This window comes from Rutidosis leptorrhynchoides, chromosome 1 (genome assembly GCF_046630445.1).
Source record: "Rutidosis leptorrhynchoides isolate AG116_Rl617_1_P2 chromosome 1, CSIRO_AGI_Rlap_v1, whole genome shotgun sequence".
Taxonomy (NCBI): domain Eukaryota; kingdom Viridiplantae; phylum Streptophyta; class Magnoliopsida; order Asterales; family Asteraceae; genus Rutidosis; species Rutidosis leptorrhynchoides.
Window position 1 is genome coordinate 136,818,893 of NC_092333.1, and position 144,179 is coordinate 136,963,071.

A 144,179-nucleotide genomic window follows, 5' to 3' on the forward strand; every position below is an offset into this window, starting at 1 on the left:
AAGTATCCATTAGGTCTGAAGGGATCATTGATAAGGCTAAAAAGGAACATATATTTCATAGCAATATCCCTCCTAAATAATAGGTTTTCATATGTAATTGTATTATATTTTCATTGTAATTGTTTAAATGAATAAGTGCGAAGACAAAAGGCGAAAACGAAGATTTGAAGACACAAACGTCCAAAAAGCTCAAATGTACTAGATACAATTCAAAAGGTTCAATTTATTGATGAAAAACGTCTAAAAATGACAAGAGTACAAGTTACAAAACGCAAAGTACAAGATATTAAATTGTACGCAAGGACGTTCGAAAATCCGGAACCGGGACATGAGTCAACTATCAACGCCCGACGCAACGGACTAAAAATTACAAGTCAACTATGCACATAAATAAAATATAATATATAAATAATTCTTAAAAATTATATATATATATATATTATATTATTATTTAATAACGTCGACAAGCAAAGATCCAAAATGATGTGAGCTGGAAAATCAAACTCCACGACTCGCGGAGTTTGAAGGCCAAAAACTCCACGACTCGCGGAGCAGCCAAATTCGAAAATGCCTATAAAAGGCCATTCATTCTGCCGAGTTTTAATACACAATAATAATAATACTCTGTAAGATATAATAAATAAATATAATATATATATATATATATATATATATATATATATATATATATATATATATATATATATATATATATATATATATATATATATATATATATATATATATATATATATATATATATATCTACCCTATACTATATATATATATATATATATATATATATATATATATATATATATAGGGTAGTTTTATATTAGATTAGTTCGGGTTATGTAAAGGTTATTTTACGGGTTTTTGAAGTCGAAATTCTGTCCGTGTAACACTACGCGATAAATACTCAATGTAATTTATGTTCTCCTTTTAAAATTAATGTCTCGTACTTAAGTTATTATTATGCTTATTTGAGCCAAAGTAATCATGATGTTGGACTAAATATTAAAGACGGGGTAATTGGGCTTTGTACCATAATTGGGGTTTGGACAAAAGAACGACACTTGTGGAAATTATGGGCTATTAATGGGCTTTATATTTGTTTAACTAAATGATAGTTTGTTAATTTTAATATAAAGATTTACAATTGGACGTCCCTATAAATAACCATATACACTCGATCGGACACGATGGGCGGGGTATTTATATGTACGAATAATAGTTCATTTAACCGGACACGGGAATGGATTAATAGTCACTAGAATTATTAAAACATGGGTGAAATTATGTACAAGGACACTTGGCGTAATTGTTAACAAAGTATTAAACCTTGGATTACACGCAGTCGATATCCTGGTGTAATTATTAAACAAAGTATTAAAACCTTGTTACAGTTTAAGTCCCCAATTAGTTGGAATATTTGACTTCGGATATAAGGATAATTTGATTAGGACACTCGCACTTTATATTTATGACTGATGGACTGTTATGGACAAAAACCAGACGGGCATATTAAATAATCCAGGACAAAGAACAATTAACCCATGGGAATAAACTAAAAATCAACATGTCAAACATCATGATTACGGAAGTTTAAATAAGCATAATATATTTTATTTCATATTTCCTCGTACTTTTATTTATTGTCATTTTAATTATTGTTATTTATTTTATATTGTTAGTTAAATATCGTCATTTACTTTACGCTTCGCTTAAAATATAAAATCGACAAACCGGTCATTAAACGGTAAAACCCCCTTTTATATATTATTAATATAATATATTTTGTACTAATATAATTGTTTAAAATATAGTGTGAAATAAGCCAGCTCCCTGTGGAACAAACCGGACTTACTAAAAACTACACTACTCTACGATTAGGTACACTGCCTATAGTGTTGTAGCAAGGTTTAGGTATATCCATTTTGTAAATAAATAATTAAAACTTGTGTAATATTTCGTCGTATTTCGTATTTAAATTAATACTATCACGTACCCTCACGCTACCACATCAATCATCGTCATCCTCAAGTCTCAGAAAATACTCAAGTGGCTGTCCTGCATCAACTCAGGTCCCAAAAGTGTGTCTAGACAAAGGTCCAATGACAACTCCTGGTGTGACAAGCTCGGGAATGGCTCCTCATCAGGATGCTCCCGATAATTGATGTGTGCAGCGGTGTATACGAAATACTATTATTGTTTACTACGAAATACGGCGAAATATGATACAAGTTTTATTTATTTATATAGATGGATATACCTAAACCTTGATACAACACTTATAGACAGTGTACCTAATCGTAGAGTAGTGTAGTTTTTAGTAAGTCCGGTTCGTTCCACAGGGAGCTAGTGAATACGTACTATATTTTTAACAACTATATTTATAGAAAATGTATATAATTATATATAGTAATAATAATATATAAAAGGGGGGTTTACCGTTTAATGACCGGTTTGTCAATTTTATATTTTAAGCGTAAAGATAAATGACAATAATTAAAGTGTGTAAAATAAATAACAATATTAAAATGACAATAAATAAAATGACAGTAAATAAAAATACGATGAGATATAAAATAGAACAATTATGCTTATTTAAACTTCCGTAACCATGATGTTTGACGTTTTGATTTTAATTTATTACTCTGGGTTAATTGTCCTTTTGTCCTGGATTATTTGAAACATATCTGGTTTTTGTCCATAATAGTCCATCGGTCATAAATATAAAGTGCGAGTGTCCTCGTCAAATTACCCTTATACCCGAAGTCAAATATTCTAACTAATTAAAGATTTAAACTGTGACGCAGTTATCACTTCTATCAACAATTACACCAGTTATCACTTTATATAATCCACCCCTGTTTTGATTAGATATGAATATTAATTTACCCGCTTGATCAGTTTGAATAATCAATTACCCAACCCGAATAATTAATTAAATGATTATAATAGATTCCGTATGAATGTCACTAAATAGGACAACCATAATCATTATTAATTATTAAGTTAATTAATTTGAAGATAGGTTCGACAGACTCCAATGAGTTGTCACTCAATTAGACAATACCTCCTATCTATTAATAATCCATAGTCAAATGCCCACAAGTGTCGGTCTTTTGTTCAAACATTAATTATGGTACAAAATCCAATAACCCCATCTTAATATTTTAGTCCAACATCACGATTACTTTGGCTCAAATAAGTATAATAATAACTTAGTTACGAGACATTAATTGAAAAAGGAAGAACATAGCTTACAGTGGTTATTAATCGCGTAGCGTCGCACGGAAAGAATTTCGACTTAAAACCCGTAAAACATTCTTACAATAACCTTATTATTATTAACTTAAAATTAAAATTATATTATATATATATATATATATATATATATATATATATATATATATATATATATATATATATATATATATATATATATACACGTTACATAGAAAGGAAAAGAAAAAGATGTCTTTTACATTTTCTGAAAACGTTGCCCTTTATAGCACCTGACCCAACTTTTGGGGCCATGCGATCGCATGGCCTGGGTGTGTTAATCCCATGCGATCGCATGGTGACTGGTACCAGCTCACTTTCCCTTGTTTTCTAGCTTGTCGACATATTTATTAAATATATATATAATTTATATAATTTATATTAATTATATATATATTATATTATATTCTTGTGCATAGTTGACTCGTAATTTTAGGACCGTTGACTCGCGCGTTGATGCTCGGTTTATGTCTCAGTTCCAGATTTTCGAACGTCCTTTCGTACACGTAGATATCTTGTACTTTGCGTTTTGCGATTTGTAATTTGCACAAAAAATTATTTTCCTTAACTCCCAAAATCCTCGCAAGTCTTATAACTCACTTTTTAGGACGCTTTTGAGTGCACTATGGCTTTAAAGACCCTTTTCCAGTTTTAGTGGCACTTTTTCTTCAATTCTTTAATCTTCGTGCTTCGTCTTAGCATTTATTTATTTAAACGATTACAACTTAAAAATAGAACAATTACAACTAAAAATATTACATATTGGAACGAGATTGCGCCTAAATATATGTTCATTTAGAGCACTATCAGTAATCTCAAAAACCTTGGCCATAGGTGGCTCTACTGAGATATGTACTGTGACTAAATGGCAGCCCTCAGGTAGCTCATGAATAGGGACTGTCTCAATGACTGGAGCAGGCAAAACAGCTAAGACATGCGGCGTGATAGGAGTAGCATGAACTGGGATGGCAGCCGAAGCTACTGAATGAACTAAGACCGGAGTGGAGCGCCTGGGAGTAGCTGGTCGTGTTGGTGGTACACGGCGTGCTAGTCTGAATGACGAAGGGCCTAGAGTACTCCGGGGCATTCCTTCACGCTGAAGGTATGCTCTGAAAGCTCGATATAGTCTCTAATGGTCTCTAAGTAATGCCCACGTAACATTTGGGTCATTCAAGGTGGCTCTATAATGAATCACAGTCTGCGGCTCATGTGTCTCTAGTGGCTCTGGATGCTCATCTGGAACATCGTACTGGAGGAGCTGGCGGTGCCGTACTGATGTCCTCCTCAACACTCTCTAGGATCGAACACCTTAGGCCTAACTGTCCCGTTGAAGGCCTGTGCTGATCTGTGCTGCTCTCCTTTAGGTAAACCTTGGGAGTCCTTCTCCTGTTAACTAGAATGCAATAAGAAGCTCCTGAACTTGGCATTTTGACTGAATACATTCAACAAACTCGTAAGTACTAAGCGCAAATATGGCGCTTAGGGTTAGTGCACAGAAATAATATTTTTGTAGACTGAAAATAATTTGAAATAAAAATTAAGAAAATAAAAAGGATAAGCAATGGGTGCCTCCCAAGAGCTCTTTTTTTATCAAGTAGTTACAGCTCGACTTTTCCTGGCATGTCTTAAGAATGGATCAAAGGAGAAGAGGTGCTCCTCTTTGTCATGGTCTTCTAGACAAGCTTTTAATCGGTGGCTGTTGACTTTGAAGTTGCCAGTAGGTCCTTCTAATTCTACCACTCCATGCGAAAAAGCATGTATTACTTTGTAGGGTCCACTCCATCTTGATCTGAAATTTCCAGTGAATTTCTTGAATCGAGAATTAAATAGTAGAACTTTATCTCCAGGAGAGAACTTTGTAGGTATCAGTTTTGCATCATGTGTCAGCTTCATTCGTTCCTTGTAGATATATGACATCTCGTACGCTTGGTCTCTTAATTTAGTGAGTTCATTCATCTGCATCTTCTGATGCCTAGCGGTTACTGAAGGATCAAGGTTACAGGTTTTCAACGCCTAGGGAGCGTTATACTCTAGTTCCAGCGGAAGGTGACAGGCTTTCCCATAGATCATGCGGTAGGGTGTAATTCCTAAAGGATTCTTGTAAGCAGTCCGGAATGCCCACAGAGCATCGTCTAGTTTCTCGGTCTATTTATTCCCATGATGACCGACGGTGCGTTCTAGAATTCTCTTGAGTGCTCTGCTAGTGACTTCTACTTGTCCGTTAGTCTGCGGATGATAGGCAGTGGACATTTTGTAGGTAACTCCGTATTATTTCATCACCTTCATAAAATAGGTATTACAGAATTGTATGCCTCTATCACTTATTATAGTGCGGGGACCTCCAATCGGCAGAAGAGTCTCTTCAGGAAGTTGGTGACGACCTTGGCATCATTGGTTGAAAATGCTTGGGCTTTGACCCATCTGGAGACGTAATCTACTGATACGAGGACATATTCTTTCCCAATTAGATTTTGGGAATGGCCCCATAAAGTCTAATCCCTATATATCGAAGATATTGCAAGCTTGGATATTAGTCCAAGGCATCTCATTCTTCATAGAGATAATACCTTGCCTTTGGCATGCGTCGCAACGCTTTACAAACTCTTGCACATCTCGGAATATAGACGGCCAATAAAATCCTGATTCGTAGACTTTTCTTGCGGTTAAGTTTGCTCTATGATGACCTCCAGTTGGTCCGTGGTGACATTGGTGAAGAATCCCTACTGCTTGTTTCTCATCTACGCACCTCCTAATAATCTGATCAGAGCAAATTCTGAACAGGTACGGATCTTCCCAGTAGTAGTAATTAGCTTCCCTGAAGAACTTCCTTCTTTGGGATGTGCTCATTCCTTTTTGTACTACTCTAGCAACTAGCTAGTTGGGTATGTCAGCGTACTAAGGAGTATCAGTGAATTGTGATCCTATGTTAGCTTGTCCTAAGCTCATAAGTTGTTCTTCCATAAATTTGTCTCTGATATCTTGTTCAGTAAGTTGTTCCATCGCTGGGTTCTCCAGACGACTAAGATGATCTGTTGCGACGTTCTCTGCTCCTTTCTTATCTTTGATTTCAATATCGAATTCCTGAATGAGTAAGATCCATCTTGGGAGTCTTGGTTTATCATCTTGCTTAGCGAATATATATTTAAGGGCTCAATGATCAGTGTAAACCGTAGTTTTGGGCAGGATGAGATAGGAACAGAATCTGTTGAAGGCGAATACTACTACTAGCAGCTCCTTTTCTGTGGTGGTGTAATTCTCTTGAGCTCCGGTTATGCTTTTGTTGGCTTAATAGATTGGATGAAAGTACTTATCTTTCCGTTGTCCTAGTACAGCTCCAACTGCGAAGTCACTCGCATCATACATGATTTCGAATGGTAAACTCCAATCAGGAGCCATCATGATGGGTGCATGTGTGAGCTGTTCCTTCAGATAGTTGAATGCTTTAACACATTCTTCATTAAAGACAAACGGAACTTCCTTTCCGAGGAGATGAGTAATAGGTCGCGTGACCTTTGAAAAATCTTTGATAAAACGTCGGTAGAAACCAGCGTATCCAAGGAAACTCCTTACCACTTTTATTATGGTACGTTTTGGAAGTTTAGTTATGGTTTCAATCTTAGCCTTATCGACTTCTATTCCTGACTTTGAAATCTTATGTCCTAAAACTATTACTGCTTTTACCTTGAAGTGACATTTCTCCTAAATTAAAACTAAATTCGAATCTTTACACTGGGTGAGTATCTTGTCAAGGTTAGAAAGGCATGAATCAACGGTACTACCAAAGACTGAGAAGTCATCCATGAAGACTTCCATACAATGTTCGATCATGTCATGGAATATTGCTACCATGCATCGCTGAAATGTAGCTGGTGCATTGCACCACCCAAAGGTCATGCGTCGATAAGCAAATATTCCATAAGGACTGGTGAAGGTTTTCTTTTCTTGGTCCTTTGGATTGAGGGGAATTTGAAAGTAGCCAGAAAAACCGTCAAGGAAACAATAGAACTCATTTCCAGATAGACGTTCCAACATTTGATCAATAAATGGTAACGGAAAATGATCTTTTCGGGTTGCATCGTTTAGTTTACGATAATCTATGCAAACCCTCCAACCGGTGACCTCCCGTGTTAGAATAAGCTCATTATTCTCATTTTTTATTACGGTCGTCCCTCCCTTCTTGGGTACCACTTGAACAGGACTGACCAATGGTGAATCGAAAATAGGATAGATCAGATCGGCATCTAGAAGTTTGATCACTTCTTTCTTGATGACTTCTTGAATCATTGGATTGACCCTTCTTTGCCTCTGAAGTGACGATTTGAAATCATCTTCCATGAAGATCTTGTGGGTGCAATAGTTGGGACTGATTCCTTTTATGTCAGAAATCTTCCAAGCAATTGCCTTCTTATGTGATTTCAAAACCTAAATCAATTTCGCCTTTTCATGTGGCGTGAGGTCTTTCGAAATGATTACAGGGAGTTGTGATTCTCCTTCGAAGAATGCATACTCCAGATTGTCGGGTAACTTTTTCAATTCCAATTCCGGAGGTTCCTCGATAGATGGCTTCATTCTAGCTATTTCCTCTCTTTCTAACGAGTCACATCTCTCCTAGAATTCTGATTATTTTTCCTTAATAGCGGTCACTGATGCTATCTGTTCTTTGGTTCTGGAAATTGTTCTTCTTAATGCTTCCTCTTCAGAAATGTCTTCTTTAGTTTCGAAGGTTGGTTCAAGAATTTCAACACAGTCTCCTTTTAACTGCGGATACTGGAATACCGGAATGAAATCTGTTTCTTTATCCGATCTTCTCCTTAACAGAGGTAGGGAAATGCCTTGACCTAGCGGTGCTATTTGGATAGTTTTACCAAGAAAGTTACTTTCGGAGATGGGAGATTTATATTAACCAGGATCTATGGCTGAATGGATATCGAGATTTCCTTCAGGAGGTGTAAAAAATAGATCCTTAGAAATTTGATCTTGACTACATATACCCATGGTATCCTCCAGGTATTCGTTGACGAGTTCTTGAAAAGAATCAGCGAGATTGAGATCTTCTTCGCGAGGATGGCTCATGAGACGGTCAACATTGAATGTGACTTCTTCACTTCCAACTCTTAATTTCAGTGATTTCTCGTATACGTTAATTACGACCTTGGCAGCATTCAGGAATGGCCTGCCAAGTATGAGTAGGACCTTCGTATCTTCCTCAATATCCATAATGACGAACTCAACGGGGAAAGCAAACTTATCCACTCTGACTAGGACATCTTCAGCTATTCCTTGAGGAATCTTAACTGATCTTTCTGCGATTTGGTTAGTCATTCTGGTAGGCCTTAAGTCATTTAATCCTAGCTTTTTGAATAATGAATAGGGCATTAGGTTTACACTGGCTCCTAATTCTACTAATGCATTGCTAATTTGGACATCTTGCAGGTAGCAAGGTACCGTGAATCTTCATGTACATCCTAACTTAGGGGGAATACCATGTTGTAACACCAATGAACATTTTTCACTTAAGGGTAAGCTAACTATCTCTCTTAATCTCTCTTTGTTTAAAAGCAGTTCTTTGAAAAATTTAGCGCAGTTTGGCATTTCTACTAAAGTATCTACTAGTCGTACATTCAAATGCAGATTCTTGATAATATCCCAATACTTAACGAATTGTGCTTCCTGTTTTTCCTTCCTAAGCCTGCCTAGGAATGGTATGCGGGCTCACAGAATAATTTCTAGGGCTTTAGGAGAGATAGGTTCCATTGGATTGATAAATGGGTCAATTGGCACAGGTTCCGTATCGAAAAAATCTTGTATGGGTACATTAATAATTGTTTCCTTCCCGCCTTTAGTGACTACTAGGGCATCAAACTCACTACACTCTATTTCAACTTTAGTGGTTAAACGTTTAAGCGTAAGCTGAAAATTGGTTATTAATTCTTCAAAAGTCTTTATCAAAGTATCAAACTTATTTTGGCATTCTATTACTTGAAGGTTTATCATGTATTGTTTTTTCATAAATTTAACTAAAGTTTCCTTAGAGTGGAGAGTAGGTTGGTGTAGTGGGAGGATTATATTAAAGCTGTCCATCTAGGGTAAGGATACCTTAGATTGGTTCTAGTAGCATCGGTACTTTTAGGAATTGATAAACCTTGAAGAGTGAGGGTGAGATCTCGTAACCTGGTTTCCAGCATTTTTTCCGTATGAGTGAAGACATCATCCTTCTCAGTAGCTTCATTGTTCCAATGTTGTGCAGCTATTTTGTCTAAGAGATTCCATGCTTCGTCTGCTGTTCGTGACATGAAATTGCCTTGCGAGTCCATGTCTAGGATAGACTTATCATCCTTGGTCAAACCATTATAAAATGTGCAGATTATGTCTGCCTGACTTAATGAATGATTCGAACATCTTTTAAGCATCACTTTTACTCTATTCCATGCTAGACACAATGACTCATTTTCTTTTTGAGAAAACTTTGTGATGTCATTTCTTAAAAAGGTTTATAGGGATGGTGGATAAAATTTGTTTAAAAACTTGGTGGCTAGTTCCTCCCATGAATGTATTGAATTCGGGTTAATCTCATTAAACCATGTTAAAGCGTGTGTAGACAAAGAATATTGAAAAAGATGAAGTTTCAAAATATTTTTCTCGTTTTCTTCCTTCTTAAAAGAGTCAACTAGACTGATAAATTTGTTTAAGTGAAAGTTTGGATCGTCGATCGGTAATCCTTGAAATTTACAGATCATACTGACCAGTTTGATCATATGTGAACTGATTTCAGGAATTCCTTCGGTTCCTAAGGTGATTGGTCCTCCTCTTTCTTCTAAGCATGACTTTTGCATAGAAGCAAGGGTGTTTTGTTATTCCATTTTTTTTTAGATTTTCTGTTTAAAAAGACTTAAAAGTAACTTTCAGAAAATATTAATTTACTAAAAGGATCGATAATTTAATAAAAATAATTATTCTTGAAATTAGGTCGCTTAACCTTATCGGATATTCCAACTGATAGGACTTCTTACAAATTACTTCGTATCTAGGTGGTCAGGCCGACTACGGAGAGGCAGGATCCTTTTGGTTCAAATATAATTGGAGACTGTTCGGAAAATTCAACAACCAAGTCCGTGTATAATTTTCTTTCTTAGACACCACCAAACAATATTTTTATCTGTTTAAAATCTTTCTCAATCAAATTATTCGATCCCCTGCAGCGATGCCAAAAACTTGTTACCTACAATGATATGACCAGAACGGGTGGTTTTATTCGTGCGGTATCGTTAGTCCGCAAGGCTTCAGAATCAGCCGATCAGAGTAGCGAACGGTGGTTTATTATTTATATTTTGTGGGGCCTAAATTTACTTTTAACTTTCTAAGGTAGAAGGTGTAAGTTAACCTAGGATCGTGTTTTTGAATGGTTTAACTATTTGAAGATCAAGTGGATAATTGTCTTTGTTTAAACTACCTAAGTAAAGGATAGTAGTTGGTTTAAGCTAATAGTCCTAATTGCAAAAAAGTAAAGAAAGAAGAAGGATATCCGGAGTATGCAGATCAGGGAAATGTTGACAAAGATATTAGTTTGGGCTAGGGAAAGGTAATTATGTTAAGTTAAAGCTAAGATTGGAATGGTGTAGATCTGGTTGGATGAGCCAATTACACCGACCTACTTATCTCTAGACTCTCAGAGTTCTCGTTGAGTAGTGAAAAGCATGTCACTTGGTTGTATAATAGAAAGGTAACTATACCTCAGAGGTTATCCTCAGGAAACACTAGGTTTATTAGTTAGTTGAGCTCTAATCCTAACCCTCGTTACCAGTTTAGTTAACTGAATAACAACATGCAGTGTTGATTGAACACTGATCAAAAACGGAAGGAGTCCGTCTGGTTAAGTTGACAAAACCTTAAATGAAAACTAACAACCATTTCATCATACTAAAGGGATCATACTAATCCAAACATTATACACCAATACAGTTGATATACTGAAAGTAAAGCAAATAGAAACCTAACAGATACCTAAACAGTTGATATGACTTAATCCTAGGACAACAATCAAACAAGAACATGCAATAGGTTTGGGTCATACAGTCAAGGAACTAAGTAGATCTTAACAGATCCTAAGAGGTCTCTTCAGAACAGTCAATAGGCATACTAGGTAATTCATGTCTCAATTCCTAAGTTTCGTGTCCTAAAAGCGCATTAGATGCCTCATAGGTTCAGCATAACAACAATAACCGTACTAAATTAACATAACCACACTAACCTAAACATCTATCATGGAAACATACAGATTAATTCAGTTAACATGGTAATATCGGAACTTATTATTAATCATAAATGGTAGCAATACATGTTTAATACAAAAGACAAGCATTTTGGATAAAAACCTGAAAAGGCTGAAGAAATCTGCCCGAGATCGCAGGGACTCGCCGGGATATCCTCCAGAAAATATAAGCTAAGCTAGCTACTACTAAAAACTAACTAAAAAACTTGAAAATATAAAGTGAAGTACCAATTGAGTGTGTATTGAAATGAATGGAAGAAGCCATTTAAATAGACTTGAGTTTTGCCTGCAAACGGCTGGCAAGGCGTTTGGCAGGCCGTTTGGCAAGCCCGTTTGCCTGGTCAGCTGTTTGTGATGCCCGTTTTCCTGGGCCGTTTTCCCTAATGGAAAGTCGTTTGGCAAGCCGTTTGGACTGCTCTTGTCAGCGTGTTTCTTGGATCGTAACTTGATTTTCTTGGTCGTAACTTTGTCTTTCACCGTTTTCGCTCTAGATTCTTCGTTTTAGCTCCGTTTTACTTGATTCTTTATGCATCTCCTTTGTAATTACTTAATCTACAAAATCAACCCGACAAAGCGATTATTTTGCTGACAAATCTTGAAACTTTATTGATTTAGGGCTCAATATCGGGGTAAAAACGTGATGTTTTGGCCGATATCAAGTTCTTATTAAAGTTTATTTTTAAGTCCGGAAGTTATTTCAAATCAATTTAAGATTTTCATAAGGTTCCTTGCGTTTCTTCTACTCCATTCCCCGAAAAATATTGTGTCATCAGCATATTAAAGATGAGATAAGTGAACATTGTTAGAGCCGAGTGATACCCTTGAAATGCCCATTTTCCACCGCAACTTTTCTTAATTGATTAAAACCTTTAGTAGCTATTACGAATAAATAAGGAGAAAGTGAATCCCCTTGTCTAACACCCTTTTGAAGCATCAATAATTTTCTCGAGGATCCATTGATAATCACCGACATTGTGGCCGATGATAAGCAAGCTTTTAGCCATTTAATCCATCGCTTCCCAAACCCATTAGATCCATAATTTAAATAAAAAAAAATCTCAATTAATACTGTCAAAAGCTTTTTTAAACTCAACTTTAAACAGAAATCTTTTCTTATTGTTTGTCTTCATATCATGAAGAGCCTCATTGTCAATAAGAATACCGTCGATGATAAACCTGTTTTTGAGGGAGAAACGTTGTTCGGTACTGATAACTGTCTAGATCACACGTTGTAAAGAAATTGAAAGTACTTTGGACATAATTTTGAAAAAACATCCAATAAGGCTTATAGTACGGTAATCAGAAAAATCTTAGGGGTCGCTATTCTTTGGTATAAGTGTAATAAAAGATGCGTTGTAGCCACTTGAAATCTCACCTATAATCCAGAACCTATTAAATGCACTGACAAGATCATTTTAAAAACCTCCCAATACATTCTAAAGAATTTCCAGTTAAAACCATCACAACCTAGTGCTTTGATGCCGCCACAGTCACAAATTGCTTCAAATATTTCAGATTCAGAAACCTGCCTTTCTAAGCATATGATTCTGTTAGTTGGCAATACCTTGATCACATATTAAGTAAATTGAGATTTGGAATTTTTTTGGGAAATTAGATTTCAATGTGCCTCACTTGCTCACGAACATCGGTGCTGGTTAATGGAAGTCCAACTAAGGAATTTGATCTTAAAAGTGGTTTCCTTCAAGGTAACCCATGTAGTCCATTTTTTTCTCATAATTATGGAAGGACTTCATTTGGATATTAAGAAGGTTGTTGAAGTAAATGTTATTAAGGGTGTTAATATCAGTGTTGATAATATTAGTATCTCTCATCTTTTCTATGATGATGTATCCTTGATTGATTCTGAATGGGATCAAGAAGAAATGGACAATATTATAAGGATTTTTGATATTTTTTACCTAGCTTTTGGGTTAAAGATAAATATTTCAAAATCAAATATTTATAGGGTTAATGTTAGTAATGAGGAAATGGTTGTTATGGTCAACCATTCAGGTTGTTCTTCAGGTACCTTCTCTTTCATGTATTTAGGTATTCCATTGGGATGCAACATGAGTTTAATTATTAATTGGAAATCATTGATTGACAAATTTAAGAAGAGGTTATCTATTTGGGAAACCAAAATATTATCTTACGGAGGGAGATTAACTATGATTATATTTGTTCTTAGTAGCATTGCATTTATTACTTATCAATTTACAAATGCCCAAAGACTGTGATTTAAGTTTTGGAAGGATTAAGAAAAAAAAATTAGGGAGGTGATGATGAGACAAAGAAAATGTTAGATTAAATGAGACTCAACTCTTTCTTCTTTCGAGAAGGTGGTTTGGGAATTGGGAGCTTGGAATCTGTCAACTTAGCTTTAATGCTTAAAAGGGTATGGAGATTTCACACACAACCAAATCACATATGGAGAAAAGTAATTGCTTCTATCTATGGAATGAGGGCTGCAATTGTAATGTTCATGATTTTAAGAATGGCTTAAGGATGAATTTGATTAAATCATATCTTTCAACCCAGAAATCGAATAAGATCCCGTCCAATCCTATTGTTTTTAAAGGGAACAATGGTCAATCTACCTTTTTCTAGGAAGATAATTAGTTGAATGGTGTAACACCGTCCATTTTTTTTTTAAATACACAGCGGAAACATTATACATATAATACTTACATAACCATAATTATGTTTTACAATTTCACATGGTTATTATAAATCATCCGGTGTTACATTAAACAGCTATTATTATATTATACAAAAGACATCAGAGTTTGATCTTCAAACATATCCAGCAAAACAAGCTCCTCCCAAAACCCTAGCGTATACGCCTACCTGCAGGGAGGAAGTGAGGGAGTTAGCACAAGGCTAAGTGAATGGAACAGTCCTAACAGGTATAAGCATATAGCATCAAGCTAGCCAACACACAAACAAGGTCTCGATAACAAGAGGATCGGCGGCCTGGCCGGGCCCTTAACTCCAATTGATCAGGCTGGAGTATACCGACAATTCCAATTACTGTCTCCCTCGCATAGTATCCAGATGCAGGGGTGCATCATTCAACTATACTACGCGAATAGTAATTCCTGAACCAGAAAGACTCATTCCTGCCTCTTGCCCAACTTACAAATTTGGCATAACTACAAAACCATAGCTACCCCACATGTAAGCCAGTTGACGCTACAAAACCCGCAATCGGCAATATCACTACCAGACTACTAACCCGTAGTTGGCATCCAGGGTGGCCACAACAAGTCACATAATAAAGCACAATATATCATATACTAATTATTCAGGTGAATAAGCCAGGTAACAGTGGCATACCCGCTACTAAATACTTATAAACATTAGGATAGTCCCACTCACCTGGAAATACAAGAACTCGGTAGTCTTATTTCACTGAGCCTTTACCTTTTCCTTTATCACCTGAGAATATTATTTCTCTAGTCAGTACACTTTTTAATCGGATTATATATTAGTATAACAATACAGTGAACAGGTGAGAATAGTACTTGACCCAAACATACAAACACTATCACTCGCACGGGTGGGGTCTCACTCGTGCGACTGACCAGCTCACTCGTACGGATGAGTATCCTCACTCGCATGACTGACCAACCTACTACCAAGAGTGACTTTAAAGTCCACTTGCACGATTTAGTAGCTTACACGCACAGTTGGACACTTCACCCGTACGGGTGAGTGCCTTACTCGCACGGTTGAGCAAGAACAGCAGCATAACTGCTATTCGAGCTTTTTCCACCCAACTTAAAGTTTGATTTAGTGTTTTAAAAAATTTTAATTGAAAATTAAATCTCAAGACGATTCCAACGATAGTTTATTCATCGAAAACGGAGTTACGGTTTGAAAGTTACACCCATTTTAATTTTACCAAAAGCTGACCACTGCTTAACCGTGTGGCTGAGGCCTCACACGTACCGTTGAGCCCTCAACTGTGTGGTTGAGCCCTCAAAAGTGTGCTCAACTGCGTGGTTGAGCTGTCAAAAGTGTGGGTGCTGAAAATCAGTTCCAGCTCGCTGTTTTCGCGTTTTTAGCACCCAAAACTCGATTTTTGCATGTTTTGGTCGATCCAAAGGCTTAATAAAATCACATAACACACATATAAACTATTTCTAACATCAATCAAGCATAACAAACACATATAATTAAGAATCATCAAAACCAATTTTAACCCAAAACCCACTTTTAAATTCATCAAATTCAATGATGTTTACCTTGTTTTGATCCTTGTAAATGTTAGAATTGGATAAACGAAATCACAAGCCTTGAATTTGCACTTTTGATTTTATGAATTTAGGGAGCTAAGGGGTGTTTAGGGTTTAAAGTTTCTAAAATAAGAAATAATAGAACGTACGGGAGTATATATTGATTTAGGGGTTTCTTCATTGTAAGGAAACCCCATTCCCCACTACACACGGGTATTTACCAATTATCTAAAACACAATGTACCTCATTAGGTGGCCCTAGAGGTCCAGTTCACATAACAAAACCTGTTCTGTGACCCTTGTCACAAAACGCACACAACTAACTAATCAAATAATTATTAACTCATAATTATTAAAATCACTAATATTAATAAATTAATATAAACTAAGGGTAAAAAGGTCATTTACCACTACGCCCGATTCGAGGTTGTTACAAATCTACTCCCCTTAAGAAGATTCCGTCCTCGAAATCTGGTCCAAGTCAAACAATTGAGGGTATCTAGCTTTCATTAGCTCTTTCGTTTCCCAAGTCAAATTAGAACCCAAACTATGTTTCCATTCTACAAGTACCATTGGTATATGTTTCTTACGTAGCTTGGTAACCTTTCTGTCAACAATCCTAACTAGTTCTTCAACTAACTTTTTATTCATGTCAACCTTTAAATCTTGCAATGGTAGAATCTGACTTTCGTCGTCTACCTTACACTTACGAAGATAACATACGTTAAACGTATCGTGAATGCCCGCTAACTCTGCATGAAGATCTAGAACCACGGTTTGATCGTTCAATATCTGCCTGATGTTAAACGGACCTATATACCTTGGGGATAATTTTTCGCGTTTACCGAACCGAATTACACCTTTCCACGGTGATACTTTCAGGTACACACGTCTACCCACAGAAAATGTCACTGGTCATCGACGAGGATCTGCGTACATTTTCTATCTATCTCTAGCAGCTTTTAACTTTTCTCGAGCTATTGCAACTTTATCAGCGGTTTGTTGTACAATTTTAGGACCTGCAAACTGTTTCTCTCCGGCCTCTAACCAATAAGTCGAAGTTCTGCATCGTCTACCATACAACATCTCGTAGGGTGGCATGCCGATACTCGAATGATACGAATTATTGTATGCAAATTCTATCAATGGTAAGTGAGAATCCCATGACCCTCCATAATCCAATACACAGGCTCTTAACATATCCTCTAACGCTTGAATAGTTCGTTTTCTTTGACCGTCCATCTGAGGATGATGCGCTGTACTAAGATTAACACAAGTACCCAAATTTTGTTGTAAACTCTGCCAGAAGTTAGATACAAATCTCGAATCCCTATCTGACATAATAGATAATGGTATCCCATGCCGAGCTACAACTTCATTTATGTACAACTCAGCCAATTTACTCAACGATGTCGTTTCACTAGCAGGCAAAAAGTGTGCGCTCTTGGTTAATCGATCAACAATCACCCAGATCATATCATGTCCTTTCTGGGTTCGGGGTAACTTAATTACAAAATCCATCGTTATATGTTCCCATTTTCATTCTGGAATTTCTAATTGACGTAATGATCCATAGGGTTTTTGAAGTTCCGCTTTAACTTGGGTGCATATATGACATTTTTCCACAAAATTCGCGATGTCTTTCTTCATTGTTGGCCACCAATACATAGTCTTCAAATCATGGTACATCTTTGTACTTCCTGAATGAATGGATAATCTTGATTTGTGCACCTCATTCATAATTAATTCCCTCAGTTCTCTGAGTAAAGGAACCCATACTCGATTGTTGAAGATTTTTAATCCACGAGAATCGTCAATTAAATCCTTCTTTCTCTTGACTAAAAGGTCGGATTTTAAATGTTCATCCCTCAAGGCTTCAAATTGAGTTATCTTCAAGCGTTCGATCAGATCCGATACAATTTCTATTCGCATAAATTTCACATTGTCAATGAATCCTTTTCGGCTTAAAGCATCGGCGACTACATTTGCCTTACCCGGATGATAGCGGATTTCACAATCATAATCTTTTATTAATTCTTTCCACCATCTCTGCCTCATATTCAACTCTTTCTGAGAAAAGATATACTATAAACTCTTGTGATCTGTACAAATAACGCAGTGCGTACCGTATAAATAATGTCTCCATAGCTTCAAAGCAAAAAACCACTTCCGCCATTTCTAAGTCATGAACTGGATAATTCTTTTCATGAGTTTTCAACTGCCGTGAAGCATACGCAATTACCTTCTCTCGCTGCATTAACAAATAACCCAAACCCGCATATGACGCATCACAATATACCACAAAATCGTCGGTACCCTCGGGTAACGCTAATATTGGAGCTTGACACAACAGCTGCTTCAATGTCTGAAATGTTTTCTCCTGTTCATCACCCCATTGAAAAGATACATCCTTTCTAGTTAACTTTGTTAATGGACCCATAATCTTAGAGAAATCCTTAATAAATCTACGATAATACCCTGCCAAACCCAGAAAACTCTTAATTTCAGTCAGAGTTTTCGGTGCATTCCAATTCATTACCTCTTCTATTTTAGATGGATCCACTTTGATACCTTCTTGACAAATAATATGACCCAGAAACTGAACTTCACGTAACCAAAATTCACATTTGGAAAACTTGGCGTATAGCTGTTCTCATTTCAACAATTCTAATACTTGACGTAGGTGATCAGCATGCTCAGACTCTGTCTTTGAATAGATCATAATGTCGTCAATAAACACTATGACAAACTTATCGAGAAACTGTCGACACACCCTATTCATTAAATCCATAAAAATTGCTGGCGCATTCGTTAACCCGAACGACATCACCAAAAACTCATAATGACCGTACCTAGTACGAAATGCTGTTTTTAGAATATCGGATTCAGTAACACGAACCTGATGATACCCGGAACGTAAATCTATTTTTGAAAAGAACACAGCTCCTTGAAGCTGATCGAATAAATCATCTATCCTCGGAAGAGGATACTTATTCTTCACGGTTCTTTTGTTCAATTCCCGATAATCAACACACATTCAGAGCGTCCCGTCTTTCTTTTTCACGAACAACACTGGCGCACCCCATGGCGAAGAACTCGGACGAATAAACCTGCGGTCTAACAGTTCTTGTATTTGAGACATCATTTCATGTATCTCAGAGGGAGCCAACCTATACGGAGCTTTAGCCACTAGTGTAGATCCTGGCATCAACTCAATTCTGTATTCTACTTCCCTAACTGGTGGCAAACCTGGTAATTCATCTGGAAATACTTCTGGGAAGTCACGCACTACTGGGATATCAGCTACCATCTTTTCTCTTTCTTAGCATCAATTACATAGGCAAGAAATGTATCACACCCCTTTACTATCGATTTCCTAGCCTTCATCATCGAAATTAAAGGACAACCAAACCCACCCCGTTCGCCCCGGGCTATAACACGTGTCCCATCAGACAAATGGAAAGAAATAAATTTCTTATGACATTTTATACTTGCCTTATGGTAACTCAACCAGTTCATACCGAGAACTACATCAAATCTAGGTATGGGCATCACTAAGCAAGTCACCGGAAATATACTCCCATCTATTTCTATACTTATTCCAGACACAGATGTTGTAACTGGAACAGTCTTACCACTGGCTACATCCACTTCTAAAGGTTTAGGTAACATAGAAACAGGCAAGTTTAACTTATCACAGAATCTAGTAGTCATAAAATAAAGATAGGCTCCGCAATCAAACAATACATGAGCAGGTGTGGAGTTAACTAAAAACATACCAGTGATAGCATCGTCGACAGTAGTAGCTGTATCTACCGACATCTGGTTACGCTTTTGTCCAGTTGACGAAGCTAAAGATCCCCCGACTGACGCTTTCCTTGCTCCTGCCCCTACCCCAGAACTTATCTTTCTCGCAGATGGACAATCAGTTGACCTGTACCCTGATTTGTGACAATTCCAGCAAACATTTTCTTTGAATGTGCAAGCCTGGATATCGTGACCCATTACACCACACCGCATGCACCTCTTTGTTAAATTGGTACAAGGACCCGCATGTGTCGATTTACAACCATTGCACCATACCCTTTGGTTCGAACTACTACCACTTTGGGAAAATCTTCCCTTCTGTTGACCACCATGAGGCTTCTTTGATTTAAAACTACCTTGACTTGAAGCTTACTTGGGTTGCGTCACTGGTTCATTTTGAATTTCTCTGGCCGCCTTAATGTCTTCTTCCACCATCTTGGCTATTCCAAAAGCTTGAGTTTACGAAGGTGCCATTCTTACCAATGATCTGTATTCTGGCAAGATCATTTCCACAAACTGATCAATCTTAGATTGTTCATCCGGAAGTCACTGTTGTACAAAGCGAAGCTTATCAGTGAACTTCTCGATCACTTCATCAATTGTCATCTGTCTGGTCATCTTCAGATTCATAAATTCCCGTTTCATTCTTGAGATCTCATAAGGAGTGCAATACTGTTCGCACATCTTAGCTGCAAATTGTTCCGAAGTCACCTGGTTCAACATTTCCTTTAACATCTGAGAAGTTATTGAATCCCACCAACCCATTGCTTTCTTTTTCAACAATCTGCTGGCATAAGTTACACGTAATTCAGGCTCGTATTGACAGGCTTCCAATGTTCGGTCTACCTCACATAACCAATCAAAGGTTTCAGTTAGATTAGAACTACCGTCATACTCTGGAGGCTTACAATCAAGGAATTGCTTGAACGTACACTTCTTCTTTGTATCAATTGTTGGTGGTTGTCACATTTGGATCACGTAAGGATACATAACTTGACCCAGATTTTGGTATCTCTGTTGAGGCTGTGACTGTTGCTGAGGTGGCGTTTGAAACTGTGGAAATGGCAACGGAGCTTGGAACTGTTGTGGTTGTGATGAAGTTCCCCCTGATGCAGACCCAAACTGAGGTATAGAAAACCCTGGAGGTGCAGTATCATCATTACCCATCACTGTACCCGTAGAAACAATACCTTGTAGCTCAGTTATCCGGTCTCGGGATTCTTTCAATCGACTCTCCAATCGTTGGATGTACTCTTGCTGGTCAGTGTCTGAGTCTTCCCCTTCAGGTGGAGCTCTGAAGATTCGGGGGGTAGGTGAAGCTCGGACATCCTGCCTTTCGTCAGTCATCTTTCACCTGTACTACACATCATCTCACAAAAGCTTAGTGGATAATTCGTTAGTACCTACAGACTATCATACCATTCTCTACATTCACTTAGCTTGTCTCCCAATGATATGCTTGACACACTGTCGAAGGTTTAGAAACATGACATCCATGGGTACACGTTGCCAAACCTACACTCTGATACCAACTTGTAACACCGTCCATTTTTTTTAAAATACACAGCGAAAATATTATACATATAATACTTACATAACCATAATTATGTTTTACAATATCACACGGTTATTATAAATCATCCGGTGTTACGTTAAACAACTATTATTATATTATACAAAAGACATCAGAGTTTGATCTTCAAACATATCTAGCAAAACAAGCTTCTCCCAAAACCCTAGCGTATAAGCCTACCTGCAGGGAGGAAGTGAGGGAGTTAGCACAAGGCTAAGTGAATGACACAATCCTAACATGTATAAGCATATAACATCATGCTAGCCAACACACAAACAAGGTCTCGATAATAAGAGGATCAGCGGCCTGGCCGGGCCCTTAACTCCAATTGATCAGGCTGGAGTATACCGATAATTCCAATTACTGTCTCCCTCGCATAGTATCCAGATGCAGGGGGTGCATCATTCAACTATACTACGCAAATAGTAATTTCTGAACCAGAAAGACTCATTCCTGCCTCTTGCCCAACTTACAAATTTGGCATAACTACAAAACTATAGCTGCCCCACATGTAAGCCAGTTGCCGCTACAAAACCCGCAATCGGCAATATCACTACCAGACTACTAACCCGTAGTCGTCATCCAGGGTGGCTACAACAAGTCACATAATAAAGTACAGTATATCATATACTAATTATTCAGGTGAATAAGATAAGGTAACAGTAGCATACTCGCTACTAAATACTTATAAACATTAGGATAGTCCCACTCACCTGGAAATACAAGAACTCGGTAGTCTTATTTCACTAAGCCTTCACCTTTTCCTTTATCACCTGAGAATATCATTTCTCTAGTCAGTACACTTTTTAATCAGATTATATATCAGTATAACAATATAGTGAACGGGTGAGAATAGTACTTGACCCAAACATACAAACACTATCACTCGCACGGGTTGGGTCTCACTCGTGCGACTGACCAGCTCACTCGTATGGACGAGTATCCTCACTCGCACGACTGACCAACCTACTACCAAGAGTGACTTTAAAGTCCACTCACACGATTTAGTAGCTTACACGCACATTTGGACACTTCACCCATACGGGTGAGTGCCTCACTCGCACGGTTGAGCAAGAACAGCAACATTGAAAAGTAAATCTGATAACGATTCCAACGATAGTTTATTCGTCGAAAACGGAGTTACGGTTTGAAAGTTACACCCATTTTAATTTTACCAAACGCTGACCACTACTCAACCGCGTGGCTGAGGCCTCACATGTACGGTTGAGCCCTCAACCACGTGGTTGAGCCCTCAAAAGTGTGCTCAATCACGTGGTTGAGTTGTCGAAAGTGTGGGTGCTAAAAATCAGTTTCAGCTCGCTGTTTTCGCGTTTTTAGAACCCAAAACTCGATTTTTGCATGTTTTAGTCGATCCAAACGCTTAATAAAATCACATAACACATATATAAACTATTTCTAACATCAATCAAGCATAACAAACACATATAATCAAGAATCAAACTCAAAAATCATCAAAACTCATTTTAACCCAAAACCCACTTTTAAATTCATCAAATTCAATGATGTTTACCTTGTTTTGATCCTTGTAAATGTTAGAATCAGATAAACGAAATCACAAGCCTTGAATTTGCACTTTTGATTTTATGAATTTAGGGAGCTAAGGGGTGTTTAGGGTTTAAAGTTTCTAAACTAAGAAAGAATAGAACGTACGGGAGTATATATTTATTTAGGGGTTTCTTCATTGTAAGGAAACCCCATTCCCCACTACACACGGGTATTTACCAATTATCTAAAACACAATGTACCTCATTAGGTGGCCCTAACGAGGTCCAATTCACATAACGAAACATGTTCTGTGACCCTTGTCACAAAGCGCACACAACTAACTAATTAAATAATTATTAACCCATAATTATTAAAATCACTAAAATTAATAAACTAAGGGTAAAAGGTCATTTACCGCTAGGCCCGATTCGAGGTTATTACAAATGGAGTGCCTTTAAAGATCCAATTTAAGAGGCTGTTTCATTTGTTTAAAGATCCAATTTAAGAGGCTGTTTCATTTGGCCGCTGACAATAAATGTTTAATTAAAGATAATTTTGTTGATGGCAGTTGGAATTGGATATGGATTAGAGACAGTGTTGGTGGTAAGTTTATATAATTTGTTGAATCTTTTACTACAGATACAGTTCACAGAAGAAAATGATAATCAGAATTGGTCGATTGGTAATACAAGTGATTACAAAGTTTGCAGTACTCGTAATTTCATTGATAATCAAATACTTCCTACAAATAATTTCAAAACAAAATGGGTGAAGGAATTACCAATTAAAATTAACATTATGATGTGGCGTCTTGCTCGAGATCGACTCCCAAATCATACGAATTTAGTTGTCCGTGGTCTCAATCTCCAGAACACAAACTGTCCAATATGTAACCAAGATCCCGAAACATCTAATCATCTGTTTTTCTCATGCGTTGTGGCTCACGATCTTTGGCGAAGGTTAAGAACATGGTGTGATTCCAGAATTTTTCAAGTTGGAACGAATGGTCTTCATGGTATGAAAATTGGGTTGGGCTCAATAATTCTAAAATTCGGATTTATTGTATTGTGGCTGCATTTTTCTGAATTATGTGGTGTTTCCGTAACGGTGTTATTTTTCGGGACGAATTGCTAAATAGAGATGATTTATTCGATTTGATTCGTTCTACTTCATACTTTTGGCTTTATTATAGAAGTAGAGATAAAGTTAATTATAACAATTAACTATTGAAGTCGTTGTAACTTTCAATCGTATTTTTTCTTTTTTGCTTTCTAGTATCTAACTAGAGGCCTAATAATGTTGCGTTTGTAGTTAAAAAAAAAAAACAAAAAACAAAAAAACAGTTTAGTAAACTAACATTGAATAAACACGAATACTTCACATCTTTACATTTTTAAGTGCGAAGGGTATGGGTTTAAAATAAAGTGACAATATTTTATCTGTTTTAAAAAGCATTTAGAGTGAAGTGTCTAGTAGAAATAGATACAGAAATAGAAATAGATAGAAATATAATATATTATAATATAATGAGAGAACGTTTTCAGTTTTTATTGAGGAAAATAACGTATTTAATTATACAGTTATTTAAGGCAAGTACTTGTACGTGATTCATGTTTTCTTAAAACGCTTTCAAAAGACGTCTTTTGGTTATAAAAATTATTTGACTTTTAATTCAACATATTTTACTCCATTTTTTTCCCATGATAAATTATTCCTCTTAAGTAATTTTCTAATCTTACATTATACAATTGACCCCAAATTCTAACAAAGTGTATTCTATTATCATATGATGCACGAAACAAATAGGCTATAAAAATCTTAAGTTTTATTTTGGTGATGATAAACTAAATAACTGTATTATCCTTCAACAACAACATATATGAAAGGATGTGTCTTATGTAGAAACCTGTATGCATGCATAATGACATAAACAGTTAGAAGGGAAATAATACATTGAACCATTTTCTTGTTTGTTGTACAAATGCATTGATTGAAAATTAAATATGATATTGGTTATATATTTTTATTTTTATTTTATGTCATAAATCGGCCATAAATCACATGGGGTGCCCACATTCCACCAATCAATTGCCTGCATATTACGCTATTTTACCACCATCACTTCCATAAAAATAAAAAAAAAATAAAAAAATAACTAGTTATTTTTTCAAAATAAATTTTTAAAAATAGTATAAAAAATAAAAAAATTGCAAGTCTAGTATAACCTGCCGGCCGATTTCTAAACTTGTTGTGCCAATTCAGCAAAACGTGCAAATTTTTGCTATGCCAGATGTCCAGTCAGGAATACCGGCACTGACAATGCCGGTTTCTCTCAAACCCTGATTTTACTATTTTTGTTTATTAACTATAAAAACTCGAAAATAAACACAATCAGTTTTTGAAATAGTTTTGATAGACAATATTTATAAAATAGTTTTAATTAATAATAAACACGTCATTTAAATAATAAACACGATATTTTTTAAAAACGAAAATAAACCAAACTATTAAATAAACACGATAAAAAAAAACATGAAATTATATTAAATAAAAACGAAGCTAAACTATTACAAAATGAAACTAAACTATTACAATCAAAATATAATATAAACTAATGACGATTTATATGTCCTCCGGTTCTACAAAGTGTAGGTTTTTTGGTCTTCCTGCCCCTCTGAGGAACCACTGGCTGCAGCTCATTAGATGCTAAGTTCACGAGTTCATCATCAACATCATCAACATCATCAACATCATCAACAACAACATTATATATTTGCCGAACAAGTATGCTGACTTGTGGGGGTTTTGCATCACATTAGGGCTACCAAACCATTCGTCCACATTCATTTCAGGTGTGCGGGAGGATTGGTCATGTGTTGGATGGGAGGATTGGCTATGTGTTGGGTTAGGGGTTTGATTATAGTAGTCATAAGGGGATAACTGAAATTGATGTGAAGCATTGTACACAAAATCCAGGTTTTAAGGACGGTTTTGAGGAGGATGATGAATATAACTCATGACCTGTTTTGGAATTTGAAAAAAAAAAAAACTACAAGTTTTGTTGAGTTCCCGGTTGCATTTGAGCTGTATAATGACCACGTATTGCATATTTGCATGGAACCCTTCTTGCTGCATATTGATAAAAATTAAACAGTCATTAAATTAAAATCATTACATGCTAAAAGAAATATATGTACTTAATATAAAATTATTTTAACTTACAAATAAAGTTTGAATTGCCCCCAGTTAGGATATTTGTGGACTGGTGCCTGTCAGCTTGGATTAATCAATATTAGGTCTCCCCCTAAAATCATAATTATGTAGCTTCTGATGTGCATTCGACGACAACAACATCACATTAGTCAGAATATCCTGTCACCAACAGAATTGTCTACATATCCTATGTGACATATGTAGTTCGATAATACTCCAACAAATTATCGGACCGCAATATGCCCACAAATGCATATGACTTCTACAGTCCAGGTGAAGTCGCGGGAAAATCCGAACATATGGAGTCCACACAAGTCAGTGCTACCCACCCGAAGGGCGGTAAATGATGCACAAAATGTTGATATGCAATTTTTAGGAGTATTTTTGTTACTCCTTGCAGAAAGCCACTTAATAAAATGAAAGTATAAATGTATAAATATATTATTAAACGTATTATTAATGTATGTATATATAAACATATTATTAAACGTATTATTAAACGTATTTATATAAACATATTTTTAAACGTATTATTAAACGTATATATATGTATATGTATATATATATATATATATATATATATATATATATGTGTTCTATTAAATGTATATATATTGACTCGGTTAGCTACTCAACTGCATTCTCTGTTGGATAGAGGCAATTATTTCTTTTAATTGAGGCAATTGGTGGAATTCTTTCATGTGACGATCGCTCCAAATCCATATGGACGAACACATCATTCATCGATTTCATTGCGAGGTATTTGACCTCTATGTGATACGTTTTGTAAACATTGCATTCTTTTGAAAAGGTACACCATAAATAAATATTTAAATCAAAGGTTTTCGACATCTGATGATTTCTACATATAGACAATCACCGTAATATAATAGTTTACAATGATACTTCCGTTGACAATGCAGTCAAAATAAGATACATGGTGATGATTTGGTGAATGCAACGTTTCCTTGAAAAGTATGTCATGTAAGACTCTATGTACATAGCTTGTCTAACATATAAGCAAACAGCGGAAGACTTCTAGGAAACCTGAGAATAAACATGCTAACAAGTGTCAACACAAAGGTTGGTGAGTTCATAGTTGTATTGTTTCGTATAATCTGTATGTAAAGGTGGATCACAAGATTTCAGTTGTTTCATCCAGAAACGTTTATCAAAATATTCTATAAGATTGAGCACCCTGGTAACTAAGCTTTAACATCTCTATAATAAGTACCCCTGTGTTTAACATGCAACCAACATGTACAATACACTCAAATAGCATACGTCTATTTTATAGTTCAGGCTAGGGTTTCTATACCTAGAACAGACGGGGATGTCAAGCCCTATGGATCCATATACTACTACTCGCGCCCACCAGTTCTTATAACTGGCAGTTAACAGTTACCAAAGCTAAGGGATTTTCGGTTCAAACTCAGTGTAGAATTTAATATGTACTTGTATCCATTGCGTTTAAAATAAAGTGCATGTATTCTCAGCCCAAAAATATATATTGCAAAAGCAATTAAAAAGGGATCAATGAAACTCACCTTAGCAGCATATAAAGTTGTTCACCAAAATGCGACTGAAACTCGGATTACCAAATAATCGTAGATCTCAACCTAGAGAACATATGTAGGTCAATTAATGTCTATCAAGCTAGGTCAGGTCATAGTGTATCACAATCCTAATGATCGAGATCGACATACAAAAGTTATCCAAAGTCGTTTTCAAAAAGTCAATTTTGACAGTTGTTTAACAAAACGAGACGTACCTTATATAAGGATTCATTTACTCGGTTGGTAATATTCAAAAATCCAATTTATAAATCTCGTAAATAAGTTGTTTAAATCTTAATTGCTGATTCAAAAGCAATTTCAATTAACGTTAATCATAATTCAGTTGATCATATCTTTTAATCCGTTCATCGAAATTATTCGATATCTAAATGAAAAGTTATTGATTTTTCGCCAGCTTTCCAAAAACATTTATATCATATACCTTTTACCAGTAATATATGTATTTAATTCGTGATTCATTATAAAATATTTAACGACGAAATTTAGCATACAAGCATATATATAAATATATATACTCGAGCACTAGACATGGATACACAATTAATATATAAAAGATAAGATATGAATGCTTACGTATCAATATTGTGATTTAATATTGCAGGAAAGTACGTAGACGCAACAGAGATGATAAACACTAAGTTTGACTTGCGAACAATACCCACGAACATTACCCATAACCTCCATAGCTATAACCCATAACTTCCTTAGCTCTATCCCGCTCGAAAAACCATTTTGAAAGTGACACGCTCAAGACCTCGTCGTAGTATTTTATGTATAATACTAATACTAATACTACTAATAATAATAAGATTAATAATATTAATCTTAATAATAATAATAATAATAATAATAATAATAATAATAATAATAATAATAATAATAATAATAATAATAATAATAATAATAATAATAATAATAATAATAATAATAATAATAATAATAATAATAATAATAATAATAATAATAATAATAATAATAATAATAATAATAATAATACTAAATATAAGTATATTTAGAGAGAAAGATCGAGGTTGAGAAGGAATTGCATCAGAAACAGAAACAGATCGAGTTTAAATAGATGTGGCCTGATTTCCAGCCCCATGCGATCGCATGGTTTTTGGGCATCAAGGCCATGCGATCGCATGGCCTTCTGATCCAGCTCACATTCTTTTAACTTCTAGTTTGTCGATATATTTAAATATTAATATAATATATATAATTTAATTTAGTTAATTATATATTATATTAAATTCACATGCATAGTTGACTTGTAATTTTTGTTCCGATAAGTCGTACATCATCACTCGACTTATGTCCCGGTTTCGGTTTTTCAAATGTCATTTCGTACGCTGAGAAAACTTGCAATTTACGTTTCGTGTCACGTACCTTTTTCAAAATATAGCCTTAAATTATCCCTAAACTATACCACTCAAAGTATATCTTAAACTTTCGAGTATTTTGGTCATTTACTTCTATAAATTATCGTCTCACTATTTGTTAATATATATATAATAACAATTCGTTTTATGACCAAGTTAGTATTATATTTTATCGTATTGTTAAATATATATTTTCAATATTAATAAACACGTTTTTAAAATACATATCGCAAGTTATTCATATATCTAATTCCAACAGTTAATATTCCTTATTATTGTATGTGTCCAAATTACATTATTTAAACAAACACTTTACCATTTATTCTGAATACCGTTAAGAATGCATGATTTCCCAAATCAATGTGGACCTCACAACCGAGACCCTTAATAATATCATAATCCTTAAGGGACTCATTAAATATCTTTTAATTCAATCGTTTAGCATAATCTTTTAACTTCGTAGTTAAATATATCAATCAGATAATCAAACCAATATGTTTAATGCACAGTATCATTTACATAACACTTCGTTACGTTTTCAAGTTATAGTATATGTATCTATTTATATATAATTGTTCGCGAATCGTTGAGAACAATCGAAAGGTATTTGAATAGTTCAAGAATTTTAGGATTCAACTTCATAGACTTTGCTTATCGTGTCGAAAACATTAAAGATTAAGTTCAAATTTGGTCAGAAATTTCCGGGTCATCACAGTACCTCCCCGTTAAAGAAATTTCGTCCCGAAATTTGAGTGAGGTCATCATGGCTAACAATAAAAATGTTTTCATGACGAATATGTGTTGATAAATAGAATTTTTATCACCGTTGAATAATATGGATAAAACAATCCAATTACTCGAAGTGTATGAGGGAAGTTATCGTAATAGAGTGAAATTGAGAATAGAGATGTGTCTTATCTCTTGATGTAGTAATGATTGATTTTCGGAATTTAAGGAATAGAAAATCTTCATAATCTAAATAAGATATGATTCTTCGAAATTTAAGGAAATTAATATTTCCTTTGATTATATGCGTAATCTGCCTCGATTGCTATGTCTGATATTTTGCTATAAATTGACTTCTTCCGTTTCATTTATTTTCACCACTCCTATAATCTTCTTCCTTATTTCATACTTCTTAATAGATTGTGAAAATGCTTCATCCAGTTCTGATTCTTGATATACTCCTAACTTTCATATCTATCATTCTTCTTTTTCATCTGCCGCCGGAGGAATCTATTCACTTTTACTATACTCTTGGCTTTATAGTATTTTTAGTTCTCCCTTGTCTTTACGTTGCAATACATATTGATATACATGGTTTGTGATTTATGTGTTTTTATCGGGCTTTTTATTCTCCGTTATATTTCGAAGCTTCATGCTTTCGTTCTCTCTTCCCGCCTTCAAGTCAAGCAAATAATGGTCCAGAATTCTTAGGTATGGATTTTGAAATGAACATAGTTAATGTTCTAAGAAGGGAATTGTAATGGCAAGATCTTGATTTGTCAAATTACCAGACTATCCGGAAAAGATCGAATCATCAAGAAATATATTTTCTTGATATATTTAGAGATTATATGGAATGGAAGAGTTATGTAACATGGTTCATGATGAGGGTGGGATATGTGAACCTTTATCACGTTCCATTATAAACTCAGCATGACTTACTATAATATAATCACGTTGATCAAGTGTCATTATATTATACTAATTCATGCTTCAGTTCCCAACACTACTTCAAAACATTCATATTTTAAACTTGAAGGTTTCAGAATTTAGAAACTAAAATAGTTTCTTTTATGATGTAACACAGATAGCGCGAAGAGATGAATGATTTCATATAAGTATAGTTATGAAATATCTTCAGAAATATCGAGGATATTTATAAAGAAAGATACGATGATATCTTAGAATATTTAAGATAAGATGATAATGAAGAATATTGTCCGTAAAGGTTTTGGAGTAAGGAGCAAGGTATTCGTTAATGACTTCAGTAGACACTGAATCATTTGTATTCTTTGAAGGTAGGTTTAGTCTTTGTGATTTGTCCACAGCCTCCTTCATGGTCTGCTCAATCCGTTTTCCAGTTCCAAACCTTTTCTTTTTCTCAACTTTACCACCATACCATTCTTTATCATCAAACTTTTGACTGTTAACGTCGTTTACAGTTTTTGCTGCTTCATCAGCATTTTTCCAAAATTCGAAGGACTAGTTTCACAGTTTGGGGTGTTTTTCAGAAACTTCACATTCGAAGTAAGTAAGTCTAGGAGATAGACATTATATAACTGTTGGCGTAGAATTGCTGCGAAATTCTAAATACTGATTGCTAATTTCTGGTAGTTGGCATGGCAGTTATTGTGAGAAGATGTAGACGAGTACATAATAGGGTTTCAATGAGTATAATGATTTTTCGGAAGGTCAAGGATCAATGAAGTTGTTGGTAAATTTACTGCTAATGTGGTGGTATATAAAAGGTTCCCCAGTAACAAGAACGTATATATCAAGGTTATAGTAAGGCTAATCTGAAAAGTCGAAGTTGACTGGTTGGAAGTGTGGTAAAACTGGATACTTTGAAAAGGGATTGAAAGTTATTTTTGGTAAAAACAATACTAAAGGATCTTTCACAGTTTTGAAGTCAAAGTATAGCTTTGAAAGATGTAGAGATCTAAGAATGATGTCACTGGTTCAGAGTTATGACTTGGATTCTGATTCGTCAATATCAGAATATGTAATTGAATTTGTATAAAAACGACTGTATATCGTTGTGAGTATTGGTAATAATTTTTGAATCAAAGTTGAAGAATATACAGTGTAACATATTAATTGCGAACTTAAATATTTCCCGGGTATTACCTACCCGTTAAAGATTTCACAATTAATATTTTGTACAAAAGAATTTTTATTACCTTCTTTATGAAAATATATGTGTGTATATTTTTCTTCAGATGTAATACAGATTTAATGAGTTAATATCAGATTAAGCTCATTGGATTTTCGGCTTGACTTAGAAATGATTAATCTCTAAAATATTAAAGATTACATAATCTTTGCGGAGTATTTCGCTAAGGTAATCGATACTTCATTAATTATTCTTATTGATATTTCTCGGTGAAGGATGTTGATGCTTGTGGAATTCTTGCGAACTTTGCAAGGCACAGATGATATTTTCTGGAAAGTTTCGAGTATATCGAAAATGAAAATGTACAATCAATTATGTAATTGAATAATACACTTGATTTATTATGAAATGGAATTCATTGAGTTGAAACAGAGATTGTAGTTAATGATGGTAAAGTCGTTAACAAAGGATGTACATCATAGCATATTAGTAATATGAATTATCCGAGTAATATTTACCCTTTTTTTTTCAATTCATACATAATAGCTTAGTACGAAAAGATTTATGATGGTTTTAAAATTTATATATATATGATATACATATAAATTCTTTAGAGGAATTGAGTTATTACTTCATAAATCATTGATATAATATACTCGTTGTTGACTTGTAATGATGTCCACGGTGCTTTCTTGAACTGACGGAGCTTGTGATGTAGCAGATGCTGCTGGTGCTGAAAATGCTGACGGTACTGATGATGCTGTCGGTACTGTTGATGTTGTGATATAACAAGTCTAGCTTGTAAATCATACACCATTTCGATCAGGGTTTCTACTCTATCTGATTTATGGTTAAGTCTAGAATAGATAATCTCTAAACTTTAGAAATTACATAATCGCCGTAGAATGTTTCTCCGATGAAGTTATGAATCAATACTGTGACAACCCGGAAATTTCCAACCAAATTTAAACTTTAATCTTTATATTTTTCTGACATGATAAGCAATATTTGTTAAGTTAAATTGAAAGAATTTTAAACTATGTTCATACATTCATTCAACCTCGACCAAGTTCCAACGATTCACGAACCATTAAACAAATATGATTATATATGTATATGTGTATATATATTATAACTTGAAACGTAAACAAAATATTAGATTAAATACTTTATATGATTGTATCTGTTTCAAAATATTTATCAATGGAATTAGAAGATAAGATCAAATGATTGAATTATCAGATATATTGAATTATGATTACAAGTCTCTGTTGAAAGGCCCACGTTGATTTGAGAAATCTTTCCATTTTAACAATATTCGGAAAATGGTAAAGTGATTTATAAATAAGAACAAATTGTCAATCATTGAGAACTAGACAAAGGATAGTGGAAGATTGAATCTCATAAAGACTCGATTGATCTATTTAGTTTCAAATGTACAAAAACGTTTTCAGTTTAAAAAGAACTTTATTATTAAAACGTATATAACTTTTATAAATATCTAGAACCACTTTTGACAACTCATTACTTAACTAGTATGATAAAGATAACGATATTTATATTTTATTTTATTAAATATATATAACGATTTAAATTAATATTATATATATTTATACGCGTATTATACGTACATAGTTTTATACTTTTACTATACTTAAACTTTACCTTTACTTTATTTTTACTTTACTTTAACTTTAATAATTCACTTTAATAATTCATACTTTAATAATTCACTTTAATAATTCATACTTTAATAATTCACTTTAATAATTCATACTTTAATAATTCACTTTAATAATTCATACTTTAATAATTCACTTTAATAATTCAAAAATCTATTATAAATAGAATTCAATAGGTTTCATTATTTCATAGAAACTTGAAAATATTTTTCTCTAAACTCTCTCAATCGATTTACATATATATATTTACTCCGTATTATTTCAAGATATTATTAGTATACATAAAATATTACGACGGAGTACTGTCCGAGTGATTTCGAAATTGTTTTTCGAGTAGGATATGATTAAGGAAATTATGGGTTATAGCTATGGAGGTGATTGAGTATGGTTCATGGGTATGCTCGTGAGGTCAATATAGTGTTTATCATTTCCGTTGCGTCTACGTACCTTTCCTGCAATATTGAATCTCAATATTGATACGTGAGTACTCATAATTTAACTTTTACATACTAATAGTGTATCCCTGACTACTGCTCGAGTATTTAGGATTATTCATGCTTGTACTTTTGATATTGCCCTTAGACAAGTTAGGTTGAATATTGAATTAGTTACACTTGCGGTTGAGATAAGGTATAAGATATGCATGTCCTTGGAAAGCTAGCGAAAAATTAAGAACTTTTCCTTTAGATATCGAATGGTTTTGATGAACGGATTAGAAGTTATAATCAATTGAATTTTCGATATTTTTATTAAAAATGATTATTATTATCGTAGTTTTTATCGTCGTTCTAGTTTTATCTTATTATTATCTTTATCAATAAAAGGGATTTATCATTAAAAATTGTTATTTTTTTATTATTATTACTATCGTTATTATCGTTAAAGTTATAATTAGTATTATTATTATTATCCAATTATTATTATTATTATTATTATTATTATTATTATTATTATTATTATTATTATTATTAGTATTAGTATTAGTATTAGTATTATTATTATCATTATTAATATATATATCATTATTTAAAAATGGTTATTGTTATTATTATTATTACTGTATTATCATTAAGATAATTATTAGTATTATCGTTAATAATGTTATAGTAACTATCATTATTAATATTAGTGTAATTAAAACAAATATTTGTAACACCTAATTATTTTGATTACTATTATTATCATTATTATGAACACGATATAAAAGACGATTAAAAGCTATTAAACGAAACGATTAGGAAATAATGAGTAAGAGTATAATGATGAAATTAAAATATTATAAGATATTGATTTAGATAAAATTATCGTTCTTATTATTTTTATCATTACTATTATTATTAAAAGTATCGTTAGTATTAAAACTATCATTTTAATAAAAATTATCATTTTAATAGAAGTGTCATTGTTACTATAAAATATCATTATTATTATTATTTTAAATAGAATTATTATTTTAAAGATAATATTAAAAATTATCGTAAATATTAATGTTATCATAATTAGAATTATCGTTTTATCATAATGTCATCTTAGTAATTATAAATATTGATATTTTTATAATAATAATTATTATTACAAAATAATACAACTTTTACTTACTATCATTATAGATATTATTTTATCAATTAAATATGTGATACAAACATATTTTACTACGTGTAATAACTTACTTTAATAATACCTATCATATTATCTTTATGATATTAAATGAACCCTATAAATTTTATTACTTAATATATATAAAAGTATATTTTATTACATAAATTTAATATAGAATTTTATCTATTAATAAATAAATTATATTATTACTCTAATAAATCTTTTAAAAATATTTAAAAATATAAAACGACGATATTTAAACTATATATTAATCATGTATAGATTTTTGGAAATTATTTTGAGTCAAATTTACTTTTGTTGACTTTTGCATATTAGTCTCGAGCATTAGGATTGTGGTACACTATGACTTGACCTAATTTGTTAGACAAATATTGACCAACACATAATTATATATAATTAATTTAGGTTCGTGAATCTGAGGCCAACCTTGCACTTGTTCAATGACGTTATATGTATTTTTACTACGAAATACAGTATGGTGAGTTTCATTTGCCTTTTTACCCTTTATATTTTTGGGACTGAGAATACATGCGCTTTTATAAATGTTTGACAAAATAGACACAAGTAATTGAAACTACATTCTATGGTTGAATTATCGAAATCGAATATGCCCCTTTTTATTAAAGTCTGGTAATCTAAGAATTAGGGAACAGACACCCTAATTGACGCGAATCCTAAAGATAGATCTATTGGGCCTAACAAACCCCATCCAAAGTACCGGATGCTTTAGTACTTCGAAATTTATATCATGTCCGAAGGAGGATCCCGGAATGATAGGGGATATTCTTATATGTATCTAGTTAATGTCGGTTACCAGGTGTTCACCATATGAATGATTATTTTTGTCTCTATGCATGGGACGTATATTTATGAGAACTGGAAATGAAATTCTTGTGGTCTATTAAAATGATGGAAATAAATGATTATGATAAACTAATGAACTCACCAACCTTTTGGTTGACACTTTAAAGCATGTTTATTCTCAGGTGTTAAAGAAATCTTCCGCTGTGCATTTGCTCATTTTAAAGATATTACTTGGAGTCATTCATGGCATATTTCAAAAAACGTTGCATTCAAGTCGTTGAGTTCAATAGAGATTATTATTAAGTAAATGATAGATTAGGTCATTTATAGTTGAATCTTATGAAATGGTATGCATGTCTGTCAATTTTCGATGTAAAGAGAGTTTATCTTTTAAAAACGAATGCAATGTCTGAAAAATGTATCATATAGAGGTCAAATACTTCGCGATGTAATCAACTATTGAGAATCGTTTATAATGTATATGAACGGGTCCTTTCAGTTGGTATCAGAGCGGTGGTCTTAGCGAACCAGGTCTTGCATTAGTGAGTCTAACTGATAGTCGTTAGAATGCATTAATGAGTCTGGACTTCGACCGTGTTTGCATGTCAAAAGTTTTGCTTATCATTTAGTGTCGAAAAATTATTTGCTTATCATCCTTAAAGTCTAAGACACGTCTTACTGCCTTTATTGCATAGACAGTGTATAGTTAAATTCATATCTTAGCGTATCTGTTATTGTTACCTTTGCCTGACAACTTTCGTAGATTCCTCCGTAGCTTATGGGATTTTAGTATTATATATGCATATGTAAATTATGTATTGCAGGGTACTAATCTACATCCTATAATCTATTTCTTATCGAAAATCCTTCATCTGATCGTACGAGATGAATCCCTCAACCAGTTCGAGTCCATCAGATTTCGATAGCTATTTCGATAGTTATTCCGACAGCTATTTCGATATGGATTTCCACTCCAGATCTGAAAGCAGTGTGACCGGAATGGATTAACCAATCAGCCATCATCTATTCTGGATGAATTGGGGATGGGTTCTTAGCCTCCTCAATCATTGGAGACAAGAAGAAGGTGATCCCTTCCATCCACCCCATTGCCCTCTTAACAAAGAACCTGAAGCACTTACCGGCGAACCAATCCGAAAACACCATTTTCTCTCTCATTTCCAGAGTATCTTGTCACGATTATATACTACATCAAATTCTAGATTATATTTATCCGCTCGTCCGAACCGACAATCACCCCGGTATAATAGAAGAAGTCAATGAGCTTCGCGCTCGGGTAGTGGCTTTGGAGAATATGGTGCAAAGATTACAAACACCAGCAGCAGCACCAGCAGCATAACCAGTACCACCATCATCAACGCCAACAGTACCATTACCACCTCCAACCACAACCGCGTCGTAAACCTCAACTTCACAATCTGTCCCACGAGCATCAACGTCATACGCACCATAGATACCAAGGAGTACCAACAACAATAACTGACGAAGTATTAATTCATAACTTCATTGGAGAAATATTCCGCGGCGATTATGTAATCTCTAAAGTCTTAGAGATTATCTAATCTAGCCCTAACCATAAATCAGTTAAACGAACCAAAATGATAGAAGGAAGAGTAGAAACCCTGACAAAAATGGTGTGTGATTAACAAGCTAAACTTGCTTTACCAACAACATCAACAGTACCGTCAGCGTTACCAGCATCGTCAGTACAGTCAACATCCGAATCAACAACACCGATAACATCACAAACTCCGTCAGTTCAAGAATCACCGTGGACATCATTACGAATCAATAACGTGTATATTGTATCAACGAGTTATGAAGAATTAACTCATTCCCTCTGAAGAAATTATATGTATATTATATATATATATATATATATATATATATATATATATATATATATATATATATATATATATATATATATATATATATATATATATATATATATATATATATATATATATATATATATATATATATATTTTGAAATAAATCTTTCCGTGCTAAGCTATTGTGTGTGAATCTTAACTACTCGGTTAATTCATATTATAAATATGCAATAATGTACGTCCTTCGGCCGCAACTTAACCAGCGTTAACTACAATCTCTGTCGCAATTCAATAAATTTCAATTCATAATAAATCAAGTATATATTTGATTTTACACTTTCATCATCGATGTACCCGAAACTTTTCAGATAACATCATTCGTACTTTGCGAAATTCACAAGAATTCCACGAACCGAACATCATACATCAACAAATAACGAAGTATTGATTCATAATTTCAATGTCATTAAAGAAATACTGCGTAAAAGTTATGTACTTTTTAAAGCCTTTAGGGATTATTCAATTCTAGTTTCAACTGTAAATCAAATGAGTTTAATTTAACATTAACTCATTAAATCTATGTTACATCTGAAGAAAATATACATATATATATATTTTCATAAAGACTGTAATAAAATTCTTTTGTACAAAATATTAATTGTGAAATTTTTTTTAACGGGTAGGTAATACCCGAGAGATATATAAATTCACAATTAATATGTTACATTCTTCGAATCTGATTCAGCAAATCATCCATTATACTCCCTACTTTCACAACAATATACATTCTTTTATAGAAATCAAAACAACCATACTCATTCAAAATTTAATTACATATTCTGATTTTGAAATCTCAAAATTCAACTTGAGATATGACCAAAATCATCACTCTTAGATCCTTACATCTTTCACAAGCTATATTTTGACTTCAAAACTATGTTAGAACATCAAATGTATGTTAACGATTACAATCTGTGTTCAAACCCTTCGAAAATTTCTGAAGACACTTCGAATGATGAGCAATCGAGATGATGATCCAACCACATGTTACCCACAGTTATGTACCCGAAAAACTCTTGAAACCAAAGTAAAAGTTTAAATAACGTATCCGCGTCAGATTCTTTGGCATTTATTAGAAAAAATAACTTTGCGACTCCTATTCAAAGTAGCCAGTTTTGTCATAGCTCCAGCAAGTCAACTTCGACTTTTCAGTCAGACTAACCTTATTATAACCTTGAGATATACACCATTGTTACCAAGGAACCTTTTACATTCCACCACATTATTAGTAGATGTACCAACAACTTCATTACCCTTTGACTTTAGCCTCTCCAAAAAGTCATTATAATTATTCATTGAAACCCCATCATTTACTCATTCGCATCTTGTAATGAGAATTGCCATACGAATCATTGGGAATTAGCAATCAGTATTTTGAAATCTCGCAGGATGTCTACGCCAACAGTTATATGTGTATATATAACGTCTATCTTCTGGACTTAATTTGAATGTGAAGTTTCTGAAAAACACTCCGAACTACAAATTGGTTCTCCGAAAAAGAAAAAAAAAATGCTGATGAAGCAGCAAAAACTATAAACTACTTTAAACGGTAAAAGCTGGATTATAATGATGAAGTGTGCTGGCAAAGCGCAGAAAAAGAGAAGTTTTGGAACTGAAAAACGGATTGAGCAAAGTAGGAAGGAGGCTGTGGACAAATTACAAAGACTGAACCTGACTTCAAAGGATCCAAATGATTCAGTACATGCTGAAGTCATTAACGAATACCTTGCTCCTGACTCTAAACCGCTGCGGACAATATTCTTCATCATCCTCTGATATTAGAAATTCTAAAATATCATCATATCTTTCATTATAAATATCCTCCATATTTCTGAAGATATTTTCTTAATTTTTCTTATTTGAAATCATTTACCTCTTCGCACTATCTGTATTACATCATAAAAGAAACTATTTTAGTTTCTAAATTCTGAAACATTCAAGTTTAAAATAGGAATATTTTGAAGTAATGTTGGGAACTGAAGCATGAATTAGTATAATATAATGACACTTGATCAATGTGATTATATTACAGTAAGTCATGCTGAGTTTCTAAATGGAACGTGATGATTCACAGATCATAACATCATCATGTGCCATGTTATACGACTCTTGTATTCTATTTAACCTCTAAAATATCAAGAAAATATTTCTTGATGATTCAGCATTTTCCAAGGTATTCTAGTAATTTGACAAATCAAGATCGTGCCATCACAATTTCCTTCCTAGAACATTAACAATGTTCATTCCGAAATTCATATCTGTGAATTCTGGACCATTACAAGCGATGCTTAATCACAAGAAGAAGAAACGAAAGGACAAAACTCCGAAATAGAAATTGGGGTATAAATTGCAGCAAATAAAATAGAGCATTAACTGTGAATGATAATGATTATAGAAGACAGAAGCAGAGACTTTGAAATATAAGGGAACATATAAATCCCAACGACAAACCAGAAATTATAAACCATATATATCGATGCATATAGCAATATAAAGACACGGGAGAACTAGAAACACTATAAACCCAAGAGTATAGTAGAAGTAAATAGATTCTTCTGACGGTAGATGAAAAAGAAGAATGACCGATATGAAAGTTAGAAGTATATCGAGAATCAGAACTGGATGGAGCATATTGATGAATACTTTAAAATATGAGTTGAGGGGGAAAGAATAGAAGGTGATGAAACATGACTAGGAACTTAGAAATCAACAGATTTAACTCACACAATGGCGGAATAAGTGAATCAAACCCTCTAGTGAATAGGTTAAGTTTTTTTTTTGATTAATTTAGTCAAACCACAACTAAATCAAGTGTGATTAGATCAACACCTAGAGCTATTATTCACCACCTGGGTGATTTGGACTGAGAGAGAATCGGAGGAGCTCACTAGATCTGAGTGTGTGTAACAAATGAGAGGCTTAACCTAAAATGAAGAATATAAGACTTTATATACCCCTGCTGTTGACTCACCCATACGATTCATTCATCACACGTACGAGTTGGCTTCATCAGCCGTACGGGTGATCACTCACTCGTGTCTTCTCATTTAGGTTGTAATGTGACTTAGCTCAGCATCAACCGTGCGTATGAGCCTGTCAGCCGTACTAGTGAGGCTTCACTCGTACGTCTGACTAAGTCTAACATAGTCAAACATCTAAATCTCGTTCCTGCAGTTCCTGTAACCACATACAAACACGGATAGGATAATAACGAGCAATCATGGTGGCCTGTAAACTGTTGTACCTGCAATGGACGTGGGTAGATGTCAAGGGAGTTATATAAAATGCATCAACAGAAGGTGTGAGTTGTAAGAAAACGAAGGAGGTGAATTTATAAGAAAATTCTCCTACAGAACAATTAAAATGGACGATCACATTTAAGCGGATCCTAATTCCCTTGATTACCGGAGAGTCAAATCTTATTAAGAAGATTTTCTTCAAATCCCTTGAAATCTGGGAATCAATCATATCTACGTCAAATGATAAGATGAATCTACACTTACTCATTTCACTCTTCTATGTTAGCTTCATTTGTACTCTTCATATAAATGGATTGTTTATCCAAATTATTCGCTGATGATAAAACTCTAATTTTCAGCCCGTATGCATCATGAAAAATACTTATTATCATTCACGACCTTTCCACTCAAATTTCGGGACGAAATTTCTTTAACGGGTAGGTACTGTGACAACCCGGAAATTTCCAACCAAATTTAAACTTTAATCTTTATATTTTTCTGACATGATAAGCAATATTTGTTAAGTTAAATTGAAAGAATTTTAAACTATGTTCATACATTCATTCAACCTCGACCAAGTTCCAACGATTCACGAACCATTAAACAAATATGATTATATATGTATATGTGTATATATATTATAACTTGAAACGTAAACAAAATATTAGATTAAATACTTTATATGATTGTATCTGTTTCAAAATATTTATCAATGGAATTAGAAGATAAGATCAAATGATTGAATTATCAGATATATTGAATTATGATTACAAGTCTCTGTTGAAAGGCCCACGTTGATTTGAGAAATCTTTCCATTTTAACAATATTCGGAAAATGGTAAAGTGATTTATAAATAAGAACAAATTGTCAATCATTGAGAACTAGACAAAGGATAGTGGAAGATTGAATCTCATAAAGACTCGATTGATCTATTTAGTTTCAAATGTACAAAAACGTTTTCAGTTTAAAAAGAACTTTATTATTAAAACGTATATAACTTTTATAAATATCTAGAACCACTTTTGACAACTCATTACTTAACTAGTATGATAAAGATAACGATATTTATATTTTATTTTATTAAATATATATAACGATTTAAATTAATATTATATATATTTATACGCGTATTATACGTACATAGTTTTATACTTTTACTATACTTAAACTTTACCTTTACTTTATTTTTACTTTACTTTAACTTTAATAATTCACTTTAATAATTCATACTTTAATAATTCACTTTAATAATTCATACTTTAATAATTCACTTTAATAATTCATACTTTAATAATTCACTTTAATAATTCATACTTTAATAATTCACTTTAATAATTCAAAAATCTATTATAAATAGAATTCAATAGGTTTCATTATTTCATAGAAACTTGAAAATATTTTTCTCTAAACTCTCTCAATCGATTTACATATATATATTTACTCCGTATTATTTCAAGATATTATTAGTATACATAAAATATTACGACGGAGTACTGTCCGAGTGATTTCGAAATTGTTTTTCGAGTAGGATATGATTAAGGAAATTATGGGTTATAGCTATGGAGGTGATTGAGTATGGTTCATGGGTATGCTCGTGAGGTCAATATAGTGTTTATCATTTCCGTTGCGTCTACGTACCTTTCCTGCAATATTGAATCTCAATATTGATACGTGAGTACTCATAATTTAACTTTTACATACTAATAGTGTATCCCTGACTACTGCTCGAGTATTTAGGATTATTCATGCTTGTACTTTTGATATTGCCCTTAGACAAGTTAGGTTGAATATTGAATTAGTTACACTTGCGGTTGAGATAAGGTATAAGATATGCATGTCCTTGGAAAGCTAGCGAAAAATTAAGAACTTTTCCTTTAGATATCGAATGGTTTTGATGAACGGATTAGAAGTTATAATCAATTGAATTTTCGATATTTTTATTAAAAATGATTATTATTATCGTAGTTTTTATCGTCGTTCTAGTTTTATCTTATTATTATCTTTATCAATAAAAGGGATTTATCATTAAAAATTGTTATTTTTTTATTATTATTACTATCGTTATTATCGTTAAAGTTATAATTAGTATTATTATTATTATCCAATTATTATTATTATTATTATTATTATTATTATTATTATTATTATTATTATTATTATTAGTATTAGTATTAGTATTAGTATTATTATTATCATTATTAATATATATATCATTATTTAAAAATGGTTATTGTTATTATTATTATTACTGTATTATCATTAAGATAATTATTAGTATTATCGTTAATAATGTTATAGTAACTATCATTATTAATATTAGTGTAATTAAAACAAATATTTGTAACACCTAATTATTTTGATTACTATTATTATCATTATTATGAACACGATATAAAAGACGATTAAAAGCTATTAAACGAAACGATTAGGAAATAATGAGTAAGAGTATAATGATGAAATTAAAATATTATAAGATATTGATTTAGATAAAATTATCGTTCTTATTATTTTTATCATTACTATTATTATTAAAAGTATCGTTAGTATTAAAACTATCATTTTAATAAAAATTATCATTTTAATAGAAGTGTCATTGTTACTATAAAATATCATTATTATTATTATTTTAAATAGAATTATTATTTTAAAGATAATATTAAAAATTATCGTAAATATTAATGTTATCATAATTAGAATTATCGTTTTATCATAATGTCATCTTAGTAATTATAAATATTGATATTTTTATAATAATAATTATTATTACAAAATAATACAACTTTTACTTACTATCATTATAGATATTATTTTATCAATTAAATATGTGATACAAACATATTTTACTACGTGTAATAACTTACTTTAATAATACCTATCATATTATCTTTATGATATTAAATGAACCCTATAAATTTTATTACTTAATATATATAAAAGTATATTTTATTACATAAATTTAATATAGAATTTTATCTATTAATAAATAAATTATATTATTACTCTAATAAATCTTTTAAAAATATTTAAAAATATAAAACGACGATATTTAAACTATATATTAATCATGTATAGATTTTTGGAAATTATTTTGAGTCAAATTTACTTTTGTTGACTTTTGCATATTAGTCTCGAGCATTAGGATTGTGGTACACTATGACTTGACCTAATTTATTAGACAAATATTGACCAACACATAATTATATATAATTAATTTAGGTTCGTGAATCCGAGGCCAACCTTGCACTTGTTCAATGACGTTATATGTATTTTTACTACGAAATACAGTATGGTGAGTTTCATTTGCCTTTTTACCCTTTATATTTTTGGGACTGAGAATACATGCGCTTTTATAAATGTTTGACAAAATAGACACAAGTAATTGAAACTACATTCTATGGTTGAATTATCGAAATCGAATATGCCCCTTTTTATTAAAGTCTGGTAATCTAAGAATTAGGGAACAGACACCCTAATTGACGCGAATCCTAAAGATAGATCTATTGGGCCTAACAAACCCCATCCAAAGTACCGGATGCTTTAGTACTTCGAAATTTATATCATGTCCGAAGGAGGATCCCGGAATGATAGGGGATATTCTTATATGTATCTAGTTAATGTCGGTTACCAGGTGTTCACCATATGAATGATTATTTTTGTCTCTATGCATGGGACGTATATTTATGAGAACTGGAAATGAAATTCTTGTGGTCTATTAAAATGATGGAAATAAATGATTATGATAAACTAATGAACTCACCAACCTTTTGGTTGACACTTTAAAGCATGTTTATTCTCAGGTGTTAAAGAAATCTTCCGCTGTGCATTTGCTCATTTTAAAGATATTACTTGGAGTCATTCATGGCATATTTCAAAAGACGTTGCATTCAAGTCGTTGAGTTCAATAGAGATTATTATTAAGTAAATGATAGATTAGGTCATTTATAGTTGAATCTTATGAAATGGTATGCATGTCTGTCAATTTTCGATGTAAAGAGAGTTTATCTTTTAAAAACGAATGCAATGTCTGAAAAATGTATCATATAGAGGTCAAATACTTCGCGATGTAATCAACTATTGAGAATCGTTTATAATGTATATGAACGGGTCCTTTCAAATACTTCATCGTTTATTGTTGTTGGTACTCCTTGGTACCTATGGTGCGTATGATGTTGATATCCGAGGTACAGATTGTGATGTTGAGGCATGTGATGTGGATGTGGTTGTTGGTGGTGGTAATGGTACTGTTGGTGTTGTTGTCGGTGGTACTGTTGCCGCCGATGCTGGTGGTGCCTGTGATACCTGCAAATTGCGCATCATGTTCTCCAAAGTCACTACTCGAGCGCGAAGCTCGTTGACTTCTTCTACTACCCCCGGATGATTGGCGGTTCGGACAAGCGGATGAATAAGATTTAGAATATTGGATATTACGTAGTCGTTGGAGCTGTTCTGGAAATGAGGGTGAAAATGGTGTTACGAACAGGTTCGCCGGTAAGTACTTCAGGTTCTTCGCCAAGAGGTGAATGTGGTGGATGGAAGGGATCACCTTCTTCTTGTCTCCAATGATTAAGTAGATTACGAACCCATCCCCAATTCATTCAGAATAGGTGATAGCTAATTGGTTGATCCATTCTGGTTACGCTGCTTTCGGAGCTCGAGTGGAAATCCATATCGGAATAGCTGTCGGAATCTGAGGAATTTGAACTAGATGCGGAATTCATCTTACACGGTTTAAATAAAGGATTTTTGATATGAAATGATTTTTGGATATCGGATGATATTCTAATTACATAGAATACCTATATATAGTACAAGGGATCCCGCAAATTACGGAGGAACTTTCGGAAGCTGTCAGGCAAACTTTACAGTAACATATACGCTAAGATATGAATTAGCAGATACGATATGATACGAATTTTGTCTATACACTATTCATGCAATCAATGCAGTAAGACGTGTCTAGACTAGGAATGATAAGCAGGTAATTTTCGACAAGAAATAATAAGCAAAACTTTTGACATGCAGACACAGTCGAAGTCCAGACTTACGAATGTATCCTAACAACTATCAGTTAGACACACTAATGCAAGACTTGGTTCACTAGGACCAACGCTCTGATACCAACTGTGACGATCGCTCCAAATCCATATGGACGAACACGTCATTCATCGATTTCATTGCGAGGTATTTGACCTCTATGTGATACGTTTTGTAAACATTGCATTCTTTTGAAAAGGTACACCATAAATGAATATTTAAATCAAAGGTTTTCGACATCTGATGATTTCTACATATAGACAATCACCGTAATATAATAGTTTACAATGATACTTCCGTTGACAATGCAGTCAAAATAAGATACATGGTGATGATTTGGTGAATGCAACGTTTCCTTGAAAAGTATGGCATGTAAGATTCCATGCACATAGCTTGTCTAACATATAAGCAAACAGCGGAAGACTTTTAGGAAACCTAAGAATAAACATGCTAACAAGTGTCAACACAAAGGTTGGTGAGTTCATAGTTTTATTGTTTCGTATAATCTGTATGTAAAGGTGGATCACAAGATTTCAATTATTTCATCCAGAAACGTTTATCAAAATATTCTATAAGATTGAGCACCCTGGTAACTAAGCTTTAAAGTCTCTATAATAAGTACCCCTGTGTTTAATATGCAACCAACATGTACAATACACTCAAATAGCATACGTCTGTTTTATAGTTCAGGCTAAGGTTTCTATACCTAGAACAGACGGGGATGTCAAGCCCTATGGATCCATATACTACTACTCGCGCCCACCAGTTCTTATAACTGGCAGTTAACAGTTACCAAAGCTAAGGGATTTTCGGTTCAAACTCAGTGTAGAATTTAGTATGTACTTGTATCCATTGCGTTTAAAATAAAGTGCATGTATTCTCAGCCCAAAAATATATATTGCAAAAGAAATTAAAAAGGGATCAATGAAACTCACCTTAGCAGCATATAAAGTTGTTCACCAAAATGTGACTGAAACTCGGATTACCAAATAATCGTAGATCTCAACCTAGAGAACATATGTTGGTCAATTAATGTCTATCAAGCTAGGTCAGGTCATAATGTATCACAATCCTAATGCTCTAGATCGACATACAAAAGTTATCCAAAGTCGTTTCTAAAAAGTCAATTTTGACAGTTGTTTAACAAAACGAGACGTACCTTATATAAGGATTCATTTACTCGGTAGGTAATATTCAAAAATCCAATTTATAAATCTCGTAAACAAGTTGTTTAAATCTTAATTGCTGATTCAAAAGCAATTTCAATTAACGTCAATAATAATTCAGTTGATCATATCTTTTAATCGGTTCATCGAAATTATTCGATATCTAAATGAAAAGTTATTGATTTTTCGCCAGCTTTCCAAAAACATGTATATCATATACCTTTTACCAGTAATATATGTATTTAATTCGTGATTCATTATAAACTGTTTAACGATGAAATTTAGCATACAAGCATATATAAATATATATACTCGAGCACTAGACATGGATACACAATTAATATATAAAAGATAAGATATGAATGCTTACGTATCAATATTGTGATTTAATATTGCAGAAAAGTACGTAGACGCAACCGAGATGATAAACACTAAGTTTGACTTGCGAACAATACCCACGAACATTACCCATAACCTCCATAGCTATAACCCATAACTTCCTTAGCTCTATCCCGCTCGAAAAACCATTTTGAAAGTGACACGCTCAAGACCTCGTCGTAGTATTTTATGTATAATACTAATACTACTAATAATAATAAGATTAATAATATTAATCTTAATAATAATAATAATAATAATAATAATAATAATAATAATAATAATAATAATAATAATAATAATAATAATAATATAATAATAATAATAATAATAATAATAATAATAATAATAATAATAATAATAATAATAATAATAATAATAATAATAATAATAATAATAATAATAATAATATTTAGAGAGAAAAATCGAGGTTGAGAAGGAATTGCATCAGAAACAGAAACAGATCGAATTTAAATAGATGTGGCATGATTTCCAGCCCCATGCGATCACATGGTTTTTAGGCATCAAAGCCATGCGATCGCATGGCCTTCTGATCCAGCTCACATTCTTTTAACTACTAGTTTGTCGACATATTTAAATATTAATATAATATATATAATTTAATTTAATTAATTATATATTATATTAAATTCACATGCATAGTTGACTTGTAATTTTTGTTCCGATAAGTCGTACGTCATCACTCGACTTATGTCCCGGTTCCGGTTTTTCAAATGTCCTTTCGTACGCTGAGAAAACTTGCATTTTACATTTCGTGTCACGTACCTTTGTCAAAATATAGCCTTAAATTATCCCTAAACTATACCACTAAAAGTATATCTTAAACTTTCGAGTATTTTGGTCATTTACTTCTATAAATTATCGTCTCGCTATTTGTTAATATATATAATAACAATTCGTTTTATGACCAAGTTAGTATTATATTTTATCGTATTGTTAAATATATATTTTCAATATTAATAAACACGTTTTTAAAATACATATCACAAGTTATTCATATATCTAATTCCAACAGTTAATATTCCTTATTATTGTATGTGTCCAAATTACATTATTTAAACAAACACTTTACCATTTATTCTGAATACCGTTAAGAATGAATGATTTCCCAAATCAACGTGGACCTCACAACCGAGACCCGTAATAATATCATAATCCTTAAGGGACTCATTAAATATCTTTTAATTCAATCGTTTAGCATAATCTTTTAACTTCGTAGTTAAATATATCAATCAGATAATCAAACCAATATGTTTAATGCACAATATCATTTACATAACACTTCGTTACGTTTTCAAGTTATAGTATATGTATCTATTTATATATAATTGTTCGCGAATCGTTGATAACAATCGAAAGGTATTTGAATAGTTCAAGAATTTTAGGATTCAACTTCATAGACTTTGCTTATCGTGTCGGAAACATTAAAGATTAAGTTTAAATTTGGTCAGAAATTTCCGGGTCATCACATTTCATATACCCATTGTTCTACTAAAATCATCGCTTCATTTAAACCAACTATATCTGCATTTTATGCGGCAGCAGACAAATTCTTGTATATTAGTGCAAGCATTGCACTACCCCAGCTCAAAGGTAACTCAAAGGGTAAGGTCGACAATGTTAGGCAACTAATTTAACGTCACATTTGTTGAGTTAGTGTCGAGAAATAAAATACCACCAAGTAATACGAGTATATATACCCTAGCACTTTGTTGGTGATACTTTTCGGTCTCTCCAACCGAGGTTTTTATACTATCTATCAAATTCGAAATTTTAATTTTGCCACTTTTAATCTCACTAGATGCAATATGAATCCCTAATAATGGTATATCTTAGGGGATACATGCATAAAAGCATCATTTTTATACAGAAGAATGGATTAAAGAGCATAAAAGATAACAGTATTTGGCAGTTTTTAGCAATTGTCGTCCAGCATTCACCAGGCCGCCCAGCGTCATGCGTAAGCCCTGCAGGCAGCTTATATGCTTAAGACCTTTAGTTAAGCGCGTGAGCGGTACACAGCCATGTCAGCACACGCCACATGCATTCCAGATATTTCGCATAACTGAATTAATCAGCGTTTGACACTTGTTTCTCGAGAATTTCAGACATTCTATGCCTATAAATAGACCCCCTCAGTCATCACATTTCACATGATCTAATCTGAACTTCAGTCAGAGAGAAGTACATTTTCTCTCTCACACAGTTCTTTCTCACTCTAAAACATTAACCGCTTAGCAACAGAACGCTAGACAGATCAATTACAGATTGATCCAAAGATTGATTGAGGCCACCCCACAGATCTCTCATCTGTGTTCCGGGTCTGCAGGGATTATTTCCTGAGGGCAAACATCAATCAACATCCAATCACTCCACGCTAGGCGGATATTGTTCTGTACTGGTACCTTACACCCGATATACAGAAAATCGTACCAACACCTAATAAGTTTCTGGCTATAATAGCCCATTCGGGCTATGGTAAAGTCCGCCATACGTGACTCCCGAGCCCAAGGGATTCCTAGGTGCAACGGTCTAGTACCCTCGTTACCACGTAGCATGATTTTCCCGCTTTGCCCTCAGACGCACGAATTTTTCTTGGCGACTACATACGCGATAAGCACTTTCCCAGGAGGTTACCCATCGTGGTAGTGCCCTCACCTGAGCACGCTTAAATGCAGAGTTCTCATGAGATCTACTCACTTGTAGTCTCAATACGCGTCATGTTAGAAAAGGTCTCCACACCCTATGTTTCGTTCCCCTATCCAACCGATGTGGGGCGGATGTTACAATCCTCCCACCTAATGGGACACAGCGTCCCCGTTGTGCACATTTGGTCCCGGGTCTAGCTCTAATACCACATGTGACGGCCGAGCGCAGGGGATTCCTGGGTGCAACAGTCCAGTTACCTCATTATCTCGTAGCTTGATGTTCTCCGCTTTGCCAAAAAACGCACGTATTTTTCTTGACGACTACACACATGACGAGCATTTTTCCAATAGGTCACCCATCCCGGTAGTGACCTTGCCCAAGCACGCTTAACTGTAGAGTTCTCATGAGATTTGTTGTGCTTATAGTCCCAATACGCGTCATGCTAGGAAAGATCTCCACACCCTTATAAGACATGCTTCGTTGCCCTCTCCAACCGATGGGGGACGGATGTTAGACCATATGTCCGACACAACCCCCCATCAATTAGTAAACACCATAAGACTTATACATCCTACAAGTTTACCATGGATTCCCCTATCAGAAAGTGAAATGTATGAGTCTTCGGATGCCACCATTCAACTAAAGTAGATATTAAGGCATGGTCTAATTTGTGAAAACCTAATTTAAAAACAAGCCCTAGACTCACTTGCTGGATATAATTATATACACGCAGATCAATCTCGCGTTTAGCAATAACTGTAAAAAGACCCATTTCAGATCTTTTAACTTTTATTTGTTCTCCCGAAATGATACCACTAAAGACAGAATATGACATGTGGTTTCCAGCAGATTGTGAAAACAATAACTTATCGTCGACCGGACTAGATTTAGCGTGAATGTTGAAAGCCGCCATTCGTGTAGTTGTGGAATTCGGATTAAGCAGAAACAGCAGAAAGTAGACCGATTTTTTGTGATTTGGATATGGAATTTGTTTGTGTGAGAAAACGGCCACCAGAAGGTTTGTTTGTTAAACATTAGAAACCGGCGTTGCCAAGGCCGGTTTCTCCACGTGGCAGGGCATCGAAAGAACGCGTCATAATGGTCATTTAATATTGGTAGTTGGGAGGAACGTGTTTGACCATTCAATTAGAAATCGGCGTTTCCAAGATCGGTTTCTATGAATGGAAATCAGACATATGAAAGAGTGCACTTTTTGTTGACTGAGCACAATAAGTTTAGAAATCGGCCTTGAGAAGGCCGGTTATACTAGACTTGTAATTTGTTTTTACTATTTTTGTAAATTTGTTTTAAAAAACAACTAGTTAAAAAAATTCCACTTCCAAACGTGTCTATGTAATCCGCGTATTTGATATAGTGATTATGACGAATCTACAATAGTTTTAAAAATTCATGTTTGAACCCAGTGAACAAGTCAAAAAAATTTGCTGACCGGATATAGTTGAACTACGCTATGGTGCACTAGGTTCGAACACGACCTTGTTCGAACCTATTGTTTTTGTTCAAACTCATCCATACAAATAAATGGGTTTCGAATCAATTGGATGTGAATTACTAGTAACAAATTACATAAGAAGGTACATTACGAATTACTATGTAGAAATTAGAATATGTCAATAATGTACGAGTATATATAATTCTACTTCTATTCAAAAATAACTTTCTTATGTAATATTTAATTTTTAAAAGTGTGTTCTTTACCCTGGTTTGACTTTGAATACATTTATATATGTTATTATATAATATTTGACGAAATTTATATTTATTGATCGAATTTTAAACATGTTTTCATTTCTATACTTTTCACCAAATATGTTATAACTAGTGAAATGACCTGTGGAATTACGAGTTTGTTTAAACGAAACAGTTTAATGATATGTTTTAAGTATTAAGTGAACGTACATGCTAAAGTCATTTAATTTAATGACCCGTGAAAACACATATTCCGATTAAGAAACTTGTCGTTGTTTTTACAAACATATTGATATACTTAATTTGGTCAGAATAGATGAACTACACTTATTCTCCCACCACTTAGTTCCAATTTTTATCACAATTATTATTATTTTTTTGTCATAAAAGTTAAAAAACAACATTTTATTGAAACATGTATTTCGTATACATATGTAACGTAATTAATCACGTAAAGAGAACTTATATTGAATAATAATAATATAGTAATTATAATGTTTGCTTTAAAATTGAGTATTTATATTTTTAATAATAATTAATAGTAATAACAAATGTCTCTTTAATTTTAAAAAAAAATTTAAAATACAATTATTATATGAAATTTGTACAATATGCTTCAAAGTTTGTACATGTGTTCATAGGATGTTTTGTAAAAGATTGTACAATTTGTTTTAAAGTTTGTACATATGGTCATTGTGGTGTTTTAGCTTGAATAATTCTTATTTATGACATCATCATTTTAGAGATTTATATGGTACTATAGATAAACACCAATAATAAATATTAAATTTTGAAATTTAAAAAAAAAAAAAAAAAGTATAGTCAAAACCAACAGTTACTTCTCTATGTGGTGTCTTTGTTTTCGTTTTGTGGGGATATAGCGTCTTCGAAATGATATTTTTTTTTTTTAACAGCGATTGGGATCACCCGAGGGGGACTTTACCACCCGTTGCGATCATCTCCCGTTTCGATTATGCCGATGCAGCGATAATAATCCCGACCCCATCGCTGCCCAGGAGGAAACCTTGAAATCGATTCAAGGGCACGGCCAAGTAAAACCCCCCTCCCCTTTACCCCCCAAACGATATGGAAAAGGTGCCATGGGTGGATACTTCATGGCAGGGATGAAATTGTGTTTTTAATATGTAGCCAACGGTGGTCGAACTCCTGACCTCCCCTAAAGGAAGCAGGCCACCAACCGTTGGACCACATCACAACTTCTTCGAAATGATATTATTTTCTCGGTGTGATTGGTAAAACTGTTTTGTTTAATATCGTTTGATCATTTTCTTTTACCTGGTTGAAAGTCATAAGTTGTATCATTTCTTGTTGGAACATTTGAGCTTTGCCATATAACTCTAACTTTTTGCTATTGGGTTCTTTGTTTATAACTTTCAGTTTTTAAAAATGAATATAGTAGTAAGTTCTTTATACAAATGAACTCAACCTTTATTTATTTTGGACGCGGTATTTATCAAAATACCAATGTTATACGGAGTAATATGATGAAATTAGAGAAATATTTTCCGACAACACATGATTTATTGAACTTTAATATGCGTTTTACATGTGTGTCAATATGTCACATGTCAACTTATACCTTAGCCGAATATACGAACTTAGCTGAGTTTTTAGACGAGCATGCCACCAACACGCCTATAGTGCGACGTGCTAGTGAATTTGGAGTTGTGGCGTGCTGGATGGTGGCAAGGGGAAGATGCAGCCCGTGTTGGCTACGTGTTTGTTCCTGACTAGTCGTTGGTGCTATTCTCGAATCTTTTGCTCGTTTGAGTCAAACCAGGAGTTTAAAGAGGATAGTTTCAAAATTTAATATACAAGTATAATTAATAATAATAAATTTGTACAATTTCATCTATTAACACACTTCATTTAAACACAATTTTTATATAATCTCATACATCTATTTTTCCACTTTTTATTTTTCAATTATTTTATAGACAACACTCATAGTGGAAAACAAAAACCCGAAGGATTGGTCGTTGTATAGTAACATATTAGGCGGCTAACCGATCGATAACTCCCGGCTCGTCATCTTCAACCCCATCACGACCTTCACTTATTTTTGCCAGTTCTACGCAAAGCGCATTCAATATGAGCCAACCAAATATTCAACAACAAATCCAACATCAACAACAACTTCAACAACTACAACAAATTCAACAACCACTCGGGTTAACACCACAACGACCTTTTCAACAAACTCAAAACGCGTTCAACATGAGCCAATTAGAAACCAAACAACAAACGCAACAAGAAATAGAACAACAAACCGAACAACAAGCAGGGTTCGAGGAGAAAAATAAGTCACCAACAAAAAGGCAAAGAAAAAGCACGTGAACTGTGCAACAAAAAATTGTGAACAACATAAGAAGAAGTTAGGTTGGCATAATGTTGGGTTGATTTGTCCGAGAATCCGATTACCGGAAACTCTCAAAAACGAAATTATTTGCGGGCTACCTTAGTAAATAAAGTCAACGATAACAACGGATGGTTTCGAGGTGAAGATGAGTTATCGGACAAATGACGTTATGTGGACAAGGGTTGTATGGCTTTTCAATGATACTATGAGGAAGAAAATGCAATCGAAGAAGTAGTCGACGAAACAAACAAGACTTTTACGATATCGTATTATATGAATGAGTAAAAAATGTGGGCGTTTAAAGATCTTAGGATTTTTTGAAAGACAAACCGAAGTGGCTTACGCTTACTCCGGTTGGTGGAGATATTATAGTAAAGGTTTGCGCGATACGGATGATGAAGACGCATTCCGTACGATTGATATCACAAACGATCGAACTGATGTGCTTTTAGGTGATGATCCGATTCCAAGGCCCATGGGAAGGAATCGAGCAAGGAAAGCGGCTAAGAGCTCTGCATCTTCCGATGCGACGACAAGCTCTCGTGAAACAAACTCTTCAAAATTTGAGGAGTTAGTTGAACAAGTTAACACGTATAAGACCGAAGTCGTCCAAAAAAGCTTGTTCAAATGGACACAATCACTCGGACGGAGTGTATGAAAGGCGCACACGAAGCTACAAAAAAAATATTTGGCGCAAATGGAAATCTCAAACATATCGAACCCCAAGGAAAGGAAAACGTTGCATGAAAATTAAAAAGAACTTTCTCGAAGAGTACAACGACTTAATTCAGTTATAGGATGAGGATGACGAGTAGTTTTAATATTTATATTATTGTATTTAATTTAAATTTAGATGTGTTTTATTAATTTAATTGTTTTTATATTTACAATTAATAGGCTAACTAACTAAACAAAATAAGAACTAAAATAAATTATACAATAATAAAAATGAAAAAGAAATTAAAAATACTCACTCATACTTCTAATACGCCACTCAGTACTATCACATTATTTCTTAATTTACCAACACGTTTATCACTTCACCGTCAAGCACCCCATCCCACCCCGACCCATCAACATGTAAATGATCTTAAGTCTTGCCCAATTACCGCCATAACATGTCACACATTTACAAATTTTCAGTGATTTGGATGATCGAGTTGATTTTCAAGGAGATATCTGTTTCTTTTTTTTTTAAATTAAATTACTAGTTTATAACCCGCGCATTCGCGGGTATTTTATGATAAATAATTCTAAAAAAAAATATTGATAATAACTTATTTATGTTAATGATATAAGTGCAATATATGTGAATAATAAATCGACAAATAGCAAAAACATTAAAAGTCGGCGAACAAAGTAAATGAGTATGAATTGTGACATTAACAATGGGTCAACATGTGATTCTTATTTGAGAATCTTATTTGAGAAATTTTTGGTTTCAAAGTAAATCCCCGTCCAGTCAAACTAATTCAAACCCAGAAACACATTTTATTCTCTTGTTAATTGTATACAACCATCTGTTAAATATGATCATAAAACTATTTGTATATAATATAATACAAATAATAATTGAAACTTATTAACTTCGTAGTTTTGTCACCAATTGACCCGTTAAAAATAAAACATACCTTTTTCAAAATGAGCTCGTTATCGAGTATACATTTCTAATCCAATTCAACACACTATGTAATTCTCTAACTATGAGTAATCATAAACTTGATAGGTTAATTTCATATTTACGTTGTCAGGAGTAGTTCTATAATATGTGGAGTGCTATCTCCACAAACCAATCTTCAATTTCAACCCACTTATTTTAAGAAGTCACTTACATTATAACATAAAGGTTTTATCAAACACATTCCCAAGATAATGAAAAGCTTAAAGTGTGAATGCCATTACCAAGAACTATTGCTACCTTACCGAGTACTTACCTATAGCTTCTGCTAACGATAGCAACTAATGCCTATCGATTATCACAACCTTCTTTATAGAATTATAGGCTCTTCTAAATAGGGTTGCTTGTTAAGTTCCATCTCTTTAATCTGATTAACCCCTCAATCGGCATTCACATCTTCTTTTATTGAAGCATTAGACCTGTGTAAAGTGAGAAAAAAAAACTATACTATAGTAGCAAATATATAAATACTTCATTTTCTCCATAACTTTTGTTGTAAAAACCCTAATAAGAAATACAAACAAAACTTCGATATTATAAGCTCTTCTAAATCGAGGTGCTTGTTAAGTACCATTTATTTATTGAGATTAACCCCTCAATCAGCATTTACATCTTCTTTTATTTAAAGTGAAAAAAAAAATTAAATAAAACAAAATACCATAGCAGCAAATATATAAAGAAACACTTCATTCTATCCATACCTTTTGCTGTAAAGCTATCACCCTATCATAAATACCCTTTATTGTTAAATTCTACAGTGTTAATGAAAGAATACCTAGTATTAGCAAACTGATATAGAAGTATCGATAGATGTCAATAGCATTAACCATTTTTGATACCCCGAAGTATCTCTCTTATCGAAAGATAAGTAAATACCCAATTTTATAGTTACTTTTAATGAACAATAAAAAAGAAGCCAAAAATAGCAATTGATACTAAGTACTTTATTTTATCATGCATGCCCTGATATGATGCTGACCTGATTCCACTGCGACCAACATTGAGATTTCCAATCCGCCTTGCCCATTTTGTCAAAGCAAATATGAATCAAATGAGACGAGTTAATATCATATTACTACTATGGAGTCACAGCAACCTGCAAATAATCATATAAATTTGGATGGAGCAAATCGTTAGGAACAAAAATTAAAGCTCACAATTTCATACTCTACATGGTGCACCAATTTCATACTCCATTGATGAAATGTCCCGTTCTTATTGATTAAAAACGTTCCATATTAATTGATTTCGTTGCGAGGTTTTGACCTCTATATGAGACGTTTTTCAAAGACTGCATTCATTTTAAAACAAACCATAACCATTATTTCATCAATAAAGGTTTAAAAAGCTTTACGTAGATTATCAAATAATGATAATCTAAAATATCCTGTTTACACACGACCATTACATAATGGTTTACAATACAAATATGTTACAACAAAATAAGTTTCTTGAATGCAGTTTTTTTTTCTTCACAATATCATAAAAGCATGGACTCCAAATCTCGTCCTTATTTAAGTATGCGACAGCAGAAGCTCTTAATAATCACCTGAGAATAAACATGCTTAAAACTTCAACAAAAATGTTGGTGAGCTATAGGTTTAACCTATATATTATCAAATCATAATAATAGACCACAAGATTTCATATTTCAATATACATCCCATACATAGAGATAAAATTATTCATATGGTGAACACCTGGTAATCGACATTAACAAGATATATATATAAGAATATCCCCATCATTCCGGGACACCCTTCGGATATGATATAAATTTCGAAGTACTAAAGCATCCGGTACTTTGGATGGGGTTTGTTAGGCCCAATAGATCTATCTTTAGGATTCGCGTCAATTAGGGTGTCTGTTCCCTAATTCTTAGATTACCAGACTTAATAAAAAGGGGCATATTCGATTTCGATAATTCAACCATAGAATGTAGTTTCACGTACTTGTGTCTATTTTGTAAATCATTTATAAAACCTGCATGTATTCTCATCCCAAAAATATTAGATTTTAAAAGTGGGACTATAACTCACTTTCACAGATTTTTACTTCATCGGGAAGTAAGACTTGGCCACTAGTCGATTCACGAACCTATAACAAATATGTACTTATATATCAAAGTATGTTCAAAATATATTTACAACACTTTTAATACATTTTGATGTTTTAAGTTTATTAAGTCAGCTGTCCTCGTTAGTAACCTACAACTAGTTGTCCACAGTTAGATGTACAGAAATAAATCGATATATATTATCTTGAATCAATCCACGACCCAGTGTATACATATCTCAGTATTGATCACAACTCAAACTATATATATTTTGGAATCAACCTCAACCCTGTATAGCTAACTCCGACATTCACATATAGAGTGTCTATGGTTGTTCCGAAATATATATAGATGTGTCGACATGATAGGTCAAAACATTGTATACGTGTCTATGGTATCTCAAGATTACATAATATACAATACAAGTTGATTAAGTTATGGTTGGAATAGATTTGTTACCAATTTTCACGTAACTAAAATGAGAAAAATTATCCAATCTTGTTTTACCCATAACTTCTTCATTTTAAATCCGTTTTGAGTGAATCAAATTGCTATGGTTTCATATTGAACTCTATTTTATGAATCTAAACAGAAAAAGTATAGGTTTATAGTCAGAAATATAAGTTACAAGTCGTTTTTGTAAAGGTAGTCATTTCAGTCGAAAGAACGACGTCTAGATGACCATTTTAGAAAACATACTTACACTTTGAGTTTAACCATGATTTTTTGATATAGTTTCATATTCATAAGAAAAATCATTTTCTCAGAAGAACAACTTTTAAATCAAAGTTTATCATAGTTTTTAATTAACTAAACCAAAACAGCCCGCGGTGTTACTACGACGGCGTAAATTCGGTTTTACAGTGTTTTTCGTGTTTCCAGGTTTTAAATCATTAAGTTAGCATATCATATAGATATAGAACATGTGTTTAGTTGATTTTAAAAGTCAAGTTAGAAGAATTAACTTTTGTTTGCGAACAAGTTTAGAATTAACTAAACTATGTTCTAGTGATTACAAGTTTAAACCTTCGAATAAGATAGCTTTATATGTATGAATCGAATGATGTTATGAACATCATTACTACCTTAAGTTCCTTGGATAAACCTACTGGAAAAGAGAAAAATGGATCTAGCTTCAACGGATCCTTGGATGGCTCGAAGTTCTTGAAGCAGAATCATGACACGAAAACAAGTTCAAGTAAGATCATCACTTGAAATAAGATTGTTATAGTTATAGAAATTGAACCAAAGTTTGAATATGATTATTACCTTGTATTAGAATGATAACATACTGTAAGAAACAAAGATTTCTTGAGGTTGGATGATCACCTTACAAGATTGGAAGTGAGCTAGCAAACTTGAAAGTATTCTTGATTTTATGTAACTAGAACTTGTAGAATTTATGAAGAACACTTAGAACTTGAAGATAGAACTTGAGAGAGATCAATTAGATGAAGAAAATTGAAGAATGAAAGTGTTTGTAGGTGTTTTTGGTCGTTGGTGTATGGATTAGATATAAAGGATATGTAATTTTGTTTTCATGTAAATAAGTCATGAATGATTACTCATATTTTTGTAATTTTATGAGATATTTCATGCTAGTTGCCAAATGATGGTTCCCACATGTGTTAGGTGACTCACATGGGCTGCTAAGAGCTGATCATTGGAGTGTATATACCAATAGTACATACATCTAAAAGCTGTGTATTGTACGAGTACGAATACGGGTGCATACGAGTAGAATTGTTGATGAAACTGAACGAGAATGTAATTGTAAGCATTTTTGTTAAGTAGAAGTATTTTGATAAGTGTATGGAAGTCTTTCAAAAGTGTATAAATACATATTAAAACACTACATGTATATACATTTTAACTGAGTCGTTAAGTCATCGTTAGTCGTTACATGTAAGTGTTGTTTTGAAACCTTTAGGTTAACGATCTTGTTAAATGTTGTTAACCCAATGTTTATAATATCAAATGAGATTTTAAATTATTATATTATCATGATATTATCATGTATGAATATCTCTTAGTATGATATATATACATTAAATGTCTTTACAACGATAATCGTTACATATAAGTCTCGTTTAAAAATCATTAAGTTAGTAGTCTTGTTTTTACATATGTAGTTCATTGTTAATATACTTAATGATATGTTTACTTATCATAATATCATGTTAACTATATATATATCCATATATATGTCATCATATAGTTTTTACAAGTTTTAACGTTCGTGAATCACCGGTCAACTTGGGTGGTCAATTGTCTATATGAAACCTATTTCAATTAATCAAGTATTAACAAGTTTGATTGCTTAACATGTTGGAAACATTTAATCATGTAAATATCAATCTCAATTAATATATATAACCATGGAAAAGTTCGGGTCACTACAGTACCTACCCGTTAAATAAATTTCGTCCCGAAATTTTAAGCTGTTGAAGGTGTTGATGAATCTTCTAGAAATAGATGCGGGTATTTCTTCTTCATCTGATCTTCACACTCCTAGGTGAACTCGGGTCCTCTACGATCATTCCATCGAACCTTAACAATTGGTATCTTGTTTTGCTTAAGTTTTTAACCTCACGATCCATTATTTCGACGGGTTCTTCGATGAATTGAAGTTTTTTGTTGATTTGGATTTCATCTAACGGAATAGTGAGATCTTCTTTAGCAAAACATTTCTTCAAATTCGAGACGTGGAAAGTGTTATGTGCAGCCGCGAGTTGTTGAGGTAACTCAAGTCGGTAAGCTACTGGTCCGACACGATCAATAATCTTGAATGGTCCAATATACCTTGGATTTAATTTCCCTCGTTTACCAAATCGAACAACGCCTTTCCAAGGTGCAACTTTAAGCATGACCATCTCTCCAATTTCAAATTCTATATATTTTCTTTTAATGTCAGCATAGCTCTTTTGTCGACTTTGGTCGGTTTTCAACCGTTGTTGAATTTGGATGATCTTCTCAGTAGTTTCTTGTATTATCTCCGGACCTGTAATCTGTCTATCCCCCACTTCACTCCAACAAATCGGAGACCTACACTTTCTACCATAAAGTGCTTTAAACGGCACCATCTCAATGCTTGAATGGTAGCTGTTGTTGTAGGAAAATTCTGCTAACGGTAGATGTCGATCCCAACTGTTTCCGAAATCAATAACACATGCTTGTAGCATGTCTTCAAGCGTTTGTATCGTCCTTTCACTCTGCCCATCAGTTTGTGGATGATAGGCAGTACTCATGTCTAGACGAGTTCCTAATGCTTGCTGTAATGTCTGCCAGAATCTTGAAATAAATCTGCCATCCCTATCAGAGATAATAGAGATTGGTATTCCATGTCTGGAGACGACTTCCTTCAAATACAGTCGTGCTAACTTCTCCATCTTGTCATCTTCTCTTATTGGCAGGAAGTGTGCTGATTTGGTGAGACGATCAACTATTACCCAAATAGTATCAAAACCACTTGCAGTCCTTGGCAATTTAGTGATGAAATCCATGGTAATGTTTTCCCATTTCCATTCCGGGATTTCGGGTTGTTGAAGTAGACCTGATGGTTTTTGATGCTCAGCTTTGACCTTAGAACACGTCAAACACTCTCCTACGTATTTAGCAACATCGGCTTTCATACCCGGCCACCAAAAATGTTTCTTGAGATCCTTGTACATCTTCCCCGTTCCAGGACGTATTGAGTATCTGGTTTTATGAGCTTCTCTAAGTACCATTTCTCTCATATCTCCAAATTTTGCTACCCAAATCCTTTCAGCCCTATACCGGGTTCCGTCTTCCCGAATATTAAGATGCTTCTCCGATCCTTTGGGTATTTCATCCTTTAAATTTCCCTCTTTTAAAACTCCTTGTTGCGCCTCCTTTATTTGAGTAGTAAGGTTATTATGAATCATTATATTCATAGATTTTACTCGAATGGGTTCTCTGTCCTTCCTGCTCAAGGCATCGGCTACCACATTTGCCTTCCCCGGGTGGTAACAAATCTCAAAGTCATAATCATTCAACAATTCAATCCACCTACGCTGCCTCATATTCAGTTGTTTCTGATTAAATATGTGTTGAAGACTTTTGTGGTTGGTATATATAATACTTTTAACCCCATATAAGTAGTGCCTCCAAGTCTTTAATGCAAAAATAACCGCGCCTAATTTCAAACCATGCGTCGTATAATTTTGTTCGTGAATCTTCAATTGTCTAGACGCATAAGCAATCACCTTCGTTCATTGCATTAATACATAACCGAGACCTTGCTTTGATGCGTCACAATAAATCACAAAATCATCATTCCCTTCAGGCAATGACAATATAGGTGCCGTAGTTAGCTTTTTCTTCAATAACTGAAACGCTTTCTCTTGTTCATCATTCCATTCAAATTTCTTCCCTTTATGCGTTAATGCAGTCAATGGTTTTGCTATTCTGGAAAAGTCTTGGATGAACCTTCTGTAGTAACCAGCTAGTCCTAAAAACTGGCGTATGTGTTTCGGAGTTTTCGGGGTTTCCCACTTTTCAACAGTTTCTATCTTTGCCGGATCCACCTTAATACCTTCTTTGTTCACTATGTGACCGAGGAATTGAACTTCTTCCAACCAAAATGCACACTTTGAAAACTTAGCGTACAATTCTTCCTTCCTCAATACTTCTAACACCTTTCTCAAATGTTCACCGTGTTCTTGGTCATTCTTTGAGTAAATAAGTATGTCATCAATGAAAACAATGACAAACTTGTCAAGGTATGGTCCACACACTCGGTTCATAAGGTCCATGAACACAGCTGGTGCATTAGTTAAACCAAACGGCATGACCATAAACTCGTAATGACCGTAACGTGTTCTGAAAGCAGTCTTTGGAATATCATCTTCTTTCACCCGCATTTGATGATACCCGGAACGTAAGTCAATCTTTGAATAAACAGACGAGCCTTGTAGTTGATCAAATAAGTCGTCGATTCTCGGTAGTGGGTAGCGGTTCTTGATGGTAAGTTTGTTCAACTCTCGGTAGTCGATACACAACCTGAATGTACCATCTTTCTTCTTGACAAACAAAACAGGAGCTCCCCACGGTGATGTGCTTGGTCGAATGAAACCACGCTCTAAAAGTTCTTGTAATTGGCTTTGCAGTTCTTTCATCTTGAAATGTCCCGTTCTTATTGATTAAAAACGTTCCATATTAATTGATTTCGTTGCGAGGTTTTGACCTCTATATGAGACGTTTTTCAAAGACTGCATTCTTTTTAAAACAAACCATAACCTTTATTTCATAAATAAAGGTTTAAAAAGCTTTACGTAGATTATCAAATAATGATAATCTAAAATATCCTGTTTACACACGACCATTACATAATGGTTTACAATACAAATATGTTACATCAAAATCAGTTTCTTGAATGCAGTTTTTACACAATATCATACAAACATGGACTCCAAATCTTGTCCTTATTTTAGTATGCAACAGCGAAAGCTCTTAGTATCCACCTGAGAATAAACATGCTTTAAACGTCAACAAAAATGTTAGTGAGTTATAGGTTTAACCTATATATATCAAATCGTAACAATAGACCACATGATTTCATATTTCAATACACATCTCATACATAGAGATAAAAAGCATTCATATGGTGAACACCTGGTAATCGACATTAACAAGATGCATATATAAGAATATCCCCATCATACCGGGACACCCTTCGGATATGATATAAAATTCGAAGTACTAAAGCATCCGGTACTTTGGATGGGGTTTGTTAGGCCCAATAGATCTATCTTTAGGATTCGCGTCAATTAGGGTGTCTGTTCCCTAATTCTTAGATTACCAGACTTAATAAAAAGGGGCATATTCGATTTTGATAATTCAACCATAGAATGTAGTTTCACGTACTTGTGTCTATTTTATAAATCATTTATAAAACCTGCATGTATTCTCATCCCAAAAATATTAGATTTTAAAAGTGGGACTATAACTCACTTTCACAGATTTTTACTTCGTCGGGAAGTAAGACTTGGCCACTGGTTGATTTGCGAACCTATAACAATATATACATATATATCAAAGTATGTTCAAAATATATTTACAATACTTTTAATATATTTTGATGTTTTAAGTTTATTAAGTCAGCTGTCCTCGTTAGTAACCTACAAGTAGTTGTCCACAGTTAGATGTACAGAAATAAATTGATAAATATTATCTTGAATCAATCCACGACCCAGTGTATACGTATCTCAGTATTGATCACAACTCAAACTATATATATTTTGGAATCAACCTCAACCTTGTATAGCTAACTCCAACATTCACATATAGAGTGTCTATGGTTGTTCCGAAATATATATAGATGTGTCGACATGATAGGTCGAAACATTGTATACGTGTCTATGGTATCTCAAGATTACATAATATACAACACAAGTTGATTAAGTTATGGTTGGAATAGATTTGTTACCAATTTTCACGTAGCTAAAATGAGAAAAATTATCCAATCTTGTTTTACCCATAACTTCTTCATTTTAAATCCGTTTTGAGTGAATCAAATTGCTATGGTTTCATATTGAACTCTATTTTATGAATCTAAACAGAAAAAGTATAGGTTTATAGTCGGAAAAATAAGTTACAAGTCATTTTTTTAAAGGTAGTCATTTCAGTCGAAAATACGACGTCTAGATGACCATTTTAGAAAACATACTTCCACTTTGAGTTTAACTATAATTTTTGGATATAGTTTCATGTTCATAATAAAAATCATTTTTCCAGAATAACAACTTTTAAATCAAATTTCATCATAGTTTTTAATTAACTAACCCAAAACAGCCCGCGGTGTTACTACGACGGCGTAAATCTGGTTTTACGGTGTTTTTCGTGTTTCCGAGTTTTAAATCATTAAGTTAGCATATCATATAGATATAGAACATGTGTTTATTTGATTTTAAAAGTCAAGTTAGAAGGATTAACTTTTATTTGCGAACAAGTTTAGAATTAACTAAGCTATGTTCTAGTGATTACAAGTTTAAACCTTCGAATAAGATAGTTTTATATGTATGAATCGAATGATGTTATGAACATCATTACTACCTCAAGTTCCTTGGACAAACCTACTGGAAATGAGGAAAATAGATCTAGCTTCAAAGGATCCTTGGATGGCTTGAAAGTTCTTGAAGCAGAATCATGACACGAAAACAATTTCAAGTAAGATTTCCACTCGAAATAAGATTGTTATAGTTATAGAAATTGAATTAAAGTTTGAATATGATTATTAACTTGTATTAGAAAGATAACCTACTGTAAGTAACAAAGGTTTCTTGATCTTGGATGATTACTTGGAATGGATTTAGAAAACTTGGAAGTAAACTTGCAATCTTGGAAGTATTCTTGATTTTATGAAACTAGAACTTTTGGAATTTATGAAGAACACTTAGAACTTGAAGATAGAACTTGAGAGAGATCAATTAGATGAAGAAAATTGAAGAATGAAAGTATTTGTAGGTGTTTTTGGTCGTTGGTGTATGGATTAGATATAAAGGATATGTAATTTTGTTTTCATGTAAATAAGTCATGAATGATTACTCATATTTTTGTAATTTTATGAGATATTTCATGCAAGTTTCCAAATGATGGTTCCTACATGTGTTAGGTGACTCACATGGGCTGCTAAGAGCTGATCATTGGAGTGTTGATAATGCTAAAAACGAACATATATTTCATAGCATTATTCCTCAAGAAAAACAAGCTTTTAGTTGCAATTGTTCTATTTACAAGTGATATTCGTTTAAATAATAAAAGGTGAAGACAAAAGACAGATTCGACGAATTGAAGACGCAAACGACCAAAAAGCTCAAAAGAACAAAAGACAATCAAAAAGGTTCCAATTATTGATAAGAAACGTCTCGAAATTACAGAAGTACAAGATTCAAAACGCAAAGTACAAGATATTAAATTGTACGCGACGACGTTCGAAAATCCGGAACCGGGACTAGAGTCAACTCTTAACGCTCGACGCAACGGACTAAAAATTACAAGTTAACTATGTATATAAATATAATATAATATATAATTAATTATATTAATTATATATATATTATATATATATATTAAAAACCGTCGGCAGCAAGAAACTCCAAGGGTGTGAGCTGTAAATACATCTTCGCGACTCGCGGAGTTTTAAGGGCATTTTGCCGCGAGTCGCGGAGCCCCAATTTTCAACTCTGGCTATAAAGCCAACCGAATTCTGATCAAATTTAATCATCTTTTTTCTTCCTCTTCATACGTAAAATTTATATTTATATTTATAATTTATATTTTAATTTTAATTATAATTCTAATAATAAGGGTATGTTAGCGAATGTTGTAAGGGTGTAAGTCGAAATTCTGTCCGTGTAACGCTACGCTATTTTTAATCATTGTAAGTTATGTTCAACCTTTTTATATTAATGTCTCGTAGCTAAGTTATTATTATGCTTATTTAAAATGAAGTAATCATGATGTTGGGCTAATTACTAAAATTGGGTAATTGGGCTTTGTACCATAATTGGGGTTTGGACAAAAGAACGACACTTGTGGAAACTAGGCTATGGGCTATTAATGGGCTTTATATTTGTTTAACTAAATGAAAGTTTGTTAATGTTAATATAAAGATTTACAATTGGGCGTCCCTATAAATTACCATATACACTCGATCGGACACGATGGGCGGGGTATTTATATGTACGAATAATCGTTCATTTAACCGGACACGGGAATGGATTAATAGCCACTAGAATAATTAAAACAGGGGTGAAATTACATTCAAGGGTAATTGGTGTAATTGTTAACAAAGTAGTAAAACCTTGGTTTACACGCAGTCGATAACCTGGTGTATTCATTAAACAAAGTATTAAAACCTTGTTACAATTCGAATCCCCAATTAGTTGGAATATTTAACTTCGGGTATAATAATAATTTGACAAGGACACTTGCAATTTATATTTATGACTGATGGACTGTTATGGACAAAAACCAGACGGACATATTGAATAATCCAGGACAAAGGACAATTAACCCATGGGCATAAAACTAAAATCAACACGTCAAACATCATGATTACGGAAGTTTAAATAAGCATAATTCTTTTATTTCATATTTAATTTCCTTTATTTTATATTTAATTGCACTTCTAATTATCGCACTTTTATTTATTGTTATTTAATCGCACTTTTAATTATCGTACTTTTTAATTATCGCAATTTTATTATTCGCAATTTCATTATTGTTATTTACTTTACGCTTTAATTTAAGTCTTGTATTTATTTTATATCTTACATTAGGTTTTAACTGCGACTAAAGTTTTAAAATCGACAAACCGGTCATTAAACGGTAAAAACCCCCCTTTATAATAATAATATTACTTATATATATATTTGTATTTTTATAAAAGTAAACTAATATAGCGTTGAGCTTTGTTTAAAGATTTCCCTGTGGAACGAACCGGACTTACTAAAAACTACACTACTGTACGATTAGGTACACTGCCTATAAGTGTTGTAGCAAGGTTTAAGTATATCCATTCTATAAATAAATAAATATCTTGTGTAAAATTGTATCGTATTTAATAGTTTTTCCTAGTAAAATATAAACTATTTTATATACACCTCGCTTCACATCAAGTATTTTTGGCGCCGCTGCCGGGGATCGAACCCGGGTCACCCGCGTGACAGGCGGGAATACTTACCACTATACTACAACGAACATATATTTCATAGCATTATTCCTCAAGAAAGACAAGCTTTTAGTTGCAATTGTTCTATTTACAAGTGATATTCGTTTAAATAATAAAAGGTGAAGACAAAAGACAGATTCGACGAATTGAAGACGCAAACGACCAAAAAGCTCAAAAGAACAAAAGACAATCAAAAAGGTTCCAATTATTGATAAGAAACGTCTCGAAATTACAGAAGTACAAGATTCAAAACGCAAAGTACAAGATATTAAATTGTACGCGAGGACGTTCGAAAATCCGGAACCGGGACTAGAGTCAACTCTTAACGCTCGACGCAACGGACTAAAAATTACAAGTTAACTATGTATATAAATATAATATAATATATAATTAATTATATTAATTATATATATATTATATATATATATTAAAAACCGTCGGCAGCAAGAAACTCCAAGGGTGTGAGCTGTAAATACATCTCCGCGACTCGCGGAGTTTTAAGGGCATTTTGCCGCGAGTCGCGGAGCCCCAATTTTCAACTCTGGCTATAAAGCCAACCGAATTCTGATCAAATATAATCATCTTTTTTCTTCCTCTTCATACGTAAAATTTATATTTATATTTATAATTTATATTTTAATTTTAATTATAATTCTAATAATAAGGGTATGTTAGCGAATGTTGTAAGGGTGTAAGTCGAAATTCTGTCCGTGTAACGCTACGCTATTTTTAATCATTGTAAGTTATGTTCAACCTTTTTATATTAATGTCTCGTAGCTAAGTTATTATTATGCTTATTTAAAACGAAGTAATCATGATGTTGGGCTAATTACTAAAATTGGGTAATTGGGCTTTGTACCATAATTGGGGTTTGGACAAAAGAACGACACTTGTGGAAACTAGGCTATGGGCTATTAATGGGCTTTATATTTGTTTAACTAAATGAAAGTTTGTTAATGTTAATATAAAGATTTACAATTGGGCGTCCCTATAAATTACCATATACACTCGATCGGACACGATGGGCGGGGTATTTATATGTACGAATAATCGTTCATTTAACCGGACACGGGAATGGATTAATAGCCACTAGAATAATTAAAACAGGGGTGAAATTACATTCAAGGGTAATTGGTGTAATTGTTAACAAAGTAGTAAAACCTTGGTTTACACGCAGTCGATAACCTGGTGTATTCATTAAACAAAGTATTAAAACCTTGTTACAATTCGAATCCCCAATTAGTTGGAATATTTATCTTCGGGTATAATAATAATTTGATGAGGACACTCGCACTTTATATTTATGACTGATGGACTGTTATGGACAAAAACCAAACGGACATATTAAATAATCCAGGACAAAGGACAATTAACCCATGGGCATAAAACTAAAATCAACACGTCAAACATCATGATTACGGAAGTTTAAATAAGCATAATTCTTTTATTTCATATTTAATTTCCTTTATTTTATATTTAATTGCACTTCTAATTATCGCACTTTTATTTATTGTTATTTAATCGCACTTTTAATTATCGTACTTTTTAATTATCGCAATTTTATTTTATCGCATTTTTATTATTTGCAATTTCATTATCGTTATTTACTTTACGCTTTAATTTAAGTCTTGTATTTATTTTATATTTTACATTAGGTTTTAACTGCGACTAAAGTCTTAAAATCGACAAACCGGTCATTAAACGGTAAAAACCCCCCTTATAATAATAATATTACTTATATATATATTTGTATTTTTATAAAAGTAAACTAATATAGCGTTGAGCTTTGTTTAAAGATTTCCCTGTGGAACGAACCGGACTTACTAAAAACTACACTACTGTACGATTAGGTACACTGCCTATAAGTGTTGTAGCAAGGTTTAAGTATATCCATTCTATAAATAAATAAATATCTTGTGTAAAATTGTATCGTATTTAATAGTATTTTCTGCTAAAATTTAATAACTATTTTATATACACCTCGCTTCACATCAAGTATTTTTGGCGCCGCTGCCGGGGAAAAACTCTTAAAAGCCAGAAGCGCAACGCTAATATAAAAAAAAAAAAAGATTTTTAGTTACTTTTATTAAAAGTCGCTTTTGTAAAAATACGTTTTAATTATTCAAAAATATAAATAAATAAAAAACAAAAATATAAGTATTTTTTAAGATTTTGTAAATATTTAAGTTTTATAAGTTTCTTTATTTCTATTTTAGTTTATAAAAATATAAGTTTTATTTTAAAATCGTTTATTTAAATTAAAAACAGAAAACATAAAATAAAAAAAAAAATAAAGAAAACGCGTAAAAATTTCAAACCTGTCAACAGAATTTCTGAACCCCGCGACTCGCGGGGTTTTCTTCTTTAATTGCCGCGACTCGCGAAGACTTTCTGACAGGCGACAGGAAGCCCTAAACCTGCATTAATTACGGTTAATATTAATTATTATTAATTATTAAACCTAATTATTATTATTATTATTATTAGTATTAGTTTTAGTTTTATTTTTTTTACTTTTTATTTTATTTATATATTTTAGTTTAATTAGTTTTATTAAATTGTAAAATTAGTAGTTTTATTAAATAATTAATATAAAAATAATATTTTTTATAAAAATTGTACTTTTTACAACTTTTTGTATATTTTTATATTTTGTCCCTTTTTAATCGTTGTAGCGTAATATTTGTAATTTTAGCTCATATTTAATTTTAAACTTAGTTTTTGCTATAGTCATTTTTACTCCTAGATTTTTAGGCTTTGCCGTAGAATTCCTTAAGTGCTTTTTCTTTAGACTAAGATTTAGGTGCTTTAGAATTTTGCGACGCCTTTTTAAGTTTTAGTTTCTTTTTAAGTTATTTCCATTTGGGATTTAGTTTTTCCTGTAAGCTTTAATATTTTTAGACCTTTTATTATGTATCAATTATCATTCCAATTAGTAATCTCAATTTGCGATTATAATTTTAAGTTAGTTGTAGTAATAAGGTTAGGTTAGTCAAGTATTTTTAAGTTTTTATAAGTTTCTTTTATTTTTCCGTCACCTTTTATTTTTCAACCATTTTTTCTTTTTCGACCTTTTGCGACGAACTCTTTTTCTTTCTTATTTCTCGCCATTCTAGTTTTTAGGACTTAGAATTTTTTCTACTTCTTATCTAAATTTCTTAAAATTACGAAAATTTATTTTGAGTGGTTAAATTGATAGACATCAAAATTTTCTGGTTCGTAGTAATAGTTGGATTTGTACGTGGACCGGGTTATTGGAGCCAAACAGTCCTCAATTATATTGAGACCAAACGAATCCTGCCCCTCTGCTGCATCTTTTGGCTATTCGAAACGTGGGCAAAATCAGAAAAGTCTATTGATTGGATAACTTATTATAATTTTTCTTTCCTTTTTAAAACTAATAGGATATTCAGTGAATGCACCGAGCAAGACGTTCACCACCTTTTGTACGTTCACCACCTGTAACTCGATCAAGACATCGTTTAACAAATATAACCGCCGTTGATTTTTCTTTAGAATCGTCATCCAGTCGACCAAGTACTTCAGTTCAAATTTCCGATAATCCAGTTTTTGAAACAAACCTCACAATTGAGAATCCAGAAAATATTCAGGAACGGTTCGTAGATCCTGAACCATTAAACTTTCCTCCGGAACCACTAATCATTCAAACAGAGATTGTTGAGGAACGAACCATTAAAACAGAATCATCTAGTGATACTGATTCAACAAATTCAATTATGGAGAATCTGGAACCTTTAAGTATGGAAGACCGAATGAGAGCTAAACGCACTGGCCAAGGTCACGCAATTACTCATCCAGACATTAATGCGCCAGATTATGAAATCAAAGGACAAATTCTACACATGGTGACTAATCAATGCCAATTTAGTGGTGCGCCGAAGGAAGATCCAAATGAACATCTACGTACCTTTAATAGGATCTGCACACTATTTAAAATCCGAGAAGTGGAGGATGAACAAATAAATCTCATGTTATTTCCCTGGACTTTAAAGGGAGAAGCCAAAGATTGGTTGGAATCGTTACCTGAAGGGGCGATCGATACATGGGATGTTTTAATTGATAAATTTCTTAAACAATTTTTTCCTGCATCTAAAGCCGTAAGACTTCAAGCAGAAATTGTTACGTTCACACAGAAGCCAAATGAAACTCTATATGAGGCGTGGACAAGATATGGAAAGTTATTAAGAGGATGTCCGCAACATGGTTTAGACACCTGTCAAATAGTACAAATATTCTACCGAGGATGCGACATCACTACAAGAAAAGACATAGATATAGCAGCTGGTGGTTCTATTATGAAGAAAACCGAAACTGATGCTTACAAAATTATTGATAATACTGCTTCCCACTCACATGAGTGGCACCAAGAAAAAGATATCGTTAGATCATCTAAAGCGGCTAGAGCCGATTCTAGCCATGACTTAGATTCCATTTCGGCAAAGATAGATGCTTTCGAGAGACGAATGGAAAAGATGACTAAAGATATTCATGCTATACGAATTAGTTGTGAGCAGTGTGGAGGACCACATTTGACAAAAGATTGTCTAAGTATTGAATTAACAATGGAACAAAGAGAGAATATTTCATACATAAACCAAAGGCCTGGAAATAATTATCAGAATAATTATCAACCGCCAAGACCTATTTACAATCAAAATCAGAACTATAACCGAAATATTCCATACAATAACCAACAAGGTCCTAGCAATCAACAAGTATCCAATAATACTTACAATCAGCAAAGACCAAATTTTCAAAACAAACCACCACAACAAACCGATGATAAAAAGCCGAATTTAGAAGATATGATGACGAAGCTAGTTGAAACTCAAACGCAGTTTTTCACATCTCAAAAACAAACTAATGAACAAAATGCTCAAGCATTTAGAAATCAACAAGCTTCTATTCAAAATCTGGAACAAGAAGTGAGTAACCTAGCAAGGTTAATAGGTGAAAGAAAACCGGGAAGTCTACCTAGCGATACAAATGCTAACCCCAGGAATGAAACAGCTAAAGTCATTACCACAAGAAGTGGTACAACACTTAAACCACCTGAAATACCTGTAACTTCTGATGAAACTATTCCTACTCCACAAGAACCACAACCTGATCAAGATAAGGAAAAAGAACCGGTAGTTGAAAAGGTTAATGAAGATAACACAGTTAAGGATAAACCTTATGTTAAACCGTACCAACCACCACTTCCTTATCCGAGTAAAATGAAGAAGGAAAAACTTGAAGCCGAGCAATCCAAATTCTTGGATATGTTTAAACAGATAAATGTAAATCTTCCTTTCATTGATGTGATTTCAGGAATGCCAAGGTATGCTAAATTCTTGAAAGATCTAATCACGAATAGAAAGAAAATGGAAGAACTCTCGGCTGTTACTATGAATGCCAATTGTTCAGCAGTGCTGTTGAATAAGATACCAGAAAAACTATCTGATCCAGGAAGTTTCACAATTCCATGTTTTCTGGGTAGTCTTAGTTCAATAGAAGTATTGGCAGACTTAGGTGCTAGTATAAATCTAATGCCGTATTCACTATACGCTAAACTAGACCTTGGAGAATTGAAACCAACAAGAATAAGCATACAACTAGCCGATAGATCAATAAAATATCCTAGAGGGATAATGGAGAACATGCTAGTTAAAGTTGGTACTTTAGTATTTCCAGTAGATTTTGTTGTTTTGGACATGGAAGAAGATTCTCAAGTTCCTCTCATATTAGGAAGACCATTCTTAAACACGGCTAAAGCAATGATAGACGTGTTCGGTAAGAAATTGACCCTAAGTATAGAGGATGAGAGTGTTACCTTTTCAGTTGATAGAGCAATGCAACAACCACAATCTGCAGATGATACATGTTATTATATTAAAACTATAGATGCACATGCAGAATTATTAGAAGAATTTCCAGAATTACAAGGAACAGGAGAATGTTCTTTAGGAGAAGGTAATGAACCAATTGATGAAGCTGAAATGTTAGCTACACTTATAGCTAATGGATATGCACCAACAACAGAAGAAATTCAAATGCTAAAAGAAGAAGACAGATATCGATATAAATCATCGATAGAAGAACCTCCGAAATTAGAATTAAAGCCACTTCCAAACCATTTGGAATACGCTTATTTACATGGTGAATCTGAATTACCTGTAATAATATCGTCTTCTCTTACTGAAAATGAGAAATCACAACTCATTTCTGTGTTGAAAGCTCATAAACCAGCCATTGCATGGAAGATTCATGATATTAAAGGAATAAGTCCTTCGTATTGCACACATAAAATCCTTATGGAAGAAGGTCATAAAACGTATGTGCAACGCCAACGAAGACTAAATCCTAATATGCAAGATGTAGTTAAGAAAGAGATTATTAAGCTGCTAGATGCAGGTTTGATATATCCAATTTCTGATAGTCCATGGGTAAGCCCAGTTCAATGCGTGCCTAAGAAGGGTGGCATGACTGTCATTACAAATGAGAAAAATGAGCTTATTCCTACTAGGACTGTAACAGGATGGCGTGTATGTATTGATTATAGAAAATTAAATGACGCCACCAGAAAAGATCACTTTTCCTTACCTTTCATAGATCAAATGTTGGAAAGATTAGCCGGAAATAGTTACTATTGTTTTCTAGATGGATTTTCCGGATATTTTCAAATTCCAATAGCACCCGAAGATCAAGAGAAAACCACATTCACGTGCCCTTATGGTACTTTTGCTTACAAACGCATGCCATTTGGACTTTGCAACGCCCCTGCAACCTTTCAAAGGTGTATGATGGCAATTTTTCACGACATGATAGAAGAATGCATGGAAGTATTCATGGATGACTTTTCAGTCTTCGGTGATACATTTAAATCATGTCTAGTTAATCTGGAACGAATGCTAATTAGATGCGAAAAATCAAATCTAGTACTTAATTGGGAGAAATGCCATTTCATGGTTAAAGAAGGCATCGTTCTTGGACATAAAATTTCAAAAGAAGGAATTGAAGTGGATAGAGCTAAAGTAGATGTAATTGCTAAACTTCCACATCCCACCAATGTTAGAGGAGTTAGGAGTTTTCTAGGGCATGTCGGTTTTTACCGACGTTTCATAAAAGATTTTTCTAAAATTGCCACTCCTATGAATAAACTCCTAGAAAAGGATGCGCCATTCATCTTTTCAGATGAATGTATCAAATCTTTTAATATTCTTAAAGAGAAACTCACTAATGCGCCGATCATGATAACACCAAATTGGAATCTACCATTTGAACTAATGTGCGATGCAAGTGATTTTGCAATGGGATCCGTTTTAGGACAAAGGATTGAAAAACGATTTCAACCTATATATTATGCTAGTAAGACATTACAAGGAGCACAAACGAACTATACAACTACTGAAAAAGAACTCCTTGCTATTGTCTTTGCTTTTGACAAATTTCGATCATATCTCGTTCTAGCAAAAACGGTGGTCTATACCGACCATTCTGCTCTTAGATACCTATTTTCAAAACAAGATGCTAAACCAAGATTAATCCGTTGGATCTTACTCTTACAAGAGTTTGATATTGAAATCCGAGATAAAAGAGGAGCAGAAAATCTCGCCGCTGATCATCTTTCTCGTCTTGAAAATCCCGAATTAGAAGTTCTGAATGAATCGGCCATACAAGACAACTTTTCTGATGAATATCTATTGAAGATAGATTATAAAGAAATCCCATGGTTTGCAGACTATGCAAACTACTTAGTTTGTGGATTCCTTGAAAAAGGATTATCGTACCAAAGACGAAAGAAATTCTTCAGTGATATAAAACACTATTTCTGGGAAGATCCACATTTGTTTAAAAGTTGTCCCGATGGAATAATACGCCGATGTGTATTTGGAGATGAAGCTAGTAAAATTTTAAACCATTGTCACACAGGACCAACAGGAGGGCATTATGGGCCTCAACTAACAGCAAGAAAAGTTTATGAAGCTGGATTCTATTGGCCTACAATTTACAAAGACGCACACCTTCTTTGCAAATCCTGTGATGCTTGTCAAAGGGCCGGAAAAATAAGTCAACTTGATGAAATGCCACAAAATGTCATCCAAGTATGTGAAGTATTTGACATTTGGGGTATTGACTTTATGGGTCCATTTCCAAAATCTCATAATAATCTATATATACTCGTAGCCATTGATTATGTATCTAAATGGGCGGAAGCACAAGCTCTCCCAACTAACGATGCACGAGTTGTAGTCAACTTTTTAAAACGTCTTTTTGCAAGGTTTGGAACACCGAAAGCTTTAATAAGTGATCGGGGTACTCATTTCTGTAATAATCAACTTGAGAAAGTTCTTAAAAGATATGGAGTAACTCATAAAATCTCCACCGCATATCATCCACAAACAAGTGGACAAGTTGAAAATACCAACCGAGCCTTAAAACGTATTCTAGAGAAAACCGTAGGATCAAATCCGAAGGAATGGTCCATTAAATTGGAGGATGCACTCTGGGCTTTTAGAACAGCCTACAAAACTCCAATTGGAACCACACCTTTTAGACTTGTGTATGGAAAAGCATGTCATCTTCCAGTAGAAATTGAACACAAAGCATTTTGGGCTTTGAAAACATGTAATCTTGATTTACATGAAGCCGGACGTCTACGATTAAGTCAACTAAACGAATTAGAAGAATTAAGACATGAAGCATACGAAAATTCGTTAATCTATAAAGAAAGAACGAAGAAATGGCATGATAAAAGAATCAGAAGTTCAAAAGAATTTAAAGAAGGAGACAGAGTTCTTCTTTTCAATTCACGATTCAAGCTATTTCCTGGAAAATTGAAATCAAGATGGTCTGGACCATTCATAGTCCAAAGAGTTTTCCCATACGGAACGATAGAATTGATAAATTCAAATGGGATTGAATTTAAAGTTAATGGTCACAGAGTTAAACATTACATACATGGTCCGATGGAAGTCGACAACGAAGTTAATCACAATTTCGACACCACAGCTAACTAAGTGTGGGGAGAATCAAGTCTTTAAAGGATAATATGTATTTCTGTTAGAGTTAGATTGTCTGTTTTCGTGTAGTTCTCGAAAATGGAACACGTATGGTCTTTCCCTAGCAGACCCTAAAGAACTAGTCTTCTCCCCCCATTCTGAATTTTTATTTTTTTAGGTTTTTACAAAATGAAGACTGCCTGTGAACTAAACCATGGTCTAATGCTACACGCTTTGATCACTAAAAGAAATAATGACATACTACCGAGCGAATTAGTATCAGTAATCAGAGAAAGAATGGACGGAGTTAGAAAAGGATCCAGATGCGAAGATAATAAGTTACAATTTGGTAAAGAAAAATCAAAATCCGCAGCGAAAAGAAGAGCACGACACCTAGAACGATGTCACAAATGCGGAAAATGGTCACATGGAGGTAAATGTTCAAATAATCAAACCTATTCAAATACCGAATTTGTTACTTTATGCAGAGACGGACCGTTCATATGTTTAGAAGAAAAGACAATGAATGCTCGAGGTTACGCCTATGCAGCCATGGAAAACCAATTAAACCGACTATCTTATGAATATAATAGATCATATAACTAAGAAATCTATTTCACAGGTATGTATGTACAGTTTTTATTTTTATTTTTATTTTTAACCTTTTGATAATAAACGCTAATTTGTTCGCTAAAAAGTATTAAATTGGTATTAAATAAAATTAGGTTTGGCGACCGAAATTATTGATATCATTCAAAAATTTATTACATCACTGCGAAATTTAACGTTTATTCTTAAGGTATAAATATCTTTAATCAATCAACCCAAAATATTTCAAAAATTCGTCATGAGTTAAATTAGGTCTTGGAACCGAAATTACTTTACCGAAAAGAGGGGCGCATATTTTTGATAATATTTGATTGATTAAAGTGGGATAAAAAGACAAAAAGATTTTTAATTTATTTTTTTTTACCATGTTTTTAAAATTAATATTTAAATCTTAAATTAATATTGTAAACTTTGTAAAAACAATATATTTAAAATTGTAAATATTTGAAAAATTAATATAAGTTTGGTATGAATTTATAATATGAATTTTTAAATTAAGTTTGGTGTGAATTTTTAATTTTTTAAAAAAAATATATGAAATTTTAATTTTATGCATTTCAAATTTTAAGTTTGGTGTGAATTTTTAATTTTTAATTTTGAATTTTATATTTAAGTTGTGTGAATTTAAAAACAAAAATTTACTTTATCTCATTAAGTTAAGAATATGATTTTTAAAAATTCGTCGTAAGTTGAAGACTAGGTCTTTGAACCGAAATTGCTTTACCCGAGGGAGGGACGAGAACTTTTATTATCATTATTTTTAATCTTATTGATTTAAAGTATGCCAAGAACATTAAAAAACCCAAAAAAAAATCTTAGCTTTTAAAACAATCGCTACAAAAAGACAAATTTTAAAATTTTGTCGAGGGACGGACTAGGACATCGATCCGAAACGACCTCGTCCTAAATAACAAGGGAAACAAAATTTTAAAATTAATTTCTTAATTGTTTTATAAGTTAAAGATTATAAAAAAAAAAAAAAAAAAAAAAGAGCAAACTCCGCGACTCGCGGAGTTTGAAGTACAAAACCTCCGCGACTCGCGGAGGGACCAAAACCCAGAAAAAAAATAAAAATAGCTGAACGATCAGTATAATCCACAAAACAAAAACACCCGAATTCTGCTGCGAAAACCCACGAAAATACACCCAAAAACACCCCAAAAATCTCAATTTTTAACCGTTAATCACCAAATTTTTTGCTAAAATAATGTTGAGAAGGATGATATCTAAGAATTACTCAAGAAAAACGGTAAATTTCTACACCTAAACACCATTTAATTCGAATTTTAGTGTTCTTGAGCTATTTTTTCCTCAATTTGATTTTGATGCTTTTTAGTGTAATTAGACTTAAATTGTTTATGTATTATGCTTGTATAACCTAGATTGATGTTGTTTAACATGATTAGAAGCCTTAAACTTCAATTTTTGAATAATCTAGGGTTTGTGTTCTTGAGCAAATTTGGGGCTTTTTGATATAAACAGGTTATGGCCGATTTTTGTCATGAATTGTTGCTAAATTGAGTAGTGTAACATGTCTAGGTAGTTAAATAATCCAAACTTTGAGCCTAAACATGATTTTGAGAATTAAAGTGGACTTTTTCAAGTCCAAAATTCATGAACTTGATTTTTGAAAGATAATGCCATTTGAGACTTGTTTAATTGCTAGTAATGATTATTTTGACATGTTATTTGAGTTGAATGCTTATGAACTTGGCGAAAATTTTCGTATATGCTTATTTGAAAAAATGTAGATTTGATAAAAATGTGAAAATGAGCTTAAGTTTGATATAAATTGATAATGTCATTGTAATTATTTTGATTGATGATTTTGCTAACACTAATGCATATTTGGATGCACAAAATTTGTGTTTGATGTGTTTTGCAGAATGAAAGGGGTGAATCTTCATCCCAAGCCCGCCATGCTCCTGCTGAGAACTTGGAACAACAGGAGGTAGATAACTACTACAAGCAGGATGTACCTCATCCAGTCATGACCTTTTCAGATATGCACTTGGAACAGTTGCACCCGAACCTGAGATTTGACAGACTTTGGATAGATTATCCAAAATATCAACGGGGTTTGCATACTCTTCATTCCAAGGTTGTTGAGGTACCGAGGGTCATAGAATGGGGACCCTTAGAAGCTGTAGAATTGGCCGGGCCAATTAGGGAATTACTGGTACAGAGGTATGGTAATTCTTCTTTTAATGACTGGATATGTTTATTCACCATACGCAGACCTGTATATAAAGTATGGTGTGAAGAGTTGTTATGTAGTATAGAGTTGAATGATCGGGTAGCTAGTTTAACCGATCGTTCTTTTATTAGATTTTTGTTAGGCGGTTCGATGCGCCACATGTCTTTACTGGACATGGCTCAGGCTTTACGTATATATACGCCTGAGGAGTTAGCGTCTGTCGATTGTAGAGGATTGATACTAAACGGTAGAAAGATAGATGAGAATTTTGATACACACGGTGTGTGGAGTCAAATGACAAGCCATCACCGTTTCAAAGGGGGAAACTACTCTTATTTGGATATAGATAGAGCCGAATTAAGAGTAATACATAGGTTTTTAGCTAATTCGATTACACAAAGGGGTAAAAACAAAGAAAAGGTAAATGAACAAGATTTGTTTTACCATATGTGTATTCGAGACCCACAGAGCGCTGTAAGTATACCATATTGTGTGTGTTATTATTTATCAGCTATGGTTCGGGGGATGCGTCCACATAGCATAATAGGAGGTGGTATTTTTATTACTTTGATTGGTGAATATCTCGGTGTGGATATAAGTCGGGGGGGATTATTAGTAGAAGAGCCGGAACCCCGCGACACTATAGGTTTAAATGTATACCATGGTGCGAAAGTTTTGAAGCGGCGAAATAACGCCGCAGTACGATACAATGGTAGACATCCACAGGTAGAGAGAAACCAGGAACAAGGTAATGTAGGAGGGGGGAATGAGATGCAAGAAATGCATAGGTTTATAGCTTCTCAGGAATACGAAAATGCTAGACAGAGAGCATTTGAAGATTGGCAAGTTCATCAGAACCAGATCATAGCGCATTGCCAACATATAGGTAGAAACTATATTCCTACACCGAAACCCGTCTTCCCTCCTTGGTCGATAGAGATGCAGCCACCATATCCTACGTATGACCCTGCCAAAGCATTCTATAGCACTTATGGTTATGCGTGGAACCCCTATTGGTACCAATATCATCCTTAGTTTACTTATTTTTTATTTTTTTATTTTGTAATTTGTAATTATTGATATGTTTAATACTTTTGTTAATATTGTAATCATTTTTATAATTATCTAACTTTTATTCTTAGATTTTAATAATTTTTGAATGTGGGGTAATAAACCAAACTTCAAAAATATGTATATATGTTTGCAGTTTATCTTATGTACACAACAGGGTAAAACAACGCATTTTCAAAGACTGGCATTAAGTTCAGCAAAAGCAACTAATTTTGACGACAAGATGCAAAATATATGTGAAATAACAACAAGACGGAATGAACAAATGATGTGCACCATTTATCATTCAGCAAACAAACGCCAATATATTTGAAAACTTTGGTAAAAATTTAATCATTTTCACACAAATCACCCTCAATAATTTAAATTGTTACTGATTTCTTGCAAATGAGGGCATTGCAAGATCTTAAGTGTGGGAAGGGGTTAAATTCTTTCGGATTTTAAAATTTTTTACTTTATACACTTGGTTACCATTAAAAATACTAGTAAAGCAGTAGTTGTATTAGAATCTAGTGCTCTCTGATAAAAAAGAACAGCCCTAGTCTTATATACTGACTACCCAATTCTAGTAAAATTTTTCAATTAAATGAATTCAAATCATGTTTATACATATTTATGAACGATAAAACTAGGTTTTAACACCGAAATTATTGTTACCTCGGAAAGGACATAAATTGAGAAACAAACTAAAATGTTAAAATTCATTTAAAATGGAATAGAGGACGATAAAAAGAAAAATAAAAGGCCAAGTGTGAGAAAATTTACCAAGTTATCTTAAACATATGTCACATATATCTGTAACAAATAACTGAAAATACTTTTGCTTTGGACTAAACTAAACTGTTTTACCCGATGAAAGAAAAGAAGAGATGGACCTACACGATGAATCAATTCCATCATTAAAAGGAAGTAAAGTCTTCCGAAAAAGAAACGCGCTTCTTGATTTAGGTCATGAAGTTGTCGTCCAGACCAGCTGTAGGTTGACGAAAAATCTAGAAAAGTCATCACTAAAATCAGCAGGAAATCCACGGACCTCAGCATTAAACAGGGTCGCCAAGTGGTCAGATTTATCCTAACCATGAGAAGGATTTATCTCGTACAATGAGGAGGCACCGTGCAAATTAGCTGGATAAGACTAATGAATCAGATCCCCAGAAAGGATAATCTCCTTAAAGATTAAAAATCAGCTTTTAAGACTGATATTACTCAATCCTAGAGATTGACCTTAAAGATTGAGAATTCAAAACTCATGGAATTCGATGATATCTAAACTCGAGCTTAAACGAGAAAATATTTTGATCAAAATTATAAACCGATTTGTTTTCTGAAAACCCTATTTTCAATGCGTTCATTACCATTGAACGTAAAATCCTAGGAATTCACCTGGAATTCATTAGGTCACCTGAACTAAATCGGGAGTCAACCGTAAGAACGGTGGTTGCATAGCATGGTCAAAGACAGGACCTTGTGCCAGACCGAAAAATTATAAGGGTGAGCTTTACTATTGCTCCTACCAAGGATAGTAATTGCGTCCGACACGTTATAGACCATAATCAAAATCATGTCACGGGACATTGCCTTAAACAGTTGCTTGTTCAACGCTTTCCTTTACAACCGGACGGTAGTTTGCCGAAAGGTAATATACGGGACAAGTAAACTGGACGTGTTGCTTTCCAAATACAAGGTTAGCAAGTGGGTGACACAAAACCGCAAGTTTTGAGCTAAAATTTTCAAATCTGAAACCCACCAAACCCACAAAAATATTTTGCAAACACCGGTAAAGGGTTATTCCGGAAAACTTATCTAGGGTAAAAACTAGATTTAATTTTCAAAAGATCAAATGTTTTCATAAAGATCCAATTTCCTTAATGGATCTAAATTTTTATAGTCATGTGGGACTGTAAACCATATCGTTACTATCATAGTTTATACCGCCGTATAGAAATCACTGATGTACAAAGTGTGAAGAATAAAGAAGTGATTCTAGTATTTCAAGACAATATTGCTTGAGGACAAGCAACGCTCAAGTGTGGGAATATTTGATAATGCTAAAAACGAACATATATTTCATAGCATTATTCCTCAAGAAAGACAAGCTTTTAGTTGCAATTGTTCTATTTACAAGTGATATTCGTTTAAATAATAAAAGGTGAAGACAAAAGACAGATTCGACGAATTGAAGACGCAAACGACCAAAAAGCTCAAAAGAACAAAAGACAATCAAAAAGGTTCCAATTATTGATAAGAAACGTCTCGAAATTACAGAAGTACAAGATTCAAAACGCAAAGTACAAGATATTAAATTGTACGCGAGGACGTTCGAAAATCCGGAACCGGGACTAGAGTCAACTCTTAACGCTCGACGCAACGGACTAAAAATTACAAGTTAACTATGTATATAAATATAATATAATATATAATTAATTATATTAATTATATATATATTATATATATATATTAAAAACCGTCGGCAGCAAGAAACTCCAAGGGTGTGAGCTGTAAATACATCTCCGCGACTCGCGGAGTTTTAAGGGCATTTTGCCGCGAGTCGCGGAGCCCCAATTTTCAACTCTGGCTATAAAGCCAACCGAATTCTGATCAAATATAATCATCTTTTTTCTTCCTCTTCATACGTAAAATTTATATTTATATTTATAATTTATATTTTAATTTTAATTATAATTCTAATAATAAGGGTATGTTAGCGAATGTTGTAAGGGTGTAAGTCGAAATTCTGTCCGTGTAACGCTACGCTATTTTTAATCATTGTAAGTTATGTTCAACCTTTTTATATTAATGTCTCGTAGCTAAGTTATTATTATGCTTATTTAAAACGAAGTAATCATGATGTTGGGCTAATTACTAAAATTGGGTAATTGGGCTTTGTACCATAATTGGGGTTTGGACAAAAGAACGACACTTGTGGAAACTAGGCTATGGGCTATTAATGGGCTTTATATTTGTTTAACTAAATGAAAGTTTGTTAATGATAATATAAAGATTTACAATTGGGCGTCCCTATAAATTACCATATACACTCGATCGGACACGATGGGCGGGGTATTTATATGTACGAATAATCATTCATTTAACCGGACACGGGAATGGATTAATAGCCACTAGAATAATTAAAACAGGGATGAAATTACATTCAAGGGTAATTGGTGTAATTGTTAACAAAGTAGTAAAACCTTGGTTTACACGCAGTCGATAACCTGGTGTATTCATTAAACAAAGTATTAAAACCTTGTTACAATTCGAATCCCCAATTAGTTGGAATATTTATCTTCGGGTATAATAATAATTTGATGAGGACACTCGCACTTTATATTTATGACTGATGGACTGTTATGGACAAAAACCAAACGGACATATTAAATAATCCAGGACAAAGGACAATTAACCCATGGGCATAAAACTAAAATCAACACGTCAAACATCATGATTACGGAAGTTTAAATAAGCATAATTCTTTTATTTCATATTTAATTTCCTTTATTTTATATTTAATTGCACTTCTAATTATCGCACTTTTATTTATTGTTATTTAATCGCACTTTTAATTATCGTACTTTTTAATTATCGCAATTTTATTTTATCGCATTTTTATTATTTGCAATTTCATTATCGTTATTTACTTTACGCTTTAATTTAAGTCTTGTATTTATTTTATATTTTACATTAGGTTTTAACTGCGACTAAAGTCTTAAAATCGACAAACCGGTCATTAAACGGTAAAAACCCCCCTTATAATAATAATATTACTTATATATATATTTGTATTTTTATAAAAGTAAACTAATATAGCGTTGAGCTTTGTTTAAAGATTTCCCTGTGGAACGAACCGGACTTACTAAAAACTACACTACTGTACGATTAGGTACACTGCCTATAAGTGTTGTAGCAAGGTTTAAGTATATCCATTCTATAAATAAATAAATATCTTGTGTAAAATTGTATCGTATTTAATAGTATTTTCTGCTAAAATTTAATAACTATTTTATATACACCTCGCTTCACATCAAGTGTATATACCAATAGTACATACATCTAAAAGCTGTGTATTGTACGAGTACGAATACGGGTGCATACGAGTAGAATTGTTGATGAAACTGAACGAGGATGTAATTGTAAGCATTTTTGTTAAGTAGAAGTATTTTGATAAGTGTATTGAAGTCTTTCAAAAGTGTATGAATACATATTAAAACACTACATGTATATACATTTTAACTGAGTCGTTAAGTCATCGTTAGTCGTTACATGTAAATGTTGTTTTGAAACCTTTAGGTTAACGATCTTGTTGAATGTTGTTAACCCATTGTTTATTATAATAAATGAGATGTTAAATTGTTATATTATCATGATATTATGATATATAATATATCTTAGTATGATATATATACAGTTAAATGTCGTTACAACGATAATCGTTACATATATGTCTCGTTTCGAAATTATTAAGTTAGTAGTCTTATTTTTACATATGTATTTCATTGTTAATACACTTAATAATATATTTACTTATCATTTAACATAATTAACCAAGTGTATCAATATCTTAATATGATTCATATGTACCTAGTAAGACGTTGTTATAACGATAATCGTTATATATATCGTTTTCGAGTTTCTTAAATTAATAGTCTCATTTTTATGTATATAACTCATTATTAAAATACCTAATGAGATACATACTTATAATAAAATCATGTTAACTATATATATAACCATATATATGTCATCGTATAGTTTTTACAAGTTTTAACGTTCGTGAATCACCGGTCAACTTGGGTGGTCAATTGTCTATATGAAACCTATTTCAATTAATCAAGTCTTAAAAAGTTTGATTGCTTAACATGTTGGAAACACTTAATCATGTAAATAACAATTTCATTTAATATATATATAAACATGAAAAAGTTCGGGTCACTACAGTACCTACCCGTTAAATAAATTTCGTCCCGAAATTTTAAGCAGTTGGAGGTGTTGACGTATCTTCTGGAAATAAATGCGGGTATTTCTTCTTCATTTGATCTTCACGCTCCCAGGTGAACTCGGGTCCTCTACAACAATTCCATCGAACCTTAACAATCGGTATCTTGTTTTGTTTAAGTCTCTTAACCTCACGATCCATTATTTCGACGGGTTCTTCAATGAATTGAAGTTTTTCATTGATTTGGATTTCGTCCAACGGAATAGTGAGATCTTCTTTAGCAAAACATTTTTTCAAATTTGAGACGTGGAAAGTGTTATGTACAGCCGCGAGTTGTTGAGTTAGCTCCAGTTGGTAAGCTACTGGTCCGACACGATCTATAATCTTGAATGGTCCAATGTACCTTGGATTTAGTTTCCCCCGTTTACCAAATCGAACAACGCCTTTCCAAGATGAAACCTTAAGCATGACCATTTCTCCAATTTCAAACTCTATATCTTTTCTTTTACTGTCCGCGTAGCTCTTTTGTCGACTCTGGGCGGTTTTCAATCTTTGTTGAATTTGGATGATTTTTTCGGTAGTTTCTTGTATTATCTCCGGACCCGTAATCTGTCTATCCCCCACTTCACTCCAACAAATCGGAGACCTGCACTTTCTACCATAAAGTGCTTCAAACGGCGCCATCTCAATACTTGAATGGTAGCTGTTGTTGTAGGAAAATTCTGCTAACGGTAGATGTCGATCCCAACTGTTTCCGAAATCAATGACACAAGCTCGTAGCATGTCTTCAAGCGTTTGTATCGTCCTTTCGCTCTGCCCATCAGTTTGTGGATGATAGGCAGTACTCATGTCTAGACGAGTTCCCAATGCTTGCTGTAATGTCTGCCAGAATCTTGAAATAAATCTGCCATCCCTATCAGCGATGATAGAGATTGGTATTCCATGTCTGGAGATGACTTCCTTCAAATACAGTCATGCTAACTTCTCCATCTTGTCATCTTCTTTTATTGGCAGGAAGTGTGCTGACTTTGTGAGACGATCAACTATTACCCAAATAGTATCATAACCACTTGCAGTCCTTGGCAATTTAGTAATGAAATCCATGGTAATGTTTTCCCATTTCCATTCCGGGATTTTAGGTTGTTGTAGTAGACCTGAGGGTTTCTGATGTTCAGCTTTGACCTTAGAACACGTCAAACATTCTCCTACATATTTAGCAATATCGGCTTTCATACCTGGCCACCAAAAATGTTTCTTAAGATCCTTGTACATCTTCCCCGTTCCAGGATGTATTGAGTATCTGGTTTTATGAGCTTCTCTAAGTACCATTTCTCTCATATCTCCAAATTTTGGTACCCAAATTCTTTCAGCCCTATACCGGGTTCCGTCTTCCCGAATATTAAGATGCTTCTCCGATCCTTTGGGTATTTCATCCTTTAAATTTCCCTCTTTTAAAACTCCTTGTTGCGCCTCCTTTATTTGAGTAGTAAGGTTAGTGTGAATCATTATATTCATAGATTTTACTCGAATGGGTTCTCTGTCCTTTCTGCTCAAGGCGTCGGCTACCACATTTGCCTTCCCCGGGTGGTAACGAATCTCAAAGTCGTAATCATTCAACAATTCAATCCACCTACGCTGCCTCATATTTAGTTGTTTCTGATTAAATATGTGTTGAAGACTTTTGTGGTCGGTATATATAATACTTTTGACCCCATATAAGTAGTGCCTCCAAGTCTTTAATGCAAAAACAACCGCGCCTAATTCCAAATCATGCGTCGTATAATTTTGCTCGTGAATCTTCAATTGTCTAGACGCATAAGCAATCACCTTCGTCCGTTGCATTAATACACAATCGAGACCTTGCTTTGATGCGTCACAATAAATCACAAAATCATCATTCCCTTCAGGCAATGACAATATAAGTGCCGTAGTTAGCTTTTTCTTCAATAATTGAAACGCCTTCTCTTGTTCATCATTCCATTCAAATTTCTTCCCTTTATGCGTTAATGCAGTCAAGGGTTTTGCTATTTTGGAGAAATCTTGGATGAATCTTCTGTAGTAACCAGCCAATCCTAAAAATTGACGTATATGCTTCGGAGTTTTTGGGGTTTCCCACTTTTCAATGGTTTCGATCTTTGCCAGGTCCACCTGGATACCTTCTTTGTTCACTATGTGACCGAGGAATTGAACTTCTTCCAACCAAAATGCACACTTTGAAAACTTAGCGTACAGTTTTTCTTTCCTCAATACTTCTAGCACTTTTCTCAAATGTTCTTCGTGCTCTTGATCATTCTTTGAGTAAATAAGTATGTCATCGATGAAAACAATGACAAACTTGTCAAGATATGGCCCACACACTCGGTTCATAAGGTCCATGAACACAGCTGGTGCGTTAGTCAATCCAAACGGCATAACCATAAACTCGTAGTGACCATAACGCGTCCTAAAAGTAGTTTTTGGAATATCATCCTCCTTTACTCGCATTTGATGATATCCAGAACGTAAATCGATCTTCGAATAAACCGACGAGCCTTGTAGTTGATCAAATAAGTCATCAATTCTCGGCAGTGGATAACGGTTTTTGATGGTAAGTTTGTTCAACTCTATGTAGTCAATACACAACCTAAATGTACCATCCTTCTTCTTGACAAACAAAACAGGAGCTCCCCATGGTGATGTGCTTGGTCGAATGAAACCACGTTCTAATAGTTCTTGCAGTTGGCTTTGCAGTTCTTTCATCTCGCTGGGTGCGAGTCTATAAGGAGCACGAGCTACTGGTGCTGCTCCTGGTACAAGATCTATTTGAAATTCAACAGATCGATGTGGAGGTAGTCCCGGTAATTCTTTCGGAAATACATCGAGAAATTCTTTTGCGACGAGAACATCATTGATGCTCTTTTCTTCAGTTTGTACTTTCTCGACGTGTGCTAGAATAGCATAGCAACCTTTTCTTATTAGTTTTTGTGCCTTCAAATTACTAATAAGATGTAGCTTCATGTTGCCCTTTTCTCCGTACACCATTAAGGGTTCTCCTTCTTCTCGTACAATGCGAATTGCATTTTTATAACATACGATCTCTGCTTTCACCTTCTTCAGCCAGTCCATGCCAACTATTACATCAAAACTCCCTAACTCTACTGGTATCAAATCAATCTTAAATATTTCGCTACCCAGTTTAATTTCTCGATTCCGGCATATATTATCTGCTGAAATTAATTTAACGTTTGCTAATTTGAGTAAAAATTTACTATCCAACGGCGTCAATGGACAACTTAATTTAGCACAAAAATCTCTACTCATATAGCTTCTATCCGCACCCGAATCAAATAAAACGTAAGCAAATTTATTGTCAATAAGAAACGTACCCGTAACAAGCTCCGGGTCTTCCTGTGCCTCTGCCGCATTAATATTGAAAACTCTTCTGCGGCCTTGTCCATTCGTGTTCTCCTGGTTCGGGCAATTTCTAATAATGTGGCCCGATTTTCCACATTTATAACAAACTACATTGGCATAACTTTCTCCGACACAACTTGCTCCGCCATTACTCGTTCTGACACCATTTGTTCCTTTCATTCTGTTAACCCCTGGTCCGTAGACCTCACACTTCGCAGCGCTATGACCATTTCTTTTACACTTGTTGCAAAATTTAGTGCAGAACCCCGAGTGATACTTTTCACACCTTTGGCATAGCTGCTTCTGATTGTTGTTGTTGTTGCGGTTGTTATTGTTGTTGGGATGATTGTTGTAGTTGCTGTTGTTGTTGTTGTTGTTGTTGTTGTTGTTGTTGTTGTTGTTGGGCCGTTTGTTGTAGTTGCGATTGATGTTGCGATTGTTGGGATAATTGTTGCGATTATTATTGTAATTGCTGTTGTTGTTGTATTGGTGATTCTTATCACCGTTTTCCTCCAACTTTCTTTTGACTTGCTTCACATTGGCCTCTTCAGCCGTCTGTTCTTTAATTCTTTCTTCAATCTGGTTCACTAGTTTGTGAGCCATTCTAAATGCCTGTTGTATGGAGGCGGGCTCATGTGAACTTATATCTTCTTGGATTCTTTCCGGTAATCCTTTCACAAATGCGTCGATCTTCTCTTCCTTATCTTCGAACGCTCCCGGACACAATAGGCACAATTCTGTGAATCGTCTTTCGTACGTGGTAATATCAAATCCTTGGGTTCGTAACCCTCTAAGTTCTATCTTGAGCTTATTGACCTCGGTTCTGGGATGGTACTTCTCGTTCATCAAGTGCTTGAATGCTGACCACGGTAGTGCGTACGCATCATCTTGTCCCACTTGCTCTAGATAGGTATTCCACCATGTTAACGCAGAACCTGTGAAGGTATGCGTAGCGTACTTCACTTTGTCCTCTTCAGTACACTTACTTATGGCAAACACCGATTCGACCTTCTCGGTCCACCGTTTCAATCTGATCGGTCCTTCGGTTCCATCAAATTCCAAAGGTTTGCAGGCAATGAATTCTCTGTAGGTGCATCCTACACGATTTCCTGTACTGCTAGATCCAAGGTTATTGTTGGTATGTAGTGCAGCCTGTACTGCGGCTATGTTTGAAGCTAGAAAAGTACAGAATTCCTCTTCATTCATATTCAAGGTGTGTCGAGTAGTCGGTGCCATTTCCTTCAAAATAGTCAAATGGAACAAGTTAATCATACAGAATATTAAGAGTAGTTAATAGTATTTCGTAGCATAATATGAACTCATTTATAAAAGCTTTTTCTTCATATTAACATTTTATAAGTTTAAATTCGGGTAGTACCTACCCGTTAAGTTCATACTTAGTAGCTAATATACAATTCAACTACTACAATTCTATATGAAAAACTGATTATAATAATATTTCGCGTTCAAACTTTTATACAATATTTTACAAACTTACAATACCGCTTATTTTACATAAAGCATGAAATATAGCACACAATAACTTTGATACAAGATAGTTGTGAAGATAATTCTAGCTAGTACACAAGTCGTTCAGCAAAGGCAATAAAGACACGTAATTCATACGTCCAGAAACAAGTCATGCATTCTGGTTTTTACTAGGACTACTTCCCATCCTTGGTCTTGTGGAACATAACCGTTATGGCCGTTGATAAGACAGCGTGTTGTAACGTCGTCAAAGGGACGAGGGTTACGTAATGACCAACAGTCCCGTAACAATCTAAAACCCTCATTTCTTACCCCAATTACCGACTCCGTCACTTGTGGGAACGTTTTGTTTAATAGTTGTAGCCAGATGTTCTTTTTCTCATTTTGGTGAGAAGTGAACATTACTAACCCGTAAGCATAGCATGCTTCTTTATGTTGCATGTTAGCCGCTTTTTCTAAATCATGAAGTCCTATATTCGGATACATTGAGTCAAAATAATTTCTTAACCCGTTGCGTAAAATAGCATTTGGGTTCCCCGCAATATATGCGTCAAAGTAAACACATCGTAACTTATGGGTTTCCCAATATGATATCCCCCATCTTTCAAACGAAAGTCTCTTATAAACCAAGACATTCTTGGAACGTTCTTCGAATGTCTTACAAACTGATTTCGCCGTAAATAGTCGTGCCGAAGAATTCTGACCGACTCTAGACAAGATTTCATCAATCATGTCTCCGGGTAGGTCTCTTAAAATATTGGGTTGTCTATCTATTTTGTATTTTTATACTGTAAAATAGACAAGAGTTAGATTCATAAAAAAAAAATACTTATTAATACAAGCAATTTTTACATATATCATAAAGCATAAGCACACTATATTACATATATTACACCACACGAATACAACTATCTTATTCTGACTCGCTCGTTTCTTCTTCTTCGGTTTTTGGTTCGTTTTGCCAAGTTTCTAGGGATATATGATGTTCCCCTAATACGAGCTGTCGTTTTCCACAACGGTTTAGAAAAACCTGGTGGTTTAGAGGTTCCCGGGTCATTGTTACAACTTAAGGGCTTCGGGGGTTGACGATACATATAAAGTTCATCGGGGTTGGAATTAGATTTCTCTATTTTTATGCCCTTTCCCTTATTATTTTCTTTTGCCTTTTTAAATTCAGTTGGGGTAATTTCTATAACATCATCGGAATTCTCGTCGGAATCCGATTCATCGGAGAATTGGTAATCCTCCCAATATTTTGCTTCCTTGGCGGAAACACCATTGACCATAATTAACCTTCATCGGTTGGTTGAGGATTTTCTTTTACTTAACCGTTTTATTATTTCCCCCACTGGTTCTATTTCCTCCTCCGGTTCCTCTTCTTCCGGTTCTTCTTCGGGAACTTGTGAATCAGTCCAATATATATTCGACTCTTCGTTATTATTAGGTGAGTCAATGGAATTTGTGCTAGAGGTAGACATCTATCACACAATATCAAACATGTTAAGAGATTAATATATCACATAATATATACATGTTAATAATATATAGTTTCCAATAAAAATGTTATGCAATCATTTTTAAAGAAAACACGGTCGAAGTCCAGACTCACTAATGCATCCTAACAAACTCGATAAGACACACTAATGCAAATTTTCTAGTTCTCTAAGACCAACTGCTCTGATACCAACTGAAATGTCCCGTTCTTATTGATTAAAAACGTTCCATATTAATTGATTTCGTTGCGAGGTTTTGACCTCTATATGAGACGTTTTTCAAAGACTGCATTATTTTTAAAACAAACCATAACCTTTATTTCATAAATAAAGGTTTAAAAAGCTTTACGTAGATTATCAAATAATGATAATCTAAAATATCCTGTTTACACACGACCATTACATAATGGTTTACAATACAAATATGTTACATCGAAATCAGTTTCTTGAATGCAGTTTTTACACAATATCATACAAACATGGACTCCAAATCTTGTCCTTATTTTAGTATGCAACAGCGGAAGCTCTTAGTATTCACCTGAGAATAAACATGCTTTAAACGTCAACAAAAATGTTAGTGAGTTATTGGTTTAACCTATATATATCAAATCGTAACAATAGACCACATGATTTCATATTTCAATACACATCCCATACATAGAGATAAAAAGCATTCATATGGTGAACACCTGGTAATCGACATTAACAAGATGCATATATAAGAATATCCCCATCATTCCGGGACACCCTTCGGATATGATATAAATTTCGAAGTACTAAAGCATCCGGTACTTTGGATGGGGTTTGTTAGGCCCAATAGATCTATCTTTAGGATTCGCGTCAATTAGGGTGTCTGTTCCCTAATTCTTAGATTACCAGACTTAATAAAAAGGGGCATATTTGATTTTGATAATTCAACCATAGAATGTAGTTTCACGTACTTGTGTCTATTTTGTAAATCATTTATAAAACCTGCATGTATTCTCATCCCAAAAATATTAGATTTTAAAAGTGGGACTATAACTCACTTTCACAGATTTTTACTTCGTCGGGAAGTAAGACTTGGCCACTGGTTGATTTACGAACCTATAACAATATATACATATATATCAAAGTATGTTCAAAATATATTTACAACACTTTTAATATATTTTGATGTTTTAAGTTTATTAAGTCAGCTGTCCTCGTTAGTAACCTACAACTAGTTGTCCACAGTTAGATGTACAGAAATAAATCGATAAATATTATCTTGAATCAATCCACGACCCAGTGTATACGTATCTCAGTATTGATCACAACTCAAACTATATATATTTTGGAATCAACCTCAACCCTGTATAGCTAACTCCAACATTCACATATAGAGTGTCTATGGTTGTTCCGAAATATATATAGATGCGTCGACATGATAGGTCGAAACATTGTATACGTGTCTATGGTATCTCAAGATTACATAATATACAACACAAGTTGATTAAGTTATAGTTGGAATAGATTTGTTACCAATTTTCACGTAGCTAAAATGAGAAAAATTATCCAATCTTGTTTTACCCATAACTTCTTCATTTTAAATCCGTTTTGAGTGAATCAAATTGCTATGGTTTCATATTGAACTATATTTTATGAATCTAAACAGAAAAAGTATAGGTTTATAGTCGGAAAAATAAGTTACAAGTCATTTTTTTAAAGGTAGTCATTTCAGTCGAAAGAACGACGTCTAGATGACCATTTTAGAAAACATACTTCCACTTTGAGTTTAACCATAATTTTTGGATATAGTTTCATGTTCATAATAAAAATCATTTTTCCAGAATAACAACTTTTAAATCAAATTTCATCATAGTTTTTAATTAACTAACCCAAAACAGCCCGCGGTGTTACTACGACGGCGTAAATCTGGTTTTACGGTGTTTTTCATGTTTCCGGGTTTTAAATAATTAAGTTAGCATATCATATAGATATAGAACATGTGTTTAGTTGATTTTAAAAGTCAAGTTAGAAGGATTAACTTTTATTTGCGAACAAGTTTAGAATTAACTAAGCTATGTTCTAGTGATTACAAGTTTAAACCTTCAAATAAGATAGCTTTATATGTATGAATCGAATGATGTTATGAACATCATTACTACCTCAAGTTCCTTGGACAAACCTACTGGAAATGAGAAAAATAGATCTAGCTTCAAAGGATCCTTGGATGGCTTGAAAGTTCTTGAAGCAGAATCATGACACGAAAACAATTTCAAGTAAGATTTCCACTCGAAATAAGATTGTTATAGTTATAGAAATTGAATTAAAGTTTGAATATGATTATTACCTTGTATTAGAAAGATAACCTACTGTAAGTAACAAAGGTTTCTTAATCTTGGATGATTACTTGGAATGGATTTAGAAAACTTGGAAGTAAACTTGCAATCTTGGAAGTATTCTTGATTTTATGAAACTAGAACTTTTGGAATTTATGAAGAACACTTAGAACTTGAAGATAGAACTTGAGAGAGATCAATTAGATGAAGAAAATTGAAGAATGAAAGTGTTTGTAGGTGTTTTTGGTCGTTGGTGTATGGATTAGATATAAAGGATATGTAATTTTGTTTTCATGTAAATAAGTCATGAATGATTACTCATATTTTTGTAATTTTATGAGATATTTCATGCTAGTTGCCAAATGATGGTTCCTACATGTGTTAGGTGACTCACATGGGCTGCTAAGAGCTGATCATTGGAGTGTATATACCAATAGTACATACATCTAAAAGCTGTGTATTGTACGAGTACGAATACGGGTGCATACGAGTAGAATTGTTGATGAAACTGAACGAGGATGTAATTGTAAGAATTTTTGTTAAGTAGAAGTATTTTGATAAGTGTCTTGAAGTCTTTCAAAAGTGTATGAATACATATTAAAACACTACATGTATATACATTTTAACTGAGTCGTTAAGTCATCGTTAGTCGTTACATGTAAATGTTGTTTTGAAACCTTTAGGTTAACGATCTTGTTGAATGTTGTTAACCCATTATTTATTATAATAAATGAGATGTTAAATTGTTATATTATCATGATATTATGATATATAATATATCTTAGTATGATATATATACAGTTAAATGTCGTTACAACGATAATCGTTACATATATGTCTCGTTTCGAAATCATTAAGTTAGTAGTCTTATTTTTACATATGTATTTCATTGTTAATACACTTAATAATATATTTACTTATCATTTAACATAATTAACCAAGTGTATCAATATCTTAATATGATTCATATGTACCTAGTAAGACGTTGTTATAACGATAATCGTTATATATATCGTTTTCGAGTTTCTTAAATTAATAGTCTCATTTTTATGTATATAACTCATTATTAAAATACCTAATGAGATACATACTTATAATAAAATCATGTTAACTATATATATAACCATATATATGTCATCGTATAGTTTTTACAAGTTTTAACGTTCGTGAATCACCGGTCAACTTGGGTGGTCAATTGTCTATATGAAACCTATTTCAATTAATCAAGTCTTAACAAGTTTGATTACTTAACATGTTGGAAACACTTAATCATGTAAATAACAATTTCATTTAATATATATATATATAAACATGAAAAAGTTCGGGTCACTACACATCTCGCTGGGTGCGAGTCTGTAAGGAGCACAAGCTATTGGTGCAGCTCCTGGTACAAGATCTATTTGAAATTCTACGGATCGATGTGGGGGTAATCCCGGTAATTCTTTCGGAAATACATCGGAAAATTCTTTTGCAACGGGAACATCATTGATGCTCTTTTCTTCAGTTTGTACTTTCTCGACGTGTGCTAGAACAGCATAGCAACCTTTTCTTATTAGTTTTTGTGCCTTCAAATTACTAATAAGATGTAGCTTCGTGTTGCCCTTTTTCTCCATACACTATTAAGGGTTTTCCTTTTTCTCGGATAATGCGAATTGCATTTTTGTAACAAACGATCTCTGCTTTCACTTCTTTCAACCAGTCCATACCGATTATCACATCAAAACTCCCTAACTCTACTGGTATCAAATCAATCTTAAATGTTTCGCTAACCAGTTTAATTTCTCGATTCCGACATATATTATCTGCTGAAATTAATTTACCATTTGCTAATTCGAGTAAAAATTTACTATCCAAAGGTGTCAATGGACAACTTAATTTAGCACAAAAATCTCTACTCATATAGCTTCTATCCGCACTCGAATCAAATAAAACGTAAGCAGATTTATTATCAATAAGAAACGTACCCGTAATAAGCTCCGGGTCTTCCTATGCCTCTGCCGCATTAATATTGAAAACTCTTCCGCGGCCTTGTCCATTCGTGTTCTCCTGGTTCGGGCAATTTCTAATAGTGTGGCCCGGTTTTTCACATTTATAACAAACTACATTGGCATAACTTGCTCCGGCACTACTTGCTCCGCCATTACTCGTTCCGACACCATTTGTTCCTTTCGTTCTATTAACCCCTGGTCCGTAGACCTCACACTTCGCCGCGCTATGACCATTTCTTTTACACTTGTTGCAAAATTTGGTGCAGAACCCCGAGTGATACTTTTCACACCTTTGACATAGCTGCTTCTGATTGTTGTTGTTGCGGTTATTATTGTTGTTGGGATGATTGTTGTAGTTGCTGTTGTTGTTGTTGTTGTTGTTGGGCTGTTTGTTGTAGTTGCGATTGATGTTGCGATTGTTGGGATAATTGTTGCGATTATTGTTGTAATTGCTGTTGTTGTTGTATTGGTGATTCTTATCACCGTTTTCCTCCCATTTTCTTTTGACTTGCTTCACATTGGCCTCTTCAGCAGTCTGTTCTTTAATTCTTTCTTCAATCTGGTTCACTAGTTTGTGAGCCATTCTACATGCCTGTTGTATGGAGGCGGGCTCGTGTGAACTTATATCTTCTTGAATTCTTTCCGGTAATCCTTTCACAAATGCGTCGATCTTCTCTTCCTCATCTTCAAACGCTCCCGGACACAATAGGCACAATTCTGTGAATCGTCTTTCGTACATGGTAATATCAAATCCTTGGGTTCGTAACCCTCTAAGTTCTGTCTTGAGCTTATTGACCTCGGTTCTGGGACGGTACTTCTCGTTCATCAAGTGCTTGAATGCTGACCACGGTGGTGCGTACGCATCGTCTTGTCCCACTTGCTCTAGATAGGTATTCCACCATGTTAACGCAGAACCGGTGAAGGTATGCGTAGCGTACTTCACTTTGTCCTCTTCAGTACACTTACTTATGGCAAACACCGATTCGACCTTCTCGGTCCACCGTTTCAATCCAATCGGTCCTTCGGTTCCATCAAATTCCAAAGGTTTGCAGGCAGTGAATTCTTTGTAGGTGCATCCTACACGATTTCCTGTACTGCTAGATCCAAGGTTATTGTTGGTATGTAGCACAGCCTGTACTGCGGCTATTTTTGAAGCTAGAAAAGTACGGAATTCCTCTTCATTCATATTCACGGTGTGTCGAGTAGTCGGTGCCATTTCCTTCAAAATAGTCAAATGGAACAAGTTAATCATACAGAATATTAAGAGTAGTTAATAGTATTTCGTAGCATAATATGAACTCATTTATAAAAGCTTTTTCTTCATATTAGCATTTTATAAGTTTAAATTCGGGTAGTACCTACCCGTTAAGTTCATACTTAGTAGCTAATATACAATTCAACTACTACAATTCTATATGAAAAACCGATTATAATAATATTTCGCGTTCAAACTTTTACACAATATTTTACAAACTTACAATACCGCTTATTTTACATATAGCATGAAATATAGCACACAATAAATTTGATACAAGATAGTTGTGAAGATAATTCTAGCTAGTACACAAGTCGTTCAGCAAAGGCAATAAAGACACGTAATTCATACGTCCAGAAACAAGTCATGCATTCTGGTTTTACTAGGACTACTTCCCATCCTTGGTCTTGTGGAACATAACCGTTATGGTCGTTGATAAGACAGCGTGTTGTAACGTCGTCAAAGGGACGAGGGTTACGTAATGTCCAACAGTCCCGTAACAATCTAAAACCCTCATTTCTTACCCCAATTACCGACTCCGTCACTTGTGGGAATGTTTTGTTTAATAGTTGTAGCCCGATGTTCTTGTTCTCACTTTGGTGAGAAGCGAACATTAATAATCCGTAAGCATAACATGCTTCTTTATGTTGCATGTTAGTCTCTTTTTCTAAATCACGAAGTCCAATATTCGGATATATTGAGTCAAAATAATTTCTTAACCCATTGCGTAAAATAGCATTTGGGTTCCCCGCAATATATGCGTCAAAGTAAACACATCGTAACTTATGGATTTCCCAATGTGATATCCCCCATCTTTCGAACGAAAGCCTTTTATAAACCAAGGCATTCTTGGAACGTTCTTCGAATGTCTTACAAACTGATCTCGCCTTAAATAGTTGTGCCGAAGAATTCTGACCGACTCTAGACAAGATTTCATCAATCATGTCTCCAGGTAGGTCTCTTAAAATATTGGGTTGTCTATCCATTTTGTGTTTTTATACTGTAATATAGACAAGAGTTAGATTCATAAAAAAAATACTTATTAATACAAGCAATTTTTACATATATCATAAAGCATAAGCACACTATATTACATATATTACACCACACGAATACAACTATCTTATTCCGACTCGCTCGTTTCTTCTTCTTCGGTTTTGGTTCGTTTTGCGAAGTTTCTAGGGATATATGATGTTCCCCTAATACGAGCCGTCGTTTTCCACTTTGGTTTAGAAAAACCTGGTGGTTTAGAGGTTCCCGGGTCATTGTTACAACTTAAGGACTTCGGGGGTTGACGATACATATAAAGTTCATCGGGGTTAGAATTATATTTCTCTATTTTTATGCCCTTTCCCTTATTATTTTCTTTTGCCTTTTTAAATTCAGTGGGGGTAATTTCTATAACAACATCGGAATTCTCGTCGAAATCCGATTCATCGGAGAATTGGTAATCCTCCCAATATTTTGCTTCCTTGGCGGAAACACCATTGACCATAATTAACCTTGGTCGGTTGGTTGAGGATTTTCTTTTACTTAACCGTTTTATTATTTCCCCCACCGGTTCTATTTCTTCATCCGGTTCCGATTCTTCTTCCGGTTCCGATTCTTCTTCCGGTTCCGACTCTTCTTCCGGTTCCTCTTTGGGAACTTGTGAATCAGTCCATGAATCATTCCAATTTATATTTGACTCTTCATTATTATTAGGTAAGTCAATGGGACTTGTTCTAGAGGTAGACATCTATCACATAATATCAAACGCGTTAAGAGATTAATATATCACATAATATTCACATGTTAAAAATATATAGTTTCCAACAAAATTTGTTAAGCAATCATTTTTCAAGTAAACACGGTCGAAGTCCAGACTCACTAATGCATCCTAACAAACTCGATAACACACACTAATGCAAAATTCTGGTTCTCTAAGACCAACGCTCGGATACGAACTGAAATGTCCCGTTCTTATTGATTAAAAACGTTCCATATTAATTGATTTCGTTGCGAGGTTTTGACCTCTATATGAGACATTTTTCAAAGACTGCATTCATTTTAAAACAAACCATAACCTTTATTTCATCAATAAAGGTTTAAAAAGCTTTAAGTAGATTATCAAATAATGATAATCTAAAATATCCTGTTTACACACGACCATTACATAATGGTTTACAATACAAATATGTTACAACAAAATAAGTTTCTTGAATGCAGTTTTTTTTTTCACAATATCATACAAGCATGGACTCCAAATCTCGTCCTTATTTAAGTATGCAACAGCAGAAGTTCTTAATAATCACCTGAGAATAAACATGCTTAAAACGTCAACAAAAATGTTGGTGAGCTATAGGTTTAACCTATATATTATCAAATCATAATAATAGACCACAAGCTTTCATATTTCAATATACATCCCATACATAGAGATAAAATTATTCATATGGTGAACATCTGGTAATCGACATTAACAAGATGCATATATGAGAATATCCCCATCATTCCGGGACACCCTTCGGATATGATATAAATTTCGAAGTACTAAAGCATCCGGTACTTTGGATGGGGTTTGTTAGGCCCAATAGATCTATCTTTAGGATTCGCGTCAATTAGGGTGTCTGTTCCCTAATTCTTAGATTACCAGACTTAATAAAAAGGGGCATATTCGATTTCGATAATTCAACCATAGAATGTAGTTTCACGTACTTGTGTCTATTTTGTAAATCATTTATAAAACCTGCATGTATTCTCATCCCAAAAATATTAGATTTTAAAAGTGGGACTATAACTCACTTTCACATATTTTTACTTCGTCGGGAAGTAAGACTTGGCCACTGGTCTATTCAAGAACCTATAACAAATATGTACATATATATCAAAGTATGTTCAAAATATATTTACAACACTTTTAATACATTTTGATGTTTTAAGTTTATTAAGTCAGCTGTCCTCGTTAGTAACCTACAACTAGTTGTCCATAGTTAGATGTACAGAAATAAATCAATATATATTATCTTGAATCAATCCACGACCCAGTGTATACATATCTCAGTATTGATCACAACTCAAACTATATATATTTTGGAATCAACCTCAACCCTGTATAGCTAACTCCAACATTCACATATAGAGTGTATATGGTTGTTCCGAAATATATATAGATGTGTCGACATGATAGGTCAAAACATTGTATACGTGTCTATGGTATCTCAAGATTACATAATATACAATACAAGTTGATTAAGTTATGGTTGAAATAGATTTGTTACCAATTTTCACGTAGCTAAAATGAGAAAAATTATCCAATCTTGTTTTACCCATAACTTCTTCATTTTAAATTCATTTTGAGTGAATCAAATTGCTATGGTTTCATATTGAACTCTATTTTATGAATCTAAACAGAAAAAGTATAGGTTTATAGTCAAAAATATAAGTTACAAGTCGTTTTTGTAAAGGTAGTCATTTCAGTCCAAAGAACGACGTCTAGATGACCATTTTAGAAAACATACTTACACTTTGAGTTTAACCATGATTTTTGGATATAGTTTCATGTTCATAAGAAAAATCATTTTTCCAGAAGAACAACTTTTAAATCAAAGTTTATCATAGTTTTTAATTAACTAACCCAAAACAGCCCGCGGTGTTACTACGACGGCGTAAATTCGGTTTTACAGTGTTTTTCGTGTTTCCAGGTTTTAAATCATTAAGTTAGCATATCATATAGATATAGAACATGTGTTTAGTTGATTTTAAAAGTCAAGTTAGAAGAATTAACTTTTGTTTGCGAACAAGTTTAGAATTAACTAAACTATGTTCTAGTGATTACAAGTTTAAACCTTCGAATAAGATAGCTTTATATGTATGAATCGAATGATGTTATGAACATCATTACTACCTTAAGTTCCTTGGATAAACCTATTGGAAAAGAGAAAAATGGATCTAGCTTCAACGGATCCTTGGATGGCTCGAAGTTCTTGAAGCAGAATCATGACACGAAAACAAGTTCAAGTAAGATCATCACTTGAAATAAGATTGTTATAGTTATAGAAATTGAACCAAAGTTTGAATATGATTATTACCTTGTATTAGAATGATAACCTACTGTAAGAAACAAAGATTTCTTGAGGTTGGATGATCACCTTACAAGATTGGAATTGAGCTAGCAAACTTGAAAGTATTCTTGATTTTATGTAACTAGAACTTGTAGAATTTATGAAGAACACTTAGAACTTGAAGATAGAACTTGAGAGAGATCAATTAGATGAAGAAAATTGAAGAATGAAAGTGTTTGTAGGTGTTTTTGGTCGTTGGTGTATGGATTAGATATAAAGGATATGTAATTTTGTTTTCATGTAAATAAGTCATGAATGATTACTCATATTTTTGTAATTTTATGAGATATTTCATGCTAGTTGCCAAATGATGGTTCCCACATGTGTTAGGTGACTCACATGGGCTGCTAAGAGCTGATCATTGGAGTGTATATACCAATAGTACATACATCTAAAAGCTGTGTATTGTACGAGTACGAATACGGGTGCATACGAGTAGAATTGTTGATGAAACTGAACGAGGATGTAATTGTAAGCATTTTTGTTAAGTAGAAGTATTTTGATAAGTGTATGGAAGTCTTTCAAAAGTGTATAAATACATATTAAAACACTACATGTATATACATTTTAACTGAGTCGTTAAGTCATCGTTAGTCGTTACATGTAAGTGTTGTTTTGAAACCTTTAGGTTAACGATCTTGTTAAATGTTGTTAACCCAATGTTTATAATATCAAATGAGATTTTAAATTATTATATTATCATGATATTATCATGTATGAATATCTCTTAGTATGATATATATACATTAAATGTCTTTACAACGATAATCGTTACATATAAGTGTCGTTTAAAAATCATTAAGTTAGTAGTCTTGTTTTTACATATGTAGTTCATTGTTAATATACTTAATGATATGTTTACTTATCATAATATCATGTTAACTATATATATATATATATATATATATATATATATATATATATATATATGTCATCATATAGTTTTTACAAGTTTTAACGTTCGTGAATCACCGGTCAACTTGGGTGGTCAATTGTCTATATGAAACCTATTTCAATTAATCAAGTCTTAACAAGTTTGATTGCTTAACATGTTGGAAACATTTAATCATGTAAATATCAATCTCAATTAATATATATAATCATAGAAAAGTTCGGGTCACTACAATTGAGCCATGTTCATTTTCAATCTGTTACATATACATTTCTTAAAACATACCAATGGTGTTATATATTTATGGTACAGAAATCTAGTAAAAAATAGTGCCTTTCACTACTTGAGATCAAATATTGGACCACCCAGAATATCATACCTCTTTCTGCTTTCATCATATTCAGTATATGGCTTGTAAAATTTCCCATAACAACCTATACATTTGTTATTATCATTACATAATTACATAATAATTTTAAAATACATAAATGTAAAATAAATAAATGAAAACATTTCGTTTAAGCATTAACATTTTAATATAAAGCCTAATTTTACTCCATGATTCATATGAAAACTTACTGTGACATGTATAAATGTAAATTATATGGATCAATACGTAAGATCTTTAAGCAAAAAGTGAAAAACGTATGAATTATCTTTTACGTACCCTAATCTGAAAAGGACGATATTAAATATATAAACATATTCGAACCTTTGCGTTTCAATGAAAGATGTTAGATTGTATGAATCAAAGATATATGATCAAATTCGAATCATCTGATGATTTTTGTGAGCGACTTTGAGAATTTAAAAGATATATTACCCCAGCCATTTGTTCATCACCACATCCTGCAGATATCAATCTACATCTCCTCCGGCGAATATCATAAGCTACAAATATGTACCAATAGATAATATATCACTCAAATCACAATCAAATTGGATATGTCAGATGAATAAAACAAAAACTCTAATTTCATTAAAACTACAAAAGGAGGATATTTCAGCTCCCCTTAGGGTCCTTTTACAACTTCAACTCAAATAATAAGACATTCTAAAAACTATATATCAAATTCTGTATGAAAGCATCTCAATACATAAATATAGACCTACCCATTGAAAAGGATAAACATAAACAATAAATAACATATATTAAAAAGGAGAAAGGTACTAATTAGAGTATATTTAGAAAAAATTACGTCGTTAGTACCTGTGGTTTGTTCACATTTTCATCACAACACCTAAAGTTTATTTTTTGCGTTGTTGGTACCTAGTTTTTATTAGAATTGCATGGTTAGTACCCATATCAAATTAACCCCTCACATGTGCCATACATGTGAGGGTAATTTTGTCTTTTTAACAATTGGAAAAATTAATATTGAAAACCATGCAATTATAAACCTCGAGAGTAATAGCGTAGTCAAGCGATTAATTATCTTTTCAGTAAATGTGTTACAGTACCAAGTGTTACACCAATAAGAGTTATCTCTCATAATTTTGACTGCTCATTCGATTATTACCAGTTCACATATTATGATGTGGTTTTTATTAATTTTATAGCATTACAGATCCTCTATGTTTATATTAATATTAACCTGTACGAAATGAAGTTACAAAGCTTAACTTAGTTGTTAAACAAAAAGTACTACTTCGTGATAAACCAAATATCTTCGGTTTCTTGTTGACGTCTTTTTTTTAACGGCAAAGATTGATTGACTATATTAAAAAACTCTCCCTAGCAAGACGTCAAAGAGAGGGGACTACAAAGGCTTTAGTAGTCAAGATACTCATTCTATAAACGTCACGGTTACACATTTAATTACACAAATTGCAGTGACTAAAAACACAAATAAAGTGTGCGGACTTAATTATTTAAAAAAAAAAAAGTCGGAAGGTCAAAGAAGAAGATTGAATTTATTTTCCACATGTTAGAAGGACGAAATTACCCTCACATGTGTGGCACATGTGAGGGGTTAATTTGATATGGGTACTAACCATGCAAGTCTAATAAAAACTAGGTACCAACAATGCAAAAAATAAACTTTAGGTGTTGTGATGAAAATGTGAACAAACCACAGGTACCAACGGCGTAATTTTTTCGTATATTTATAATACCTCAGCGCTATTCTTCCTTTAAATTCTCGTGCCTTAACAATACCCAAGATAGGCATTCGTTATATCTTCTTGTTTCACGGGCTGAAAAGAAAATATCCTTATATTATTTTGCAGTATCGAGAAACCGTTTAGGGAATGATAAACATTTTTCAGATAAAAAATTACATAATAAATCATTCCAACAATTGCATCAATTCAAAAGGTGATTTCATCACCTACACCATATGTGAATGTTCTGCAAGTTTACTGCAACCAAAAATAAATTACATTAACATTTAAAGTAGGTGTTTCCATAACATGCACCATAACTGAATATCAATTGTTATTTTTATTAACAATTATCAGAACAAAGTATGAATCCCTAAAATAATTAAGACCCTAGTGGTTGTTTAAATTCCAAAGTATTTGATACTCAAAAATGTGTAATATCTTGTAGGATCACAAATTTGCAATGTCAATAATGAATGGATCATAAGACAGAATTCACACATAAACACCTAGAGATACAAAGATTCAAGGGGATGTGTACCATCAGCTTTAAATTCGTACTGAAGGTGAATATGAGCATGTCGGGTTAAACCAAATTATGTCATGAAAACCAAGAAAAATAGGTTAAATAACGGTATATAAATGAATAAATTGATACAAACGGGATGTTATTTTTAGATGGATACCAAAGTCGATACGAACTCAATCAAATACAATATCGCTACCAAAATCAAAGAGCTAATTACAAATACCTAATTACAAATACCTAACCATTAGAAGCGAACTCAATCGATTGGATTTAACCGACTAAAATCGAAAATTGAATTTAACCTAGAAATTGGCATTTGGTTCCTTTTTGCATATATTGATTTGAAGCGAAGAAATTGGATTCATCAGTTGTTTTTTGACGTTGGATTGATGTCTACAGCCGTTCCAATTCGATTCGATTTCATTGCCGGTTCGTTTATATTATTGTTGAGTTCATTACCGATTTCCATGTCACTCGATCTAATCAATCTATAATTACTCGATCATATTGAAATAATTTCGTAGATCAACATTCAACATTAAAAATGATTGTAGATGTAGAAATATTGGATAAGAACGATGGGTTGAAAAAGTCGCTTAAGGTTTAATATTGATAGGTTAATTGTGAAGGTAGCGTTAACTGCTTGGGCAGTAAGGTAATTAGGATTTCTAACTGCCTACTAAAATCCTTAATGATGCCATCAGGATATTAAATGGCTGAGATTGAAATATTGGAAACTTATCTAAGGGTTAGAATTTTGCCACATGGGTTTTTGACATTTTAAATGGCATCATAATAGTTTTCTAATTATAGATTAGAGAGATTGTTTTTTCCAATGAAAGTCTTGAAAATTGTTATTAAAATGTATGTATTAAATGCGGTAAAAGGACCCGTTCATATACATTATAAACGAATCTCAATAGTTGATTACATCGCGAGGTATTTGACCTCTATATGATACATTTTTCAGACATTGCATTCGTTTTTAAAAGATAAACTCTCTTTACATCGAAAATTGACAGACATGCATACTATTTCATAATATCCACTATCCAACTATAACTTGACTTAATAATAATCTGTGATAAACTCAATGACTCGAATGCAACGTTCTTCGAAATATGCCATGAAAGACTCCAAGTAATATCTTTAAAAATGAGCAAATGCACAGTGGAAGATTTCTTTAACACCTGAGAATAAACATGCTTTAAAGTGTCAACCAAAAGGTTGGTGAGTTCATTAGTTTATCATAAATATTCATTTTTATCATTTTAATAGACCACAAGAATTTCATTTCCAGTTCTCATAAATATACGTCCCATGCATAGAGACAAAAATATCATTCATATGGATTGAACACCTGGTAACCGACATTAACAAGATGCATATAAGAATATCCCCTATCATTCCGGGAAATCCTTCAGACATGATATAAATGAATTCGAAGTACTAAAGCATCCGGTACTTTGAATGGGGTTCGTTAGGCCCAATAGATCTATCTTTAGGATTCGCGTCAATTTGGAGATCGGTTTCCAAATTCTTAGGTTACCAAGCAAAATGGGCATATTCGGCTTCGATCATTCAATCATATAATGTAGTTTCGATTACTTGTGTCTATTTCGTAAAACATTTATAAAAGATTGCGCATGTATTCTCAGCCCAAAAATATAAAGGGTAAAAAGGCAAATGAAACTCAACATACTGTATTTCGTAGTAAAATACATATAACGTCATTGAACAAGTGAAAGGTTGGCTTCGGATTCACGAACCTATATTAATTGTATGTTTTTATGTTTTGGTTAATATTTTTCTAAAATATTAGGTTAAGTCATAGTGTACCACAATCCTAATGCTCGAGACTAATATGCAAAAGTCAACAAAAGTTAATTTGACTCAAAAAATGTTTTTCCAAAATTTATACATGATTATTATATAGTTTAAATATCGTCGTTTATACTTTTAAATATTTTTAAAAGATTTTATTAGAGTAAATAATATAATTTATTTAAAAATATAATTTTATATATCTTAAGTAATAAAATTTAGAAAGTTCATTTAATATCATAAAAGGTTATGATAGATTTTTATTAAGGTAATTATATTATTTGGGTTACATATTTATTTGATATAATAATATTGATAATAATAATAATAAGTAAAAGTTGTATTATTTTGTAATAATAATTATTATTATTCTATTGATAAAAATATCAATTTTAATATTTACTAAAAATGATATTATAAAATAATGGAATTTTATATTAACAATGACATAAAATAATAATTTTGTAAAAATGATACTTTTGATATTAATAGTACTTTTAATAATAATAGTCATAAAAATAATGAAAAATGAAAATTTTATCTAAATCAATATCTTACGATATTTAAATTTCATCATGATACTCATACCCATTATTTCCTAATTAATTTTGTTAATAGTTTTTAAATCGTCTTTTATGTTGCATTCATTTTAATGATAATAATAGTAATTAAAATAATTAAGTGTTACTAATCTTAGTTTAATTATAATAATACAAATAATAATAAATGTTATGATAATATTAATGCTAATAACTATTTTAATGATAAAAATAATAATAGTACTAATTATAATTTTAACGATAATAATAATAATAAAAATACATTTTTTTAATGATAATACATAATAATAATAATAATAATAATAATAATAATAATAATAATAATAATAATAATAATAATAATAATAATAATAATAATAATAATAATAATAATAATAATAATAATAGTTTGATAAAAACTAGAAAGACGATAATAACGACGATAATAATAATCATTTTTAATAATAATATCAAAAATTCAATTAACTATATCTTCTAATCCGTTCATCGAAACCATTCGACATCTAAAGGAAAAGTTCTTAATTTTTCGCTATCTTTCCAAGGACATGCATATCTTATACCTTATCTCAATCGCAGGTATAATTAATTCGAGGTTCAACATAACCTATCTAAGGGCAATATCAAAAATACAAGCATGCATAATCCTATATTCTCAAGCACTAGTCAAGGATACACTATTGATATGTAAAAATTAATTTACGAGTACTCACATATCAATATTGAGATTCAATATTGCAGGAAAGGTACGTAGACGCAAAGGAGATAATAAACACTAAATTGACCTCATGAGCATACCCATGAACCATACCCATCACCTTCATAGCTATAACCCATAATTTCCTTAGCCCTACCCTACTCGAAAAACTTATTTGAAATAATTTACCCATAACCTCGTCGTAGTATTTTATGTATAATACTAATAATATCGCTCCTAATAATACTAATACTAATAATAATAAGATTAATATTTATAATCTTAATATTAATAATAATAATAATAATAATAATATTAATAATTATAAATATAAATATAGAGAGATTGAGAGATGTGAAGTAACAAATGAATCAGGAAACGAGTACGATCGAGCCTTTATGCATTTTTGCCCACCTAACACCCCATGCAATCGCATGGGGTTTGTAAGGTATAACCATGCGATTGCATGGCTAAAGATTTATGGCCACATTCGCATTTTTCTAATCCTGCCGACACACACATTGTAACACATATACTACATATTACGTTTATTTATATATTAATTAATATATAATATATTTAATTTTTAGAATTAATTAAATATTATATTATATTTACGTGCGTAGTAAAAATATAATTTTTACAAAAATGACTCGTACGTTGTCACTCGACTCATGTACCACTTTCGGTTTTGCTAGAGCACTTTCGTACGTTTAGAAAACTAGTCTTTTACGTTACACGACGTGTACCTTTAGTAATAGTTTGATTTATTCATCAATAAATTACTTTGTAAAAAATGTATCTCATAAAATTTGAGCGTCGTGGTCATTTGCTTCTATAAATCAGTGACCCGTTGTTTACCAAAAATATTTTATTTTAAATTAAGACGTTTTATGACGTGGTTAAAATATATATACATTTTTAGAAATATAAATTTGTATCCAAAATCTTTCATCTAACAATATAACATTTAGTTTTTCAAAATTATTTATTTTTTAAAGTTTATTTTTATTTTATTTAGGAAAATAGTTTAGCGCGTAAAGTTTTTCTTTTTAAGAATTTAAATGCATACAAGTACTAATCGTTTTTAAATATCAATTGCGTCACTAGGAAGGTGTTACTACCGTATACTTAATTTGAAAACATGAACACGTTTTAAATACACGTTACAACCAATATTTCAACTTACGTTTATTTATTCATAGGCAGTTTAGATAGACAGGTCTTCTTATATGAAAAAGTGTTTTTCGTACAGTTGAAAACTACATTAATTGGTTACTATGCAATTCCATCGACGAACATATGGAACCAAATACTATATTGTAAAGTATTTATACTTAATATTTCATTAACGATATCAAGTTATAATATATATATACGTGTATTCATATATAACCATTTACGTTCGTTTAATGGTTCGTGAATCATTGGAATTTGGTCGAGGTTAAATGAATGTATGACCATAGTTTAAAATGTTTGAAATTTAATCTTAACAAACTTTGCTTATCGTGTCGGAATAATATGAAGATTAAAGTTTAAATTTGGTCGAAAATTCCCGGGTCGACACAGTACCTACCCGTTAAAGAAATTTCGTCCCGAAATTTGATCGTGGTCATCATGGCTAATCATAAAAATATTTTTATAACGAATATGAGTTGATATATAAAGTTTTATCATTATTGAGTAATACAGATAAAACGATTCGATTACTTGAAGAGTACGAGTGAAGTTATCATAAAAGAAAAAAATGAGAATTAAAGTTTTTGTTTTAACTTTTGACGTTGTCTTGGTTGAATTCCGGAATTTTAGGGATTTGAAAAAAAAATCTTCAAAATCTAAAAGATTTGAATTCTTCGGCGAATAAGAAAATTATTATTCTCTAATTAAATGCAGAGATCTGTCTTAATTTCTCTATCAAATATTTCACTATAAATTAACTTCTTCCGTTCTATTATTTTTATCATTCCTATACTCAATTCCTAAATTCAAAAGATTATGAAAATGCTTAATCCAGTTCTAATCCTTGTCCTTATCCTTACTATCACAACAATTATTCTCCTTTTCCAACTCCCACCAGAGGAATCTGCTTATTTCTACTTTGCCCTTGGGGTTATAGTACTTATAATCCTCCCGTGTCTTTATGTTGCGATAAACATTGATATACACGGTTTGTAATTTATGTGTTGTTATCGGGTTTTATATCTCCCCTTATATTGCAATGTCCCTATTTCTGTTTCCTATAATCATTGTCATTCACAGTTAATACTCCCTCCTATTTGCTGCGATTTATACTCTAATTTCTATTTCGGAGCTTTGTCCCTCCGTATCTTCTTCTTGCGAGTAGGCATCTCTCGTAATGGTCCAGAATTCGCAGATATAAGTTTCAGAATGAACATTATTAATGTTCTAAGAAGGGAATGGTAATGGCACGATTTTGATTTGTTAAATTACCAGAATACCCTGGAAAAGACCGAATCATCAAGAAATATTTTCTTGATATTTTAGAGGTTAAAATAGAATACAAGAGTCGTGTAATATAGCACATAATGACGTTATGATCTGTGAATCATCACGTTCCATTAGAAACTCAGCATGACTTACTGTAATATAATCACGTTGATCAAGTGTCATTATATTATACTAACTCATGCTTCAGCTCCCAACACTACTTCAAAATCATTCATAGTTTTAACTCAAAGGTTTACAGAATATAGAAACTAACAGTTTCTTATATGATGTAACACTGATAGCGCGAAGAGATAAAGGATTTTAGATAATAATATCTTTAGATATATCGATGATATTTAAAATAAAGGTACGATGATATCTTAGAATTTTTGAATCAAGTTGTGATGAAGAAATTCATTCATAATTCAAACTCGAATTTAAAGAAATTTAGAAACTTAAAGCAGTTTCCTTTATGATATAACATAGATAGCAGGAAGAGATAAATAATTTTGGACAAGAATATTTATGAAAATATCCTCATAAATATCGAAGATATTTATGATGATATTTTGGAATATCTAAGTTCGAAGGTTGATGAAGAAAATTTGTCCGCAAGAATTTAGAGTCAGGAGTAAGGTATTCGTTAATGACTTCAGTGAATACTGAATCGTTTGGATTCTTTGAAGGCAGATTTATTCTTTGTAATTTGTCTACAATCTCCTTCTTGGTTTGCTCAATCCGTTTTCCAATTTCAACTTGTCTGAGTTTTGCTAACCTATTATACTTTATTATCAAACTTCCGACTGTCAAAGTCGTGTACAGTTTTTGCTGCTGTATTGTGATGAATCGGAAATTTCTGACCAAATTTAAACTTTATCTTTAAATGATTTAATGTTTTCGACACGATAAGCAAAGTCTGTAATCTTGAGTCTCAAAGTTTTGGAACTATATTCATGTAATCAATTATTCTTTGACTGTTCTCGAAGATTCACGAACAATATATATATAACTTAATGTGCATATATATATATATATATATATATATATATATATATATATATATATATATATATATATATATATATATATATATATATATATATATATATATATGATTTCAAGTTATTTAGTAAACGATAGTAACACTCAATTATTGATTCGATTAATATTTAGATAAGTTAACTAAAACGTTTAAGATGAACCAGTAAAACACTAATTTGCTACAGTATTTTCGAATTGCTACAGTACCCGAAAAGCTACAATATTTTCGAAAATCACTATTTGCTACAGTAAAAAAACTTTGCTACAGTACAACACTATTTCAAAATGAAAATGTATATTATATATATATATATATATATATATATATATATATATATATATATATATATATATATATATATATTAACAAATAGCGAGACGATGATTTATAGAAGTAAATGACCAAAACACTCAAATGTATAAGTTATACCTCGAGTGGTATAGTTTATGGATGATTTAAGACTATATTTTGACAAAGGTACGATTCATGAAATGTAAAGTACAAGTTTTCTCAGTATACGAAAGGACGTTCGAAAAACCGGAACCGGGACATAAGTCGAGTGACGATGTACGACTTATCGGAACGAAAATTACAAGTCAACTATGCACGTGAATTTAATATAATATATAATTAATTATATAAATTATATATAAATATAATATTATGTCGACAAAGATAAAAACAAACGAACCAGGCTGGTGACAGTTGGCCATGCGATCGCATGGTCGTATGCCCATGAAACCATGCGATCGCATGGTGGGTGATGGTGGCTCAAATCTATAAATTCGCCCGATTTCGTTTCAGTTCTTCATTTTCTTTTATATTTATCTCTGTATTATTATTATTATTATTATTATTATTATTATTATTATTATTATTATTATTATCATTAAGATTAATAATATTAATCTTATTATTATTAGTATTAGTATTATCAGATATTGTTATCGTTATTATTAGTATTTTACAAAAAATATTACGACGAGGTTATGGCCAAACAATTTCAAAATGGGTTTTCGAGCGGGATAGAGCTAAGGAAACTATGAGTTATAGTTATGGAGGTTATGGGTAATGTTCGTGGGTATTGTTCGCAAGTCAAACCTAGTGTTTATCATCTCTGTTGCGTCTACATACTTTCCTACAATATGTTCTATAGGTTGAGATCTACGATTATTTGATATTCTGAGTTTCGGTCACATTACGATGAACAACTTTAAGTGCTGCTAAGGTGAGTTTCATATGATCCCTTTTACTCAATATATTTTTGGGCTGAGAATACATGCGACTGTTTATAAATACTGAAAATACTAGATTTATATGCGTGAGTTTCATTGCTCCCTTTTTAATTGCTTTTGCAATATATTTTTAGGCTGAGAATACATGCAATTTATTTTAAACGCAATGGATACAAGTACATACTTAATTCTACACTGAGTTTAAACCGAAAATCCCTTAGCTTTGGTAACTAGTAACTACCAGTACATAGGAGGTGGACTAGTGGGCACGAATAACAGTATATGGATCCATAGGGCTTGACATCCCCGTCCGAGCTAGAGCACTAGCCTTTTAACGGACGTATGCTATTTGAGAAGCGTATACGTTGGTTTGCGTGTATTGTTAAGATTATTATACAAAGAGTACTTATTATATAGACGTTAAAGTTTAGTTACCAGGGTGCTCAATCTTGTAGAATATTTTGATAAACGTTTCTGGACGAAACAACTGAAATCTTGTGATCCACCTTTATATACAGATTATATGAAACTATAAAACTATGAACTCACCAACCTTTGTGTTAACACTTGTTAGCATGTTTATTCTCAGGTTTCTTAGAAGTCTTCCGCTGTTTGCTTATGTGTTAGACAAGCTATGTGCATGGAGTCTTACATGACATATTTTTCAAGGAAACGTTGCATTCACCAAATCATCACCATGTATCTTATTTTGACTGCATTGTCAACGGAAGTATTATTGTAAACTATTATTTACGGTGATTGTCTATATGTAGAAATCATCAGATGTCGAAAACCTTTGATTTAAATATTCATTTATGGTGTGCCTTTTTAAAAGAATTCAATGTTTACAAAACGTATCATATAGAGGTCAAATACCTCGCAATGAAATCGATGAATGACGTGTTCGTCCATATGGATTTGGAGCGATCGTCATAGTTGGTATCAGAGCGTTGGTCCTAGTGAACCAGGTCTTGAATGAGTGTGTCTAACTGATAGTTGTTAGGATGCATTAGTAAGTCTGGACTTCGACCGTGTCTGCATGTTAAAAGTTTTGTTTATCATTTCTTGTTAGAAATTACATGCTTATCATTCTTAAGTCTAGACACGTTTTCCTGCATTTATTGCATAAATAGTGTATAGACAAAAATTCATATCTTAGCGTATCTGTTACTGTAAACTTTTCCTGACATCTTCTGAAAATTTCTCCGTGATTTATGGAATTTGGTATTATATATACATATGTAAATTATGTATTGAAGAATACCAAAATAAATTCTATAATCTAATTCATATCAAAAATCATCTCCCTAATTATACAAGATGGATCCTGTATCCAGTTCAAATTCCTTAAACTCTGACAGCTATTCCGATATGGATATTCACCTGAATTTCGAAGACAGTGTAACCGGAATGGATCAACCAATCAGCCATCACCTATTCTGGATGAATTGGGGATGGGTTCGTAATCTACTTAATCATTGGAGACAAGAAGAAGGTGATCCCTTTCATCCACCACATTCACCTCTTGGCGAAGAACCTGAAGCACTTACCGGCGAACCCGTTCGTAACACTATTTTCACCCTCATTTCCAGAGCAGCTCGCAACGACTATGTCATATCCATTATTTTAAATCTTATTCATCCGCTTGTCCGAACCGCCAATCATCCCAGTATAATAGAAGAAGTCAACGAGCTTCGTGCTCGGGCAGTGGCTTTGGAGAATATGGTGCAAGGATTACAAACACCAGCAGCAGCACCAGCAGCATAAACAGTACCACCGATAACAACACCAACAGTACCATTACCACCACCAACAATAACATCCCCATCACACACCTCAACATCACAATCTATACCTCGGATATCAACATCATACGCACCATAGGTACCAATGAGTACCAACAACAATAACCGATGAAGTATTGATTCATAATTTCATTGAAGAAATATTCTGCGACGATTATGTAATATCTAAAGTCTTAGAGATAATATATTCCAGCCGTAACCGTAAATCAGATGAGTGGACCGAAATGATAGAAGGAAGAGTAGAAACCCTGACCGGAATGGTGCATGATTTACAAGCTAGACTTGTTTTACCAGCAGCATCAACAGTATCGTCAGTATCACCAACACCGGAAAAACCTGTAGCACTACAAGTTCCGCCAATTTCATAATCACCAACATCATCACAAATCAACAACGCGTATATTGTATCAACGAGTTATGAAGTATTAACTCATTTTCCCTGAAGAAATTATATGTATATTTTATATATATTTATGTGAAATTTGAAAACAAAATAAATCTTTTCGTACTAAGCTATTACATGTGAATCATAACTGGTAGGTACTACTCGGTTAGTTCATGTTACTAATATGCTATACATCATTCGTTAATGACTTAACAATCGTTAACTACAATCTCTGTTTCAACTCAATGAATTCCATTTCCTAATAAACCAAGTGTATTATTCAATTACATAATTGATTTTACATTTTCATTTTCGATGTACTCGAAACTTTCCAGAAAACATCATCCGTGCCTTGTAAGGTTTACAAAAATTCCACGAGCATCAACATCCTTCACTGAGGAATATCAATAAGAATAAATAATGAAGTATTAATTTCATTAGTGAAATACTCCGCGAAGATTAGGTAATCTCTAATATTTTGGAGATTATTCATTTCTAATTCAAGCCAAAAATCAAATGAGCTTAATATGATATTAACTCATTAAATCTGTATTACATCTGAAGAAAATATACATACAGATATTTTCATAAAGACTGTAACGAAAATTCTTTGTACAAAGTATTAATTGTGAAATTTTTTTAACGGGTAGGTAATACCCGGGAAATATTTAAGTTTGCAATTAATATGTTACACTGTAAATTCTTCAACTTTGATTCAAAAATTATTAACAATGCTCACAACGATATACAATCATTTTCATACAAATTTAATTACATATTCTGATATTGACGGATCAGAATCCAAGTCATTAACTCTGAACCGGTGACATCATTCTTAGATCTCTACATCTTTCAAAGCTATACTTTGACTTTAAATCTGTGCAAGATCCATTAGCATTGTTTTTACCGAAAATAACCTTGAAATTCCTTTTCAAAGTATCCAGTATTGTCAACCGTTCAACCAGTCAACGACGACCTTTCAGACTTGTAACTTTGGCATATACGTTTTTGTTACTGGGGAACCTTTCATGTTCCACCACATTAACAGTAAATGTACCAGCAAATTCATTAATCTGTGACTTAAAGTCTCTCCGAAAAACCATTATAATTGTTCATTGAAACCCTATCATGTACTCATCCACATCTTGTAATGGTAATTACCATACCAACTACCGGAAATTAGCAATCAGTATTTCGAATTTCACAGCAATTCTACGCCAACAGTTATATATATACATATAATGTCTATCTCCTAAACTTACTTACTTCGAATGTGAAGTTTCTGAAAAACACCTTAAACCGCGAACTAGTTCTCGAAATTTTGAAAAGTACTGATGAAGCTGCAAAAACTGTAAACGACCTTAACAGTAAAAAGTTAGATGATAAAGAATAGTGTGTTGGCAAAGCTCAGAAAAAGAAAAGGTTTGGAACTGGAAAACGGATTGAGCAAAGTATGAAGGAGGCTATGGATAAATCACAAAGACGAAACCTGCATTCCAAGAATCTAAATGATTCAGTATTTGCTGAAGCCATTAACGAATACCTTGCTTCCGAATCTAAACCCTTGCGGACAATATTCTTCATCATCCTCTGATATTAGAAATTCTAATATATTATCATATCTTTCATTATAAATATCTTCGATATTTCTGAAGATATCTTCATAACTGTTATCATCCGAAATTATTTATCTCTTCACGCTATCTGTGTTACATCATAAAATAAACTATTTTAGTTTCTAATTTCTGAAAATTTCGAAAAATGGATGTTTTTGAAGTAGTGTTGGGAATTGAAGCATGAGTTAGTATAATATAATGACATTTGATCAACGTGATTATATTATAGTAAGTCATGCTGAGTTTCTAATGGAATGTGATAAAGGTTCACAGATCACACCCTCATCATGAACCATGTTACATAACTCTTTCATTCTATTTAATCTCTAAACATATCAAGAAAATATTTTTCTTGATGATTTGGTCTTTTCCAGATATTCTGGTAATTTGACCAATCAAATCGTGCTATTACCTTTCCTTTCTACTTTGTATATTATGATCATTCAAAACTTCATACCTACGAATTCTGGACCATTATCTGCTTGACTTAAGGTCGGGAAGAGAAAACGAAAGCATGAAGCTCCGAAATATAATGGAAAATATAAAGCCCGAAAACAAACCCGAAATTACAAACCGTGTATATCAATGCGTATAGCAATATAAAGACATGGGAGAATGAAAAACACTATAATCCCAAGGTAATGGTAGAAGAAAATAACTTCCTCTGGTGGTAGATGAAAAAGAAGAATGACAGATATGAAAGTTATGAGTATATCAAGAATCAGAACTGGATGAAGCATTTTCACAATTTTTTTTGAAGTATGAAATAAGGGAGAAGATTATAGGAGTGGTGAAGATAAATGAAACGGAAGTGGTCAATTTATAGCAAAATATCAGACATAGCAATCGAGGCAGATTATGCTTTTAATCAAAGAAAATCCTAATTTTCGTAAATTCCGAAGAATCAAATCTTATTTAGATAATGAAGAATTTTTATTTCTTAAATTCCGAAAATCAATCGTTACTACGTCAAAAGTTAAAACGAATCTCTATTTCCTCATTTCACTCTATTACGATAACTTCTCTCATACGCTTCGAGTAATTGGATTGTTTTATCCATATTACTCAACGGTAATAAAACTCTATTTATCGACTCATATTCGTCATGAAAACATTTTTATTGTTAGCCATGACGACCTCACTCAAATTTCGGGACGAAATTTCTTTAACGGGTAGGTACTGTGATGACTCAGAAATTTCTGACCAAATTTAAACTTTATCTTTAAATGATTTAATGTTTTCGACACGATAAGCAAAGTCTGTAATGTTGAGTCTCAAAGTTTTGGAACTATATTCATGTAATCAATTATTCTTTGACTGTTCTCGAAGATTCACGAACAATATATATATAACTTAATGTGCATATATATATATATATATATGACTTCAAGTTATTTAGTAAACGATAGTAACATTCGATTATTGATTCGATTAATATTTAGATAAGTTAACTAAAATGTTTAAGATGAACCAGTAAAACACTAATTTGCTACAGTATTTTCGAATTGCTACAGTACCCGAAATGCTACAGTGTTTTTGAAAATCACTATTTGCTTCAGTAAAAAAACTTTGCTACAGTACCTTTGCTACAGTAAAACACTATTTCAAAATGAAAATGTATATTATATATATTTATATATATATATATATATATATATATATATATATATATATATATATATATATATATATATATATATATATATATATATATATATATATATATATATATATATTAACAAATAGCGAGACGATGATATATAGAAGTAAATGACCAAAACACTCAAATGTATAAGTTATACCTCGAGTGGTATAGTTTATGGATGATTTAAGACTATATTTTGACAAAGGTACGATTCACGAAACGTAAAGTACAAGTTTTCTCAGTATACGAAAGGACGTTCGAAAAACCGGAACCGGGACAAAAGTCGAGTGACGACGTACGACTTATCAGAACAAAAATTACAAGTCAACTATGCACGTGAATTTAATATAATATATAATTAATTATATAAATTATATATAAATATAATATTATGCCGACAAAGATAAAAACAAACGAACCAGGCTGGTGACAGTTGGCCATGCGATCGCATGGCCGTATGCCCATGAAACCATGCGATTGCATGGTGGGTGATGGTGGCTCAAATCTATAAATTCGCCCGATTTCGTTTCAGTTCTTCATTTTCTTTTATATTTATCTCTGTATTATTATTATTATTATTATTATTATTTATATTATTATTATTATTATTATTATTATTATTATTATTATTATTATTATTATTATTATTATTATTATTATTATTATTATTATTATTATTATTATTATTATTAAGATTAATAATATTAATCTTATTATTATTAGTATTAGTATTATCAGATATTGTTATCGTTATTATTAGTATTTTACATAAAATATTACGACGAGGTTATGGCCAAACAATTTCAAAATAGGTTTTCGAGAGGGATAGAGCTAAGGAAACTATGAGTTATAGTTATGGAGGTTATGGGTAATGTTCGTGGGTATTGTTCGCAAGTCAAACCTAGTGTTTATCATCTCTGTTGCGTCTACATACTTTCCTACAATATTGAATCTCAATACTGATACGTAAGCACTCATATTTTATATTTTATATATTAATTGTGTATCCATGTATAGTGCTCGAGTATATATATTTATACATGCTTGTATGCTAAATTTCGTCGCTAAACAGTTTATAATGAATCACGAATTAAATACATATATTACTGGTAAAAGGTATATGATATACATGTTTTTGGAAAGCTGGCGAAAAATCAATGACTTTTCATTTAGACATCGAATAGTTTCGATGAACGGATTAAAAGATATGATCAACTGAATTATAATTGACGTTAATTGGAATTGCTTATGAATTTGCAATTAAGATTTAAACAACTTGTTTACAAGATTGATAAAATGGATTTTTAAATATTACCAGCCGAGTAAATGAATCCTTATATAAGGTACGTCTCGTTTGTTGAACTATTGTCAAAATTGACTTTTTGAAACAACATTGGATAACTTTTGTATGTCGGTATCGAGCATTAGGATTGTGATACACTATGACCTGACCTAGCTTGATAGACATTTATTGACCAACATATGTTCTCTAGGTTGAGATCTACGATTATTTGATATTCTGAGTTTCGGTCACATTACGATGAACAACTTTAAGTGCTGTTAAGGTGAGTTTCATATGATCCCTTTTACTCAATATATTTTTGGGCTGAGAATACATGCGACTGTTTATAAATACTGAAAATACTAGATTTATATGCGTGAGTTTCATTGCTCCCTTTTTAATTGCTTTTGCAATATATTTTGGGCTGAGAATACATGCAATTTATTTTAAACGCAATGGATACAAGTACATACTTAATTTTACACTGAGTTTAAACCGAAAATCCCTTAGCTTTGGTAACTAGTAACTGCCAGTACATAGGATGTGGACTGGTGGGCGTGAATAACAGTATATGGATCCATAGGGCTTGACATCCCCGTCCGAGCTAGATGATAATGCTAAAAACGAACATATATTTCATAGCATTATCCCTCAAGAAAGACAAGCTTTTAGTTGCAATTGTTCTATTTACAAGTGATATTCGTTTAAATAATAAAAGGTGAAGACAAAAGACAGATTCGACGAATTGAAGACGCAAACGACCAAAAAGCTAAAAAGTACAAAGTACAATCAAAGAGGTTCAAATTATTGATGAGAAACGTCTCGAAATTACAAGAGTACAAGACGCAAAACGCAAAATACAAGATATTAAATTGTACGCAAGGACGTTCGAAAATCCGGAACCGGGACCAGAGTCAACTTTCAACGCTCGACGCAACGAACTAAAAATTACAAGTCAACTATGCACACGAATATAATATAATATTTAAATAATTCTATAAATTATTTATATATTATATTATTATTAAATACCGTCGGCAAGAAAGAAAACAAGCTCATGCGAGCTGGAAAAAGAGGCCATGCGATCGCATGGCCTGGAGGTGCATTTTCCATGCGATCGCATGGCAGTAGGTAGCTGGACACACTCCTATAAATTTCGCAGTTTGGTGATCAATTAACATATCTTTTTCTCTATCTCTCTCACGTATACATATACATACATACATATATATATATATATATATATATATATATATATATATATATATATATATATATATTATATTTTAATTTTAAATTCTAATAATAAGGGTATGTTAGCGAATGTTGTAAGGGTGTAAGTCGAAATTCTGTCCGTGTAACGCTACGCTATTATTAATCATTGTAAGTTATGTTCAACCTTTTTAAATTAATGTCTCGTAGCTAAGTTATTATTATGCTTATTTAATCCGAAGTAATCATGATGTTGGGCTAAAATATTAAGACGGGGTAATTGGGCTTTGTACCATAATTGGGGTTTGGATAAAAGAACGACACTTGTGGAAATTAGACTATGGGCTATTAATGGGCTTTATATTAACTAAATGATACCTCGTTGATTTAATAATAGACTTATAATTTGACGTATTTATATATAACCACATACGCTTGACTGGGTACGGTGGGCGGGATATCTATAAATACCAATAATTGTTCATTTTACCGGACACGGAACTGGATTAATAGTTAATAGACTTGTTGAAACAGGGGTGGATTACATTCAAGGGTAATTGGTGTAATTGTTAACAAAGTAGTAAAACCTTGATTTACACGCAGTCGATAACCTGGTGTATTCATTAAACAAAGTATTAAGACCTTGTTACAATTCGAATCCCCAATTAGTTGGAATATTTGACTTCGGGAATAAGAATAATTTGACGAAGACTTCCGCACTTTATGATTATAACTGATGGACTATTATGGACAAATCCGTATGGACATATCGAATAATCCAGGACAAATGACAATTAACCCATGGTAATAAACTAAAAACAACACGTCGAACATCATGATTACGGAATTTTAAATAAGCATAATTCCTTTATTTCATATTTAATTGCACTTTTAATTATCGCACTTTTATTTACTGTCATTTTATTTAATTGTACTTTTAATTATCGTACTTTTTAATTATCGCAATTTTATTTATCACACTTTTATTTATCGCAATTTCATTATCGTTATTTACTTTACGCTTTAAATTAAGTCTTTTATATATTTAATATTTTACATTAGGTTTTAACTGCGACTAAAGTTTTAAAATCGACAAACCGGTCATTAAACTATAAAAACCCCCTTTTATAATAATAATACTACTTATATATATTTTTGTATTTTTACAATTATAAGTTAAAAAAATATAGCGTTAAACTTGGCGAGTTCCCTGAGGACGAACCAGACTTACTAAAAACTACACTACTGTACGATTAGGTACACTGCCTATAAGTGTTGTAGCAAGGTTTAGGTATATCCATCTGTAAATAAACTAATTAAAACTTGTAACAATTTGTAACGTATTTCATATTAAAAATAATAGTATTTTGTACCCCTTCACTCACACATCAAGTTTTTAGCGCCGCTGCTGGGGACACTAAAACGCCGGAAGCGAAACGCTATATATAAAATAAAATAAAAAAGATTTTTTATTAAGTTCTTTGTATAAAAATATACGTTTTATTTTTTTTTTTAAATACAAAAATATAAAAAGAAAAACAACATTTATATATTTTTAAGAGATTGTTAAATATATAAGTTTTATAAAGTTTCTTTATTTTTATTTTAGTTAGTAAAAATATAAGTTTTATATAAATATTTTTATATAAATATATAAAACAGAAAGAAAAAAATAGTAAAACCCACTCGGCCCGATCACTGTTGCAGCCCAAAGCCTGGCCCGAAACCTTACTCCATGCGACCGCATGGAAATTTAACTATCAAACCATGCGATCGCATGGCTTGATTTGACCCGTCTGATACGTCTGCCGACAGAAATTAGGGTTTTTAATTAATAATTATTATTAATTATTAATATAAACCTAATTAGGGTTTTAATTATATATTAATTAGTTTAGTTTTATTATTTAATTTGTATTATTTAGTTTAATTAGTTTTATAAATTATAAAATTAATACTTTTATAAAATAAATAATATAAAAATAATATTTTTATAAAAATTGTACTTTTTACAACTTTAAGTTTATTTTTATATTTTATATATTTTTATTTGTTTTTAGCGTAATATTTGTATTTTTCATTTGTATTTAGTTTTAAGTCATAGTTTTTGCCATAGTTATTTTTATTTCTAGATTTTTAGGTTTTGCCGTAAAATCCCCTAAGTGCTTTTTCTTTAGACTAAGATTTACGTGCTTTAGAATTTTGCGACGCCATTTTATAAGTTTTAGTACCTTTTTAAGTAATTGCCGTTTTGGATATAGAATTTCTTTTAAGCTTTAATATCTTTAGACGCAACTTTTAATTCTTAGTTTTTAGACTTTTAAGTTTCGACGCGCTACGTTCTTTTTATTATTTTTTGACCTTTTATTTTTCGACGTTTTTCGACGCGCTCTTTTTCTTTCTTATTTCTCGCCGCTCTAGTTTTTAGGATTTAGAATTTTCTATTTCTTCTCTAAAATTTCTTTAAATTTCAACTAAAAATTATTTTAAGTGGTTAAATTGATAGACATCCAAATTTTCTGCTTCGTAGTAATAGTTGGATTTGTTAGTGGCTGAGTTGTGAGCTTCCGATTTAAAGGGTTCTGGCTCCCTGCTGCATCTATTGGCTATTCGAAACGTGGGCAAAAGCAGAAAAGTCTATTATTTTGATAACTTATATAATTTTTTATCTTTTATAACTAATAGGATATTCAGTGAATGCACCGAGCAAAACGTTCACCACCTTTTATACGTTCACCACCTTTTGTACGTTCACCACCTGTAACCAGATCAAGACATCTAGCAAATACTGTCGCCGTTGATTTTTCTTTAGAATCGTCATCAAGTCGACCAAGTACTCCAATTCAAATTTCTGATAATCCATTTTTTAAACCCGACCTCACAATTGAGAATCCGGAGGATATTCAGGGACAATTCAGAGATCCTGAACCATTAATCTTTCCTCAGGAACCACCAATCATTCAAACAGAAATTGTCGAGGAACAACCCATTAAATCAAAATACTCTAGTGATTCAGATTCCACAAATTCAATCATGGAAAATCTGGAACCTCTAAGTATGGAAGACCGAATGAGAGCTAAACGCACTGGCCAAGGTCACGCAATTACTCAACCAGACATAAATGCGCCAGATTATGAAATCAAAGGACAAATTCTACACATGGTAACTAATCAATGCCAATTTAGTGGTGCGCCGAAGGAAGATCCAAACGAACATCTTCGTACTTTTAATAGGATCTGTACTTTATTTAAAATCCGAGAAGTGGAGGATGAACAGATATATCTCAGGTTATTTCCCTGAACTTTAAAGGGAGAAGCCAAAGATTGGTTAGAATCGTTACCTGAAGGGGCGATTGATGCATGGGACGTTTTAGTTGAAAAATTTCTTAAACAATTCTTTCCGGCATCTAAAGCCGTGAGACTTCAAGGAGAAATTGTTACGTTCACACAAAAGCCAAACGAAACTCTATATGAAGCGTGGACAAGATTTGGAAAGTTATTAAGAGGATGTCCGCAACATGGTTTAGACACTTGTCAAATAGTACAAATATTCTACCAAGGATGCGACATCACTACAAGAAAAGACATCGATATAGCAGCTGGTGGTTTCATTATGAAGAAAACAGCAACTGACGCTTACAAAATTATTGATAATACTGCTTCCCACTCACATGAGTGGCATCAAGAAAAAGATATCGTTAGATCATCTAAAGCAGCTAGAGCCGATTCTAGCCATGACTTCGATTCCGTTTCCGCAAAGATAGATGCTGTCGAGAGACGAATGGAAAAGATGACTAAAGATATCCACTCAATACGAATTAGTTGTGAGCAGTGTGGAGGACCACATTTGACAAAAGATTGTCTCAGTATTGAACTAACAATGGAACAAAGAGAGAATGTTTCATACATAAACCAAAGGCCTGGAAATAATTATCAGAATAATTATCAACCGCCAAGACCAATCTATAATCAAAATCAGAATTATAACCGAAATGTTCCATACAATAACCAATAAGGTCCTAGCAATCAACAAGTGTCCAACAATACTTACAATCAGCAAAGACCTAGTTTTCAAAACAAACCACCACAAACCGATGATAAAAAGCCAAATTTAGAAGATATGATGTCGAAGCTAGTTGAATCTCAAACTCAATTTTTCACATCTCAGAAACAAACCAATGAACAAAATGCTCAAGCATTTAGAAATCAACAAGCTTCTATTCAAAATCTGGAACAAGAAGTAAGTAACCTAGCAAGGTTAATAGGTGAAAGAAAACTAGGAAGTTTACCTAGTGATACAAATTCTAACCCCCAGAATGAAACAGCTAAAGCCATTACCACAAGAAGTGGTATTACACTTAAACCACCTGAAATACCTGTAATTTCTGATGATTCTATTCCTACTACACAAGAACCACAACCTGAGCAAGATAAGGAAACAGAACCGGTAGTTGAAAAGGTTAATGAAGATAACACAATTAAGGCTAAACCTTATGTTAAACCATACCAACCACCACTTCCTTACCCGAGTAAAATGAGAAAAGAAAGACTTGAAGCCGAGCAATCCAAATTCTTGGATATGTTTAAACAAATAAATGTTAATCTTTCTTTCATTGATGTGATTTCAGGAATGCCTAGATATGCTAAATTCTTGAAAGATCTAATCACAAATAGAAAGAAAATAGAAGAACTCTCGGCTGTTACTATGAATGCTAATTGTTCTGCAGTGCTATTGAATAAGATACCAGAAAAACTATCTGATCCAGGAAGTTTCACAATTCCATGTTTTCTGGGTAGTCTTAGTTCAATAGAAGCATTGGCAGACTTAGGTGCTAGTATAAATCTAATGCCGTATTCACTATACGCTAAACTAAACCTTGGAGAATTGAAACCAACACGAATAAGCATACAACTAGCCGATCGATCAGTAAAATATCCTAGAGGGATAATGGAGAACATGCTAGTTAAAGTTGGTACTTTAGTATTTCCAGTAGATTTTGTTATTCTGGACATGGAAGAAGATTCTCGAGTTCCTCTCATATTAGAAAGACCATTCTTAAACACAGCTAAAGCAATAATAGACGTGTTTTGGTAAGAAACTGACCCTAAGTATAGAGGACGAGAGTGTTACCTTTTCTGTTGATAGAGCCATGCAACAACCGCAATCTGCAGATGATACATGTTATTATATTCAAACCATAGATTTACATGCAGAATTATTAGAAGAATTTCTAGAATTATAAGGAACAGGAGAATGTTCGTTAGGAGAAGGAACTGAACCAATTGATGAAACTGAAATGTTAGCTACACTTATGGCTAATGGATATGAACCAACAACAGAAGAAATTCAAATGCTAAAAGAAGAAGACAGATATCGATATAAATCATCGATAGAAGAACCACCGACATTAGAGTTAAAGCCACTTCCAAACCACTTGGAATACGCTTATTTACATGGTGAATCTGAATTACCTGTAATAATATCGTATTCTCTTACTGAAAATGAAAAATCTCAACTCATTTCTGTGCTAAAAGCTCATAAACCAGCTATTGCATGGAAGATTCATGATATTAAAGGAATAAGTCCTTCGTATTGCACATAAAATCCTTATGGAAGAAGGTCATAAAACATATGTGCAACGCCAACGAAGACTAAAACCTAATATGCAAGATGTTGTTAAGAAAGAAATTATTAAACTACTTGATGCAGGTTTAATTTATCCAATCTCTGATAGTTCATGGGTAAGCCCAGTTCAATGCGTGCCTAAGAAGGGTGGCATGACTGTCATCACAAATGAAAAAAATGAGCTTATTCCTACTAGGACTGTAACAGGATGGCGTGTTTGTATTGATTATAGAAAATTAAATGACGCCACCAGAAAAGATCACTTTCCCTTACCTTTTATTGATCAAATGTTAGAAAGATTAGCCAGAAATAGTTACTATTGTTTTCTTGATAGTTTTTCCGGATATTTTCAAATTCCAATAGCACCCGAAGATCAAGAGAAAACCACATTCACGTACCCTTATGGTACTTTTGCTTACAAACGCATGCCATTTGGACTTTGCAACGCCCCTGCAACCTTTCAAAGGTGCATGATGGTGATTTTTCACGACATGATAGAAGAATGCATGGAAGTTTTCATGGATGACTTTTCAGTCTTCGGTGATACTTTTGAATCATGTCTAGTTAATCTTGAACGAATGCTTATTAGATGCGAACAATCAAATCTAGTACTTAATTGGGAGAAATGCCATTTCATGGTTAAAGAAGGCATCGTTCTTGGTCATAAAATTTCAAAGGAAGGAATTGAAGTGGATAGAGCTAAAGTAGATGTAATTTCTAAACTTCCACATCCCACCAATGTTAGAGGAGTTAGGAGTTTTCTAGGGCATGCCGGTTTTTACCGATGTTTTATAAAAGATTTTTCTAAAATTGCCACTCCTATGAATAAACTCCTAGAAAAGGATGCTCCATTCATCTTTTCAAATGAATGCATCAAATCTTTTAATATTTTTAAAAAAAAACTCACTAATGCTCTGATTATGATAACTCCAAATTGGAATCTACCATTTGAACTAATGTGCGATGCAAGTGATTTTGCAATGGGAGCCGTTTTAGGACAAAGGATTGAAAAACGATTTCAACCAATTTGTTATGCTAGTAAGACGTTACAAGGAGTACAAACAAATTACACAACTACTGAAAAAGAACTCCTTGCCATTGTCTTTGCTTTTGACAAATTTCGTTCATATCTCGTTCTAGCTAAAACGGTGGTCTATACCAACCATTATGCTCTTAGATACCTATTTTCGAAACAAGATGCCAAACCAAGATTAATCCGTTGGATTTTACTCTTACAAGAGTTCGATATTGAAATCCGAGACAAAAAGGGAGCAGAAAATCTCGCAGCTGATCATCTTTCTCATCTTGAAAATCCTGAATTAGAAGTTCTAAATGAATCGGCCATACAAGACAACTTTTCTGATGAATATCTATTAAAGATAGATTATAATGAAATTCCATGGTTTGCAGACTATGCAAACTACTTAGTATGTGGATTCCTTGAAAAAGGGTTGTCGTACCAAAAACGAAAGAAATTCTTTAGTGATATAAAACACTATTTCTGGGAAGATCCACATTTGTTTAAAAGTTGTCCCAATGAAATAATACGCCGATGTGTATTCGGGGATGAAGCTAGTCAAATCTTAAATCATTGTCACACAGGACCAACAGGAGGGCATTATGGGCCTCAACTTACAGCAAGAAAAGTTTACGATGCTGGATTCTATTGGCCTACAATTTTCAAAGACGCACACCTTCTTTGCAAATCCTGTGATGCTTGTCAATGGGCCAGAAAAATAAGTTAATGTGATGAAATGCCACAAAATGTCATTCAAGTATGTGAAGTATTTGGCATTTGGGGTATTGACTTTATGGGTCCATTTCCAAAATCTCATAATAATCTCTACATTCTGGTTGCCATTGATTATGTATCTAAATGGGCGGAAGCACAAGCTCTCCTGACTAACGATGCACGAGTTGTAGTCAACTTTTTAAAACGTCTTTTTGCAAGGTTCGGAACACCGAAAGCTTTAATAAGTGATCGAGGTACTCATTTCTGTAATAATCAACTTGAGAAAGTTCTCAAAAGATATGGAGTAACTCATAAAATCTCAACCGCTTATCATCCACAAATAAGTGGACAAGTTGAATATACCAACCGAGCTTTAAAACGTATTCTAGAGAAAACCGTAGGATCAAATCCGAAGAAGTGGTCCATGAAATTGGAGGATGCACTCTGGGCTTTTAGAACAGCCTACAAAACTCTAATTGGAACCACACCTTTTAAACTCGTTTACGGAAAAGCATGTCATCTTCCAGTAGAAATTGAACACAAAGCATTTTGGGCTTTGAAGACATGTAATCTTGATTTACATGAAGCCGGACGTCTACGATTAAGTCAACTAAACGAATTAGAAGAATTAAGACTTGAGGCATATGAAAATTCCTTAATCTATAAGGAAAAAACGAAGAAATGGCATGATAAAAGAATCAGAAGTTCAAAAGAATTTAAAGAAGGAGACAGAGTTCTTCTTTTCAATTCACGATTCAAGCTATTTCCTGGAAAATTGAAATCAAGATGGTCTGGACCATTTATAGTCAAAAGAGTTTTCCCATACGGAACAATAGAGTTAATAAATTCAAATGGGATTGAATTTAAAGTTAATGGTCACAGAGTTAAACATTACATACATGGTCTGATGGAAGTTGACAATGAAGTCAATCATAATTTCGGTACCACAGCTAACTAAGTGTGGGGAGATTCAGGTGTTCTAAAAAAAATGTTGTCTAGAGTTAGTTGTTCTGTTCTCGTGTAGTTCCGAGAATGGAATTCGATTGGTCTTTTTCACTAGCAGACACTAAAGAACTAGTTTTCTCTCCCCATTCTGAATTTTTGTTTTGTAGGTTTTGTATGAAATTTATATGCATTTTTAAATTTAAGTTTTGTGTGAATTTAAAAACAAAAATTACTTTATTTCATTAAGTTTAAAAAATGATTTCTAAAATTCATCGTAAGTTGAAGACTAGGTCATGGAACCGAAATTGCTTTACCCGAGGGCGGGGCGAAAAATTTTGTTATCATTTTTTATTTTATTGATCTAAAGTATACCAAAAAAAAAAATTTAATTAAAAAAAAAACCAAAAATCTTTACTTTTAAAACAATCGCTTTAAAAACGACAAATTTTAAATTTTGTCGAGGGACGGACTACGTAAACATACCGAAACTACCTAAAGTAAAAGGAAACAAAATTTTAAAAAATTATTCATTTAAATTGTTTTAATAAATAAAGATTTTAAAAAAAAATAATAAAAATATTATGTATGTTTGTAGTTTATCTTATGTACAAAACAGAGTAAAACAGAGTAAAACAGCGCACTTTCAAAGATTAAGTTCAGCAAAAGCTACTAATTTTGACGACAAAATGAAAAACAAATGTGATGTAACAACAAGACGGAATGAACAAATGATGTGCATCATTTATCATTCAACAAACAAACGCCAATATGTTTGGAAACTTTGGTAAAATTTAATCATTTTTCTACGCTAATCACCCTCAATAATTTAAATTGTTACTGATTTCTAGCAAATGAGGGCATTGCAAGACCTTAAGTGTGAGAAGGGGTTAAATTCTTTCGGATTTTTAAAATTTTTAACTTATACACTTGGTTACCATTAAAAATACTACTAATGCAGTAGTTGTATTAGAATCTAGTGCTCTCTGATAATAAAGAACAGCCCTAGTGTTATATACTGACTACCAATTCTAGTAAAAAATTTTAAAATTTTCAATTAAATGAACGCAAAATCATGTTTATATATATATTTATGAACGATAAAACTAGGTGTTAATACCGAAATTATTGTTACCTCGGAAAGGACATAAATTGAGAAACAACCCAAAATGTTAGAATTCATTTAAAATGGAGTAGAGGATAATAAAAAGACAAAGAAAGGAAAATAAAAGCCAAGTGTGGGAAAAATTTACCAAGTTATTTTGAACATATATCACATATTTTTGTACAAATAATTGAAGATACTTTTGTTTTGGACAAAATTAACCGTTTTACCCGGAAAACTGTAATATATTTGAAAGAAAGATAGATCTACACGATGAATCAATTCCATCATTAAAAGGAAGTAAAGTCTTCCAAAAAAGAAACGCGCTTCTTGATTTAGGTCAGGAAGTTGTCGTCCAGACCAGTTGTAGAGTCTACGAAAAACCTTAAAAAGTTTTCTCGAAAATCAGCTGAAAATCCAAAGACCTCAGCATCAAACAGGGTCGCCAAATGGTCAGACTTATCCTAACCATGAGAGGATTTGTCTCGTAAAATGAGGAGGGCACCGTGCAAATTAGCTTGATAAGACTAATGAATCAGATCCCCAGAAAGGATAATCTCCTTAAAAGATCAAAAATCAGCTTTTAAGACTGATATTATTCAATCCTTGAGATTTACCTTAAAGATTAAGAATTACAAACTCATGGAATTCGATGATATCTAAACTCGAGCTTGAACGAGAAAATATTTTGATCAAAATTACAAACCGATTTGTTTTCTGAAAACCCTATTTTCAATGCGTTCATTACCATTGAACGTAAAATCCTAGGAATTCATCTGAAATTCATTAGGTCACCTGAACCAAATCGGGTGTCAACCGTAAGAACGGTGGTTGCATAGCATGGTCGAAGACAGGACCTTGTGTCAGACCGAAAAATTATAGGGTGAGCTTTACTATTGCTCCTACAAAGGATAGTAATTGCATTCGACATGATATAGACCATAATTAAAAGCATGTCAGGGCACATTGCCTTAACAGTTGCTTGTTCAACGCTTTCCTTTATAACCAGACGGTAGTTTATCGAAAGGTAATATACGGAGCAAGTATACTGGACGTGTTGCTTTCCTAATACAAGGTTAGCAAGTGGGTGACACAAAACCGCAAGTTTTGAGCTAAAATTTTCAAATCTGAAACCACTAAACCTACAAAAACAATTTGCAAATACCGGTGAAGGGTTATTCCGGAAAACTTATCTAGGGTAAAAGCTAGATTGAATTTTCAAAAGACCAAATGTTTTCATAAAGATCCAATTTCCTTAAGGATCTAAATTTTCATAGTCATGTGGGACTGTAAACCACAACGTTACTATCATTGTTTATACTGCCGTATAGAAATCACTGATGTACAAAGTGTGAAGAATAAAGAAGTGATTCTAGTATTTTTATTTCAAGACTATATTGCTTGAGGATAAGCAACGCTCAAGTGTGGGAATATTTGATAATGCTAAAAATGAACATATATTTCATAGCATTATCCCTCAAGAAAGACAAGCTTTTAGTTGCAATTGTTCTATTTACAAGTGATATTCGTTTAAATAATAAAAGGTGAAGACAAAAGACAGATTCGACGAATTGAAGACGCAAACGACCAAAAAGCTAAAAAGTACAAAGTACAATCAAAGAGGTTCAAATTATTGATGAGAAACGTCTCGAAATTACAAGAATACAAGACGCAAAACGCAAAATACAAGATATTAAATTGTACGCAAGGACGTTCGAAAATTCAGAACCGCTGAAATGTCCCGTTCTTATTGATTAAAAACGTTCCATATTAATTGATTTCGTTGCGAGGTTTTGACCTCTATATGAGACGTTTTTCAAAGACTGCATTCATTTTTAAAACAAACCATAATCTTTATTTCATAAATAAAGGTTTAAAAAGCTTTACGTAGATTATCAAATAATGATAATCTAAAATATCCTGTTTACACACGACCATTACATAATGGTTTACAATACAAATATGTTACATCGAAATCAGTTTCTTGAATGCAGTTTTTACACAATATCATACAAACATGGACTCCAAATCTTGTCCTTATTTTAGTATGCAACAGCGGAAGCTCTTAGTATTCACCTGAGAATAAACATGCTTTAAACGTCAACAAAAATGTTGGTGAGTTATAGGTTTAACCTATATATATCAAATCGTAACAATAGACCACAAGATTTCATATTTCAATACACATCCCATACATAGAGATAAAAATTATTCATATGGTGAACACCTGGTAACCGACATTAACAAGATGCATATATAAGAATATCCCCATCATTCCGGGACACCCTTCGGATATGATATAAATTTCGAAGTACTAAAGCATCCGGTACTTTGGATGGGGCTTGTTGGGCCCGATAGATCTATCTTTAGGATTCGCGTCAATTAGGGTGTCTGTTCCCTAATTCTTAGATTACCAGACTTAATAAAAAGGGGCATATTCGATTTCGATAATTCAACCATAGAATGTAGTTTCACGTACTTGTGTCTATTTTGTAAATCATTTATAAAACCTGCATGTATTCTCATCCCAAAAATATTAGATTTTAAAAGTGGGACTATAACTCACTTTCACAGATTTTTACTTCGTCGGGAAGTAAGACTTGGCCACTGGTTGATTCACGAACCTATAACAATATATACATATATATCAAAGTATGTTCAAAATATATTTACAACACTTTTAATATATTTTGATGTTTTAAGTTTATTAAGTCAGCTGTCCTCGTTAGTAACCTACAACTAGTTGTCCACAGTTAGATGTACAGAAATAAATCGATAAATATTATCTTGAATCAATCCACGACCCAGTGTATACGTATCTCAGTATTGATCACAACTCAAACTATATATGTTTTGGAATCAACCTCAACCCTGTATAGCTAACTCCAACATTCACATATAGAGTGTCTATGGTTGTTCCGAAATATATATAGATGTGTCGACATGATAGGTCGAAACATTGTATACGTATCTATGGTATCTCAAGATTATATAATATACAATACAAGTTGATTAAGTTATGGTTGGAATAGATTTGTTAACAATTTTCACGTAGCTAAAATGAGAAAAATTATCCAATCTTGTTTTACCCATAACTTCTTCATTTTAAATCCGTTTTGAGTGAATCAAATTGCTATGGTTTCATATTGAACTCTATTTTATGAACCTAAACAGAAAAAGTATAGGTTTATAGTCGGAAAAATAAGTTACAAGTTGTTTTTGTAAAGGTAGTCATTTCAGTCGAAAGAACGACGTCTAGATGACCATTTTAGAAAACATACTTCCACTTTGAGTTTAACCATAATTTTTGGATATAGTTTCATGTTCATAATAAAAATAATTTTCTCAGAATAACAACTTTTAAATCAAATTTTATCATAGTTTTTAATTAACTAACCCAAAACAGCCCGCGGTGTTACTACGACGGCGTAAATCCGGTTTTACGGTATTTTTCGTGTTTCCAGGTTTTAAATCATTAAGTTAGCATATAATATAGATATAGAACATGTGTTTAGTTGATTTTAAAAGTCAAGTTAGAAGGATTAACTTTTATTTGCGAACAAGTTTAGAATTAACTAAACTATGTTCTAGTGATTACAAGTTTAAACCTTCGAATAAGATAGCTTTATATGTATGAATTGAATGATGTTATGAACATCATTACTACCTTAATTTCCTTGGATAAACCTACTGGAAAAGAGAAAAGTGGATCTAGCTTCAATAGATCCTTGGATGGCTCGAAGTTCTTGAAGCAGAATTATGACACGAAAACAAGTTCAAGTAAGATCATCACTTGAAATAAGATTGTTATAGTTATAGAAATTGAACCAAAGTTTGAATATGATTATTACCTTGTATTAGAATGATAACCTACTATAAGAAACAAAGATTTCTTGAGGTTGGATGATCACCTTACAAGATTGGAAGTGAGCTAGCAAACTTGAAAGTATTCTTGATTTTATGAAACTAGAACTTTTGGAATTTATGAAGAACACTTAGAACTTGAAGATAGAACTTGAGAGAGATCAATTAGATGAAGAAAATTGAAGAATGAAAGTGTTTGTAGGTGTTTTTGGTCGTTGGTGTATGGATTAGATATAAAGGATATGTAATTTTGTTTTCATGTAAATAAGTCATGAATGATTACTCATATTTTTGTAATTTTATGAGATATTTCATGCTAGTTGCCAAATGATGGTTCCCACATGTGTTAGGTGACTCACATGGGCTGCTAAGAGCTGATCATTGGAGTGTATATACCAATAGTACATATATCTAAAAGCTGTGTATTGTACGAGTACGAATACGGGTGCATACGAGTAGAATTGTTGATGAAACTGAACGAGGATGTAATTGTAAGCATTTTTGTTAAGTAGAAGTATTTTGATAAGTGTATTGAAGTCTTTCAAAAGTGTATAAATACATATTAAAACACTACATGTATATACATTTTAACTGAGTCGTTAAGTCATCGTTAGTCGTTACATGTAAGTGTTGTTTTGAAACCTTTAGGTTAACGATCTTGTTAAATGTTGTTAACCCAATGTTTATAATATCAAATGAGATTTTAAATTATTATATTATCATGATATTATCATGTATGAATATCTCTTAATATGATATATATACATTAAATGTCTTTACAACGATAATCGTTACATATATGTCTCGTTTAAAAATCATTAAGTTAGTAGTCTTGTTTTTACATATGTAGTTCATTGTTAATATACTTAATGATATGTTTACTTATCATAGTATCATGTTAACTATATATATATCCATATATATGTCATCATATAGTTTTTACAAGTTTTAACGTTCGTGAAACACCGGTCAACTTGGGTGGTCAATTGTCTATATGAAACATATTTCAATTAATCAAGTCTTAACAAGTTTGATTGCTTAACATGTTGGAAACATTTAATCATATAAATATCAATCTCAATTAATATATATAAACATGGAAAAGTTCGGGTCACTACAGTACCTACCCGTTAAATAAATTTCGTCCCGAAATTTTAAGCTGTTGAAGGTGTTGACGAATCTTCTGGAAATAGATGCGGGTATTTCTTCTTCATATGATCTTCACGCTCCCAGGTGAACTCGGGTCCTCTACGAGCATTCCATCGAACCTTAACAATTGGTATCTTGTTTTGCTTAAGTCTTTTAACCTCACGATCCATTATTTCGACGGGTTCTTCGATGAATTGAAGTTTTTCGTTGATTTGGATTTCATCTAATGGAATAGTGAGATCTCCTTTAGTAAAACATTTCTTCAAATTCAAGACGTGGAAAGTGTTATGTACAGCCGCGAGTTGTTGAGGTAACTCAAGTCGGTAAGCTACTGGTCCGACACGATCAATAATCTTGAATGGTCTAATATACCTTGGATTTAATTTCCCTCGTTTACCAAATCGAACAACGCCTTTCCAAGGTGCAACTTTAAGCATGACCATCTCTCCAATTTCAAATTCTATATCTTTTCTTTTAATGTCAGCGTAGCTCTTTTGTCGACTTTCGGCGGTTTTCAACCGTTGTTGAATTTGGATGATCTTCTCGGTAGTTTCTTGTATAATCTCCGGACCCGTAATCTGTCTATCCCCCACTTCACTCCAACAAATCGGAGACCTGCACTTTCTACCATAAAGTGCTTCAAATGGCGCCATCTCAATGCTTGAATGGTAGCTGTTGTTGTAGGAAAATTCTGCTAACGGTAGATGTCGATCCCAACTGTTTCCGAAATCAATAACACATGCTCGTAGCATGTCTTCAAGCGTTTGTATCGTCCTTTCGCTCTGCCCATCAGTTTGTGGATGATAGGCAGTACTCATGTCTAGACGAGTTCCTAATGCTTGCTGTAATGTCTGCCAGAATCTTGAAATAAATCTGCCATCCCTATCAGAGATAATAGAGATTGGTATTCCATGTCTGGAGACGACTTCCTTCAAATACAGTCGTGATAACTTCTCCATCTTGTCATCTTCTCTTATTGGCAGGAAGTGTGCTGATTTGGTGAGACGATCAACTATTACCCAAATAGTATCAAAACCACTTGCAGTCCTTGGCAATTTAGTGATGAAATCCATGGTAATGTTTTCCCATTTCCATTCTGGGATTTCGGGTTGTTGAAGTAGACCTGATGGTTTCTGATGCTCAGCTTTGACCTTAGAATACGTCAAACATTCTCCTACGTATTTAGCAACATCGGCTTTCATACCCGGCCACCAAAAATGTTTCTTGAGATCCTTGTACATCTTCCCCGTTCCAGGATGTATTGAGTATCTGGTTTTATGAGCTTCTCTAAGTACCATTTCTCTCATATCTCCAAATTTTGGTACCCAAATCCTTTCAGCCCTATACCTGGTTCCGTCTTCCCGAATATTAAGGTGCTGCTCAGATCCTTTGGGTATTTCATCCTTTAAATTTCCCTCTTTTACAACTCCTTGTTGCGCCTCCTTTATTTGAGTAGTAAGGTTATTATGAATCATTATATTCATAGATTTTACTCGAATGGGTTCTCTGTCCTTCCTGCTCAAGGCATCGGCTACCACATTTGCCTTCCCCGGGTGGTAACGAATCTCAAAGTCGTAATCATTCAACAATTCAATCCACCTACGCTGCCTCATATTCAGTTGTTTCTGATTAAATATGTGTTGAAGACTTTTGTGGTCGGTATATATAATACTTTTGACCCCATATAAGTAGTGCCTCCAAGTCTTTAATGCAAAAACAACCGCGCCTAATTCCAAATCATGCGTCGTATAATTTTGCTCGTGAATCTTCAATTGTCTAGACGCATAAGCAATCACCTTCGTTCGTTGCATTAATACACAACCGAGACCTTGCTTTGATGCATCACAATAAATCACAAAATCATCATTCCCTTCAGGCAATGACAATATAGGTGCCGTAGTTAGCTTTTTCTTCAACAACTGAAACGCTTTCTCTTGTTCATCCTTCCATTCAAATTTCTTCCCTTTATGCGTTAATGCAGTCAAGGGTTTTGCTATTCTGGAAAAGTATTGGATGAACCTTCTGTAGTAACCAGCTAGTCCTAAAAACTGGCGTATGTGTTTCGAAGTTTTTGGGGTTTCCCACTTTTCAACAGTTTCTATCTTTGCCGGATCCACCTTAATACCTTCTTTGTTCACTATGTGACCGAGGAATTGAACTTCTTCCAACTAAAATGCACACTTTGAAAACTTAGCGTACAATTCTTCCTTCCTCAATACTTCTAACACCTTTCTCAAATGTTCACCGTGTTCTTGGTCATTCTTTGAGTAAATAAGTATGTCATCAATGAAAACAATGACAAACTTGTCAAGGTATGGTCCACACACTCGGTTCATAAGGTCCATGAACACAGCTGGTGCATTAGTTAAACCAAACGGCATGACCATAAACTCGTAATGACCGTAACGTGTTCTGAAAGCAGTCTTTGGAATATCATCTTCTTTCACCCGCATTTGATGATACCCGGAACGTAAGTCAATCTTTGAATAAACAGACGAGCCTTGTAGTTGATTAAATAAGTCGTCGATTCTCGGTAGTGGGTAGCGGTTCTTGATGGTAAGTTTGTTCAACTCTCGGTAGTCGATACACAACCTGAATGTACCATCTTTCTTCTTGACAAACAAAACAGGAGCTCCCCACGGTGATGTGCTTGGTCGAATGAAACCACGCTCTAAAAGTTCTTGTAATTGGCTTTGTAGTTCTTTCATCTCGCTGGGTGCGAGTCTGTAAGGAGCACGAGCTATTGGTGCAGCTCCTGGTACAAGAACTATTTGAAATTCAACGGATCGATGTGGGGGTAATCCCGGTAATTCTTTCGGAAATACATCGGGAAATTCTTTTGCGACGGGAACATCATTGATGCTCTTTTCTTCAGTTTGTACTTTCTCGACGTGTGCTAGAACAGCATAGCAACCTTTTCTTATTAGTTTTTGTGCCTTCAAATTACTAATAAGATGTAGCTTCGTGTTGCCCTTTTCTCCGTACACCATTAAGGGTTTTCCTTTTTCTCGTATAATGCGAATTGCATTTTTGTAACAAACGATCTCTGCTTTCACTTCTTTCAACCAGTCCATACCGATTATCACATCAAAACTCCCTAACTCTACTGGTATCAAATCAATCTTAAATGTTTCGCTAACCAGTTTAATTTCTCGATTCCGACATATATTATCTGCTGAAATTAATTTACCATTTGCTAATTCGAGTAAAAATTTACTATCCATAGGCGTCAATGGACAACTTAATTTAGCACAAAAATCTCTACTCATATAGCTTCTATCCGCACCCGAATCAAATAAAACGTAAGCAGATTTATTGTCAATAAGAAACGTACCCGTAACAAGCTCCGGGTCTTCCTGTGCCTCTGCCGCATTAATATTGAAAACTCTTCCGCGGCCTTGTCCATTCGTGTTCTCCTGGGTCGGGCAATTTCTAATAATGTGGCCCGGTTTTCCACATTTATAACAAACTACATTGGCATAACTTGCTCCGACACTACTTGCTCCGCCATTACTCGTTCTGACACCATTTGTTCCTTTCGTTCTATTAACCCCTGGTCCGTAGACCTCACACTTCGCTGCGCTATGACCATTTCTTTTACAATTGTTGCAAAATTTGGTGCAGAACCCCGAGTGATACTTTTCACACCTTTGGCATAGCTGCTTCTGATTGTTGTTGTTGTTGCGGTTATTATTGTTGTTGGGATGATTGTTGTAGTTGCTATTGTTGTTGTTGTTGTTGTTGTTGTTGTTGTTGTTGTTGTTGTTGTTGTTGTTGGGCCGTTTGTTGTAGTTGCGATTGATGTTGCGATTGTTGGGATAATTGTTGCGATTATTGTTGTAATTGCTGTTGTTGTTGTATTGGTGATTCTTATCACCGTTTTCCTCCCACTTTCTTTTGACTTGCTTCACATTAGCTTCTTCAGCAGTCTGTTCTTTAATTCTTTCTTCAATCTGGTTCACTAGTTTGTGAGCCATTCTACATGCCTGTTGTATGGAGGCGGGCTCGTGTGAACTTATATCTTCTTGGATTCTTTCCGGTAATCCTTTCACAAACGCGTCGATCTTCTCTTCCTCATCTTCGAATGCTCCCGGACACAATAGGCACAATTCTGTGAATCGTCTTTCGTACGTGGTAATATCAAATCCTTGGGTTCGTAACCCTCTAAGTTCTGTCTTGAGCTTATTGACCTCGGTTCTGGGACGGTACTTCTCGTTCATCAAGTGCTTGAATGCTGACCATGGTAGTGCGTATGCATCGTCTTGTCCCACTTGCTCTAGATAGGTATTCCACCATGTTAACGCAGAACCTGTGAAGGTATGCGTAGCGTACTTCACTTTGTCCTCTTCAGTACACTTACTTATGGCAAACACCGATTCGACCTTCTCGGTCCACCGTTTCAATCCGATCGGTCCTTCGGTTCCATCAAATTCCAAAGGTTTGCAGGCAGTGAATTCTTTGTAGGTGCATCCTACACGATTTCCTGTACTGCTAGATCCAAGGTTATTGTTGGTATGTAGCGCAGCCTGTACTGCGGCTATGTTTGAAGCTAGAAAAGTACGGAATTCCTCTTCATTCATATTCACGGTGTGTCGAGTAGTCGGTGCCATTTCCTTCAAAATAGTCAAATGGAACAAGTTAATCATACAGAATATTAAGAGTAGTTAATAGTATTTTGTAGCATAATATGAACTCATTTATAAAAGCTTTTTCTTCATATTAGCATTTTATAAGTTTAAATTCGGGTAGTACCTACCCGTTAAGTTCATACTTAGTAGCTAATATACAATTCAACTACTACAATTCTATATGAAAAACTGATTATAATAATATTTCGCGTTCAAACTTTTATACAATATTTTACAAATTTACAATACCGCTTATTTTACATAAAGCATGAAATATAGCACAAAATAACTTTGATACAAGATAGTTGTGAAGATAATTCTAGCTAGTACACAAGTCGTTCAGCAAAGGCAATAAAGACACGTAATTCATACGTCCAGAAACAAGTCATGCATTCTGGTTTTACTAGGACTACTTCCCATCCTTGGTCTTGTGGAACATAACCGTTATGGCCGTTGATAAGACAGCGTGTTGTAACATCGTCAAAGGGACGAGGGTTACGTAATGTCCAACAGTCCCGTAACAATCTAAAAACCTCATTTCTTACCCCAATTACCGACTCCGTCACTTGTGGGAACGTTTTGTTTAATAGTTGTAGCCCGATGTTCTTGTTCTCACTTTGGTGAGAAGCTAACATTACTAATCCGTAAGCATAACATGCTTCTTTATGTTGCATGTTAGATGCTTTTTCTAAATCACGAAGTCCAATATTCGGATATATTGAGTCAAAATAATTTCTTAACCCATTGCATAAAATAGCATTTGGGTTCCCCGTAATATATGCGTCAAAGTAAACACATCGTAACTTATGGATTTCCTAATGTGATATCCCCCATCTTTTGAACGAAAGCCTTTTATAAACCAAGGCATTCTTGGAACGTTCTTCGAATGTCTTACAAACTGATCTCGCCTTAAATAGTTGTTCCGAAGAATTCTGACCGACTCTAGACAAGATTTCATCAATCATGTCTCCGGGTAGGTCTCTTGAAATATTAGGTTGTCTATCCATTTTGTGTTTTTATACTGTAAAATAGACAAGAGTTAAATTCATAAAAAAAAATACTTTTTAATACAAGCAATTTTTTACATATATCATAAAGCATAAGCACACTATATTACATATATTACACCACACGAATACAACTATCTTATTCCGACTCGCTTGTTTCTTCTTCTTCGGTTTTGGTTCGTTTTGCCAAGTTTCTAGGGATATATGATGTTCCCCTAATACGAGCAGTTATTTTCCACATTGGTTTAGAAAAACCTGGTGGTTTAGAGGTTCCCGGGTCATTGTTACAACTTAAGGATTTCGGGGGTTGACGATACATATAAAGTTCATCGGGGTTGGAATTAGATTTCTCTATTTTTATGCCCTTTCCCTTATTATTTTCTTTTGCCTTTTTAAATTCAGTTGGGGTAATTTCTATAACATCATCGGAATTCTCGTCGGAATCCGATTCATCGGAGAATTGGTAATCCTCCCAATATGTTGCTTCCTTGGCGGAAACACCATTGACCATAATTAACCTTGGTCGGTTGGTTGAGGATTTTCTTTTACTTAACCGTTTTATTATTTCCCCCACCGGTTCTATTTCTTCATCCGGTTCCGATTCTTCTTCCGGTTCCGATTCTTCTTCCGGTTCCGACTCTTCTTCCGGTTCCTCTTCGGGAACTTGTGAATCAGTCCACGAATCATTCCAATTTACATTTGACTCTTCATTATTATTAGGTGAGTCAATGGGACTTGTTCTAGAGGTAGACATCTATCACATAATATCAAATGCATTAAGAGATTAATATATCACATAATATTCACATGTTAAAAATATATAGTTTCCAACAAAATTTGTTAAGCAATCATCTTTCAAGTAAACACGGTCGAAGTCCAGACTCACTAATGCATCCTAACAAACTCGATAAGACACACTAATGCAAAATTCTGGTTCTCTAAGACCAACGCTCTGATACCAACTGAAATGTCCCGTTCTTATTGATTAAAAACGTTCCATATTAATTGATTTCGTTGCGAGGTTTTGACCTCTATATGAGACGTTTTTCAAAGACTGCATTCATTTTTAAAACAAACCATAATCTTTATTTCATAAATAAAGGTTTAAAAAGCTTTACGTAGATTATCAAATAATGATAATCTAAAATATCCTGTTTACACACGACCATTACATAATGGTTTACAATACAAATATGTTACATCGAAATCAGTTTCTTGAATGCAGTTTTTACACAATATCATACAAACATGGACTCCAAATCTTGTTCTTATTTTAGTATGCAACAGCGGAAGCTCTTAGTATTCACCTGAGAATAAACATGCTTTAAACGTCAACAAAAATGTTGGTGAGTTATAGGTTTAACCTATATATATCAAATCGTAACAATAGACCACAAGATTTCATATTTCAATACACATCCCATACATAGAGATAAAAATCATTCATATGGTGAACACCTGGTAACCGACATTAACAAGATGCATATATAAGAATATCCCCATCATTCCGGGACACCCTTCGGATATGATATAAATTTCGAAGTACTAAAGCATCCGGTACTTTGGATGGGGCTTATTGGGCCCGATAGATCTATCTTTAGGATTCGCGTCAATTAGGGTGTCTGTTCCCTAATTCTTAGATTACCAGACTTAATAAAAAGGGGCAAATTCGATTTCGATAATTCAACCATAGAATGTAGTTTCACGTACTTGTGTCTATTTTGTAAATCATTTATAAAACCTGCATGTATTCTCATCCCAAAAATATTAGATTTTAAAAGTGGGACTATAACTCACTTTCACATATTTTTACTTCGTCGGGAAGTAAGACTTGGCCACTGGTTGATTCACGAACCTATAACAATATATACATATATATCAAAGTATGTTCAAAATATATTTACAACACTTTTAATATATTTTGATGTTTTAAGTTTATTAAGTCAGCTGTCCTCGTTAGTAACCTACAACTAGTTGTCCACAGTTAGATGTACAGAAATAAATCGATAAATATTATCTTGAATCAATCCACGACCCAGTGTATACGTATCTCAGTATTGATCACAACTCAAACTATATATATTTTGGAATCAACCTCAACCCTGTATAGCTAACTCCAACATTCACATATAGAGTATCTATGGTTGTTCCGAAATATATATAGATGTGTCGACATGATAGGTCGAAACATTGTATACGTGTCTATGGTATCTCAAGATTATATAATATACAATACAAGTTGATTAAGTTATGGTTGGAATAGATTTGTTAACAATTTTCACGTAGCTAAAATGAGAAAAATTATCCAATCTTGTTTTACCCATAACTTCTTCATTTTAAATCCGTTTTGAGTGAATCAAATTGCTATGGTTTCATATTGAACTCTATTTTATGAACCTAAACAGAAAAAGTATAGGTTTATAGTCAGAAAAATAAGTTACAAGTTATTTTTGTAAAGGTAGTCATTTCAGTCGAAAGAACGACGTCTAGATGACCATTTTAGAAAACATACTTCCACTTTGAGTTTAACCATAATTTTTGGATATAGTTTCATGTTCATAATAAAAATCATTTTCTCAGAATAACAACTTTTAAATCAAATTTTATCATAGTTTTTAATTAACTAACCCAAAACAGCCCGCGGTGTTACTACGACGGCGTAAATCCGGTTTTACGGTGTTTTTCGTGTTTCCAGGTTTTAAATCATTAAGTTAGCATATCATATAGATATAGAACATGTGTTTAGTTGATTTTAAAAGTCAAGTTAGAAGGATTAACTTTTATTTGCGAACAAGTTTAGAATTAACTAAACTATGTTCTAGTGATTACAAGTTTAAACCTTCGAATAAGATAGCTTTATATGTATGAATCGAATGATGTTATGAATATCATTACTACCTTAATTTCCTTGGATAAACCTACTGGAAAAGAGAAAAGTGGATCTAGCTTCAATGGATCCTTGGATGGCTCGAAGTTCTTGAAGCAGAATCATGACACGAAAACAAGTTCAAGTAAGATCATCACTTGAAATAAGATTGTTATAGTTATAGAAATTGAACCAAAGTTTGAATATGATTATTACCTTGTATTAGAATGATAACCTACTATAAGAAACAAAGATTTCTTGAGGTTGGATGATCACCTTACAAGATTGGAAGTGAGCTAGCAAACTTGAAAGTATTCTTGATTTTATGAAACTAGAACTTTTGGAATTTATGAAGAACACTTAGAACTTGAAGATAGAACTTGAGAGAGATCAATTAGATGAAGAAAATTGAAGAATGAAAGTGTTTGTAGGTGTTTT

The 144,179-nt window shown here is 33.1% G+C and overlaps 1 protein-coding gene and 1 long non-coding RNA gene across 3 annotated transcripts; both read right to left on the reverse strand.

Annotated features, from left to right (window-relative positions):
* Positions 1-17,812: 17,812 nt before the first annotated feature.
* On the reverse strand, positions 17,813-19,800 carry LOC139889387 (uncharacterized). Its single transcript, XM_071872345.1, has 3 exons — positions 19,212-19,800; positions 18,877-19,116; positions 17,813-18,273 (listed from the first exon to the last, which is right to left on the reverse strand). The coding sequence occupies exons 1-3, from the start codon at positions 19,798-19,800 to the stop codon at positions 17,813-17,815; spliced, it is 1,290 nt and encodes a 429-aa protein (XP_071728446.1).
* A 36,316-nt stretch (positions 19,801-56,116) lies between these two features.
* LOC139865553 (uncharacterized) lies at positions 56,117-105,680 on the reverse strand. Of its 2 annotated transcripts, XR_011765027.1 has the most exons (7): positions 105,378-105,680; positions 104,724-104,804; positions 104,559-104,639; positions 103,267-103,334; positions 102,823-102,877; positions 56,943-57,059; positions 56,117-56,382 (listed from the first exon to the last, which is right to left on the reverse strand). It is a non-coding gene; the product is annotated as an uncharacterized lncRNA (long non-coding RNA). The 2 variants fall into 2 exon arrangements; XR_011765026.1 differs by having other exon boundaries at positions 102,823-103,334.
* Between the last annotated feature and the right edge of the window lie 38,499 nt (positions 105,681-144,179).

What these genes read in the sequence shown, in the direction of transcription:
- LOC139889387 (XM_071872345.1), bottom strand. Translation starts at nt 19,800, where the DNA reads ATGGGTCACGATATCCAGGCTTGCACATTCAAAGAAAATGTTTGCTGG. An exon ending in TATAGCCCGGGGCGAACGGG is followed by an intron (nt 19,117 to 19,211) that starts GTGGGTTTGGTT and finishes ATTGATGCTAAG; the next exon opens with AAAGAGAAAAGATGGTAGCT. An exon ending in TCCGAGTTCTTCGCCATGGG is followed by an intron (nt 18,274 to 18,876) that starts GTGCGCCAGTGT and finishes TGGGTTTGGCAG; the next exon opens with GGTATTATCGTAGATTTATT.